The sequence below is a fragment of the Uloborus diversus genome, chromosome 1, assembly GCF_026930045.1.
Source record: "Uloborus diversus isolate 005 chromosome 1, Udiv.v.3.1, whole genome shotgun sequence".
Classification (NCBI taxonomy): domain Eukaryota; kingdom Metazoa; phylum Arthropoda; class Arachnida; order Araneae; family Uloboridae; genus Uloborus; species Uloborus diversus.
The window spans coordinates 196521520-196665698 of record NC_072731.1 but is presented as its reverse complement, the minus strand read 5'-3'; the positions used below and the strand labels follow the sequence as shown (position 1 = coordinate 196665698).

At 31.6% G+C, this 144179-nt stretch overlaps 1 protein-coding gene across 1 annotated transcript; it reads left to right on the top strand.

Moving 5' to 3' along the window:
• Nucleotides 1-25948: 25948 nt before the first annotated feature.
• Nucleotides 25949-119794, top strand: LOC129224145 (nephrin-like). Its single transcript, XM_054858564.1, has 13 exons — nucleotides 25949-26276; nucleotides 50856-50966; nucleotides 83578-83781; nucleotides 95205-95495; nucleotides 102661-102951; nucleotides 106837-107124; nucleotides 111426-111743; nucleotides 112508-112636; nucleotides 115429-115456; nucleotides 115564-115655; nucleotides 116684-116802; nucleotides 117929-118144; nucleotides 119484-119794. Exons 1-13 carry the CDS (start codon nucleotides 25949-25951, stop codon nucleotides 119529-119531), a joined length of 2463 nt encoding a protein of 820 aa, XP_054714539.1. The 3' UTR covers nucleotides 119532-119794.
• Nucleotides 119795-144179: the final 24385 nt, after the last annotated feature.

Below are 144179 nucleotides of genomic sequence, written 5' to 3'. Positions count from 1 at the left end.
AAAGAACGAGGCATTGATGGCTTTAAAAAGAAAACGAAATTTCTTACCTGCTTTTATGTTGTAAATTGTAGCCGTTATTGATTCCATTATAGAAGTTCAAAGATTTTCATTTTTTTTTATTCTTCATTACAGTGTAATAATAATAAAATGCTTTTACATTTGCATAATTAATTTAACTATATAAAAAGTAGTTAAACTAAATCCACTGCTGTACAGTAGCATTAGTGAAAAAAAAATAGCAAAGAATTCAAAACTTAATTTGAGATTGGCGCACGTGTTGGCGAGTGCTAAGAGCGCTAAACAGCCTAATAAGGAATCGACTCGGCCGTTTTCTAGTACGTCATCACTCATTTAAGGTAACCACTGATGAGGCTTTCGTGTAGTTATTGATGATTCAGGGCGAAGCAGGGGCGGACTGGCCAGGTCGGCTAGTCGGGGATCCCCGACTGGGCCAACGGCCAAGTGGGCCACTTTAAGCAATTTTTTATTGAACTTAATGCGATTAACTCGCATTCAACATTTTTTAAAGCGTAATAATAGATTAAAAAAATTTGTTCACTCTATGGGAAAAAAGTGTTTGGAAGCAGGTTAATTTTTCTCCCATCCTTAGCCCCCCCCCCTTCCCCCCACCCAGTGTCCGAAGTAAATAGCCGACGTCCACAGGTGCGAATGCTTTCTTCTCTTTGTCAACTTTCTCTCTAGTTTTTAGAGCTCTGGGGTTCATGGCTCCCACATTGAGGAAACGGAAGGGGGCCAGAGAAATTAGGGTTCGACGTGGCCTGAAAAAGGGCCCGGGACGAAAAAAGAGCTTTCAAAAATCTTACATTAGTACGTCTATTAACAACAATTGACCTGCACCACTAGACCAAACGGTCTCGGCCCTGCTATAAATGTGTGGGCCATGCTTTGGGGTGTTGATACATGAAGAGCGGCATACACAAGGTTAGGGTGGGGGGGGGGGAGAAGGAACATCTGTTGGCCCGGTTCCGAGCCTGAAGGGGGCCCAAGATTTTTTAAATGAGGAGTGAAATATACAGTAGGGACGTAGTGGTAAATAAAATGGAGGGGGGTCGTAAAAATCATTTTTGACGGACCTCAAAAATTTCTGGTAACGCCCCTGGCCTGATATTCACTGATTGCAGCAGATTCAACTAAATGCTGTCAGTTGGCAATCGATTTTATTAGTCTAATGTAATTTATCGCTATACGAGTATTTTCATCTTAGAATCGCATCGGAAAAGCAAGTCTGGACTACGATAAACTGAATCTGAAAGAGGACAAAATTTCAACTTAGAAGGGCGAATTCCTGAATATAGGCGGATTTAGGCCTGAGTTCCAGGGGAAGCAAGGGGGGGGGGGGGGGGGGGGGTAAGATTTTTTTTTTTTTTTTTTTTTTTGAGCAATGTTAGTTGTAATCAGGGCCAGACAGACTTAACGGGGTCCCAGGGTTGCCAACCTTGGAGAAACAATTTGAGGAGCATCTGTGCTGATTTTGAGGAGTAATTTAAAATTTTGTGGAGCAGTTCGGAATTCTGTTTAAAAATCAATAAAATTAACTAAAACCACTTATCTGATTTTTTAAGAGCTTTATTAATTATTTTAAGCACTAGTATGAAAATAATTATTTCTGAATTAATAAAACAGCTTTATACACAATTTCAATCTTTGAATATAAGCATCTTTAATTTCCCATGTTTACATGTTTGTTATGATAAAATAGCAAAATTTAAGCTGTAAAACTTTGGCAGGGAAATGCGGAGCAAAAGAACTTCTTTGCGGAGCCGCGGAGTTTCGCTATTTTTGCGCAGCAACTCCGCAAAATGCGGAGCAGTTGATAACCCTGGGTCCCTATGGTATTTCAGATATGAGGTCCCTTTGTAGTCTTAAAGTCACGATAGTATTAAGTCTACAATTGAGGACTTTGATGCCCAAACTTTTCCTCTTTTAAAAATTCATTTTTGCGTGCGGAGAATTGGTTGTTCCGATTGGTGGAACAACGGGTCACAAATGTAAGATTAGACATCTGCTTTGTAGTAAATAATGCGGGAAATATATTAGCCTTTCGATCGGACACTAATGTTATTTATTAATCTTACCTAAAATGAGTGAATCTGCACTTACCTGGTTCTTGGTTTTTGCATCAAGACCCAAGAAGGAAATTGTGATTTATAGATTTAAAATGTCTGGGACACATTTTGAAAAAAAAATGGTATTAACAATTTAGAGTTTTGAAATTTTTTGCACTGATTCACGATCAGTTTTATTCGCAAAATCATAATATAAATATTTTTAAAAATGTATTTAAATTTAGTTATTGTTTTCTAAAAAAATAGGGTTGCTTTAAATTGCTAAAACTCAAAATATTCTTGGTCATTTTTCAATTTTTTTTTTTTTTTTTTTCAAAAAACTATGCAGAAATATCTAAGTTTTAATTTTTATTCGACGATTTAAAAAATATTAATTCGATAAAAATAGAATATATTTGAGGAAAAATTTCTAAAAATTCAAAGATACTTTTAAAAAAATCATATTTTTTGAAATAATGGTTTTTTTCAAATTCAACGGAAAAAATCAAACAACGTACAAAAATCAAAGTAAACTGTTTGAAAAAGATTTGCTCCAAATTTCATTACTTTAACTTTATCAGATCTTGACTTATAACAGTTTGAATGCGAAAAATCGGGAAAAATTGCATCATGGAGAGAAACGCGTTTGAAGTTTTAAAGTTGAATATAATATTAGTTAAAATAATGCAACAAAAATAATATTTTTCGTTCTAATTAAGATAGAAACAAGATTCCAACGTCCTTTTAAGCAGGAAAAGACGAAGTTTCTTAAATGATAGAAAAAAAAATTGCAAAATTTGACACATTTTGTTTCTCGGACCCCTTTAAAAATTGAAAAATTGCCAGTCTTCGAACCTTAGGCATTCCCTGAAAGTCACTAAAGATAGCTTAGAATTTCACTTGTAGAAATTTTCATGGGTGAGCTTCGTAACCCTTTTATTTGCACTATAACCAAAAATTGATTTCAGTTTTAAAAAAATACCGGGACAGAAATAGTGTTTCCTCCAGACCAAAAAAGGGGCAGTGCGCTTTAAGATAAAAGTTATAAAAGGATAGAGAAGTTTTGTTGAGTAAAAAAGGTGCTTCTTTTACTTTTTGGTATTCTAGGTACATACAAAATTCAAGTGTTTTCAATAGTGATTATTTTTAAAATGTTAAAAAGCTTTTTGATGTTTAGTTTTAAAGGTAATGCAAAAAATATTCAGATATATTCTAATCAGATTCTTGTGGATAAATGATTGAAACGAAAGAATGACGTTTCAAGGACAGAGGTCGAAGGTTAGCTTAAAAGCGAAAGGACACGGTGCACTTCTAAAAAACCTTGGGGGAAACCTTTCCCTCTTCCTTTCAATGTTTCCAAACATATTATAAGATTATATTTTTAAAATTTCAACGTCGGAAGATTTTGAAGGAGAGTCGCCAGATTCCCTATAGTAACGAAATGTAGTTTAAAATTGGGTCAAGTATACTTCAGTTTTTAAATACTTCCAAATGAGATCACTGACCCTCCTATTCTCTCAAACGTGACAAAAGTTTGTTTTGAGTTTTTTAATAGTTCAAACTCTAAACGTTTTGGTAGAGAACTCCCAATGCTGTTCCATTACTTTTACTAAGGGTAGCCTAAAATTGCATTTCTAAAACTTCCCATTTCGGAGAATTTCTGGGAAGAGCCCCCGATATTCTATTGTAAACAAAGATAGACTGTAATGGATTTCAATTTTGAAAAGAAAAAAAAAGGTAAGGAAACAAAATTGTGGGGGAATCCCTTGTTTTCCCTCTCCTTTAACGCTACCGAAAATTGTAATATTGCCTATTTTGACATCAACTTTGAAAATATCGCTTGGAAAAGAACTAGAGCCCCGTGTCCCGATTCTTTTCTTATGCCTATATAGATCAACCAATATCAAAAAATTTCCGGGGGGATTTACGTGGTTCCTCATCTCTTTCCTCTGTGTCCTTCCTATGTTGTCAGTATAGAAGCCTAAAGATGTGCCTTTTCATGCTTATAACCATAAGTATCCTTTCAAGGCACATAAAAAATGTGTCAGTGTTAGCTATATTTTACGTTTCGCAATTTTCTATTTCAGAACTTTAAATCTTGATTTAGGAACTTAAAGAAAAATAGGAACAAGTAGTAGTTTAATGTCTTTGCTCGACTAGTTTACAGAAGTGGGCCAAAATATTCTTTTGCCACCTGGGCCTAAGTCAGCCAGTCCGTTCCTGGGGCGAAGTATTTACCTGGGTTTTATCCGGTTTGTAAGCTAAAGACAACTGTTTTATAGCGATTTTTGTTGCGTTAATTAGATTTAAAAAATTGTAAAGCGCGTAATACGGAATGACAGATAACTGAAAGACGAGTAACCAAAACTCTAGTCTACGTGTGTTTGAAACTTCTGCACTACGAATCAATTAATTAATGATTTTTTCTTACTTCATTTCTTTCCCAGTGGAAGTCCGAGAACGAAGAAAAAATCCGGAAAGAAGACTTATTGCATCTTAAAAATGTCACGAAAAACAAAAAGTCAAAAATAAATAAAATAAGTAAATACATATCCAAAAATTAAAAATTGGAGAGAAGGGTATTGAGATAGGGGAAAATGTCTGTCTGTCTGTTTGCCCCCCGCCCCTAATAACTTTTGAGTGAATAGTCCGATTGGACTTTTTTTTTTTTTTTTTTGCTCGACAGATTTCGGCTAGGACATCTCATACACATATTTCACTTTTTGATTTGAACAATTTTTCGTTAAATTTTGAACTGTTAAAAAAAAACTACGGGGAACCTACGGGGAAATTCAAGGAGAAAAAATCAATCTTGAACTTAGAAGCAAAGTGAACTACTCCAAAAATGGGGAAAAATTTATGTCGGTCTGTCTGTCTGCCCCCCCCCCCTCCTTAATAATTTTTGAGTGAATCGCACGCTTGAATCCGACTTCAACTCCTGTTCTCGAGAACTATTCGGACTCTAATTTGCCGACTTCGACTCTGCATAGCTTTGGCAAAAATTTATATACGGAGGAAAACTGATTCTCTCCGACTCTTGGAACTCGACTCTGACTCCGAGTGTTTGAATTAAAACTTTCGGCTCTCGAACCTGATTCTTTTGTCCCAAAATCAGATTGAATCCGACTCCAACTACGCAGGCATGATTTTTAAGTGAAAAAATTGTTTTTAATATGATTGTTTTTGAAAGTTTTTATTTTCACTCTAAAGTTTTAATTTACAGTGGCTCCCAAAAGTGTTCGTACACTTTGAAATTTTTTAGTAAAACCAAAATAACGCGAAACTGAATTCGAATATGAAGTCCAATATTTTTTCACATCATTCCTATATCATTCTAAATACAACCTATTGGTTTTTTTCAAAATATTGACGCATCTTCTTTTTGAAATGAGTCAGAAAACGAAGATACAGAGAAATAACACGCCACAAAAGTCATCGTACACTCAAATATTTTCGAATAAATTCATGATTAAAATTATCATATGCCGTTTTATTAATATTTTTGCATTGTGTTGATCCTTTTAAGTCATTTGGCTTTAATTTTTTGTTTATTTATTCCTTAATATTGTGCTCATTAGTGTAAAATGGCTGGTATTCGTAAAAAACCGCAAACACCATTCAAAATTTGAATTTTTTTCCCCACAGTAGTGGTAAATTGGTTTGAAATGTCTCTAAATTAGTTAATTTATTTGTTTGTATAGTAAAACAACTAGATAAAATGCTTTAAAGAAAGGAATCGGACCGAAAACAAGGTAAGAAAAGGTCAACCGGCAAAGTTAACAAAACGTGATCGGAGATTTAAAGTTAAAAAAATTGTGAAAAATACACATTTGAGTGCTGTAAACGTTTCTGCAGAGTTAAATGAAACATATTACACTTAATTTTTCACCTAAAATTGTTCGCCAAGTTCTCTGATTAGCTGGATTAAATGGGACCTCTTCCCGCAGAAATTTTCTTGATCGTACGAAAAACAGAAAGCTTACGCTTTTCGTCGCAAAATCAATTATAAATAAGCTAAAAACGTTTTAGAATCACGTCTTACTTACAGATAAAAATTAATTTAACATTTTTGGTTAAATTGTTGTATAACTGTAAGTAGAAGAAAAAATTAGGCACTTAATCTTAAGAACTTATTTGGATCAGTTAATCAGGACGGTGGAGGTGTTCTAGTGTGAGGGTGCATATCAGCATCAGGACTTGGTAGTTTGTTATTTTTTGATGAAATAATGAATCATGCTGTTCCTTTAAATATTTTAAAAACCAATTTTAAACTCTTAGCCAAAAATTTGGTTATTGGAAACAACTTTGTTTTTTATCAAGACAACGATAAGAAGCACACGGTTTTCAACATTTGCATCTAGTGCCACGAAAATTGTCCTAAAGTTTAGAAAATACCCCCTAAATCTCCAGATTTTAACTTAATGTAACGTATTTAGAGATATCTGGAGGCTAGATTACGAAAATAGGGCTTTAAAACGAAAATAGAGCTAGAAACAGTAAGACTCAAAGTGTGGTAGAACACTTACTCAGAAATTACACAAAAAAAAGAAAGAAAAAGAATGAAATCTATTCGCAGACGTTTAAAAGGTGTTATGAATACTGTATGATATTTTACTAATTAATAACTTAATCAAAAGTTAGATTATTCAATAATGTACAGACATTTTATAAAGTGTACGAAGACTTTTGTGAGATAAAATTTCCGGCACTTTTTGATTTTTTATTTTTAAAAAATTAAGTTTCAATATTTTTTAAAAACTTTTCATGTAGTTTTATTAAAAATTGATCATAGATCTTATAATTAAATACCTATTCCGAAATACTAATTCTAACCAATTGATTGGGGCCTATTTCGTTGAAAGTCGTAGGTGTACGAAGACTTTTGGGAGCCACTGTATGTATTCATTTTTGGCGGAGAAATTCGAAGTACTTTACGTGTCTACATAAAGATATGAGCAGACGATTTTTTCTTTTCTTTTTTTTTTCCGACAACGGCAATTATTTCTTTAAATTGACACATTATTATTTTCATTTATTTTTGAAAGAACATTACTGCATTTTCAAAATTATTTTTTGGCAACAGGGGAAAGACATTTTTTTTTCTTTGATGTGATGCATTTATTTTAACGATATTTTAATCTTAATTCTTTTTGAAAGCAGTTTAAGTTTTTCTTTTTTTTTTTTAAGGTAAAAATGTATTAGCTGCTTTATTTAAAAGGTGCGACTACTTCATTGGTTCGTTTATTTAATTGTTACGCATGTAATTCTTTAGATGATCTAGGCTATTAATTTCTAAAAATCAACTTAAAATATTAAAAAATTCCGTTTGAAAAAAATGATTTTAGCTAATTTTGAGAATATTGATCAGATACTAGAAAGTCGACGTTGGTATACGGGAAAGTAAGCTCGTTTAGTTTTAGAGGAAACTTCTTGCTTTTAATATCGATATGCAAAAAAAAGGAGTTTGACGAAGCGTAAGCATCCTTACAGCGTTATATTTTTTTGCGTACCTCTTTAACATTAATATTGACAAAGATTGACTTAATATTGACAAAGCAAAAGTAACTTTAGAGCAACGAGTACAATCTTTCAGACAATGGACAATAACTAAGTCTTAGCGTGTAAAGTAGGACCGTTGAAGCGGTCTGTCTTCTAACGGGGAAGATAAGCGACACCAAACATGACTCCTCCTATTCTCAAAAATCAGAGCTTCGGAAGCCTAGTGACACGTAAAAGTACCAACGAGCGTTAACCCCCTCCTACTTAAGAATCCAGAAATTTCGTTCCCTCCCTTGGCATTAACATATCTTTGCCGTGGCCTAGTGGTGAGTGATAATTTTGAACTAATGCTGAAAATTCAAAATTTATTGATCGCGTCATAAACAGTAATCTAAGTTATTTTGCTTATACGCGTTTAGAAATGTCAACATCTTATTTTTTAAAGACAGTTTGATTGTGAAGAGTGTCCAATGAAAACGAATTCAAACAAAGCTGTTTGATCGTAATGGCGGGAGTAAAAAAACAGAAGGTGTAGACAGCGAAACATTATAGCGTTTTACCCTTCCAACATAAACTATTCGATTTAGCAGGGTATTTGATTAAGCGGAGACTTGTTCGTTATATCATTAAAAGGCTGACACTTGTTTCAAAACTTAATAGAAAATCAGTTGTTATTTAACAGAAATAACTAATGTGGCAATGGCAAAGTGTTTTTAAAATAAGCTAAATGAACATAACATCCTCATATAAATGATAAAGTAACCCGCGTGTTTCAGCAATGAAACTCGGACCACGGCATGATAATTTGATAATATTTTTGGTAATGTTTGACATGCACAGAAAAGCTTTATTGTGACAACGCTGAACTCGATCCGGTGACTTACCAGTTTTACTGGTAAGACTCATGTCAGGAAAACGAAGGAACCAAAACACTTTTCTAATAAACTATAGGGAGCGCTGCAGACACTGTCTAATGGCGGATGAAAAAGGTAAAACAAACAAATGCTGTAACATATAACTTGCTTTGAAGATTAGTGAATGGCAGTAATTTATCATAGTGTTTGTAGAAAAAGCTTTCCTTTCTATTGTTCTGAAATTACATTATACATATAAACTATCTGAAGCCTTTAATTTACCCCAAAGAAAACACGTGGAATGTAATGTTTTACCCCTTTCGGTAGTATTGTAAATTACAGCAAGGTAGCGTATTCGACCTCTGGAGATGCGAATTGACGCTTTTTACTGGAGTTTAGTGTTAATCCACTGGTGTTATAGGGTTAATATTTCCATTATCAAAATATCACCAAACAAGCAATTGCTTCGCTTAAATGTAGAAACAATTTTCACCCGTCATACCATGACGGGCGACTTTCTAGTAACCTAATAAACGACTACATTATTAATATAAATAAAAATTAGAAGAAGCAAATAAATTTCAACTTCAAGTGTAAATCTTTGTTTGAGCACCATTTTTTGCTATATGACATTTTTAAAAAGTTCATAATAGTGAATTGCTTGTTCTACGCTCTCTGTGCGCACATTTAATAAAAGTACAAAATATCTATACATTTAAAAAAACTATGACATTTAAATACTTTTAAATGAGTTTATTGTTACAATAACATTATCATTAGATATGAATTAGGAACAATACTGAAACATAAGCTATCTAACGTAAGCGATGGAAAGGAAATTCGATTCGAAGTCAAATCTCAATTATTATTCAATTTATTTCCCATTTACTTTAGATAATATTTTTTGAAACATAAATGGATGACACGAATTATTTGCTTGTCGTCTATAAAAATGATATTTACCTTCAGAGTTTCAAGCAACGTTACATTAAAGTAATTTAAACGAAAACGAAAAAAAAAAAAAAAAATAAGTTTTTCAATCTTCTAAGAAGCAGATTTTTTTTTTTTTTTTTTGTACTGGAATCATTTTTTCTTGCTGGAATTTTAATAACCTGAAGTGCCAGCTACAGAAAATTTAGTGAAAAAATAATAAAGCTTTAAAGTTGCAAGAAATAAAGATACTTCAACTACATTAATCTCGGATCCTCGGAAGAGCCGGACTGAAATAGTAATGACTCAAAAACATAAAAATAAAAGTACGCTTTCTCTTAATTTTAAAGAAACTGTCACTTGCATTTGCAGCTCCTTATTTAACTAATTTATAGAAAAAATGAGAGAGTTTTTTATATTGCTGACTTTTTCTTGGGCTTTTTGCGCAGTGTTTATGGTAGCATAAAATAAAGCCTTTTAATTTAAATGAAACATGGAGCTCTTTTTAAAAAAATGTTTTACGTGTTTAAGTGTTTTATTAATTCAATTTAGTTTCGCTGAGAAAAGTTTAAATTTTCGTATTAAGTACCATAATTTCCTTTCTATAAAGAGAATTACGCTTTAATAACTTAGAAAGAAACATTAAAATTCCTTTTTTTTTTGTTTCCCAAAAAATACTGAGATAGCTTTGAAAATTAATTAATTTCAGGTACATTCATGATAACGTAATAGTTCATTTGTTTTGCTATATTATGAAATGTGCATAGTAAATGAGTTACTAAAATTTAGCATATACAATCAGTTTTCTAATAAGTTTCTCTCTTTTCATCGGTTAAAACTCGCACTGTTAAATAAATAATTTCCTTTTGAAAAAAAACAAAGACAAGAACAGCTATTTCTATGATGCTCAAAATTATAGTAAAAAAATTGAATTGAAGTTTTTAAAATTGAAGAATAAAAGCAATAAAATTTAAAATCATTAAAAAAAGTATTCCTGTTGATCAATCCATCCAAACATCATCGCCCCTTTATCCTCATATCTTTTGAGTGTTCAGCTCGACTCAAAGAAAACAGCTTTTCCTTGACTTACAGTAACAGAACACCTCGTGTTTTTAGATTATACCAATTTTTCTTTCAAATTTCAACTGTTGAAAAAAAAATCTATTTTACTGTAGATTTTTATGTTATGAAAAACTTTTGCTGAGATCCTGTTTTATATTTTGTTACACATTGAAATACCGTGATTGATTTAAAGTTTTTATTTTTAAAAACACTGACAATCATACAATGTACAGTCTGCAATGCACTTTTTTGCAGTTTTAGAGAATATTTTAATATAAATTACATTGTTGTTAATCCTTTGTACGCTATAAAAGAGAATTTGTTTTGATACTATATGTGTTAATTGCTACACAGTGTTTTAAAGATAATTTACAGCTTAATTTACAAAGAGAGAGAGATAGAGAGAGAGATATGGAAACACAATGGGTATACAAAAAAAGTTAACTCGTTTGGTTTTATATAAATTTCTATAGAGAGGGATACGGAAACACAATGGGCACACAAAAAAGGTAAACTCGTTTGGTTTAATACGAATTTCTATAGGAATCAGATTAGTTAAACCGTTAAAACATTCGCAACTGCTGTACAGGAATGTCACCACATTGCCTAGAGCACATACATGCGGGAGGTTGAATCAATAATTTCATCGATTATTTCGCATTGCGTTATTGCCCAGTTCCAAGAAATGTGACATTTTAAAAGCGTTACTGCTCACTATAACAGTCGTGATATTTATTTTGTGCTCCTTTCATGGTTTATTGTGTACCACTACCGTCGGTTGGATTAGTTTAAACTGAAAATCCTTGTTTTTTTTCCCCGTTCGCATTATTATTTTTTTAAATATAAAATGACGCGATTTTAGGACTGGCCAAAGTTTCAATTTTGACTACTTTAATAATAGGTTTAGAATGAACACCTGAGAAATACATATTTTTGCTAATTACTTGTTTTAAAAAATTAAGCAAATAATAAAGGAATCATCCAGGTTTGCATGAGGTATTCTTCGGGGCGTCTATTGTTCGAAGAAAATAAAACTCTGGAATAACGTTGAAATCTTTTCAAAAGTAAAACAATTTATCTGTGCTATATTAGGTTTATATACTTAACTTATAGATAAAATCATAATTTTACTAAACATTTCTAAACATAATAGTCGCTTCTTTTGCTTCATAGTGCGCAGAGCTTTTTACACAGTAAGATTTCAACTTTTTTCCCGTTGCAACAATACTTCTAGAAAGTTGTGAAATTTTAAGCATAGTTTTTCATCTTTTTAAAGGAACCCGATTTGCAAAAACAAGGTTTTTACAAAAATCCGTAGTTAAGGAATGTTAGTAGGATACTTTTGCTATCGACTAATTCTGCTTTTTTTTTTTTTTGGAAAAAATAAATCACTTGTCAATTTTGAGGAATGTGGAGCAGTTAAATGAAACAAGAAGTGTACAGAATATGTAGAAATCGCAACCAATGTTTTTTAGGGCCCTCATTAATACAGTTGTGTCTTCAATGAAGAAAAGTAAGTTTCTATCGACACATATTAATAAATTCTCCACCAAACACGAAATTTGCGTCCGAATTTCGATTTTTTTTCCTCAAAACTTTGATGGTCATTCTTACTGTCTTTTTGTAAAACTGATGGTCTTCTTGTAAAACTGAGGCACAGAAAGTATGAAAAAATCACCTTTGCTGTCACAGAGTAAGATTTTTTCGTATTTTTGAACCAATCATACAAAATTTGTGATCTTGCTTTTTCACGCTTTGATGTGTTACGATACTTATAACGATTTACAAACAAAATAATATAAACGCAATTAAATTGTTCAAAGTGTAATCAGTTCAATCATATACAGACAATTTTTGATTAAAATTAATAAAAATCAAAATTATTTTGTAAGACCATCTGGTATAAGCCATATTTCTGTTACATAGCTTCATTTTCTTCCAATGAGATGAGTTTATTTGACAATCCGCGAAGATTTTTTCGTTTTTTTTAGTATGTAGGCCAAACAGCATTTTATTTGAAAGATTCAATCCTTGTTAATTAACTAATATCTCTGCGTCTATTCGTTACTTTGTTTTTCGAAAGATTGATTAAAAAAAGTTAAGCTTTAAAATAAGCGAACTTGCAATAAGTTTCTTACATTTTTAGTTCCAGTTTTTTACTGCAGGAAATTGATAATTTCTTAAAAACACAGTAAACAATGTCCACGGATATGTATACTTGCATCAGTTATTTTCATTGTTCATTTGTAACTTATTCAAAAATTATTTTTGTCTTTTGGAATAAATTTTGCAGTAAATCTTTAGAATACGTGATTAATCTGAATAAAGTCATTATTTATCAGTATTACGTTTTGGATATCTGACATTTCAATATCACTTTTCATTATTTATTCTAAAATAAAATTTTGCTCTGCTTTCAAAATGACGTGCTAGATTTTGAACATTAAAAAAATGCTTTGAGATGATTTTCTTTACTTTTTTACTTTAAGAAATTTTTATTAGAGAGCAAAATTTGAAAGCGCGGTGCAATCCAAAACAAAATATATCCTCTGACGCTTTTGAATGAATTTATACAAGCTGTTAATCGATTTGATAATGACAAATGATTCTTATTTGCTTACATTCTTTTTGCTTCCCAATTGCTTATTCTTTATTCGTACAAAATTTTCTCTAAGTCTTAATGTTTATGCTTTTGCATTTTTCTTTTATTCAAAGTTATTATATTTATTTCATCGGAAATTTTACTTTGGATTTAAAGTAATCCCTTATACACAAGATTAAATGAAACGCTGTGTCAAGTTATTTGGATTATGGCATTTGTTATATATTTATTTTTTTTTTACTTTTCCCCCCTCTAAACTGTATATTTGTCCTTTTTTACGCAGGGATTTCAAGAAACTTAAATTTCTTTCAATGATAGGGGAAAAGGTATTATTATTATTTCATTTTACTTTAACGGAAGATTACAACAGGACATTGACGTAAAGTGAAACAAAACAAATATGTTTAGGGGGAATATCAGAAATAAAAATATAGTTCTTTGTTTTTAGATTATTTTTCGTACATTTTTGATCACTTTTCTATATTTGCGATGTATTTAGCAGACAAGCTTCAAAATGTAGAATAAAAATACTGTTTCTTGATTTACTTTTCTTTCAAATTAAAATGTTTTCATTCTTCATACATATTCCATTAGGTAATAATTGTATATTCAACAAGAGGGATATTACTTAATTCTTATTTAAATAACTACTTAAATTAATGCCTAAATGTATAACATATATAGAAACACTTTGTTTTTCATTTTTGTAAACGCAAAAGTTTTAGATAAGTGCAATACAAATTTTTAAAAAGAACAATAACAAAACCGTTAATTTATCTGTTGTTATCGTGAGGTAGGGCAATCATCGTATATTATGTTGCTGTAATATCCAGTTGTGTAGCTTTTTAAGGGTTTTTAACTTCTTTTTCCTAGGAAATTGAAGGAATTGAAAGAATTCTTATTTTAGCACAAGATCAAATACATGACGTCTTAGCGAAACAATCCTGCTGCATCCCTTCCAGTTAAGCAAATGACATCATTTAATCATTCTTCCATCGGTAATCATCTTATCAGAAACAAACTAATGTGTACCAGTAAAAGGATATAAGTAACGTTTTATCGCACAAAATCAGCAGATTACTGCACGTCTACACATGTTTCGTGGTTTCAAGACACCGTTTTTTTCCAATTCAAAATTGTGAGCTTTTGGAAATATTTCTACATGTGTAACATTTGTTGCTCCAGTTTTTTTAATAGTTGATCGCTGCGATGACAATTTACTTTTCCACAATAACAACTTATTGAACCTTTATAAACTTATATTATACGTTGCATGCACCCACCTCTGACAGTTTTGTTCCCCACAATATAAAGTTTTCATTGCCGTTTTTTTTCCGTCAATTATTTTCTGTTCTTATTCTTTACAAATATTGCTCGTGTGGTCACTCTTGTGGCTTGTAATGAAATCTACTTACTTATTTGTCTTTATAATAAGACGGAGTAATTACAATAGTTCTACTTTCAAGAATTTTTCTTTTTTTCTGTTACGCGTTTTATAAAGTTGGACACAGTTGCTGGAAACTCTGTTTCAGAATCGTGGAATGTAAGCAGTAGTAAAAAGCAACTTCAGGTTAGGTCCTAGACATCGTAGGGTGTGGAATAGAAAATGAAGTAGCTGATTCTCAATAACTTGCTACAATGACACTAAGTCTCAAACTATAACCACTCCTTTTGCATGCTTTCTAAGCTAAACGTAGATATTTTTAATGCAACATTTATTTATAGGCCACATAAAACTGAAATCAAAGTACTGTAGCTCATGATTCAACTTGTATTATTGATTATGGACCATTCTTTGCTGATGCTTTCACTGTTTCATATATGATAGTAATTCGACTAATAAAGAAAAGCGTCGTTTCGTATTCGAGAAATTGAATGGTAAATGAAGTCATCCTATTAGGTGCACCGCAACCCATCAGCTCAGTTGTCATGTTTACTCAATAAAAAATAGGATAGTAACCGAACGTCTACAAAAGCTGTGTTGCGGCTTCATAGTCTTGCAGGTTTTCCCATAGGCTATCGCAAAAGCAAGAGTGTTTTTAGACATTATTTATTGCTACTAAAAGTTTAAGTGCTCTCTTTTTAATAAGAAAATTAAATAACTACAACAAAGATCTCCTTAACGAATTTTTTCAGTCAAAAACGCAAACGCTTGTTACATAAAATAAAATAGTGAATTTCGAACATTGACCGGTGTCACTGCATTTATGTTTGCCCCGAGACAAAATGATACATAATATTCAACCATTACTACAAATAAAATACAGTTTAAGAAGATAATTGCGTAAAAGGCTCATGAATACAAGCTTATGAAACTTTTGTGCTTTGTTTATGTGTAAATTCTATGATCTCCACTTTGGTTATGCATAAGAGGTTATGCATACTGATGCATAAGAGGGGAAGAGTGATGAGTACAGTGAGACGCAAAAATTTAATTACCTTTTTTATTTTGAAAAAACGTTGAAATTAATTTCTGTTGAATTCTATAATATTTGTTACTGTAATAGGCATTATAAAAGTTGGGTTAGAAAAATGTACGAATTTGCACAAAAGAAAAACAAAATAAAAACGAGATGCACTTTTATCTCACTGTTTCCCTAGTGAGTAAGAACAGTGAGACACACATTTATCGAGCTCGCGAACATTGAAAGCATCATGATTGATCTGAAAACATATGGATGCTTGTTGCCGTTTGATTTTGCCCTGAGATGCGGGCTTGATCAAGTCACATTTCAAAAGAAAGAAGAAAAAAAAAGTCAGAACTGAGTTTTCTGTTTAGGGGATAAAATAATGAAATAATCGGGCCCCATATGACCCGATGGCCGTAGGATGTCAGACCTAGATAAAAACTCTCTCGATAAAGTACTTCTTAAACAAAGAAAAATATCAAAATCGGTTCATCCGTTAGATATCATTGGTTAAAATAAAATAAAATAAAATACGGGATGCGATGCCAAACACACACACACACACGGCACATTTGTAATCCTTTCCTATTCTCTTTTTTTTTTTTTTTTTTTTTTTTGTCGGGGTTAAAAACAAAGGTTAAATAGACTAAATACGAAGTCGAAATAAATTCGTCGTATAATTTATATAAAATCTTTCAAATACATCTATATTATTTCGATATAATGGCCATGACTTTATTAAACACCCTTGTTGTGTTGGTGTAGGGTTTTCAAACCGATCTCGTAACTATTTTTTTACACAGTTTAGTTGTAATTATATTCCATTCAGCACATAATTTCACCACTTCTTACCACGGTAACAGTAAAACACGAACTCAATGATGTCTCACTGTTCCTGTCTCATTGCTCCCTCATTGCTACATCTGAACTAAGTAAGCGCCATTTTCATTAAAAAAAATAATAACAAAATCATTTTACTGCTGAAATGAACGTCAAATAATAGGCTAATAAAAGACAAATAACACCAGTTTTTAAAGTATATCAAACAAGGCAAGGAACGATTCAAAAGGCAATGCAAAAATTTGACTTTGATATGGGGGTAAATTAAGATGACGAAATTATTTTTCTCACCTCAGATCTGAACGCAACTTTCTTTCTGAAATGATGTTTACAGCATGTGGATTTGACTTTACAAAAGTGTTGCCAGTCTGGAAATAGCTAAACAGAAAATAACCTGCTGCTGTCTCCCCGTCTCACTGTACCCACTCTTCTCCTACTTTCTGCAAACAGTAAAAATAGTAAAGATTTTTTTTTTTTTTTTTTTTTTTTGTATTTTTTCACAACAGAACTTAACATCAAAACAAGTGAATGTACGAAGAAGAAAGCACAAAAGTATAACAGCAAATAAATAAATAAAACAAAAACAACAAAGTGTAAATTCATACTTTTCCGAAGAAAAAAGTAGTTATAGAAACCAGATGGTTTTTCAATGCTTCACTGTCACCAATCCAGTTTTAACCACTCGTCCGGTGTTTTCTATTTATAAAATTCGAGAAGGGGGCGGGGGGTCGTGGCGCAGACTGCACCAATGAAATTATTGGAAAGAATTTTTTTGGTCAGGGATCTCGTTGTTTTGGGACTTTTATGGTATTTGGAGATTTGGAGAGGGGGGGATTAATTGTTCTTGGCGGCGGATAGGATGGGGAGAGGCACCTCCGGCAACACTTTATTAATTGACAGAAATGTGAAAAACTTGTATGAAAATCTCTTTGTAATGTTTCAATTATATTTTGTAGTTAACTACAGCTTTTAAGCAAGTAGAGGACTCTAAAAGCTTTAAAGCTCTATTGAATACACAAAAGACGTTAAAAAACAAACCTTAAAAATCTTTTTCTTCATTTGTTTAGACAAGTTTTTTAAAGTTTTAAAATATAGTGAATTTTTACTCATTTCTATTTTACACCAAACTCTAAAAAGACATTTAATTCTAAAACAAAATTCCCACCGTGCTTAAAATAAAAAGTCCAAAAAAGATGAATTTCGTGAAATAAAGAAAAATTAAAATAATGACTGTTTTTTACATCTTGGTTTTTAATAATAATCATAGAAAAGTTATTGTTTTATTATAGATAAAAGTTTTTCAATTTGTTAAGTGAAAATAAAATTGGAGTCTGGAATAAAACGGAAGTATTGTGTTTATCGAGAACACTTGTTTTAAAAATAATTTTGAAAGATTTTTTCTAGTCAAGGAGTTAAGCTCTTAAAAATTTGCTCTTTGTGATAAAATGGTATCAAAACTAATACCAGTTATATTTCAATCTGTCTATTTTAAAGACACGTATAAAATTTACTTTTCGTGGTACTTTTTACAAATAATGCTTCAATATTATTTGCTTCTTCAGCAGGTAGTTTGATTTAAGTTTTATGTAAAACGTTTTTTCCGCGTTTCATAAAGTTGTAAATGAAACCTCAAGTTATTTCAGCGTGATTCATTTTCCAATAGTTTCATTAAAACGTGGGATTTATATTATGCTTCAAAGTTAAAGATTTGATAGATTATAAAAGAACTACGTATTTTTGATAGAAAATTATGATAATAAAAACTAATAATCCGAATATAATGATTTAAAATATAGTAAATCTAAACTTCTTAAATTTAAGTAGTCAAAACTAATGAAAATAGTAAATTGATTAAAACGATTTTAGTTATACACAATATTACAAAAACTGCAGTCCGCTGCTGAACCCACAGCTTGATGTAAGTATGTGTTCTACAAGATACGCTCTCCACATTGGCTTTTTATTAGCCATTTTGTTTTACTTATTTACTTAATACGTCTTCTCTTGTGATTGTTCTTTTAACGACCACCAAACACGGATGATTTTCAAGGTGCTAAGAGTCTTAAAAATGACAGTTAACTTGTTAACAGGAGTATATATAAGGATTTTCTTGGCTTGATATTTCGTGTTAAATTTAAAATCTCCTCTATAGTGGGGGCAAACCTAACCTGGCTTCTTGAAAACATATTTCTTTTTTAACAGTAAAATACGTAAATGCGAAATATTTTGATTTTTTAATTTAGTTGCTTGTCAATTTCTTTTTGTCAACTTGCTTTTAGCAGACAAGTAAGTTTTCATTTCTTAATTAAAATGCTTTTTTTATTTATACTCTTTTCTAAATTTCATTTCACACATTGTAAATAAATTAACACAAATATTATTGTTATTGTTAACACTTTTTGGAGGGAAATCGTTAATTCCCTCATTGTAATTCCATTATTAAATACGTTATTGTTTGTTTAATGTAAAAATATATATGTAGGTGCTTCTATTTTTTTAATGTAGTATTGCTTTTAGGGTTTTGGTCCTCTTTAAATTATGATAGCTTACGCGCTATTGCTTTAAACTCTTTTACACAATTTTTGTTTGTTGATAATGGAATGAAAAAAATGGTTTTATGCGTTTTGAATGCAATTCACTTGATCTACTCAAAGTACGATACTCCAAGTGTCCTGTTTCACATAACTATTATTGTTATTCAGTTTATGTATGTGTTTTATGTGTTTTATTAGCTAATAGTATATTTTTTGAGGAGACAATTTACTCTGAGACAATAGTTATCTTTTCAGATGTATTTCCGAAACATTTTTTTCATTAAAAAAATATCTAAGTTTTCAGAAAAAATGGGTTCACAAATAAATATTTAACATAATAAAAAATATCAGTACTTTATTAACCTTAAATTATTATTTTAATACTATAGAAGTTTATCTTAAAAATCAGAATTCATTAGAAAAAATGTATTTTTTTATTTACATGAAACATAATTGGCAATTTCTCGTTTGTACAGAACGCGGCAAAAATAAATCTCACAGTTGTCACCAAAGTTTCTTGGTTGCTAACAGTGTGACGTTAGGATAAGGATTGTTGTCGTCTTGAGTAGACCATGATCTACCATTTTAAGTGCTGCCTTTATCATCACATCATCGAACTTGCATTACAGTTTGTACTGCAGCCGCATCACTACAGTACTGGCAAGGGAAGAAGCACTTTCTTCTATCTGACTAATCAGCAGAAACCTTTTTTTTTACCCGGCCATATATAACCAATCTTTATACGTTACCCGGCCAAAAATGGTTTTCCACAGACCCGTAAATAACCCCTTCACAGTCAAGGTGTCACTTTATGATGAGCTATTACTAATTTAGGAGCTAAAAGTCCACACTCTTTTGAATAGGATGACAAAAAAGCAACAGTAATGTTGCAGATGTTGTAGAATTTCTTGCAGCCGAGACTCGGCTAGATTGAAGGGACTCTCTCGCTTTGTAGTTCAAAAACCGTAGCGCAACTGTACACACAAAAAGGGCATCGATGAGCCTCCTAAGACAAATGCGTTCTGAACATCTGATGTCATTCTGAGAAAAAAAATACTTAGACAACACGTTCTCTGAGGACATTCAAATTATTAAGCCTACTAAAGTAATGCATGAAAATAACAGGAGTTAAAAGCTGACATCCGCCAAGAAATTCGAACAACATCACCTAAACTTACTAGGAAGGTAATCTTTTACAATTAAAAACGAACTGATGCAGGTTAAGTTGCATTATTTGTAAGCATTATTGTGCTTACACCTAAAAATAGTTTTTTTTATTAGACTTTTGCTATGCTTTTGATTTTCATATTTGAAATGTGGGAGATATTTCCAGTGTACCTTGTATGAATAGCGCGCAGGTACGAATAACTATTTATGTGTATCAATATACCTCGTTAATAAAGAATAGGTATTTGAAACTGGTCAGTGAGTCTGTAGATTGGTATTAAGGGAATGTTTAAGATGAGTATTTATATGAAAAACTTTATACTCCTGATCATCAATGCCCAAATGGAGTCATAAGCTCCAACTTCAAACTTTGCATCAAAAGTAGAAAAATGAATCATAAAGTAATTTCAAATATAAATGTGTTATAAACACGTAAATAACGGGGTTGGTTGAATGGGAGGGACAGAATGTAACCCTAAATGCAGCCGGGGGCCTCAGTGGCCAAGTGGTCTAAGCGCACAGTTCTAGTGCTCACTTGGTCTAAGCGCACCAGGGCATATTTTAATGGGGTTTTTTTGGGCAATTGCCCACAGAGTCAAATAAAATTGGCCCCACAGTCAAATAAAATTGCCCACCTACATTTTCCTAAATTTTTGTTTGTTGTTGAATTTGGTTGTATTAAAATGAAAATGAATGGTTGTATTATAATGAATGAAATTGAAAAACCTCAGTGACTGTTTGAACTATTTTAAACGTTGAGTCACAGCGTTTATGTTCTTTACACTCTTTTCCTAACGAACAAAACAACCATTTGCAATAATTTCCCAAATTCCAATTTTCACGCCCCAACTCTTTTTTGACGATTATTCAACTAACATCAACTGCACATTTACAATCCCCCACCCCTTCCGAGGAAGTTGGAGTTGCCCACACAGTCAAATTTCCTTAAAATATGCCCTGAAGCGAACTCTTCACACACTTGAGGTGGTGGGTCAAAACCTCCGGATATACTTTCCCTTTTTGTGCTGTAAATTCTTTCATGTGTTGTTTATATGTACTCTGTGATGTGTAGAATAAAAATACAGGATGGTTATAAATTAACGTGAGGTTTTCAGAGCCCTCTAGCGGGTGATGTAATGGACGAAACAATGCCAAATTCCATAGGCATCCACAGTAGACCATGGGATTTCGATCTCTGAAATAAAAAATTAGTACAAAAAATCGCCACCAGGGGACATTTTGGCGTTGAAAAGGTGTATCAGTGTGACTATTGAAGGATTAATTGCTAACTGATAAAATATGCATTAATTTTATTCACAAAATACGATTTTACCAACAAATAAGGTTCAGGATGACCAACATCGAGATGTTCCAGGTACTGCATACAATGCACAATATTTTCCACACTTCTGAAGGGGGGGGGGAGGATTAATTTCGCCTACCTGTAACATTTTTCTAGTTTTGAAAGTTGAGATATCGGAAAAATGTTGCATATACACAACACCGTTACGATATATCCATGGTTAAAAATCACAAGGTGAAAGATTGGGCGACCACGGTCTCCATACCGTAGGAAATGCATGACTAATAAAACTGCTATCAAAGAAACGTTGCCGCCACACACTCAGTACCTAAAGCCCAACATGGGGTGCTGCACCATCTTACATGAATATTCATTCAGAAAGAAATCCTTGTTGCAGCCCCGAAATTTCTTCCTGACGACTTTTGGTAAAAATATTCTGTTGTTGAAAATTAAAATTTCTTGTTGGTTACACTGAACCTCATTTGTAAGCAAGAGTTATTTGTAGCATAACTTTATGTGAGCTTTTAATTGACATTTAATTCTTCAGTATTCGCAAGTAATTCACTTTTGCAGAGTCGAAATTCCCCCTGGTCGTATCTTTTGGTACTATTTTTAATAGTAGAAATCAAAATCCCATGGTCTGCTATGTACACCCATGAAATTTGGCGATGTTTCGTCCAATACTTCGCTTGCTAGAGAACTCTGAACACCTCACGTTATTTTATAACCACCCTGTATATCATGCGTGTAAGTTAGACAAGACACTCAGATTGTAGTCCTCATCAAAAAAAAAAAAAAAAACCTGTGCAATAAGCACCGAAAAGAAAGAAATGCAGCCACTGCCTTGTGGTGAGTTCTGGGCTGTTACGATCCTAAAATAAAATTGCATTTCCGATTCAAAGCTGCATTGGGCTCATTCGTTGCAAAAATATAATAAGTGGGCAATAAAAGAAATATTCCAGGGTGCAAAACAAGTCACTAAAAAGTCATTTTTTTTCCTCAAAATTTTAAGGCTAATGTGCAAATTTAAAACTGTGAAGAATGTAAATAATTTTAAAGAGTGTGGAAAGATTACTTTTAAGTGGCATTTGAATGGTATCAGAGCAAAAGCCTTCAACATCTGTACTTTCATTAAAAAAAAAGTTGAAAAGCGACCATTTTTCCCAATTTTTACAAAACTTCAATCCTTAGTAGAGGTCTTAAGAAATTATTCAAACTTGAAAGTATTTCATTAATGTATTGTTCTAACAAATGCGCAACTTCTGGTGGATAGTCTAAATCAAGATTGCAACTTTCAGTTTTTTTCGGCTCATCCTATTGTTTATACAACGAAATTTATAAACGTGTATTCTATATGAATCAATTGTAAGTATATATTAACAATTGTTCCTTTCCACCTTTACGTCTGATATTTATTAAAGTTGTTTTATTTATCAATTGATAGCAGTCAAAAACAAAGAAATAGAGAGAAAACAAACGTATGTTTACCTTTGTTGTTGAATACACGTGGTTTCCGAATAATATTTCTTAAATAATTTTATATAAATTAGTGTTTGATGAGAGTCTATAACAAGGAAATACATTTAAATTCAGTTTTGAGCCTCTTCTGTGCTTTGATTAAAGCAGCAGAAAACGAGAAAGGTTGTATCCAAGCATTACTGTTGAAGAGTAGAAGTAATTAGTTCTCGAAATTCAACTGGATGTTCTGAGTTGAAAATTCAAGAAAATTGACTAATACTTTAGTCAGTTCTTAACGAGTTCTGTGATTAAAGTTTTCGATTATTCGTTAACAGCGGAACTAAATCTCATTTATGTAACTCACTTACAGTAACACTGTAACACTTGTTACTCTCCTTACAAATCTTTGATAATCTCTAAATTAAAAATTTAAGCCTGCTGCTCAGTCGGTTTTCTTTATTAAGAAAGTTTTTAATTGTTTGAATGTAAGGAAATTTTCCAACAATGTAAATTAAAACCATAAAAAATAAATTAATAAATTAATTAATTAATTAAAAAAAAAAAGAAAGTATTTTCCTACAATATGGAAAACCGGAAATAAGCATATATATATTTTGGTCAAACGTATTTTCACACTTAGAACTTTAAGTAAAATTTATTACCGTGAAAATAAAAAAAAAGCTGCTGAATTTTTAAAAATATTGCTATTGATTACTTCAATTTTCTGAACATTAAAACACAAAATAGTGCACACATTTTTTTTTTCTCTGCATTCATTTATTTCATTCTTAGAGAAAGTTATTTATTTATTTATTTATTTATTTTTTTTTTTTGTAGGGACGCGAAAAAAAAAAAAGGATGTTTATACTTGTACGCTGGTAGCAAAATTTAATTGATCTGAATTTATTCAATGACAAAATTATGTTTATTAAGCGAAGTTTTTTCATTTGTTTGACTGTTAATGCGAAGTTGATTCCGTTGTATGGTTGAGAATATTTTTGCGTATTCCGGTCCCCTGCGATGATGATAATTATTGTATCAACCGGCGAGGATTTGAAAATTTGAAACAAATACCCTTCGACAGTGATTTTATAATGACATAATGCTGTTGCTTAGATCATAATAACAGGCAATTCAAGTTTTATTAAGATAATAATTTTTGCAGCATGTAGTTCTACAACCAGACTAGTCTTTTTTACTATTAACTTTTTATTCAACTCCAACGAAATCAATTACAGGCGTCCATCGTATAACAAGGTACTTCTACAACACGGTTTCGATATTGCACGGTAAAAAATTTGCGATTATTATAACACGGTTTCGATACTACACGGAACGTATTAATCACGTTATACGAGGAACGCCTGTATACTAAAATGAGCAAAGCATATATTAACATTACGAAAGTGTACTTTCTATTATTTCATTAGACAAATTAAATGTAAGTCTATGATTTTCTCATTGCACTGCATTAACATAATTTGTTTTTTTCTGACTGAATAACGAATTCTTTTTTAGCTCTTCCAATGTTCAAAATGCATAAAGCAGCTCTTTTCGAGTTTTTTTCTTTAGTTGACGAATAGTCATAAAAAATAATGGAAGGAAAGGACAAAAGCATTTTTTCTGCTGCATTTAACTTCAATGTCGCTGCAAGAAATTGAAATAAGAGTAGCTCATGTAGCGGAAAGGGGACAAAAAATATTTTTTCAAAAACTTTTTTGGTTCCATTTCTCAGAATTCCGGAACTGGCATTCGCTAGAGACTTTTGTATTCATTATAGTGAAAACCCACAGCATGGAATTCTAATCCACAAAAAAAAAAGAAAGAAATGCATCTGTCATGATCAGAAACCATGAAAGACAAGGTAAATGAGACATTTCATGGAAAAAGGAAGACGAAAAAGATGTTAAAGTAAAATCATACACGTACATTTTTTACAGGAATATTTTTTATTGTAATATTCTATGTAGTGGGAGATCTCTCGTCTGCAAGCTAGATACAACACAGCATTTTTTTTTAAATTAAAAAACACAGAAAACAGTAAAACTTTCAATGTATTCTAAAATTTTGCATTAAATCAAATTATTTGTCTTTTGAAGCACTGTGCAAGAGGTGATAGTAAATTTCGTAGCTTCACGCATTAATAAATTGTTTGTATTTCGTTGTTGATAATATTTATCTGTCTTTATTACAGTTTTTTTTTTTTCAAAAATTCATTTTTAAAAAAATATGCTTCCATTAATATTATTTTTTTCCTACACCCCCACCCCTTTTTTTATTTCAATTAAACGGTTGAAGATTTCACGTTGTTTTTTGGATGTTTTGTTTAAAATATATTTTGCTAATTACGTGTCAACTTAGATATCGTACAAAGATATTGCATGCAGCGATTAAGTGTACAGACGTTGATCATTTTGAAAAAAAAAATCAAATATGATTCATAAACCGCGATACATGGAATAATAACGGAAACGTGTTTTTCATGAAAAATTATTTTTCAAAGACAAAATGCATATGTTACATAAAAGAACAGAAAATCGATGAAAAAACAAATCCACTTAAATGGATTGCTAACAAAACATAATGAAAAAATAGTGCAGTTGTTTAAATAAGTGAATAAAACCAAAAAAAAAGAATAAATAATAAATAAACCAAAATAATAATAATAATAATTATAACAAATAAAGAATCGCTTCACAAAGTGATGAGCTTATTATTATTAAGCGTTTGTAATTTAATATTATTTAATATTCTATGAAATCTGTAGGGAAAAAAAACAAATTTTCTTGTGAAAAATACTGCATCACTATTTTAAAAATATGAACAGTTATTGTGAAATGTCATTCCTCTAAACTCACCTGATAAAGTTTTCGTTAATCACAAAAATGACTCATTGAAACACGCACACAGAAACTAACTGCTTGTGGGTGAACAATCGAATATTTTCTCATTTAAGCGGTGTACTTTAAAACTTTATTCAAAAATTACAAAATTGCTTTCAGATTTTTCAGTTTCATTGATAATTTTTGAAATAATTAGCATTCTTTTCTGAATTTATTTTAATACCTTAAACATCAACGGGCAAGTAGGCAAAAAGGGGACGAAATTCACCAACTAGAAAGCTGTGCTAATACAAAAGTAAATAATTTAAAAATATGACTTTTCATATGCACGGCAAGGAGGTCCCCAGCTGCAAACTAATAAATTTCATCTCTCGTTGCAGCTATGCCGGAGCTTTGGGCCGTCGCTGGCCGGCGGGCCTCCTTGCCGTGCAACCTCTCTGAACCTGAGGATTCAGTTACGCTGATACTATGGTATAAAGGGGAGGCCAAGGCCCCAATATACACACTGGACGCTAGGAAAGGGGCCCTGGAAAAGGCAAGACACTTCCCATCCACAGAGCTTGGGGCAAGAGCGAACTTTGACATGAGCTCAGACCCGCCCACACTTGACCTGAACCCAGTTCATGCAGAAGATGATGGTGTCTATAAATGCCGAACTGAGTTTAAACGCTCGAGAACGCTCACTCAACTCGTTCGACTAAATGTGATAGGTGAGTCTAGAAAAAAAAATTAATGTTATTACTTTTTTCAAATAATAGGTCATTTGAAGTAAGATTTATGATTAAACTCGAAAACTGAAAGTTATTATTTTAATCTAAAAAGTCATCTATTTCTGTTAGAAGCTTTGCGTATCGTTTTTGTTTGCCGTTTTTCGCACCCCATAATGGCCTTTGCATAACACATTTTGTTGAAAAGTTAAAGCATGGTATAATACCCATCTCTCACATTTGGCTCTAACCTGGCGTCAGATGGCGATACAAGAAAAAAATGCCTTTGGTTGGCCAAGCTGGTAGAGTGCCAGAGAGGCAGTATCAAACCGGGCACAAAGGAATGCCATGCTAGTGGTCTGATGCGCCTGTCATTTGGTGTTCGTTTTCAATATTCAAATAACTATAAGATAACTTTTTTTTCCAATGCTAAACTTGATTCACAAGAGTATCTATTTGATTGCCTGTTGTATTGTGCTGAACGTACACAAGATTTTTCAAATATTACTGCTTGATTTTAATTAAAAAAGGAATCTTTACGTATTTCTTGGAAATTTACTTTGCTTTTAACAATGCATATAATTCAGATTTTAAATTCACGTCAGTTGAATGCTTTCAAAAAAATAATATGTAACTTTTAAAATCTACATTGCTTTAGTTCTTTGTACAAAATTGTAGATAATACAGTTAATTTCGGTAGCAAAAGCATTTTAGGCATTTAGGCATTTCTGTGCTTTTGCTTTAAACTATTTTTTTACGACAGTTTATCGAGCGTTATTTGTCGTAAGCATTTGAGCTATTAGTTTATTAATAGATTTTACTTGAGTTTCGCAGTGCAGTTGACAACCTTTCAGAAATTTATTCTGAACGTTTTACGAATTTAGTTCAACTAAATGTGATAGGTTTATTGCTTCATTAAAGATTAATAGTGTAATTTATTCAACAAACAAGTCCACCATTACAGCTTTAGTGATAAAATGATTAATTTTGGTTATTTTGAAGAAAATAAGTATTATGTACTAAACGACTATTTACTCTTTTAGCTTCATAATTATATTACCGTTTAATCTCATTACACTTTGAGAAATATCGTGCTGCAAAGGAAACTGCGCTATTTAGTATTATTTTTTCAATGCATTCACTTCATATTGATAGTTACTTTTTCTTTATGGAAAAAAAAAAGGATTAAATTAGAACTATTAAAGAATGTCTAACATTTTGACAGAATGTATTTCATATAGTTTTTAAATTCAGTTTATTGGTTTCACCTATCATTTATTTTTGAAATTTCAAACATGACTTTGACTCGTTCATTCAAAATAATAATAAATGGCCTTTGTCCATAGAGAGAGAAATACAGTCTCTTTTTTAAATATTAATTGTGATATGAAGCTAGGTAGAGGAGGGTGGGGCAAGATGAGACACTTAACCCAAAAAAAAAAAGAAAAGAAAACAGTTGTGGCGGCAAACGGAACTTATAAACTAATTCGAAAATTATGTCTTTATTATCTCTCACGTATTATAAAAGTATAAAATTCGACTCAATATCCTATTTCCAAAAGAAAATTTAAGACGCAAGTTTTAATTGATTTAGTCGAAATCCCATCTTACCCCACCAGGTGGGGTAAGATGAAATTCAGTGTTTGCATAAGCGAGGCCGTGCGGGAAAGAGAAGGAATAGGAGGAAGTTACTCAAGGTAAGAACCATGGCTGTGTGACGTCACACTAGACATCTAGATGTCCCTCTTTGCTTTGCGTTTGGGGCGTATATAGAACAGCGCTAAATGCTTTAAAACTTGTAAAAAAAAAAAAGATTAGAAGAACTAGATATTATTTTCACAATCTGAACTAAGTTAGATGGAATGCGGCTTTAAACGTTTTAGTTTTGTTTGCTTTATAATTTGGAAAAATAAACACGTAACAGCAGTTTTGGAGGGAAGTAGTAACTAAGCTTGTGCTATAAAGGATGTTGTAAAGGAAATCTCTGTGGTTAAATCATCGATAATGGCAGTTTTTGCTCAGAAAAAAAATCATTTAGTAATCTTGTTTTTATTATATTGGAACAGTTTTCCACATAACCCTGGATGTACTGTTCATGTCCTCCTCGTGGAAGCCACAAGCATCTTACGGGGGGTCAGGCCATGTTTTGAACTCCTATTATGTGTACATACTTGAAAATTTCGTTCCATTTACATTCCTTCACTTAGCAATTCTCTTCTCTATTAATTCTCATACATGTATATCTCTCAGACATTTATTATTTAATAAATTTATTTGTTCATAATTTATTGTTTTTTATAGCATCTCATTATTTGTTCAACATTTTATTTACTACATTTCATCAGAAATATTTTTTATAATTAAATAGAAAATTTTTTATTAGAAAGATTTTTTATTTTTCACTTTGCCCCATAAAAAAAGTGAAAATTTTTCTCTTATTTTTTTAAAGCGCAATTGTATTCCTAGAATAAAAAAAAAATAGTTTTGCAATGCACACAAGTTTTATTTTAAATAAAAATTTCCTTCCTTGTGTGCTACTACTTTATTTAAAAAAAAATCCAATTGGTTCATTTCGAAAAAACTCAGTCATCTTAACTAGTTCACATTGTTACACATTCCCTTACTTTACTTGACAGATATCTGAATTATTAAGGTAAACTTTCAATTTGCAATCTCATTGTATTTCGCATTTTAATCTAGTTCACTTTCCATGCTTTAATTTTCTATCAACCGAACAACCTAAAATCATTTGTTTTGTACGTACAGAGACTTGACAGAAATTATGTGACGAATGACTATATTTGGTTTGGATTTATTGTCTATTAGCTGTAGATAAGAAATATTTAAGTAGATAATAAGTATTTAAGAATCTGTAGCACATTTCTGAAATGATATAAATGAAAAAATAAAATTCAAAAACTGTACTGTTATTTATTTGTTAAACATTAATTTTATGAATGGTTTCAAGTTTTTTAAAAAAAGCCGTGTTGTAATATTATTCTTCTGTTAATTTTACCACTTCATACCTTATGGAATTAGTACTTAAATTTTAATTGCCTTGGTGAATCGAAAACAAAAGCCCGGAATCGGTTGGACGGAATTCATAGGGGGAATTTAACATTAGCTCAATCGCAATCAATAGAAAAGCTCATAGTGAATAACTATTTCTTTGGAATTAATTTTTAAAATAAAATATTTTACATACATCTGTTTATAAATATATCCTTTGGTTTTTTCACCTTTAAGCTTACAACGGTAGCAATATATATAAAATATACACAGGGGGGGAGTGGGCACAGACACGTTCAATGTAGTAACGGGGCGGTAACTTACTGAATACTTCACAGATGGTTCAGGCAAAAAATATCCCCAATTTTGCAATCTACAACGTGGATTCGTGGATAATGCACGAATTATTAATAATTGAGATTATAGATTTAGTACCTGGTCGCAAGCAAGCAATATTTGCTTTTAAAGCAGGTGTTTACATTAAAAGTCGTTTCAATCAGCCTATAACACACTTAGCAAAATGTACCAAAAGTTAGTCACAAAGGAAAGACTGACGAACGAAAACTTCCTATTGAGAAAGATTAAAGGCACGTAAAAAGAGGATATCCAGTGTGACGTCATACACCCCTCAGAACTTCTAGGTTGAGGCCTGTAGTTCATTCTTCCTATTTTTTCTCTTTCCCGCACGGCCTTGGCATAAGTCACTAAGATGATCAGCTTCATCGTCCTCATCCTTCTCTTTTGAACACGAACAATGGGCCCATTTCTTGGATTCGTTGCACCAAATCCATCCTTCTGTCTATTGGGAATATGAATGTCCACAATGAAGGCATTCGAGATAAGGAGGCTCAGAAGACGAAGAATCTGATGGTTTCCCTTTTTTTGGATTTTAATTTTCCAATCTTGATTCTTTTGTTTATATATTTTGACTGGCCGTTTTTCGTTGCTGTACTAGTTGAGGAGGTCAATGAAAACATTTCATCCACACACACACACACAAATTCCGTTTCACGTTTCGTTTCTTTTTCTTTTTTCTCTTCGATCTTCTCTTCCTGCTTGGATTTTTATAGTATATTGTCCTCTCTTTCTCTCTGCTTGGATTTTTCAATTTTTTTCTTCTCTTTTTGCCTAAAGTTTTACATTTTCTTCTGCTCTTTCTGTTTAGATTTTCCCATTTTACTCTCCTCTTTCTGCTAAAATTTTTCCATTTGCTTCTCCTTTTCCGCTTAGATTTTCTGTTTTTTCCTCATCTCTCTCTGGTTAGTTTCAGAAATTTTTAGAAATATTTTTCATTGGGCTCCAAGGTTTTACCAGATCTAAACTTGCGATTTCTTTATTTGAATTTAATTTACCGTAAGAACACCTTCGTCAAATGGCTGTTCTTTAGCTTCCTTCACTTTTCTATGAATTGTAGTCCGTGGTACATTGTAAGTTCAGGATGCTTTCTGAAACCCATTTATCCACTCATTATGGATTCCATGCATGTTACATCGATTCTCGTGACCAACGCTTCCTATTCGTCTTCCTTTGGTAGCTCCTTACCATCTTAAAAAATATGAACAGAATAAAAAACAAATTGCAATACATGTGGGTTTAGATGATATATATATATATATATATATATATATATATATATATATATATATATATATATATATATATATATATATCCCATTATGTCCCTCTTATAATATCTCGTCTTGCCCCACTGACGCCATTTAGCGTTTTCTCTGTCTACTCAAGTTTAGGTTAGAAACCAAAAATGCATTAAATCACTGTAAATTTATCATTTTAAATTGCGATTACGATTATACGGTAGTAACAAAGATAAGTAAAAATGTACTCACCAAACTACACCAAGAAAGATTATCCGACAAAATAAAAGCACGCAAAAACGCATGAAAATTGAAAAACTTTATACGTACAATGCACGTGCAGCGCACAACCTGGTTGAATCGACCAAAGTGGTTTCTCCTACTCCTACCGCAACTACTTCATTACTTTTCCGCTAAATGTTTGCATCTACTTATTTAGGAGTTTCAGTATCTCGTCTTGTCCCGATATCTCATCTTGCCCCACCCTCCCCAACGTTCGTTTAATTCTGGACAAACGCCTTGTTAAGTAGCTAAATAATTAAAATTCGTTAACTCTGCGAAATAATAAGAGTCAATTATGGTCATTATACTACCTATTGAAGCAAATAGTACTTTGAAACAAAAATCAAAGCAAACATATTTTTGATATTTATCTCATACCCTACATATCGCATTGCTATATTCCTTTACCTATTCCAGCAAATTCTTTTAATGCACTGACATTTAAAGATACCTGTGCAGATAATGCCTTCTAAATATACAACATGCATTCGATCATCAATGAAAGACGCTCGAACGTATAGAAAATACAAAATTATTTCCCAAAATTTATTTTGCAGAGTAAATCCAAACCTTATCGCACTATTTCTAGACTGATATGACACTGGTATGAATTATAAACACGTATATTTCAGATACAATCAAGTAAAATTCATTTATATAGCCGGCGTTCCTACACTCTTTGGAGAATATTAAACCTACATCCACAACACTCTAAATGGATCGTAATCTATTCAGCGCCATAAACCTACGAGATAGTGATTCGGATTTATCGCTCTCGTATTAAATTCAGATTTACTCGCATGTTGGGCTCGTGGAATGAATATGAATCGGGGTCCCAATTTGTTGAAGCAAGGGTATAGTGATTGGATGTTCGTCAATAATTCAGGTTTTGAGTGCCGGCGCTGCCTTGCAGCTTGTGCAAAACTTAGTTCCCCGAGCGATGAATAGGTGATGATATCATTAATGGAGGTGAACTTTATTGACTGACAGCGTTTAATTTCGTCTAAGAATGCGAGTTAGTTTGCCTACAATTTGTGATCAAAGCGTATTGACATCTCGTTTCGCACGCTGCGTGCATTCAAATATTTCTTAAATAGGTGTTTTGCAGCAGATTACATACTAGCGAATAGGTTTATTTATGTACTTATAGTTAATACTAATTATATGAAAATGTTTCAATTCCAGGTTATTTCTAAAATGCAACTGTTTTCACCTTTCATTCATTTCAATTGAAATGGCACCACGGAATTCAATCTTAGAGGCCTAGTCTCTGTCCAGAAAGTAAAAATTTAACGCATGCAACGTCCACCCATGACGTCACTTTTATGTACGCAACAAAACCCCGCTAATCTCTGCTTTTTCTTACCGGACGCAAATGGCACCTACCGAAATGCTAACGTACGGTAAATTAACGCCATGATTTTTCTAGATTTAACCTTTTGTACGTACGTAAAAAGTCAAAACAAAGATGGCTGCTGTGCTCTCCGCACATTAAATTTTGTGGAACTTGCTGAACTATTAGAACTCATCGAAGGAAAAGTATTTAAGGATGATCACGAGCGTTGGATATTTTAGATGCAAAGTTTGTCAAACTTTAAAAATAGATCAAAAGTTAAGTGATTAACGCCGCAAAAGTGAAACATATTTTTTCCTCTGTAGAGGATTACCAGCTAATTTGCGAGTACATTCTTCGTCATTCTGCAAACAAAAGTTCATTTTTTACTCTTAGCGTTCATTTATATTTTTTGATAAGAATGAAGTAAAAGATCTTGCACCATGGCCCTACGAAAATTGCTGTTGATTTTGTTCGTACAAAGGAAGTAATAACATAAAATAAACTTTTCAGTCAGAGTTGAAGCAGAGCAATTCGTTTTTTTTTTTTTTTTTGCTTTAGGAAAAAATAATTTTTTAAACGAAAAACAGTTTTTAAACTCCCTTCTAAAATTAAACGACATTTTTGTTGAAATTAAGAGTTTAGAAACGTAAGGAAATGCAGTAAGCTAAACAGTTTTGTCCACACTCTATAATTCCTTTTGAGGAAGGAGGGGAGGGGACAAACGTACCGGCCGTCTGATATGCAAAAGACAAAAATATTTATCTATATCAGTACTCTTCTTTAGAGTGTACTAAATTTAAAATGTTACTTAATTATTCAGTTTAAACTTTTTAATAATACTTTTACAATACTTTTACAAATATTAGTTCCTGCATTTATCTTTTTTTTTCCTATACTAGCAGAAATGAGGCGAAAAAGGTATTCAAAGAGGAAAATTTTTTTATTCAAAATAATTACGTATGAAATGAACATCTTTAAATTTTAAAGAAATGTTTTTTTCTTTAAAAATATCCTAATTTCAAATTGCATAATTAATAGCAGTCATTCTTCCATATTTGAAAGCTCAACAGTAGTGCAGGGTTTAGAGTTGTTAATTATTTTACGGTCATTTTAAGAACACTGTCAGTAAGGAAAATGAAACCAGGAATGTATTTAAAAACTTTTACAAAGCCCTAAGAATTCTTTTACCATATCTTTAAATTATGTACCTGACAGAACTTTTTATGTGTAACGCTACTGACGCTGACCCTCATTTGCTGTAAGGTCTTCACTGATTAGCAAATTAGAAAATAACTTTATTTACGTGCGTAAAAATGAGCAGCGATTCATCGTCATAAAAGCATTGACTCGACTAATCAAAATTTATAAGAAAACGGAAGGCATAAGTCATTAAATCTCATTCAGATTACCCTTACCAGGCAGAGAAGTTTTTATGTGCGTCCAATTAATTCAGCATATCTTGTTTCTAAGAATAAACTTATGCCGTTAACGAAAGTTTTAATAGACCGTCAGAGAAAGATAAAAAACATCTCGTGATGCAGAAAATGCATCAATGAAATATGAAGTAAGTTTAAAATAAATGAGTTCCCTGCACGATATTTAAAACATTACTTTTTTTTTTATTATTAATCATTTTTAGTATTAAAAATGATGTTCACATTGTGACAGCTGGCTTTAATCGGGTAATTTCATTTACAAGTCTCTCCTAATTGCCCTTCTTCTCTTTCTCGATAATATAGCTTTATGATTACCTTTTTTAAGGAAGAACTTTTTTCTTCCAGTTTTAAAAGTTTATTCAAACATTTCTTTTATTTTTTCTTTCGTTAATGAGGTTTACCATTTATCGTTATTTTAATTAGCTCTCGATTTTTAATTGCTCTTTTTGTGGCATTATATCATGCACAAAACTTTAGTTTTGAATTTGTATGCGTTTTATTTTTAGGAGTCACGCTTTTCTCTTATATAAGATAAAACATTAGATTGCGTTGATACTGCAAGTTTGGAAAACTTTAATCAAACTACAGCACGTAATCAGATCTTTTTTAGGTTTAGTTTGCAACATGCATTTTTTTTTTTTTTTTTGCATAATTGAAACATCTAAAAAATCGCCCTTCAAGATATGACGGGTGAAAATTGCTTCTACATTTGAACGAAGCAATTGCCTGTTTTGTGATAGTTTGATTGTTGAATTTTTAACCCTAACTGCAGTAGATAGCGTTCATTTTTGACCACGTTTTTGTTTTTTCATTTTCTTAAAATGACAGTTTTACCAGTAAAAACAGTCAGGTTACCAAATCCAGTTCAGCCCTGTCAAAATAAAGCATTTTCCTGCATGTCAAAAGTTATACAAAAATAATACCAGATTATCATGCTGTAGCGCGAGTTTCATTATTAATGACGTCAGCGTTACTCGATCAGTGAATTTGCTACTATATATATGAGGATAATTGTGTTACACATCAATGCTAAGCATTGGCGTACTGTAATTTGACAGTAACGAAACAAATTCAACAAAGAAAAAAATACAAAAACAAGTTTGAATTTTTATATCTAAAATTATGTTTTTTGCAATTTCAAACTGCGATATGACCGTATTTGCAGGAGTTTTCGTATCTATTATTGGCTTTTAACACAATCGTAATTTTAACTCAATTTAGTCAAAATTCAAATGAATCCTAGGGGCTGGATGCTGAATGTTACATACTAGATATTGTTTTCGCGTAAAAGGATTGTGTAAAGTCAAGAATGTCGCTTATAAATAATTCGATTCTGAGGTCCATGAGCGCCTGCATTGTAAACATAGAATAATAAAATCAAAGGACGGACGTCATTCAACAGTCAAGTAAGAACAATAAAGAACTCGAGGTCGCTTAATAAACAAAATTTTTCATATCTGAAGTTTACAAACTATATTTTCAAACCAAATTTTCACTTAAGCACATCGAGTTTGCACGTAAAATAAGAAATGAAAAAGTGCATGTGTGCTGAAAAACTAGCAGTAAAAAGAACAACGTTATAATTGCAGTAATTTTGTAACATATTACATTCACTTGTTTATTTTTATTTTCCCTCTTTCAATACATAACAGTTAAGAAATAGTAAGTATCATAAACATATGTTGGAAATCGGTCGAAAACATTGTGCAAATACTTTGTATTAAGTTTTTTATTAGGGTCATTTCCTACCTTTATAATGGTTATATTTAAAATATTGTTCAAATTTTGAAGGTGCTGAAAGAAAATAATTATCTCATGTTTTCAGATTTTGTATTGAGCCATTTGAACTTAAAAATAAAGCATAAAGAAATGTAACTTACATTTTCGTTGTTACGAAGTTTCGGGGAATAGTTTTTTTCTTTGGAGATTTTATTTTGTTTTTAAGTATGAGAACAATACAGGGAAATATCTTTACTTTTATCCTGAGCATGATCGGATTTTGTGTCACACTCGAATGTTCTATACACAAAATGAAAGCAAAATTACATGCATTGAATGAAGAAAAAGGCACAAGGCTGTGAAAAATTCGATTTTATCCTTTCTTGTTCCATAGTTATTTTTTGTTCGAGCGTCCTTAAAATTCGATAAATGATCATATCGAAACGCGGCTACATTATAAACATGTTTGCTCGAAAATTCGATATTTACCACGAAATGGGATATTGGACATTGCATTTAATGAATATAAGAAATAAATTGTTTTTGTACCATCCGAAATGTGATTTGAGACTCCTATAGAATATTAAGAATATTGAATAATACTTTGTACGTTTCTTTCCACAGATATGCCTTTTCTTTCAAAAGAAAGGAGAAAAATCACTTGTATAATGATTCTGTTTAAAAAAAAAACGAACAATTTGAACATTTAACTTATAGTATAATCAAATCTGTACAATTTATCCAATTCAGCAGAGAAGCTATTTTCTACATTGTAAGGCACAAAATAAAATCACGGTATGGAAACAATTAAAAAAACGTTAACTGCGGTGTCAAATTACTGAATAATACTTTTTGCAGTAGCATTTTCTTGCAACAGAAAGGAGAATGATCACTTGTATGATGATTCTGATTTAAAAAAAAAAATTAACAATTTAACTAATAATAAAAATTAAGTAGTGTAAATAATTTTAAAGAACTATTGTTAATTCATTTACTATGGAAGATAGTATAGAATGCAGGTTAGAACAACTAACAGATGCGTTTGCTTACCGTTTAACCCAACTTCAAAGAAGTCTAAGGTTTATTTTGAAGAAAAGATTATTTAAGCATAGAGCTAAAAGTCAAGACAATTATAAGCTGGATTTAGATTTAAAATAAAATTCTTTAAAAGCTAATGTCACGTTCTTGTTTCTTCCCGATTAATTGCTTGGATTCGATAGTAGCCTTTTTTTTTCTACACTTTGAATAATTAATTCCTTAGTCACAACCTAAAGTATCTCCCCATATTTGTCTCAATGAACAATAAACTCATATTATATCACTTTTATTAAATTCTAAAATGACATATGATGACTCTGAGATACTATATAATACAGGAAAGTGGGGTCAATTCAATGAATTTCATAGCAAATTTTACTGTTGCATAAATATTAGCAGTAAATTGCGGAAAACAATTCAAAATATATAGTTTAGCGAGATTAAGTGTCATTTTTTAAAGGAACTAAAATGCAATGAAACCTGTTTCTGTGTGGTAGATAGGGACTGCAAAAAAAAATTTCGAATTTAGTAAAATCGTTTGTTTTATGTATCACTTCGTCTGTTTTATAAATAAATTTGTCAATTGAGTCCCAATCTGATTTAAATTTTCGTATACGGCACAAAAAAGTCCGCACGTTGAAAAAAATTGAGTGTAATGAATTTTTAAGCATTGATGACTAACAAATAATAAATGCTGCTATAAGAAGAGTGTTTTGTGCAATGAAACTTATAGATTATACGTTGCATACGCATTGTAGTAGCAGAAGTCTCTCTCCCTCTGTCTCTTTCTCTCTCTCTCTCTCTCTCTCTCTCTCTCTCTATATATATATATATATATATATATATATATATATATATATATATATATATATATATATATATATATATATATATATATATATATATATATATATATATTAGGGTGGTCCTTATTTATACGGGAAAAATATTTTTTCGGAATTCAACAAGTGACGCCCCCTAGTTTTGTGACACGATAATAAAAAGTAACGTGTGCAAAATTTGAACTCGATCGGTCAATAATAACACGTGCCCCTAGGCCGTTGAACTTTAACCCATATTGTACCACATTAAAAAATAATTAATATTTTTCCGAAAAATTGCTATTACAGACTAATAAGAGCTCAAGAAGAAATATAAAATTTTAAAACTTACCAAAACTTTATTAGTTTCAGTTTAACAAGCTGTCCTATATATAGGACGATGGTACAATCCGTTACTGTGTAAAGTTTTCCAGTCAAGCATCCTGGTATGCGTGAAACGGAAGAAAACATTCCATGCAAAGTCCCAAGTTACATTTTTTGCAAATAGTCACGGGTTTTTTTAGTGCAGTTTTTCAGCTGACATCGACGCTGTTTTCCATTCGGGTTTTTAACTAAAATATGATCACTCTTCAACTTCAAAAAAGCTGCGCTTTTTTGCTGAACACCCAGTCGTCTTCCTGCAACATTTCGTAGTACACATAAACCCAGGTAAGCAATAGTGACATTTCTACGAAATTCAAGAAGTTCCAAAGATTGTTCTGTAGAAAAGAGTTTCGATATTTTCCAAGCAGCAACCAGTGCAGTTTCAAAGGCATTTATAACTAAAGGCCAATACCACTTTTTACCTTGTATGGAAGAGTAATATGTTTCCATATGATTGTCGAACAAGTCAACACCATTTTTATACTTGTTATATGAAACAACACAAGATGGGATGTCTACTTTTTGTTTTCCACCCTTCATTCTTCTTTCAACTTTTTTAAAACACCTCGTGTCTTCAAAATTTGTGATGAGTGATACTACTCTATTATCGTTCCATCGAACAGCTGCAATCTCATTATTCACGTCAAATTTCCAGTCGGATGTTCCGCGATCCATATTTCCCAGGATTTTAGAGGACTTTAAAGGACATTTTCCCATTCTGTTTTCCCTTACTGTTCCTGTAGCAAAGAATTGCTTGCTTCTCAAATGAGAAAAAAGATTATAAGATGAAAAAAAATTATCCATATAAATTTTATGCTTTGCTGGAGTTTCAATAATGGATAGCAACTCATCAACAACTGTTTCTGATAACAACTTCTGTCCCTTTTTCATCATTTTAGTTTCGTTACAACTAGTGGAACCATGTTTAGAAATGGGGTTCTCTTTTCGTGCCCCTTGATATGGTATAATATGAAAAGGATAACCATCAAAAGATGAAAGTATCCAGAGCTTGTAACCAAATTTCACAGGTTTCCCTTTCATATACATTTTGCATCCATGTCTTCCAAAATAACGAACCATCCTTTCATCAATACTTAAATGCTCCGAAAATACGCCAAACTGTTGCAAAGCTTCATTCAAAAAATCATAGAGAGGACGAACTTTATAATATCGATATAAATCAATAGTTGCATTGTCGTTGAAATGTAAATATCGCTTGATATCAGAAAAACGCTTTCTTGACATTGCTTGGCTAACCAGAGTTGTTCCTGTATCAGGAGCATTTTCCCAGTACATTTTCTCCCTTGGTAGAATGTGATAACCACTGTAGAAAAGTATGCCTAAAAATTGCTTGAATTCGTCCGTTTTCAAACAAAAATCATGGTTATTTTTTTGTCCAGCATATTTGTTGCTTTCTTCTACTGCTTTCAAAATCATATTTATAGCCAAAACCTCAAAAAGCTCCACAAGTGATTTTTCTGAAATTATGTCCAATATCTTCTGATGATTTTCATTAGAAAACTTTTCAGGATGTGATGAAAACTTTGGTACACGATTAGTCCATTTTGGTTGTGATACATTTATTTCTTCATTGCTATTTATTCCTTTTAAAATTTCAATTGTTCCATCAGTTTCCTCTTGAAGTTTCTCATCAAAAATAGCGTGACCATGTGCAGTAATAGAGGTTTCATCAATTTCTTCATCATCAGTGACTGTGTCTGGATCAGGTGGCACTATTATCATTTCAGGATCACTCTCATCTGCTTCATCATCTAATGACATTAAATACTCCACAGCTTCTTCCGTTGTTAGGAATTTCCTACTTCATCTACTAAAAGTACTCATCTCTACTTGTTTTTGATATCAGCTCTCACACTTCGAACAACAATAACTGAGCGAATATTTTAGCCCAGTGCAGAAGATAGCGTCACCACGTGATAAAATGCTCATGGTAAATTAACCAACAAAAGCATTCCCCCACAACCACCAGAGAAACCAGTTCCTGCTCACTTTGTTACAACAAAACTGGATAGTATTGACTTCTGGGCCCATCTATTCTGTGAGAGTTCAGATCTGTTCATTGGGAGCGCACAGTAGGGGATTTTACTATCGTCCTATTTACAGGACGGCTGAAAACACTTCCATAAAACCTATTTAAATGTATTTTTTTCTCTGCAAATTTTCTTTAGCGTTAACGGATACGACTAAAAGTAATATATTGTGGACAGAATTTTGGCATATTTTTTATAAAATGGATTTGATTAAAAATTAAATTTCGCATAATAAAACAGCAAGAAATCGCTAAATTAAAAAAAAACAAAATAAAATAAAATCCTCAAAGTAGAATTCTCAATTTTTGTACTTAGCACTAATCAAGTGTAACGTTTATAACAGTAACAAACATAAGTTAAAATACATGAAAATACTTATAGTATCGCAAAAAAACTGAGCTGTCCTATATATAGGACGATAGTGAAATATGAGTTCACTTTTGATAATTTTCCCACAAATCTTCCGAGTTTTTACTTCAGACCCAGTACAACGTTTCTCCTAGGTTTGTAAAATATTTTTACAGTGAGGTAGCACTAAAATTAACCTTTTTAATTACTTCATATCATCTAAAGATTTTACGTTGAATAAGAATAAAATAATTCTTTAGAAACTTCCCTTACTCGTACGCTTTTCTCAATGTATCTCTATAGTGTGTATTTTTTTCCGATACTCTTGGACGGTCTGTAAAATAAATTGCTTTGTGACTCATATTTGGTAAATTAGTTGTGAAATTCTTCGATTAATATTGTGCTCCTCTTTCAGTTGTATCATTCACAAATTTTAGTATTTTAACCATGTCTCTTCCATTTAAATAGCTTAAACATTTTGCCGTGAATCAGGATCAAATAGGAAAAAATCTTTTAGTATTTGCAATTTATCAAACAATTTTATTGACTCGTAATTGATTCTATAAAGAGGAAGATCTTTACTAAGAAAGTATTCTAAATCATCTACTGTTATCTGAAATTTGTTAAACAGTCATCAGACACGTCTTCTTATCACAAGCATGTTTTGGACTAGTCTTTTCCTATCTTCAAAGTTAATTCCTTCATCCAATACGGACAAAGCTATTAGTTTATCTCCTAAATACCATAAGTGATTTATGAATTTTCCAATCACTGCTTCTGCTGCATGTTTGTCGTTATTTTGTATGCTGCTAGTTTTTCAGACATATTATATTATTCAAAGGAGCCTCGATTAGGTCACTGCGAAGATTAGGTCACTGCGAAAAACCATATCTTCATACAGCATTTAGTTGTAAAACAGCTTTGTAAAACAGCATTGAAGGGCTTTCTTTTCATGTAAGGTCAATTTAAATTGTTTCCTAAATATAAAAATTTTCTCTGTAATCTTTCTCAATTCCGCCTTTTACGAACAATAATATGCCATCCCTTTTCGTCTTTTGGAATTTAAGTGATATGTGTACTTGATTGAAATGTTATAAGTTCTGAATGATGGAGATCTTTCCACAGAATTTTGAAGCGCTTAAATAATTGAATATCTGATCTAGAATTAAGAAAGGCAAGAACTTCTTTAAGGACACACTCTGCAGTACGATTTCAAGTGCATGATGATGGCAATCCAAATGTAATATATCACCGTTCAGTTTTTGCTCTAAAAAATTGCATGCACAATTTATACGGTTGGTATTACAAGTTGTTGTATCAAGCACTACAGTTAGAACAGTTGGCAATAAAGAGCTATCATCTAAGATATCATATACAACTGAAGAAATATCTAAGGAATGCCGAGTAGCTGTTGAATGTTAGGACCTGAAGCTATCACGGTAATCCTGTCTGCGTTCTTTTTCCAGTTACATCTGGATGTTGCTTTGTATCCCATGAATAACTACAAAAGCTAAATTTAATTTCAAGAAATTTAATTTTACCTCTCGAAGATTTTCTTTTGCTCTCTTAAGGAATGTACGATTGATCACTAGGTCATTTGGATTTAAATTTACTGCATCTACATAGGCTGTAAATAAATAAACATCTTTATCCCTAATATGGCATTTGTCTAACAGTGATGAAAGGCGAGCAGATATCAATAGTTGTCAAATGTTTTGCATTGTGGTAGACCAGCTGTGAAAAACAAAAGTTCAACAGGTTAGGATAGATACCCATTTCGGTTTCTAAATCTTGTGAATCTCAAGAATTTGATGATAATAAAGGACTATGTACTGAAATAGAAGAAAATTAATTTAAAGTATAGATTTCTACATTGTTCCGATCTGGATATTTTTTTAAATTTATATTTTAGCTATGGAAAATAAAGTATATTTTTATGTTAGCAGTAATCGAGGATTTCCGAAATTTATATCTTAAAAATTAAAAATTGCAAATGAATTTAGGTATGTTTATAACTAAAGAACAGCGAATTAAAATATAATTGCAATTACTTATATTTATAGCATTGAAACCTTGCGACTCTATTTGACACACCTATTACATACACAGGGAATTTTGTAAATCAACACCCCCAAAGCGTGGAGGAGGCAATTTATTGTAGGTAAAGATCGTTCATTAATGGCCTAGGCCATTCATTAATGACCTATAGAATTCCTTGTGTTCATCTTGGTGGGAAGACATGTTCCCCTGTCGCTTGGTAGGAACAAGCACAGAAGAGCGGTACGCTTGACCCAAGGCCATTGGTGTACATGTACCCTCTGTAACATGTTAAATTTTACTGAATGAAAGTGAGAGAATGGTCGGTCTGGAAGTAGCAGCACCTATTTAGGTTCAAAATTACTTTAAATATAAAACGTTAGAATATTTTTACATAAAAATGAGAAAATCTGCAATTTTTTTCTTCGAAACTCAAAGAAGGGGGCCCTAGGGGCACGTGTTAATATTTATGGATTGACTTTAAATTTTGCAGGATCATTTATTTGTACAATGGAACAAATTGAGGGGGCGTCGCGTAAAATATTTGCAACTTCAAAAATAAGGACCACCCTATATATATATATATATATATATATATATATATATATATATATATATATATATATTCTAAATTAATAAAGGTTTCGCTTTTATTATCCCTTGCTTTCGGCAAACAATTACTACTTTGATACGTCCACCGCTGAATTATTAAATTTTCCCCCAAGTCTTCAACCAACAAAAGAATGATTCTGAGAAGTTTTTGTTGTTGCTAAAATATTTGTAAGACTTTTCGCTGCGTCGTTCAGAGAGAATAAACTTAGAGAAAAAAAGTATTATACGAGTAAAATAACCGCGGGGCGTATATGAAACCTATTGTAAGTGTGTTTTCTCCTCCACCGTGTTTTAAAGTTTTCATACTTTAACGTGAAATTGATTTTTTTCCTTCTTTATTCATTATCGAGAGTTGATACTCACTGCTTGCGTATCTCTCTCGAAATGGCAAAATATTTGCATTTGCTTGTGATGGAACGAATCGATGGAAGGGAATTTTTAATTTTCCTAATAATAAAACGAAAAATGTTCCCATTTTGTTTCAGGGACAGAAGTTCATAGTCTACGACAAACGTAAATAAAAGCGGTATTTTTCGCAAAAATATAAAAAGTCTTTCCGTCCACGTAAATTACATGGAATTTCATATGTTTTAATAAACAATTAAAATATTGCTGTCACGATAATTCATGAGAGAAAGAACTCCTTCCTGTATGTAATGAATATTACTGTCAAATATTGAAAGTAGCTTTTCCCTTCATAAGTTGGATTGCTTATAATATAATATTAACTCTCCAAGAAAAAAGTTCTAAGACAAATAATTCAGTATTCAGAAGCAAAAAGAAAAACTTTAAGCCTTTTTTTTGATCTTGACTTTTTCTCCAGGAAGATTTCAACTTTAATTTAAAAAAAATCCATGTAATTTGCAAATCTTAATGCTAAAGACCCTTGCAGTGACAGTAAAATAGCGAAAGTAATGGGATGAAAGTAACGTCAGCACTTGAAGTCGAAAATGATGTGCCAAGTTCAATGTTAAGCGTAAGCTCAAAATTGTTGTTTCGCTTTGGACGTTTGGCTTTGGACAAACGATAAATTCAACCGGGTTTGATATAGATCCCAAATCGAAACCTGTTGAAAACATGAGAAGCATGGGATGTTGTAATCAAACGTTGGCAAAACTAGTTTTCTTTACCTAAAGTTTTTTTTTTCTTTTTTTGCTTTAAAAATGATTTTCAATGAAAAACTGGCGTCTAACTCACAGATAAGATTTGCTTACCGTGTTTGCTAACCTCCGTAATTCCTACGATATCGATACTTTCAACCCTTCCACCGAGTGCCAAATATATCGAGGCAAACTTTACATGTAAGCGTGTTTTTCTTTCCTGTTGAGTTTTCCCTGCAAAAAGTACCGTTGTTGACGTAAAAGAGGCTAATCAATTGGTAGTCACAGGTGGTACATTTTCAAATCTACCAATCCAAAAGAGATCTACCAGAAGAGATCTTGAAAAAAAAAAAAAAAAAAAAAAAAAAAAAAAAAAAAAAAACAATACACGTAATAGATATTTCCTATAAAAATACAGGTAGACGAAATAGCTATTTAATTTCCTATCGCGGGTAAGGCCGTGCAGGTGCCGCTACTTTAGTAGTAAAGTGGATACTTTGACCTAGCTTTTAAAAACATTTTAATAAAGGTGAGATAACGGAGTAACAATAAAAATGTAATTCGGAGTATTGCATCGCTCATAATTGTGAAAAATGTTGAAAACTTCTAAGACGAGCAGCAACTTCTAAATCCGTTCCAAAAAAAAGGGGGGGGGGGCATTTTTTTAATTGCAATTTAAGTATTGTATGGCCGTCATAAAGTAATTCACTGTGGGTTTAACTACAGCTCTTTTATTTTCTTTCACCACTTTAAAACAAATCTCAAGGGAAACATAAAAAGAGACAAAATCAAAAACTGAAATTGAGATTCTATTAAAGTAGGAGTGCCAACTTACTTTAAAGTATTATCGAATTCAAGGGAAAAAAATCCTAGAATGTTTTGCTGCACATTTTTATAAAATTTTCTGGAGTATATACAAGTAGTAATATTACAAATTCTTATCTTTTATACTCTCCCGACTCTTTTTTTTCTCCGAAGAGGTAGTATTTTTGAAAGATGTTTTTGAAGAAACGTTCTTTCATTTTTTTTAGATGAGGTTATTTTATTTCGTCCCTCTGCTTTCTTTACATAAAACTCAAAATTTGAAGATTATTCCTATTCCAAATATTATATTTTTATACAGTCCTGTACTCCCTTTTTTGCTGAAAATAGTGCAAAACTTAATTCATTAAATTTTCAACAGCAGATTTATGATTCAGCAAAATTCTTTTTTTTTTTAATTTTGTTCCTTCGTTAAACATTTTTGAAAAGTATTCAACATTATAGTAACAAAAGATGTTTTCTTATAAGTTTCTATAGATCTATGACTTGAAAAAATTGACCTTTTATTTTGTTCTTAAGTAAAATATTTTTCTAATCTACTCAACATTGAAGTAGCAAAAGTTGTTTTGTAAAACTTTTGAATTCTAAAACAATTAATAAAATTGGTTGCTCTCTTCTTAACAATTTCATATTTTTTTCTTTTAATTACGCACTTTTTCGATAGTTAAAAAGATATTATTATTTTTATCTACTCGATAGGGTGCTTCAAAAAGTTTTTTTTTTTTTTTTTAATTTCTTTGGTTTGCAGTTTTGTTACACATATATAATATTTAGACGTGGATTAACACGTTTGAAATCTGTTAAAAATCAGAAATTTGAACAAATGGAGATTATCGTATAATCCTATTAGTCGAAATAACATTTCATTTAAAAAGGAATTATTCCAAAGGTTTATTTTTTAATTCTATACTGTAAACAATCTTTGATCAGTCAATGAAATAAATCACAGTGGGGTTATTTCCCCACACTTATTAATTATTTCCGCACCATTTTCTCACCCCACCGAGTAGTTGCATCTTCCCTTGAGATAACTTTTGCATAGAAAAGGCTGCTGCAAGCTCATGTTGTGTGTTGTTTTCTATTCGAGTGTTTGTGGTGTATGAACCTATTCGGCTATCGTTTTCATTAAATGGGGTGACATTCATTTCATTGTCTTGAGACTGTCTTTAAAGATGTCATCTCCCTCAGCTACCTCCTGTGTAGAGAGATGAAACAAAACGTTCACTTTACCTGCAGGAAACATAACCAAAAAGTAAAATAAAAGAAAGTAAGCTCCAATCAAATCGACATGTTTTAAGTACGTTTTTCCACCATCATGAAACACTAAAAAAGACTATTCGCGAGAGTTCACGATATTTAATAAGGGAAGTTGAATTATTTTGTTCAAAGGCTCGAATTCCTATTCGTGAGGAACAAATGAGAATTGCCAAGGTGGAAAAACTTTTCGATAGGTATAAAAGACTAATGAAAAGTAACAAACAAAAGAGTGAAGCGCAGATTTGTAATGAAAAGGCATTTGTTGATACATAGAACGATCTGTTTAACATTGCACATGTTGATGCTATAAGCATGATTACATAGTCTGAGGACAAATAATTTATTCTTAGACAACGAAAAAAAGGTCTTCAGGGCTGCTTAACGGAAATTGATGCAACTCTTGCTAAAAAAAGAACACAGATCCGAAAAAAGGAAGATGGCAGAGACTTTTAGAATGGGACGAGAAAAGTACCGAGCGCCCACATTCACTAGTGTTAATGAGAGTAGTAGTACGTGGGACATCTTGGAAACTGATCCCGAAGACTATGTAACTACAATCATTGACATAACTAAAAAAAAGTGCTCATAGTGAAGATTATGATTATTATCCAGGTCCTTCTCAAATTGAGAAGGCGCAAAAGATAGCAAAAAGAACACCAGTACAAGTGTGCCGGCAGTTATAAAATACAAAATAGAATTCACTCTATACAGGGTTAATGAAAAGTGGCAAAAAAGCCATTTTGATAATAGTCACTGGTTCATCGAGTTCGTCAAATTAAGACAATACAACTGTTCCCTCAATTTAATATTTCACGGTAATACAAATTTTTAGGTTCTTTTGTGTAATTTTATTGAAACAATGCATTCTTTTATAACTTGTATGGAATCAGTTACAATAGCAGATAATTCCTAGCGCGCACCAGAGACTCATTGATGGCACATGGATGCTCTATTAAGTACAAAAACGTGTTGTTCAGAACATGAAAAATCGTATTTTATAGTAGTACGACGCGACAGAGAACACAGTTCCAGTTGTTTCATTGACATGTGGTATGTCTCCTTCTCATTCACTGATAGAGCATACCTAGAATAACATTGGACGTTATTTGTCTGTTTTCCCCCATCCTCTGTCAGAGGTTGAATTACGAACAAGAGCTCAGAGAATATTTACTTGTGTCCCGCAAGACACCATTTGCATGTTAATTGAGTTGGCATACTTATTGCTAATCATTCTATTAATTTTTTATTCATGTATGTTTTTTGCTGAAAACACACACATACACACACATACCTACGTATATATATATATATATATATATATATATATATATATATATATATATATATATATATATATATATATATATATATATATATATATATATATATATATATATATATATATATATATATATATATATATATATAAAACATCATCCCCTATTTACAAATGTATTGTCTCTCTGTATCATATTCACTTTAACACTTTAAGGGGGTGTGACTTCCATGTGAGGAATAGTGTCTATCATAGCTTTGCATCTGCGCAAGCGTTTCTAATACACTATAACATATGTTATCTAGATAAACTTACTATTATTTGAAAAAAAAAGATAAAAAATAAGTTGATGAAAGAAAATTCACTTTGGGACAGTCTCATTTAAAGTAACTATATTCTTCAGTTGAGATGCAATAAATGTGTAAATTATAAACACAGAATGTACAACAAGTAGAGCAAAAAAAAATTATTTAGTATTCGTCCAAGTATCAAAACAATGTGTGAGATCACAATATTCATGTTACAACATTTAATCATAAAGTTTCAAGAATCATTCAATCTAAGTTCATTTAAAGCAACACGTTGATGTGTGTTTCTATATTACCCGAAAAGAAATGTAGAAATGTGTGTAGGTTCTTTTGGAATGAAAGGTTTCTCCTTTTCCTTTCCTTCTGCAGCCATTGCATAAAAAAAAAAAAATACCCCGCCTTCTACTGTATTCTTACAGTAGAGGTCATTTATTACGGTCAGCGGGGATAAAAAGCTGGATCCTAATCCTTTTCCGGACATCAAATGGATAAGCAGCCGGACTTGTTTATTAGAAAAGTATTGCTTTTAAGATATTGCGCGGATATTCTTTTTTTCTTCGCACTTGTTTCTCTTTATTTAGTTCTTTTGCGGAGAAAAGAAAGATCTTGAGAGCTGGGAATTGAAAAGTGAAAAACAGCTAGTAAAAATGAAAGTGAACAACTTGTTTCTTAAAATGTCCAAGTTTAGCAAAAGCGCCTTTTATTTTTATTTTTTATTCATTTAGTTTTTTAGTGTATGTGAAACTTGTTTATCTTCTTTTACTCACTTTTCCTTGGGAACGTTTCTTTTTCTTCGAGATTTTAAGTGAAAAAGTAACAAAATATGAAATTATGTTGAGTCAGGATCAATCACAAAAATTTTAAAGTACATGGTACATTTTATTATTTTTTTTTTTGAAAAAGAAATACACATGCATATCCGATAACTAAAACAAATCTAAAAAACCTTTTGTGTTACAAACTTATATTAGAACTGAAATGCAGGTTAAAATTATTTCTTTATCTTTGTATTTTTCCATAGGTTTGATGAATATCATGAATTACTGTTTAACATATAAAAAATATATTAACGTTTAATATTTTTGTCCATATCAACGCAATCCGCCAATCAACGATTAAAAAAAATTGCTTCAACATTTTAAAACTCATTTCAGATCGTATTCACTTCTTAAAGTTGTCTTAACTTTAATTTTTATTATGAACGATCACATTTTGGCTCATATAATTATAATTTGCATCTCTGTCTATTTAAAATAAAGGTGATAAAAGAAGTGCAAAAGTCAACAAAAATATTATCATATAGGGTGAATCAGACTTATTTGACCCGCCAAATTATGCACCCTACAACGTTTTTTTTTTTTCAGAATTCCATTTATACACCTTTTAAAATTACAGTTTCGTAAAACTTAAGTTGATTCGTACAGTTGTATACAAATTATTTAAGATATATGCATATAAATACTGATTATTGCTTTAAAAAATGCTTAAGTTAAAATAACTAAAAATGTATGCATATGTTATTGGTATCAAACTGGGATTAAATCAACCTTATCCGAGGCACAAAAACATCAGAAGTGCCTCGGTTACCTCCCCCCCCCCCAAAATGGTATCTTGTGATGTAGCATTTGATAAGGATGGAATGTTTTCACTCTCTTATTTCCCTATTTCTTGCAAAATAGCTTCTTTCATATGGTTCATAAAATTCCTAATTAGTTTATCAGGTATAATTTTTGCAAGAAATGATGAAATTTCGCAGTGGAGATAAATATTAATACATTTAACATTTTACATACTGCAAAGAAACATTAAAAATGCATTAAAAGCAATGCATATGAAACAGAAATAAAAAAGTGTTTGGAAGTAATAGAAGTTAAATTAATACGAGTAGTTAAATATTATAAAGTTATAACATCCATAGTTCCATTCCAACATCAATATTGTGTTGGTTCGGGATTTTTAAAATTCCCTTGTTATTATTTGCATAAACAGGCCAGTTGTAATTTAATTTTATTTAATGTATAATTTTTCCACTTTTAATATAAATGTACCATGGATGCAGTGGGTGACGAATTAATGATGTCTCACTGTTCTCTCATTGCAAAACATGAACTCAATAGCTGTCATTCTCAGACAAATATAATTAACATCATTCTTCTGAAAAAATGAACGTTAGATAATTAGTTAATCTAGGTGTCTTAGTTGTGACAGTCTGTAAAGTTTATCTCAAAAATTTTAAAACGAATGCAATAATTAACGAGGGTAGTTTCGTTTAATGGGGACAAATTATGAGAATGTAATTATTTTTCTCTCATCACATTTGAGATCAACTTTATTTCCATAAAATTCTTTACTATATGTCAACTTGACTTTCAAAAAGGTTTTCCGGGCTGGGGATATCCAAATAGAGAATGCAATGCTGTCACCTCACTGCTCTCCCCGCCACACTGTATCTATGCTCCTCCTATTATCTTTCATTTTTCATTTACATAACATTTGTTTTACAAAACGTTTCTGTAAAGTAGATTTCTCAATCCAAAAATGCATTCCCACAAAATTTAGCCATGTGAGAAAGAAATGATAGATTTGAAATTATAGCAGATCTTCGTTTAAAAGTAGTGTTTACTTGAAATTAATTTCAACTTTAAATCCACACTCACTATTCAAACTGAACTACATAGTTTATTTTAATTAAAATTTAATGCATGAACCAGCAAATACATGTCAATTACATTAAATTTGTTGCAAACCTTTTTTTCATCCAGCTCATTAGGAAAATATTCACAGTGTTACTTCATATTTGTTTGATCTTTTTTTTTTTGAAATATTTGTTTATGAGGTGGTCTAGGGTCTAGACTCTGTAAAACTTATCATTTAATTCAATGAGACGTAGACAAGTATCACTATACAATACTTTCTACTCACTCCCTTTTGAAAAAAAAATCAACTTTTTGGTGTACCAGGAATCACTAAACTCACTGTCATTTAGCAGGGTTTTCAGGATAAGCACGGATTACAACACTGAGTATCCGGATTTCTTCTTAGGGTTATTTTTGTATATTGTAGGAAAGTTTATTTTTCTACTTCGATTGTTAAGGCAAGTAATAACACGTTTCCTTAAATTACGTTTAACAATATTTGATTTTTCTTTCAGTTCCTGTCCGTGAAGTCATCATTATGGATGAACATGGGCAACGTTTAAGAGATATTGTTGGTCCTTATGACGAAGGATCCCATGTATCATTAATTTGCGAAGCTGAAGGTGGTAAGACCTATTTTTCTCTTAAATTTAAATACTATTTGTACTTTTTTACCTATAAATAAAAAAATGCAAACATTAACCAACTAGCTTTATATGACAGCCGAAGCAAATACCAATCGCAACGCGTCCACCTGTTGACATTCAGCAGACCATACGTTAAACGAACGTAAAATCCTTTGCAATCTTATTAACGAAAAAATAGTAAGGAGCAAAGCTCTAATTAAAAATTTGAAGGAACGTAATATAGTTTTCAGAAATACGTTATAAACGTAAAACTTCAGGAAAATCGGTAAATTAAGAAACTTTGAGAAAGCAATTTTGATCTATACAGCGCCAAACTATTTAAGGTTTGAGGACAAAAGTTATGTAAAACATATGAAAAATATATTTAAAAATATCTTAGTATGACAGGCATAAAAATGAAACGATTAATCAGCTTATATAACACAAATTGTCAAGTAAATACCCTTTTTAAGGATCTTTCATTGATGTACGTTGCTTTCATCTGTGAGAATGGGCAAAAGGGTACTAAACATAAGAGAAGAAATTTCTGAGGGAGCAAATAACTCTAGGAAACTATTTTAAGTTAAAAGTATTTTTAATAAAAATACTTTACATAAAAATATAATTACGTATATATGCTTTTTGGGGCGAAAACTGCAACTAGGTATCTACAAATCTAGTGCTCCCATTTCAATTAAACTAATTTTTAAACTTGGAACTTATTTTGGTGACTGAATACTTTATTAAACATTATTTTACTGCTATTTTTTTAACTGTTCGATAAGAAATATTTATATCTTGTCTCGAACGGAATGTTTGAACAAAACTGAAAAAAAGTCTATGAGATCTAGTTTTACTTGAAAAACACCAATTATCAAGTTCTTGTGAAATTAATACTTTTGATATTTATTTAGATACTAAATGTTCAAGTATGATATTTTTGTTTTATATTCAAATTTCAGGGTCAGGAATGTAAATAAGGTCAGCATGCGATATTAAGTGAAAGTTGATATATTGTTGCTAAACTTTTGCAGACGTAATGTGTTAAACAAATAGATTTATCAATTTTTCCACTTAGGAAAGAGATTTTTATCTACTTTTCAAATTTTTCAGCAGCACTTTTGAAATTTCTTTTACAGTTTCATAGTTGTAACTTGTTGAGCAACTATTCATTGCAAGTTTACTCTGCGGTTGTAGTATTCTCCTGACAATGTGTAATTGGTACATATAAGGCAGTGAGAAGCAAAAGGATGTAAGTGGAAAAATTAAAAAAATTTGGAGGTAAACAGTACGCATGGTAGGTGAACCTCTCCTCTGTCTTGGGGCAAGAGATGGTACTAGTAGCCCTGGTAGGTGCTGCTATAGAGCATGATTTAGAAAAAAATCATTGAAAACCTACCTACGATGTTATCTTTAAACGCGTTTTACTTTAAACGTGAAAATGTCCACTTACTTCCCTTTGCTTCTCACTTACTCACATGAGTGTGTGATGAGAAAATTGTGTAATGATACCAAACAGTGGACGCATAACCGCATAACTATACCATATAAACAGGAAAAGTATGAATTTACAAATAGTTAAATCAATAACCATTTTTAATATTAAGGAAATTAAAATATTCGTCAGAATAGCTTTCGCCAACCACACAAAAAACAAATAGTAACTTTTTTTTTTTAATTTTAATCGCAGTTTTAATAGCAGTAATAAAAGCTTCCACATGAAATACTTTTCTGTATCTTCAAATTTTGAAGTCAATACTATTTCCTTTTTCGTTCATTTAATGAGATCTAATTTTTCTAGAAACTGCACTTTGTTTTTTTTTTAAACCTGTTCACTTATTGCTTTAAAAAGGTCTCCGACTACGCGCACATTAAGTCAACGACTTCTTTTTTCACCATCCTGGAGCGTGGAAAGTGCCTATTCTTTTTTGACGTTAAACCAGTATTCATTTCTTTTTCGCGCCAATATGAGCTAAAATAATTAGTAGCCCGCATGTGAGCGGAAAGAAAGTCAATGAGCCGCTGCTGATGTTTGCTTAAGCTAATTGCCAATTATTTCGTTTTAACGAGTTTCGTCATCCGACGAGACACTCGGCTTTAAGCTTCTTTCGAAAACGGGAAACTCTTGCGATTTAATTTGTGTCATTTGCCTAAGTGACACAAATTATTTTCGGCGATTTTCCTCAACACTTAAATTAAAATATTCTGGATATTTTATCGTTTATTTGAAGTATTAAATGCTATGATTGAAAAACTCTGCTTTTAATATAATAAATATTTTATCGCTCTTCGATTCGTTTTAAAAATTATTTGGGACGGGCAACTAGCTTAAAAGTAATGTAAGTGGGCGTAGTAAGCGCAAACTGACGGCTTGATGTGACAGAGTGTGTACTCTTAAGACTGCGGCAGAGGTTTGAAAGAGCACGACATGATATTTAACAACCAGTACAAGATTGGTCGAAAATAAAAAGTTCTGAAGACCTACATTTGGCAGTAACTGCCCGTCATTAAAGGCACAGTTGTGTCAGAGTACTGGTTTCAGCGCTAACGACGGCTAAAGGAGTACAAGTTTTGAGACAAACTGTGTACTGACGACTCAATATTGTTGGCATGTATGCCAGATGACCATTACCTGGAACTCATTCCCCTGACGCCTGTGTTTAAACGCATACGTTAGAACTGGAGTTCGGAACACTATCAATGGAGAATGGCACAGTGGGGGCAATACAATGTATAGTAAAGACTCCCAACACGGGTCCTTGTCAGATAACGATATAAAGGGCACTGGCAAAACTTAATGACCCCACATACGAGTACTTCCACATCTATGAGCGGGACTGTGTTGTGTTAGTGGTACAAGGTACAGAGGCAAAGTACTAGATTCTCATGTTCGCATTTTTCAGGATGAAGTAGGTTCATGATTAAAATTCGTAAATTATAATGCGTCTTGTCACCATGTGGTATAATTTTATACTGGTAGCTAAAAATGTTTTTCATCGCAGTATTAAATTCATGGAAATAATTTTAATTCAGGAAATAATTTAATTTATAGCTTAATTTAAAAATTTTAAATATTTTTTCGCTAAAAAACTTGTTTTCCACAAGAAATGTTGTCTTTTGAAATCTCAAAATGTTACTCAAAAGTAACCAGGACTTTCGGATGACTTTCGCAATTTTTTTAAAGTGGATATAGTATCTTGTCTCTAATTTATGACAGAACTTCGATTTCATTTTGACTGTGAAATATTCAAGTTTTACTTATTTACTTAAAACAAAATTTAATATAAATTTTTAAACACAATAAATTGACTAAATACATACATATGGTATGTGTATGAATATTATTCCATGATTGTGTGAGTGTGTATGCGCATGAATGTTTGAAAATATTCATAAACACACATACTTACAACGAATCCTGTTTCTGAAACCTAGAAAATTATTTCGCATTTAACATAATGGGCTTAAAACATCTCGTCTCGAAAATCACGAGCACATATTCTAAAACATCAATTCCCTCACCAGGCATATGCGATGTTTATCAAATTCCTTAATGATAGAGTTGTGTCGACCATCATAACTCACCAGGGAGTGAAGATGTCAAGATGAAGTGCAAATTCTCATCATTTCGCTATTGCTTACTTATTTAAACGAAATGGTCGGGAAGGTAGAGAAAATTGTATGGAGGTGCTTCGTTGATGGACAAGCAACATTATAAATTTGACATTTGACGATTAGATGCGAGAGTAAAAGTTTGTGATACACAAAATAAGTAGTAGTTCCTTGGGAAATTGAGTCCATATTTGATTTTCAATGATGTTTTCTTTTTTTTTTTCAAATGTTGTTATAAAATTTTTTTTATGCTATTTATGTAAAAACACATTTATTAGCACACTAAATGTAGATGCAAATGTCCAAACATTACCTAATTTGTTCTAAAAGTATTTTTATTAAATAAAAACATGTTAAATATTTCAAAAACCTTCACTAGATTTTAATGATTATGTATGATTTATATAGGATGCTGTTTTAAAAAACGTGCATGAAGGACTTGCTTTTGGGTTTTATATTATTATTTTTTTTAAATGTTCTAAATAGGCTGATGTACAATAAATTAATCAAAATTAATTTTTTTGCTAGATGATTAAAAAAAAAAATTCAATTTACATACTAGAAACAGACTGGTGAACTTGGCTCAGTCAAGAGGAGGGGGGGGGTATAGGTAGGTCATAATCCGCCCTTGATGCAATAAAATTATATCCATGCACACATGTGCTTATGTATAAAGTGGTCGCTAAAATCCGTATCTAGTCCAATAATTTATGAACTATGAAAACTGTAGTCATAAACGTGGAGTCAAGGTTTAATAAAAGTGCCATTCGCTTCACAATTCAGTTGCTTACAACGTCATCTGGCGGCCAAATTTGTAGTCAGCCTTCTTATCTCAGAAACGCTACAATACACGGGAAAATTACAAAGTTGTTCAGAGTCAACAAATTAAAACAGAAAGGACTCTCTTCACGCAGTAATGTTAAGAATAGTATGATTAAGAGGAACCTCTGATTGCGTTGATGAAACTGCACTTGTTAGAAATGAGACTCATTTGTCTGCAACGTTCAAAATTTTGTATTTCAGCAGAAATACACATCTGGGAAAGGGGTTACACTCCACTCTACACATTGAACAGCGTGGCCGTTGATACGTAAGCATAAGCATACATATTACGGTTTGCATGCCGTCCCTGCAACGTAGATGCAGACGCTGGATATTCTTGCTTTGTGATGTATTCCTATCAAAAGAAGATAAAGTGTTCAAGTCAAATGCGTGTGGAGGCCATTCTTTGCAACGACTTAAAGTGAGAATGCATTTTACATTTACTACTTTTAACATTACTGTGTGCAAGATTTCTTTTCGGGATTAGTTTGGTTATTTTAAACAACTTTGTAATTGACTTATTTCCCGTGTCTCGTACTGTTTCTGAGATAAGAACATTAACTCTGAATTTTGTCACAACATGGCATTTTATGTGGCTATGAATATTGCTCTTGCTGTTCAAAAAATATTGGTGTGGCAATAAACTGTAGCGCGCACCGCTGCTTAAAGTTGATTCCATTCCAATTCCTTCTTGGCTTGGTTTGCCTTAAATTTCATCTACACGCCTATAACTTCCTATGAGAAATCCCTTATTTACAGCCATTCCCTAATGTCAGCAAAGGGTTACGATCGGCAGTAAATATTTGCGAATGGTTGCCATTAAGACAGCCCCAATTTCTAGGACTTCAATTTAAAAAATTTTCTTTGAATGAGAGTCAGTTACCCCTGTTCTCTATTAACTGTCCTCTATTTCAGGACTTTCATTTCGAACAGTTATCGGCAAGGACTCTCCCTTCTTGACCTTTCTTTCTCTTTAACCGCCGAGAATACTTTTCAAACCTTCTTCTCATGCGCCATTAATTGACTCAGTCAGCCTAAGTCCACATTACGAAATTAGACTAAGTAGGCAATTATTAAATACTAGAAAGTCACTCGTCAAGGTATGTGACGGGTGAAAATTGCTTCTACTCTTCTGCATTTGAACGAAGCCATTGCTTGTTTGGTGATATTTTGATAGTTGAAATTGTAACCCTAACTCCAGTGGATTAACCCTAAACTCCAGTAGATAGCGTTCATAGTTGAAAGCTTTTCCATTTCTTCGTTCCACTGAAAAGACACAGTCTTAACAGTAAAACAGTTAAGTTACCGGATCGAGTTCAGCCTTGTCACAATAAAGCCTTTCATTTTCATTGTTGAAACACGCGGGTTACTCGATCATCGATCATATTTATATGAGGATGTTCTCTTATTTTTTATATGAAGATGAGGATTTCTGGAGGGGGGGAGAGGCTCAAATCTGCAACCATTTTCATAATGCTTTCACAGCTTGAAATTAAGGCATTTACGCTGGTGAAACTCTGAACCATTATTTCCCTGACATAGCTTACAGTCGTCTTAATTTAAGAAAAAAATTGAAATCAGTTGGTAACCTCGATCCTCTCTTTCACATTTATTTGCAAACAGAGCCTAAAGTTGCGATTATAAGACTTCGTTGTCTTAAAATTTTTGAAGGGACTCCACCAGAAAAGGTGTTTGAAAACTACTTCTTACAGACTTGAATTCTGAAAAAAAAAAAAAAATCCGAAGAACATTTCCATATCTTATCCTTCCTGTGAGGTCACAAAATATTAGCCAGCAATTCAATTTTACGCTTTTAAATTTTCAACTTAGGAATACCAGTTTGCGAAACCCTCAGTGCTTAAACATTAACAAAGATAACCCAAAATTAACTTTAATTTTTTGGAGGTAACCCCAATCTCTCCCATTCTTTAATTTTACTAAAAACAGCGATTTTTGACGCCAATTACAACCAAGTTTTCTGAGGAATTAAAGAAAAAAGGTCTGATATCGACTCACTTCCCCAAAAGATAAACTAAAAGTGCATCTTAATACTCTCATTTTGAATCTATCTTTCCTTCACAGGAATAAGATGCTCAAAATTGACTCTATCAGTATTCAATTTATATATGTGACTTAATATTTTTTATCTCTTTTTTTAATTTAATTTGGTTGAAAAGCTTGTAAGAGCATTAATTTCAAGACTGTGTCGCCTCCAGAAAGTCGAAGATCTGGCACTGTATATGTATTTGCAGGTATATGACTAAAAGCGTTACCCTCCTCTGAAAAATTCCTCGCTACGCAGCTGCGTATTGCCATGATAATCCACAAGATGGCACAATTCTATTGCCTAATAAATTATTATTAGAAAATACCACTGACGTGTATGTAAAACGATATGCATTAGACTGATCTACAATCTTTAGACCAATCATCCAATTGTTATTTAAAAGTTCCCTTTTCTTGACATTGATTAATTTTTACTGTACAATTTCACGTAGCATTCTTGCATGCATACTTTATATTAGAGTGCAGTAGTGTACATTACTACCTATTTTTTATATCATCTTCATGAGGATAGATTTTAATTTGTTTAAGTTCGGTTTTACGAAGGCATTTAACTCATTGTTTATACAATACAATATTTTGTAACTCTTTTCCCCCTCCTACCACCAAAGTAAACCATAGTCAAGTCTCAATAACTCGAAGTCCCGAAGGATCGGAAAAAGCGTTTGAGTTATTTGTAGTTCGAATTATGGGAAGATTCCAAAAGTCTCAAGAGTTTGGGACCAGATAAAAACTTTGAGATAAAAGAATATTTGAGTTATAAGCTTCGAGTCTTACAGATTCGACTGTACGTCAAAATACTTTGTTTCATGTATTTAAGGTTTAGGTAATCAGTATAATTTTATTATAAACAGTTTATTTCATTTTAGATGCTTTTAGATATACATGTAGATACAGAGAAAGATAAATGTACAAATAATTTATGCATACATAGCTAAAAAATTGATCAATATGAAAGTTAGATCAATTAATAGAGACAAATATACATAAATTGGTACTTAATGTAGAGATAGATATCTAAGGAGATAAAATAGAATAGATTGATAGACATATGCACTGATATGTTTACACTGAAGGTACAAAAAAAGCCGTTTTTTTTTTTTTTTTTTAATAGTTAAAATAATTGTACGAGCTAAAAAAAAAGTACAAAAAAGAAAAAGCTGACGCTCGCGAAAGTTATTCACGTTGATGAATAAAATTTAATGAATAAATAGAATGAAATTAAACTATGGTAAATATGAACGAGCATAATAAATATTGCAGTGTGTTGTTGTGTATTTGAGTAATAGGACCACGTGAGAAATTCTAGTATCCTAACAACAAATTCCAAACATTAAAAGTTTAAAATTAGTTTCCCATAAAGAAAACTTCACAAGCATTCAAGTGTTAAAAGTTTAATTTGACTTTATTATCATTTTAGCGATCATTTAAATTTTTCCCAATTTTCTGTAATCAAACACAAATTACACTTTATTTGTTGGAGTATCCAACCGTGAACTAATCGCGTGTGCCAAAAGTTCCTCATCTTTCAAAATCGATTTTCATCACCCCCTTCCTCCCCGTCAGAACATTTCCTACCTCCCAACGCTCCTTCTAATTAAGAATCAATCATCTCCAAGCGAGGAAAATTTAATTTCGAAACTAAGATGTCTCTCGAAGCAGAAACTTGCGCGGGGACATAATTCAGGGGTCATCTAAGTAAAAGTATGGCCTCAAAATTAATCCAAGTGTGGAGGATTGTGGACAGCTATGATGATGACTCGATGTTTCTCGTTCGTAAAGCCCCAAGTGGAAGCAAAGTAGAAAGAATGGAACTTTGAACTTCCAATACGTGTTTTCATCAGCTGTTTGAAAGAGGCTGTTAATTTTAGACGCTGCTTAAGTCACGCAATAGTTCTTTTCGATAAAGTCTGGTCCAATATGTCCCCTCCGGTAGCAAGTTTAGGACACTAAAATTGATCTGTTTTCACCTTCATTCTATTTTAGCCCATATTATGAGAGTCGGTGCTTTGTATACGCGTATTATTAAGTTGCTAAATTGTATATACCTTTTTCTGAGAGAAACTTACAGCATTCTCAGTGAAATATCTAGAAGTCTACTAGAGTGAAATTTAAAGGCAGTTCTGTTTACTTCATAATTTATTAAATTTTTACCAATAGTCACTTTTGGAATGAATAAAAGGATCGTTTTTCTCCATGTAAACATCTTTTTAGGAAAATGTGTGAGACTGGAAGCAGCTCTATCATTTCTCTTAGAGAGTTATTGAAAAGGGGATAGGTTATTGGTGCTCAGTTGCACTGGGATTATTATTGTAGTAATGCTGCTATGGTGTTCCAATTCTTGAGAGTAGACTCGAAACTGGTTTTGTGCGGTGAATAGATATCGAAAAAAAAAATCGGAAAAAATTGGTTCGAAACTTCACGAGTAACTATATTCTTTTTCGCAATACAGTTATTTTTTTATTCGGTGAATTATGCTGTGAGACAGCATTAAAATCGTCTCAAGTAGAAAATAACCCAAAAGCTAATGAAAGAACTAGAAATTGTTTCTTTAAACGAAATAAAAATAAACCAAGTGATGATAATTTTGCCGAACATTCAGACAAAATTTCCCGAATGAAGACATTTTCGGGAGGTCACAGCGACCTCCTATCAAGGTCACTTGAAGGTAGTACATCACCCTCGTGTTATAAATGATTTTGTCAATTGAGTCATTATCTTAATGAAATTTTCATGCACCGTAAAAAAAAAAGTCAAGACAGAAACAGGTTTCAATATACAGTTAAATTTTTAAGTGACCATTCCAAAATAATGTAAAAACCTACCAAGGCCAGGTTTCATTTTATCTGAACCTTTCAGCAGTCGGCTTAAAGACAACTCTAAGTAAACGCCATTATACAAGGCGCATCATTATTTTTTTAGATTTAATTGATCTCGCTTGCGCTTGTTATTAAATCCCGAAGTGTTAATAGGTGATTTCAATCACCCAATATCCCCCTACGATCAGGACATCTTAAGGTTGTTTTCAAAGAACCCTCTGTATTGAGTTTAATAACATTGGGTAAATAATTTTACAAAAAGAAGAAGAAAAAATATTTGTGACGCTTGTTTGGAGTTTTGAAAATCAATCTTAAATTTACAAAATAAGTATTTTGTTATAAAATGCATAAGCTGTGATATACTCTTTTAATACAATTTACCTATCCGTATTTCTTATTACAGATTTTAAACTAATTATTGGTGAATTCCAAGGAAAAAGGGGACAAGATACTTGAATTTTAAAAATTAATATTCTGTCACTTTCCATATACCATTCTCTTCAGAATAGAATGAATTTCTTGAATCTTAACCTGTTTTTTCCCAATAGTTTAACGACTTTCAGAAAATCAAGTACAACTTCAAGTTTTCATAGAGCAAAATATCTCTTTTTCGTTACGTACTGTAATTTCAATATACTTGTTATCAGCACATAATATTTAGATTAACTTTTATCTTTTGAATGTCTAGTTAAACTTTTCGGTAAGTAGGAGGGGTGATGGAAAAAAGACAGCCATTTTTAATTCTGGTAAAAGTTTATTTTTTAAAATTTTTTTAAACGAAAAGAAATAGTGGGTTATGCAGTTAAGATTAAATACCATGTGCAGGCTTAGTTGGTGGTGTTATGCGATTTTTCTTTTTGATTAATTGATCTTACTATATGCTAATGCGTGTCCAAAAAGCTTATAGGGGACGGTATGTGGCAATTTCATCCTACATTTTAACTCAGCTAACTATACTTGAAAATGGAGAAAACTGCTTAAAATGCAAAACATTAGATATATTTATGAAACAATATGTTTAAAACCAAAAAAGGTGAACAGGCGAAAAACGACGCATCTATTAGTTTGCTGGGATGACAGTTTACAGTTACAGATGACAGCTTGCCTCTAAGAGTCACATAGAAATAAACGAAACAAGCGCTTCAAATGTCATCCCCCTACCCCCATTCCAACACATTATTCTTACCTGATCGCTTACCAGTTCCATGGAGAACGTGAAAAGAATGTATCTGAGACTGCGAGAACAAAGTAGGAGAATGCATGGCAGAGTGAAACAGCGGGGCAAAGTGAAATAGTCAAACTATTACTCTACTTTTTGCGCCACCTATCTGGTAATATTTTAACTATGTAATAACACATGTTGTCTATTCCAATCAATAAAATAACTCTACTTTTTGTGCTACCTGTCTAGTAATATTTTAACTATGTAATAACACATGTTATCTATTCCAATCAGTAAAAAACATCGCCGAAGATTAAAGCATTTGATAATACATACAATTAAAAAAAATAATAATTCTCATAATTGTAACATTTTTTTGTAAGTCAAAAATTATTTTAGTTTCTATAAAATGATAAAGTTATTGTTATTAACATTTGTATAATACTTGACGCCTCCTAATATTCGGTGCAGTATCAATTTAGCTAATATCTAGCATATTAGCATTTAAGATAATTTTAACAACTATAGTTAATTACATGTGGAGCAAAGTGGATGGAACAAAATGAAATGGTTTATTTTGTTTGCTTTTTCATTTACTAAATCACTGAAGTTTTCATTTATTATTCAATTAATTTACATTCATTCATTTAGTAAGTCACTTATTTATTCATTCAATCACTTATTTCCTTATTCATTCATTCTTTTACTTGCTCATTTATTCTACTTCCGATACTAATTAATTATTATTTTAACTATTCATTTATTGTTGTAGTATCTTTTCATTTATTCATTCAACCTTTTATTTACTGATTGTTTTGATCAAAAATATTGTTTATAAATGAATAATTGATAAAAATATTTCACGAAATATTCCACGAGAAAGATATTTTATTTTTCACTTTCTCCCATGAAAAAAAAAGAGAAAAAAAATATAACATTTTTCCACATTTTATTGAAGGCACAAGTTTACAGCCAAAAAAAAAAAAACTGTTTTGCTGCCACTTTTATTATAAAATAAAATGTTTAATCTTTATGTACTGTAATTTTCAAAACATGTTTCCAATTTCTTCATTTTGTAAAAGCGCAGTCATCTATCTATTTCAGTTAGCCCCACACTTACCATTTGGCGTTGTTTTGTTGTATTGTTAATCAATTATCACGTGAACGAAATTAATAACTTTCTTTTTTTTTTTTTTTTTTTTGCAACGTAACATTGGGTTATTGGTGCGTAAAGGTCAATACACACGAAAAAAAGTGAACCAGAATAACATGTTTTAATCGGCCTCATTTCTCGAATGCCATGTTCACATTTTTAGCGTCAAAAATTTCATATCATACGAATTGTGAAATGTGTTTTAAACCCATTCACGTAGAAAGGGCGCAAAAGAATTCTTCTCAAATTCGCTGTCGTATGCTCTAGCCCAGAAATAGATTGATCTCGTTTCTTGTGTTTCTTCTATTCTCGTCCGTGATCCATTAGGGGGATATCTCGGGCACGAAATAGGGTAGCGGAGTTCGAAATAATGCGCATTATATATCTAGAAACTCTATCTACTCTCTCTATCGTCTTTTAGGCATACTGATTTTGTACTTAAAGAGTAATTGAAAAGGGTTTGTCATACTATATGTATATTGATCTGGTGTCCAAAAGTTAAGCATAATTGTTATTTTTGTAATTAAAGAATGAAATATGCATCGGAATAGGGGGAAACAGAATATGCGAGTGCAACACGAAAACAAAACAAGGGAACTACCGAAAAAAACGGTAATATTTACTTTTATTATCCAAAAAATAGTTTGAAAGAAAATTAGGCATATAAAAAGTTTACTTTTTACAGAAAAACATAGAAAAAAAAAAGATGAAAAAAGATGCTGAAGTTTAATAATGTGTATGACTACCTCTGACAGCCAGGCACGCTGCACAGCGATTACTTATTATACTTTCTATGAGATGGCGGATGAGTGGGGGGTTGAAACAGTCCCAAGCATGCTTAACAGATCTTTTTAGCTCCAGAACGGTAGTTGGTGGGGGCGAACGGGCTGCAAGTTGTCTCCCGAGCATATCCCGGACATGCTCGATAGGGTTCAAATCTGGGGAGTTCTCTGGCCACGTCATTTGCTGGATATTTCCTGATTCAAGGAAGTCATCGACCACAGCTGTACGGTGACATGGCACATTATTATCCGTGAATATGAAGTCAGGAACGACAGCACCTCGAAACATGCGAACATAAGGCTTAAGAACTGCGCCTCTGTATCTTTGACCGGTGACTCTCAAAAATAGAAAGTCGTTGCGGTAGTCCAATATAATGCCCGCCCACACCATTACTCCCGCGGACACAAAATGATGTCTTCCTTTTATGTTTCGCGTTGGAAACGAGTTCCCTTTTCTCTCCATATTGTTACCTGATGAGAATCACTCTGTAGAGTAAATCGGGACTAATCACTGAACATCACATTGGCCCACTGACCAACACTCCAATGCCGATGTAGCAAGCTCCAATTTGAACGAGCGCGTTTAGATGCTGACGTGAGAGGAATGCAAACTGCTGGTCTTCACGCATACAGACCAACATGATTGACTCTCCTATTTGCCTCGAAATTGTTAATCCTGTGGTGGCAATGACCACCCAATTCCCTGTCACAGCTATCCCTATGACGTGGCGTAGAAGTTGCCCGAAATCGATCTTGGCTAGCGATTGTGACTCTTGGTCGACTTGGTACTGACCGTCGACTGTCATCTCCCGTATTTTGAAGCCTCTGCCACAGTCTCGAGATTAAACACTGAGACCCATAAAAAATACGATACATTTCGGTTTGTGATCTTTCAGATTCTAGCATTTCATTGATTCTTCCAATGTACAGCAACTGCATTGAACGCGTCTGATCTCCCTAAAGTGTATGAGCCGTTTTATCCACATTCCGACATGTGCAACTGCTTCGTGCATGACGCCATTGACTATAAAATTTTGCATAAACATAATGTTTCTTTTTTAACCAATGAATCTCCATAAATAACTTTATATAATTCTGCTTAACTTTTGGACACCAGTCTATATAAATAAATAATTGGTTCGCAGAAAAGTTGAAATTCTGGTCGCCAGTAAAGTAATAATTTATAGTCTCAAACGGTTCACTATAATTTTACACCAACATGTCGAAAAGGGGGCACGTAATCTATGAAAAACTATACCAATTATCTAGATGTTTCTCCCATATTTAAAAAATCATTGTTAACAGTGTGATTCGAAAAAACGGCTATTTTTGCCATTTAGAAGCAATAGTTTTGGCAATGATAACTAATGAGAGAAAACTCGTTAGAAATTCAAGTCAGCGTGATTGGAATTATTTAGTTCGATCTCCAGGCGACTTCCGAAGACCACATTTGATAATAAAACTATTGTTGAGTGGTTGGGTGTGAAAATAATTCCTTGCCACAGTGAAGAAACTTAAAAGTACGAATAAATTGTCGTCATTTGAAAAAAAAAAATCTGATTTGAATGTCAAAGTTGACGAGTAAAAATAATATAAAAGACTTGGAATGGCCTGGTAAAATGGGAATTCCAATTTTTAAAGGACTCTACTTCAGTAAACACATACAGTTTTATTCCCTACATTTGAATATTAACTAGAGAAATGGCATTTGAAACAATATATTAAAATACAATATGGGATCCTAAATCCGGACTGCACGGGACCGCGACATTTCTGGATTTTGGATCTTAACTCAGAAAAAGTGAAAACTCCCCTGTCGTGCGGTATTCTTTATTTTTTTCTTGGTTTTGCTAATATTCACGCTAAATTTATTAATTTTTTAAAATATCTGAACGAAAGTATACTTCAATATGCTAAAACAAAAGTTTGAGATAATTTACAGCAGCGTAGTCTGGGATGTTGCTTTTTATTATAATGCTATGCACCGATCGATACAGTAAATATATCATATTTTTACTAAACATAATTTTGTTCTTTTGTTATATAATAATTACTTCTTATCACCGTTTATGTCAGTATTTTATTTGATGCTGTTCTTATATTAATCAATGACTATTTTACTTGAGAGAAAAATTCAAATATTTTTTTCCATTGATATTTTCATCAGAAACATATTAGTTTAAATAATTATTAATTGCATACCTTAGTACTAACATTATTTACGAAGTAAACAAAGAACCTCAAAATACCTTGAGTTACTAAAGAAAAAATACTTTCAAAGGAAAAAAACAGCTTTTATGAAACGTTTCCTCATCTAATTCACTTTTCAAAATACCCAAACTGAAAAGTTTTATTTTGAAATAAATTATACTCGTTTCGTAAATCGGCTTTTTATTTCATCTCTTTTGATGAATTATGAATTATGCAAATTTTCAGTTAACGGAGATTTAGATACGAAACATTTTTCACCTTTGTTTGTTCTGGTAATATATTCACTTTGAGTTCCTTCGTAAATTTCAAATAAGTTATTCACTCTATTCTTTTAAAAACTGCATTCAAATTTAAATTTATAAAGAAAAATGCTGAAACTGGTTTGTTTACACCACCAAATAGTTTATATATATTTACCCAGCAGCGTAGTTTATATTTTAAAGAAGAAATAACGAAATCTTCATGCACGCTTAATTTAAGTTTTGAAGTTAATTTCAGTTGCGCGAAAAATACTTATTTAAAGCATACGTTTAATTTATTAATAGATAAACCTCATAAATAATAAAAATATGAACAATTTGTAACGTTATATGTTTTGAAACTGCTTTGGTCATGATCAGTAACTTATGTGAGGAATGTCACAGCACATAGAAAACACCATGCCCCAAAAAGAAAATACTGCATGAAACTACGACTACTATTCGGCGGATTTATTGTTATTTTTGAAACATTCAATACTTAAGTTCTTTGCTAGCCTTTGTTTAAAATGCTGGGGAAAATGCTAAACCTTTCAATCTAAAAAGCAACATATCATAGATAATGCTGGGTGCAATTGTTTTTAAATTACTCCGAATAGTTATTTTCGGTTTTGCTTTGTAAGCATGTAACATTGTACGAAATTGATAAATACCTTTGTGTAAAAAAGTAACAACAACGTAAAAAAAGCACAAATAAGATAATTGTTGTCACCCACGTTAGGAGGGTTTCAAACAACTTCTTTTTTAATGTGCAGAAGTGTGAGTTTAGTATGTAATATAATATCCTAATGTTAACTTCAAGAACACCCTGTAAAAAAGGAGATCCTTGAAAACACTTGTCTGCTATAATTTTGCTTATTTGTGCTTTATATACGTTGCTTACTATGGTTATAATGTGTCATTTTGTTTACAATCAGGCATAAATGTGATTTTAACTGCCATTACGACATGAAATTATGTTTGTGGATTTTTGACGAAACCCAAGTAAGTGTAAATCAGAGTTGTGGAGTCGAAGGGTCGAAGTCGGACTAATTTTGGGGTAAAGAAGTCGGAGTCAGGAGTCAAAGGTTTAAAGTTTCAAGAGTTGAAGTTGGGGACCACCATTTACCCTTAAAGACCGACTTTTCCAGGGCTCGCGGAGTCGGAGTGACAGTCAGAGTTGGACTGGCTTTGAGGTAAAGAAGTTGGAGGTGGAGAAGAAGGTATTAAAGTTTCCAAATTCGGAGTCTGAGCCGGAATCGGTCATTTTCCCTCCAAATTTGATGCCGTGGTATAAATCTTAAGTTCATATTATTTATGTATATTATAAAGGTAATAATGCCGTTTCAAAGGATTTAGATAGTTTATGCAATTCCTACATGCAGGTATCCACTTACACATATATAGCTAGTTACAACTAGCTAGTACAATTTAAACTAGTTAACTTGTAAGTAAGATCAAATTAATGATTACTTACGATTTTTGGAAAATGAAGATTTGCGTAGTTGTTGCTTTAATAATTTAATCCCAATATTTTAAATAACTAGATTATTGGGAAGTTCGAGTTTTTTTACATGATACAGAACCAAAATGAATCTATTGATGTAAAAATTTGACTTCAAAAGCGAGAATCAATAGAATATCGCTAAACAAATAGTAGATTAAAGATTGCAAAATGGTATTTTTATTACTAGATGGTGAGATGAATCGCATTTTTGTGCATTTTTGTGTACCATGTTTTTTTTTTTAATTTTTTTCTACTTCCCTGATCACTCACTTTCTCTTTTGTGAAAGTTAATTTTGAGTGTAATTTCGAATTCCATGAATAATTTATGCCACTCATCCATTTCAGTAATACTTTATTATATTTTCTTTAAACATTTGTTTGTTTCAACTGTACTGAATTTTAGCAAAAACCTTTATCTTGTTTTTAAAACAAATGGTAATTTGTTGTCACCGGTATTGGTTTGTTGTCATGTTTTACTTGACAAAATAATATTTAGAAATTATATAGTGCCTTGAAAATTTGCATAGACATGAAGCGTAACCACTTGAACATGTTTTACGATATTTACATAATTATAATTGTGAAGAATTTTGAAAAGAACGCAAAAACGAGTAAGAGAAACTAACAAGATCAAATTTAGACAAGTTTGTCGTAAATTTCAAACCAAAGGACTAATATTAAAAATCAAACATAAACCTATCCTGCTCAAGAGAAAATGTTGGTATTGGAAAAGTATCGTCTCTTGGAAAGATATTACAGCTAGCTATACATCTAAAAAAATCATACACACAATTCAAAAGTACGCACAAAAGTATTTTTTTCAAAGCAACACGCAAGAGACAGAATTTCTTCAAGATGAGGGACTTCTATTCAATTAGAGAAGATGCCATCGCGCATTGTTAACTGTACCACCGACCTCATGAATTCAAAAAGAATATTTTCAACTGTAGGAAAGTTGAGCACAAAATGAGTTCCAGGCTTAGAGAAAATTCAATAGATGCCTTATGTTTTTTTATTATTATTGAATTTTTATTATGACATTTATTTCTTCATTTTATATTTGTTTTCAATACATTTTCATATGTATAATACAATTTTTGTACAAAATTTTGAAATGTGGCTACGAAACAATATGTTTTCAAGCATTTTTTGAGACATTTCAAATACCAGTATTAATACCAGTATTCCGGGATCACGTTTTAAAAATCCCGAATACCAGTATTGAATTTTTGGTCCGGTAATGCAATCCCCGGTCGAAATTATACATATTAACTCAAAGATCCAATAAGTACGGCAAAATTGTAAGTGATTAAAAGCCTCTTTCGTTAAACAAAATACACTAGCAAAAAAGCAAAATCGCCTTATCTGAAATAGATATAAATGTGTGGATTCCTGAGAACTTATGGATCCATTTCGTGGATCTGCGGAGACACATATCTCGCCTAAATGGGGCGTATAGTGAAACAATCCCATTTCGAGGAGGTGTAAGTTTCACTGCAATTTATTGATCCGTTTTTCTCTGTAGCTTTCAGTACGTGACTCACTCTGTCGGTGGGACACTGGAATATCAAATGCTTCTCAAAGGCGCTGCTCCACAAAGGATCCAACCCCAATAGCAACGCAAGAAATGCATTTGTCACATTTTATGGTTTAAAGTTTGACATTTGCTTGACAAATGGTTTAAAACTAGTTGTATCTACTTTGTAAAAATGCAATGCTTTAAACTTGTGAATGAATTGTTATTTTTGAGCGATTACTTGAATAGGAATATTTCTGAAAGTTCAGTATCTTTAAATGTAAAAAGAAATGCAGCATACAAATGAAATACGCTTTATTTCTGACATATTGGCTTCATGTATAGTTATAGAGAAAAGTGTTATTTTATGGCTCATCTTAAGACTGGCTACGTGAATGTGCTAAGTTTTTTAAGTGGTTCAAAAGAGAGAAGAACTTACAAAAGTTGCTTCCATTAAAAACCTCCAGATTATAATAATGTTTTCAAATTTGTGCGTTTTAAAGCGTTACAGAATTGAACCAGGTATCTCGTAGATGAAAGAAGTCTTCTCCACCAAAAAATAAAAAAAATAAAAAAAAAACCCACAGACATGACAAAAAACAACACGATAGTAAAATTCAATACCTTAAAAAATAAATAAATGAAACAAAATGTATATAACTTTAAATGCTGTCGAATCCCGCCAAGAAACATTTTCACGAAAATCTCATTTTTCGTTGCAAATGCAGATAAAACAAGGAATAAAATAATTCGTCATCATGTAGTGTGCCCCTCAATGCCCTTAAGTAATGATTACGTGTTTTTATCTTGTTCGTTTATACCTGCTGCCAAAATAGTATTTTGCTGAATGCAATGAGTTAATTTATTCCACACCGTGTTTCAGTTGCATCAAGTCGCCAATTAAAGGTTTTGACGTAATTTTGGTTCTTGACGAAGAGTGAACTTTATCTGTGACTCCAAGACAAAATCTCCACCTTTAATCATTCATCGAATGGCCACTACAAAATAGTCCACTGGGCTACTAATAAAAATAGCTCCGTGAAAAGATTTTATTCATGATTAAATAATTAGTTTTAATTATAACTGAATATACACTGAAAAAAACAATGTCATTCACTTCCCCGTCGCATTTTTCTTCATTTTGTGTTACACTTTATGTAAAAATATACATCTGTATTTTTTTGATCACTAAGCTTCCTAATAAAAATAATATACACTTTTACAAACCTATGAATAGAAATAAGTTACTAAAATACAGAATGAAAATTTCAATGAAATGCCACCATTATGACACATGGCATCGAAGAAAAATGGAAACATAAACTAAATAAATTACAAAATATTTAACACGCAAATGTGAATGATTTTTATCATTAAAACTGAAAAGGAATGCCTTCATTATTGAAAATAAAAGAAGTACACCAAGGCTTTTTCGATATTTATTAGTTTTTATTGGCTCCGTTTATTGCCATCCCCCAATTACGCTAGTGGTTATTATGGATAGAGTAATTCTTAATTTGATATTTATGTTTTAAAGAGTAGTATATGAATGAATTAGTTTTAATTACAAAAACGTTTGAATAATGTTTTTATTTTACAGTGAATTTATCTATAATTACTTGTATGAATGCGTCATTATTTACAATTTTGAATCAAATTACTTAGCAACTCAGTGCTGAAAACTAAAATCTTCTTTTTATAAAAAACGAATATTTTAAGGCATCGTTAAATTTCAAGCATTAAAAAGCAATAACGATGCGTCTAATTGATGTTCTTGAAAATCAATGTTTTGATTAACTTATACTTTGAAAAATAAAATGTTTATTTTATAAGCCGCAGATGTGAGCAATATGCAGTTCAAAAACTACAACATTTTCAGCACATAGAATTATTAACTTAAGATTAAGATACTTTAAAAAATTAAATAGTAGCAGTTTCTAAGAAATGATGTGCAACATAAATGTCATTTAACTAGTTTTGACAACGTGACCTTGCCTTGTCAGCGTTTTTAAGTAGATATGCGACGTGTGGTCAATTTTAAAGAGTAAGATATTTATCTAATTTTCAATATTACTAATATTAACGAAAGTTGGTCATAAAATCATAGTGTTACAGGATGAAAAATTTAGTAAAAGAAATGGTTACGCTTTTTCCTTTTCTTTTTTTCCGTTTCAGTATAATGATTGGTTCTTTTTATGCTCAAGTTACTGAAACTTCTTGTAAAACGTGTTCGGAACTTATACTTAATTACGAAATATTGTGCCATTCAGAAAATTAGTACCCTGCAAAAAATAGATGGTATATATTTTCTGGTAGATATGTTCTCAGTAGCATATTTGACTTATTTTCGAAGAATAAAAAATAATTAATTCTTCGTGCTATTTGTCGGATCAGCAATTGGTTTTATCGTACTCGTGATTAATGACAATGAGTTTGTTTTCGATTGCATGCTTAGATTCTCATGAGTTTTCAATTGAATTTGAAATGTTTTAAACTTTAATTTTGTGGATATAATGAAAAGCTTTTCAAACACATATTATGCCCCCCGGAAGACATTCGAAAAATGCAACATCGTGGAAAGGTCATGCAATTTCTACCTGAAATTACACACACGCAATTCTATTAACTATTCCATCCATTAGTTTACCGTTCGGAACACATTGCGATTGTCGAATATCTTACTATGCCTCTTACACCCTCAATTCCGCGCTCGCAGAGCAGAGCAATCGTTTTCGCTAGCTTGCGAAGGAAGATATCTCAACTAAATGGGGCGTGTAGAAAAGCTATTCCATTACCAAAGCCAGAAGATTCGCTCTCGCTCGTCTGCCTCCTTCCTCTGGAAATTTATTGATCCAAAATTCCCTCAGTGTCTGCAGACACGTGATCCGGGATGCTGATGGGGAGCCAAGCCTCGTAAAGTCCTCTACTGGATCGCTGATCCTTTGTGACCTACACGTGCGTCGTTTTCATCACTGCTGCTCGGGCTTCGTTCCCCTGGAATCGTGAGGTCTCCAGAGATGTCCTGGGAAAAACTTGGAAAAAAGTGTGATAAATCAAAGGGAAAAAAATATATACATGAAGGACAAAGTTAAAAAGCCCCAAAAAGCAAATTCATTCGGGAAGTTTTTGTAAAAAAAAAAAAAAAAAAAAAACATTTTTCCCACTCATCCCTCCAACTTCATATTTTATTTCGCTCATATGTCTTTACATTATTTGGTTACTGTATTTTTAACACTAGAACTAAGAAAGGTGTCATCTCGATCCCAAGAAAACCTTTTTCCGCAAACTGCTGCTCCTAATTTTAGAACACTTCTAAACACACATTTCTGAAAAATGTCAAAACAGTTCGGAAAAACAGTTTTCAAAACAATTCTAAGAAACACTTTTCGAAACGTTATTCAGCTCAGCACAAGTATTTTACTCTTTTGACAACGAATTTGAGAACATTTTCTGAATACAGATACTTGTCCCTTCCTTTTGAATACTCTGTAGCACAATTTTGGGACGTTGTTTGCAGCAACTACAACAGAACACTCTTTTGACTATATCAGTAGTGGGGAACAAAGTCTCGTCAAGTCCTCTACAGGATCGCTGATCCTTCGTGACCTACATGCGCGTCGTTTTCATCACTACTACACGGGTCTCGTTCGCCTGGAATCGTGATGTCTCCAGAGATGTTCCGGGAAAAACTTGGGATAAAGTGTGATAAATCAAGGGGGGGGGGGAATTATATACAGGAAAGATGCGATTAAAAAGCCAGAAAAACAAATACATTCGGGAAGTTTTTGTAGAAAAAACTTTTTTTCCTCATTCATCCATATTCGTATTTTATTTCGTTCATATGTCCTTACATTATTTAGTTTCTGTAATTTTAACACTAGAACTAAGGAAGGTATCATTTTGATCCCAAGCGAATTCTTGTTCCTAACTGCTGTTTTAAATTTTCATAAAAAACTAATGTTAAATCCTTCCTTGACTTTTCCTTCATCATGCTGATGCGTTAAATTATGCAGTTTTTAAGGAAATACAGTTTTCTTTTCTTTTTTTTTTAATCGAAACTATTGGGTTTTACCTAGAAGTCTTGGTCAGTGTCATTTTGAGACATTTGAGAAAAAAAATGCATTTACATTTAGTAACGCTGAAACAGAACAGAAACTCAAAAATGCCTGTTGTAACTATCATTGCAAGGACTTTAAACATTCATAATGTTTTTTTTTTTTACATAGAAAGGAACGTTAGCCACTAGTTTTTGAAATGCAACTGAAAAAGCGCTGGTGATTCTAAGGTCATTTTAAACTTTTTTTAATCGCTTCATTCTAAACCTTAAAATCTCTTAATAAACTGCTATTATTATAAAAAAAGTTTATTTTTAATTAATTTTTATAAATATATAATATGATGTAGAAAATATGCATATTTCTTTTCCGATGGTCAAAATTACCCCCGCCGTATTTCTAGATGTACAAAGACTGCCGTAATTATAGTGTTAATATCCAGAAATGAATTTGGATTTCATTGATTTTTGCTTTAGAAATTATTAGATTAATAAACCACACTCATTCTCAAGTTTTTCATTTTGCTGACGTTCATTTCAGAAATTAAATTCAAAAATTGGAAGTATATCGAATACCAACCATTTCCATTGCCTCCAAATATTCTTTTACATCTTTAACAAAAGAAATATGTAGACAAATTTTCTTACCATGATAAACATTGCCGTCCTATTTAAAGTCCATCTTATTGTTATCCAAAACATAAGAAGTTGTGCTATAAAAAAGCTTAGTTGGAAAGTGAAATACAATTGATATAGTTGAACAAATAATGAACTTTGACACTTACTGACACGTCTAACGATTAAGTAGTTACATTAAGAACACCCAGATCCTTACAACATTACGATTTTGATTGAAATTTCCATATTCCGGGGGGAAATGATGAGTTTTTAAGAGAACCGAAAATTTTAATGTTGTTATTTAAGTAAATTTTCAAACTCTTGTAAATTGTATCCATGAAAGCGCCCGTCAATTTAAATACGTTATTTTCCTAGAAAACTTAAATTGGCAATTTAAAAAAAAAGGAAAAGCAAGTGAGCTAGAAACATAATTTTGAGTACTTAACATTCCAATGTTAAATCTTACTAACCCTATTCTGTATAGCTTGAGTAATCAAGAACACATTGATTTGTTCAAGTGCAGAGCATTTAGCTTAAAAGGTATCATAACTGAAAAAAATTCAAAATATTTTGTCAACCCAAAAAGTTTTTTTTTTTTTTTTTTTTTTTTTTTTTAAGAAACCGTTTGACTGCTTGAAAAAAAAGAAACATTTTCAAATGGCAAAAATTACATTTGAAAGGCTTTCTTTTTACTTGACAAACCTAAAAACTGTGTTATGAAGAAATTTAAAAGTATTAGTAAAAGTAAATGCTTTGGCAAGAAATAAATACTTTATTCTCGAATATCAACTTTGGACACCGCTCATGGCGGCTAAAGTGAAATTCGGAAGGCTTTTTTTTTTCCTTACAAACCCGTTAACGCCGCCGACCAAGTGTCATACAAACACGAACCCGTTTTAAAAAACCACAGTTTGAAAAAAAAAGTGAAAGGATTTAAGTCCTCACAACAAGATATCACAGCAATTTTGTTGACTGGTGCTGCAATCGCATACATGTCTTTAGACATTTTTAACACGTTTTAAACTTTTTAAACAAGTGCACTTGTAACCTTTTTAGAACACTTCAAAACACATTTTTTGAAAAAACATCGGAGAAACAGTTTGCAGAACAATTCCAAGAAACTCTTCAAAACATTTATTTGGTTAATCACACTTATTTTACACCACTGAGAATGTATTTGGAAACCTTTTTTTTTTTTAACTATTGGCACGTGTCTCTTCCTCTGAAACACTTTGCAGTACAATTTGTGAGACACTTTTTGCAGCACTTACAGAACTTTTTAAAATTATACTATTAATTTTAATTTTATCAATATTTTGCGGAACAGCCTCTGAGCCATCGATGATCTTTGATCAGGGAACACTATCCTATTTGATGGTATTTATGACACCAACCGACAGAATTCTTTGCAACAAAATTTCCAGTAGTATCATATTGAGATATTCCATTTACTGGTAGTTAAAGAAAGCTGCTGAAATCATATTTGTACAAAATAAATAATTTTTAAAAATAACAAAAGAAAATATAACAAAATAAAACGAATATTTGATAATTGATCGTAAAAGCATTCCAAATCTCTTTTAAAATGCAGTCTCAAGTTAAAACTTAGTAAATATTCTGGACCGGATATATTTGGAGCACATTTTACAAAACGTTTCTTTTAACGAAGCACATTTAAGTACACATTCAGGCAACTAGAACATTTTTTCACAATTAGCGTATTCCAAACGTGTTCCCACTATGTAAGTGGAATTCGCTGCGCAAAACAAGAGCAAACTAGTCAATAACTATATGCTCTTGGCTAAAAAAAACATGAGACAGCAATTAAAAATATTAAACATAGCAAATAAAAAAAAATCTGACTCTCAATAGAGTTTTGTATTTTTTGGAAACTCTTTTACTAACACTTTGGACAAAACACATTACTGTATACTGAAATATGGCATTTTTTTTCTTCACAAATTTAGCTATTTTGTAATAAAGTATTTATTTTTCACGTAAATCTTTCATAAGTGTATGGATTTTTTTATTACAAATTTAAAATTCCCCAATCTAGTTAAGATACTGAGGAAATATAACGATACGTTTTGGCTCCAAAATAATTTCCAGAGGGACTTCTTTAACATAAATATTCTTCAAAGAATATGGTGATTTTATACATGAACAGCTTTTTACTATTTCTTCGTTCTATACATAGGGTAGCGCTTTAATCAACACAAGCTCGAAATTTGTGAAAATAATGATCAACTGAACGTTACTTTAAAAATAAATTTTCTTCAGGCTACCATTTTAACTTGCGTCCATACATTGTAAGACTTATCTGTAATTGCACTTTGAAGAAAACAATATCGTTAGGCTTCCTGATGTTTAAACATCGGCACAGCATTTAACAATTCTACTTTATAAAACGAAGCTTATCTAGCTTCCATTTTGTTGAAGGATTAGCAAAACGGCTCTCAATTGTATCATCAGAAGAAAACGCAGCCCATGAAGATCCAACGCAACGTCTCATTGTGTGTTTACAAAGAGATGGCAAATAGTTAAAAGTCGGAATTGTTTGAACAACTAAGTGCTAGCATTTTTACATTAACGCATCCATATTTATCTTGATACAGAACTATACTTTTTAGCACCCGAACCGAGTAAACATAGTTTATGAGTATTTCCCTTCTCTTGGAAATTCGTTTCGATGAATGAAAAGGTTTCTAGTAATATAAAAATAAATTTTGTTTCTGTAAATGAATTGCTTGAGTTATTTTAGCTAAAGATCGTTTAAAAGGGATGTGTTCCGAGGAAAATAATTTAAAGCGAGAAAACACAAATGGGGAGTTTAAATATTTCCATATTTAAAAAATAATTATTTGTTGTTAAATCAATGCTAAAGCATATATTCAAAATTTTATTTCATTTAACACGATGAGTAATGCAAAACGAAAAAAAAAAAATAGTTTGAATTTTGACATCTTGAATTCAAATTATGTTTTTCGCAATCACGAATGTGTGTGTGTGTGTATGTGTGTGTGTGTAGGAGTGTTTATGTCTGTGTGCAGGCATGAGTGTGTGGGTATGCGTGTGTGTGTGTAGGATATGGACGCAATATCGAGACGGTGCTGGGGGGAAAATAAAATCAAAAGACCTCAAAATCGTCAAGTGAGAACAATAAGCAATTCGTGATTGCTCGAAAAAAAAAAACTTTCAAAATTTATTTAGGTGTTCAAGCTATGCAATTCCCCTAAAACACATTATTATGTTGATTTTGAATAGGTGAAAACATTGTGTATTAATAAAATTTTTGTTTGAACTGAAAATTAGATCTTGTACAGTTAGTACATTCAAAGAGCAGCCTTTATATTTTTAATGTGTGCGAACACGCTACACAAATTCCTGTGAAAAATATGAACAAATAAACCTCACGTTTTTGTCATACTTTTATGACATACTCACAGTAAAGTATTTAACTTTAAGATAAAATCATAAAATACATTCAGAAAAATAGTCATATTAAAAATTAAAACGAATAAATTTAAGAATAGGGATGACGATGAAAGTATATGCCAGGCAAACGGAAATGAATATAAGATAATTAATTTTCTTACGTGGTAAATAGAAGATTAGATTTTTTCTTACGTGGGATTTCGTCCACGCGACTGGTCGAAAAGGACAGGCAGAAAATTTGACTAGCACGACCCATGCATTCGTGCATTGGTTGTACCAGTCGGCATAGATCGTGCATCTCATTACTTCATTTCATATGTATTTAAAAACGGTTGTTACCTTAACCATTTTAAAACGTTTGAACATGACATGTACTTCTTAATTACAATCTCCTAGAATTTCTCGATTGAACGCACAATTGAAATAACATACCGGTCTAATCAATCTTTTCGTAATACATGAACGTGTTGATAAAATAATGAACGTTCACACGATCATGTAATGAGTTACTCAGCCTATTTTTAGACAGAATACATATTTTTTGAGAAAGTACTTTGACGTCAAAATGATTGATAAAATCGTGATAAACTGACTTCTTTAAGATTTTAGTATGAAACAAAAGAACACCGCCGCTGATCATTCAAAACGGCTTGTAAAACCTGTCAAGAGGAAATCTGTATATTAGAACAAATTTGGATGTGCTTGTTTTTATTCAGCTTGTCCCCCTTAAGTCTGTAAATCCTTAATTTTCGCAACTGCGTATCTTAGGTGCACACTTAAAACCACAATAATGGCCAACATAAGAAACAGAGTAAAGGTATGAGAAGTTTAAAGCGAAAAAATAAATACAAATTACGAAATCTTACTTTTTATGATCTCCAAGACCCTTTCATTGTATTTAAGGAAATTACAAGCATGGAACACAATTTGAACACAAAGAATTTAGAACATTTGCGACCGAAATTCATGGAGATGTTCGCGTTCAAATTAATTAGAAATTGAGCAGAAAACGAGTATGGAAAATATTTTTCTTTAAGAAGAATGGCATTTTTTCGAAGTAGAAAAAAAATTCTAACATTTATAACGCTAAGTGAAAAATTAATACATATGTTGTGCTTCAATAGGTAAAATCATACTTTGAAATCTAGTACGATTTGAAAGATCAATCTATGCTCACATAAAATTTAAAATCTGTGTTTACAGCTGTATTTCCCCCCAAATGTGTAATTGATTGCGATTGTTAAATAGTCAAAACGTTGTGTTTCATATCTCCATGAATATTGGTCTCACTAATAACAAATTTTCTATGTTCGAATTGATGTTTTATGCTTGTGGTTTCCCAGTATCGCACATGCATGCAATATTCCAAAATAAATTATGTAAATATAATACAACAGACAAAAAATCAAACTTTATAAAAGTAATAAATATATTAAAGTTCTGCAGTAAAGTTTAATTTATCTTGCATCTTATCCTTGCTTGGTTAATATTAGACTTAGCAAAGAATGGGGGCTCAGACACATTATTTTGTATCGCAATTTAACGTTTGGAAAGAACCATTTTTCATATTTTAAATACTCACTCATTTATCAAACTAGTGTTTTGGGAGAATGCTTTGTTGTAAGCTGTATTACAAAATAAAGCGATGTTAAATACAACGTGTACCATTAATATCTTTTCAAAAGTTTAAGCGATAGGAAAAAAGTATTTCTGAGACAGAGAAAAGCCTTTTGTTTAATAATTAATTCAAAAGAAAATTTGCTTCCATTTGAGATGCCTTTTCTGACACTTGAAATCGTTTAAAATTTGTGTTTATTCCATGACTCTCTTTGTGGATTGTTTCACTAATTTTTAGATGCATATTTTATGTAGTATTGATAGTATGTATGCTAGTTTCAAATGGTTATGAAACACCTAATTAGCAAGAGTGCAATCTAGGGTTTTTCTAATATATCATTAATACATTAATATTTCGTAAACAAAAATTTGCACATTTTAAATTAACATAAGGAGATTACTTCCTTTAAACTTTTTTTTTGTTTACAATATGATTTGTCTCAAATTTATGTTTATAACGTGGACGCACATGTGGTACATCGTATGCAATCTTGAAAAGGAAAAAAAGAAAGAAATTATTTGTTATCTCATACCTTTTTATTTTTTATTTTGTTTTGTTTATGATTTTTTTTTTCTTTTATTAATGAATGTAGCTACTTATTTTTCCCTAAAGATATGTATGTTATTTCGAGTTTTATTTAGCATTTTACGCTTTTAATACATGTTTCATTTTTGTTTGTAAACTAAAAAAATAAAGAATTTCAATTCCTAAGTATAAGAATAATATTATTTACAAATACAATGACAATGCTAATTTTTTCACTTGCAAAAACAAATCTAATTGCAGCAAAAGTTTATACCAATGCTCGCGACCTTAAAACCTTTAAGAAACAATATTTAAATACATTGCACAGTCTGCCTACTTTTTGCATTAAAATACATGTGATACATTTTTATTTTTATACAGGCATACAAAAAGGAGCTTTCAACGTATTTTATCCCAAATGATAAGTTAAATATGCATTTTATAAAAGCATACGCTTTAAAAGCACAATATGTATGCCCAGCATTCACGGTTGTAGATATAAAATATTGAAAACATTTCTCCTTTGCAATCTCGGAAAATCCAACCGTAAGCAGAGACATTCCAATATGCGAGAAAATATCTATTTTGAAAATGTAATATTTCCATTTCCTTGTGCTTCTGTAAGTGATGGATTCTAGACAGGTGTCAGGTATTTTTAAAGTGCATTGTTTTCAAAATATACCTCCCAGAGAAGTGAGCTTTATAGAAAAATATCTAAGTAAGTGCCACAAAGAAGGAATTCATTTTGAAATCTTGACAACCACAGAACATTTCTGTAAACAATTTTGAAAAAAGTACTGCTTGTCTTATCGTTTCGTTTTGTTTCGTTGCTGTTAAAAAAGGAAATCTTAAGAATATTTATGGATATTCTGGTATCATCTTTCATACGTACTTGAATATTGTTGCATAGCTTGCAAAGTTACTTATACAATCGCTATTTTTCTATCAATTTAAAAATCTTTAGTCATTTTAGTAAAAGTCTTTACAACTTACCAGGAGAGAACAAGTTTTATTAGCTCAACTTCGCATTAATCATACAAGGTTCACTCATAAATACCTGTTATGTCGCGAACCTGCTTCAACGTGCATTACATGTAATGCGAATCAGACAGTGTTACATATTTTAAGTAACTGCCCAAATTTTAATCAAATACGTTTTGAATATTTTAATAATGTTAACCCCTTTTTGAAGGAGTTGCTTGGGGACCCACCCCATTGCAATTTATACTCCTTCCTCCAGGAGATTGGATTCTCCTTTTTCATTTAGTGTTTGTGTCGTTAAAATGTGATTTTGTCCTTTTCTTGTTATTCAAGGTGTTTTGTCAACATATTGTTTCATACGTTATTTAAATGTTTTTAATGTCTACATGTTTTGTATTACTTATTTTAAACTATCCATGTTTATACCTTTCTCCTGAAAACACTTTTACTTTTATCATATCCTGACTTTACATTTATCTATATAATTTTTTCTGAAAAATCGTTTGGCGCAGTATAGCCCTCAAGAGCTCTTACGCCATAAAAAATAAATAAACCAATCAACCAATCAAATCTAGATTCCATGTATTGAAACTAAAGGGGTAAATGTATGAGAAAATAACTAAATACTGGTTCAATTCTGCTGCACAATACTTAATTAAAAACACTCAATTCAGCAAAAATCTTGATCTTATACTATTATAATAAGTCATAAGAAGTTTCATTCGCCGGCTGGTGGCGTGATGGTTAGCGCTGGCTTTCTACGCCTGTTGACCCAGGTTATGACGGGTGGCCAGTCGGTGGATTTTCGAGATGCAGAAAATCTTCAACGCCCATGTCGTATGATTATGCGGCATGTAAAAGATCCCTTGGGTATTCGTTTGGTTTAGAAAATCCCTCGGCTAAATTAAGTTCCTAGTGCAATTTTGCATCAAATGAGAGCCTAAGTGCCTCCATCTGGTGGAAATTGGGCGTCAAAAAACACTACTGTCTCATGCATCAGCGCCTTAATGGTGACACACGAAAGACTGATGCATTTGTTGCGAAGCACACTAGGTCTGGTTATGGCCCAGACGCCTCTTGAGGTGAGTCTCTTATACAGTCCCGTTGGCAATAAACATTTGTTGTTATAAAACCCTTTTATTAAACTACACCTGAGTATGTTTCAATAGTTATTAAAGATAAATAATACGAATAATGATGTATACAATGCTGGCCAAATTATTAGACGAAGACTGTTTTAAAAGCAAATTCTTTATTGAATACATAACTATAGACACATTAACGAATAGTGAAATAATTATCTGATATTTTGTATGCATTCCCTTGTTCTTGACGAGCATTTTAAGTCTTTTTGGCATACTTTTCACAAGATTTACACCATTTCTTAACTTTTTAAAAAATGAGGTTAAAGATTGTTTATACTCACCATTATATATACTCACATATACATACTCACTAATTACCTAAAACTAACTTTAAATATACAAAACACACTAATAAAAAGAACTAGTGAACTGTTTAAGCTGATTAAGGTTATGTTCCTGGTAGGTAGATAAACAAAGAACCTAAACAAAGCAGACAGTGCTGCCATCTGCAAACATTAAATTATGCTAAAATAACGTAATGATCAGTGTACAGTATGTACTGTACTTTAACAGTAAAATATAAAGCATTTTATTACAAATAGTGTACAAAAAACAAAAAAAAACTCTTTAGTCTAATAATTCGGCCAGCACTAAATATGTAAAATATAAATAAAAGAAACGAAGCTCTTTTACTGGGATATAGATTTGTCTTATAATTAGAAACACAATTCCTCTGACGCTTTTGGGATCAAAGATGAATAAAGTTTTTGCTCTATATTTCTCTTCGTAACTATTAGTATAAATAATATTCCGTAGGCGGTTTTTATTAGTTATATGGTCTAGGTTTTGGTGATGACTCTGCAGTCTTTATGCATTCGTTGCTTCGAGCAAAGATATGGACCCCGCTGTGCAGCCGCGAATCTTCTTTTCCCTCCAATTCACGTTATTAAGACCACCGCAAGACAAATTATTCCGGAAATTGGTGTCACAAATATGATATTAACCTTATTTCCCTACAGAGCTCGCAGCCAAAGAAACGAAAAGAAGTGATTCTTAACGACAAAGAAAGTATCTGAAAGCAGGGAAAAAAACTTTTTTTTTTGAGAGAGAGAGATAGAAAGTTTCTTATAGGCTTCCATTCTGAGAAGAAAGGCATGATCGAGAATTCTGAAGGGAAACTACCGAGGAGGGAAGACTCAGAATTTAATTTAGCGATCGGTTCATAACTTACATTGGAAATAAAGACATTTTTTGACGAAAACTTGAACGAAAATTGATTGTATGAAAAACTCTTCTTTATTCAGTTTTCTTTCAAAGCTCATTTGAAAAATGTAAAGTCTATTTCAAACTTTTTATTTCCTCAACTATTTTTTGAAATATCTTTATCGATTTTCCAATGCTGTAGATGAATTTTTTGCTGGTTGGTGGCGATTTTTTCTACATTTTGTGCCACTGTATTGCTTGATAGATCAGGAAATTTCTTTCTTAAAATCGATTTTAGATTTTATACATATGTTACAGTGAAAGATCGAAATTGGACAATGCCGACATTCACTGCTGATTCATCGGAAATATTTCGTATTTCGATATATTCTATGTATACGTATGAAGACATCCACACACTCACACACACACACGCATATATATATATATATATATATATATATATATATATATATATATATATATATATATATATATATATATATATAATTAACCATAGAAAGGTTGACTAATAAAAATAATGAAAACTTGAAAAATAATCTCAAACACCCTGGGGCCTCATCAGGGGGACTCCCCTAGGACAAGGAGAACAATGAAATATTTCATGAGTGCTGTTACCCCGAAATCTTACGAAACAAACAAAAAGGATTCTTGTCATGTTTAATTTCTTTATTAATTTTTCCAATTAAAAAAATTATGCTTCTATTAATGGTTCTTTGTATATAAGGGTTCTTTGCTTCTTCGTCAGTTGGACAGAGAGTAGTGAAAGCCTAAGAAGATAAGCCTTCCTAGTTCAAGAAAATGTCACATGTCTTTAATTAAAAATACTCAAAAAATAAAAACAACAAGCGTTAGTAGTATAAAACATTTTAATTTAAAACCAAAGTCTGTGGACCTCAATTTAAAACATAAAAAAGATAGATTTCAACCACTAAACTTACCTATTTCAACTACCATTTATTAAAGAAAGGCAAAATGCTTCATTTATCAGATGTTCTACAAATATAGACGCCATAACTTTTGAGCAACATAAAAGTGTATTGATCAAAGCTAAATTTTAGTTTCTTTAAAAAACATTTAAAATTAAATCATCAATTTTCATACTATGTATTTTTTAAAGACTGATACATGTTTATGTACTATTTGTTACTTGTATGAAATTTTATTTGAATTGATTTCTATTTTAGGAATTCCTTCCCCAATGGTCACATGGTGGCGAGATTCTGTCCTAGTAGATGAGACTTTTTCTCCAACTAGTCAAGGATATGTAAGAAATGAGCTAGTGCTATCTAAATTACACCGTAGTGACCTGCTAATGACTTACACCTGTCAGGCTATTAACACAAACCTTACGGTTCCTGTTTCGGCATCGGTAACCATTGACATAAATTGTAAGTATATATGTTTAAGTGAAACAAATCATATCAATAATAAGTTATCTGTCAATGCCAATAAGAATATGTTTTGCTTTTAAATATGTTGAAAGTTGATATAGACAACAGGAGTATATTGAAGGAGTAATTTAAGAACAACGTCAAAATCTATTCTATCCGAAATTTAAAATTATAGTGATATGTTGACCGTCACTTGTAATCTGATTCACTGTCATTCACATCCTCACGACAGAGAAACCGTAGATCCTTAAACAACTAATGAGAAGGCTTCACTCCGCGGTTGAGGTATATGATCGAGAGTCAATAATTAAACGAATCAGGCTGTTAGACATGTTTCACTAGTCTCTTAAAATGAAGTGGATTGAAAACTCACCCAAAACTGAGAAATATTACTAGAATCTAAGACTTAAGTTAGTACATTTTATGAGCAGCAATATAAAATTTAGTTCTCTGTTCTGATTAAAAACAGATTGAATTTATTTCGTCCAGATTGTTAAAGACGTTACTATCATGATTTAAGAAAGGAATGAAGTACCTGAAGCTTTGGTGGTGGATGCTTTATGATGATCTGGACTGCCTTTTAACAAGACAGTACAAAAGAACTAGCATTTATAAATAGAAAAAACAGAAAACTGTGATTGTTTGCCCTACACACTTCTTCCACCCTACAATGCACTCAGCAAAAACTGCGTGACAATCATTTTAGGGCAGCAAGCACAACATAGCTATGAAATGACTAATAATAATCGTAAGAACATTGATTTTTTCTTTGGAGGGGGGGGGGGCAATAGTTCTCACATTTTATGTAGACAAGAAGCAGTACCAAAAAATAAATGAATGAAATAGGGTAGAACTATCAGTATAGAACTAAGTGCTACTGTAGCAGGTGGAAAAGTAAGTGAAATATATTGTATAATACATTAAATCTCCCTACGTTACCCTAACGTTTACCTTTATGTTACACTCTGCCTGGAGAATATAAGCAATGTCAATCGACGCATTTTCAACCCTCAGGCGTGAACAAAGGAGGATAACATTAGGATGACATTTCCCTTCACAATAATGTTCAGTTCCTAAAAAAGTCCACTTCAGAAAGGGTATTAGTTCATAAAAATTGGCATTTGAATAGGGACTTAAGTCCCTTAAAATGAGGATAAAAGTTCTAAAATAAAGTCATCGCTTCCTTTGCAAATCTCAATCCCTATCAAAATGTAATCCGCACTGCATGGGTTACCTCTGTTGTTACACCGTTCCATGTCAGAGAATGGAACTGAGGTCGCGTGACACATGCCTATTATATTTGACTGAATTGATAAGGAAATATATAGCCAAAATTCGGAAATTAAAATGAAAACATCTATCTAGAAATATTGTCAACACAACTTATGAATCTTCATTGGAACGAAAGACAGCAGTTACCAAGAAGGGGACCTCACAAAAAAAAAATCGTTACTGCACTGACATTAATCTGAACAAAAACCTCATATTAGCTTTAGAACAGCAACCCCTAAAAATCACAGTTAACTTGAGGACAAATGAATCAAAAATAAATCAACGGATTAGTTTAAAACTTTCTTTAGAAAAAAAAAAGACTTCTTCACAAATCCAGTTAAAATGGGGACAGTAGTGTCCAAAACTCTCCATTAGAAAAAAAAAATTTAACTTTCTTAAAATTCCTGCTTTAAATAGGGAAATCGGTTCCGGGTTTCACTCGTCTTACGGGTGACACTAAAAATATGTTTCTAAGTTTATGCAAAATAAAAACTTGAATTCTGAAAAAATGATCCAACATGGGTTTCGGAGTTACTGCATAACATAAATAGGGCATTATTTTCCCATATTTCATGTTATTTTTAAGCCGTGATTCGCAGTAGAATTCTGCGCCAAATGACATCCTTCTGGTAAAGAGCGGGGGGCGAGTTATCACATAAACCGATTTCAGAAATAAAGAAACATATAGTTAAAAAAATACCTGGTGGTTTCTTCACTAGTTTTAATCAAAACCAATCAATCAAACGCAGAAGCATAACTATGAATGGCGTATCACCGGAAGACACCCTTGCGAAGGGTGAGACAAAAATACGTTAAAGAGTTATAGTAAATGAAAAGTACAATATAAATAGTTTAATTCAAAGTTTATTCCCCAAAATGTTAAATTCTTTTTTGAAAAGCTAAACAATTATGCAAAAAAAAAAAAAAAAAAAAAAACGTAAAATAACGTAACACGCGTAAAATAAAATTACAAAAAAATGAAAATTACTTGCATATACGAATGAATTCTTTAAATGGAAAACCTATTTTTAGCAGAAATGGAACACATATGCGCTTTGCCAAGTTTTACATAAAATGCAAACAGAATTTAAGATTTTCTTCCGTATATCAGCAAACTTAAAATTTCAAAAACCCACATGAATAAAAACAAAGTTTTTTTCTGAAAATTGTATGACTTTCCTTATTTGCTTTCGGTTGATGGTGGGGGGGGGGGGGGGGGAGTGACCCGGGGCAAACTATTACTCCGAAAACTACCCGTGCTAGGTACCGAAATGAATAATATATATATATATATATATATATATATATATATATATATATATATATATATATATATATATATATATATAAAGAGAGAGAGAGATACAGCGTGTTCCGTTTTAACCTGAAAGACCTTTATTTTCGCAACCGTTAGTCCTATATGTATACTTCCAATTCCAAAAATGTCAAAATCAGATGCAGAGATAAGAAATTGAAAGTTTGAAGTTAAAAAAAAAAGTCAAAAAATACCAAATTTAACTTTTTACACGGGCCCCATGTCCCCTAACTTATGTTTATGGAAATAATCTCCATTGAAAAACAATTCTAACGCAAAAAGTTTGGAATTAGTACGACCAATATTCACCGAGATGTGAAAAGCAGCGTTTTGTGACTTGCGCCACTTTTCACTCGCCGTCAATAACGCCTTTTGGGGGAAAATATAGCAGTTAACATGTGTTTAAAATCATACATGTGCATAGAGTGTGGTTTTTCAAATTGTTCGGGGTTTAGTCGTGTGCTTTTGCGTATCACGGCATAACATTTGCATAGCAATGAAAAATATAAATACCTTGTTTTCTTACTTTGGCGACCTGTCGTTGTTCTGAAAGGGCGGTAAGTTCCAATCTCATCTTTTGTATGATTCCTCAAAACTATAAACTGGAATATCTCCCTGAGTTTTGGTCGGACAAATGTCAAATTTTTAGGGTTAGTAATATCTCTATAGAGATTATTTCCCTAAATATAAGTTTGGGGACCTGTGGCCCGTATAAAAAGTTATTATTTTTATTTTTTGACTCTTTTTTATTTTTGCTTCAAACTTTCAATATAATTCTCTGCATCTGATTTTGAACATTTTTGTAATTGGAAGTATATACCTAGGACTAACGGTCGCGAAAATAAATTGTCTTGAATGTTAAAACGGAACACCCTGTATTGTTGTTGTGGAGCTTATGTATATATGTAGTTATAAATAAATAAATAAATAAATAAATAAATAAATAAATATAAATATATATATATATATATATATATATATATATATATATAATTGTCAATACGTGAAATAAAAGTATTACATTTAAACAGCGCAAAATTGCAGCTAAAGTAGTTCAATGTATGTTGTTAAATGTAATGTCACACCCGCAGGTAGCACAAAAGTGTATGTAACAACAAGAAAATTCAACAACGTTAAATGGAAAGAACCATTGTTCTGTTCAACCACGGATTGCATGGAATTTTCAAACGTCCAGATAAGGCGAATCTATGTGAATAAGGGGGAAAAGTAAAAATTTGATGCGCGTATTCCGCTCATTTTATGAGACTCTGCTTCTGCAAAAGCTGACATCGGTAAAAAATAATAGATTCGTCCGTTTCTGGCTGTAAAACGGATGTTTGTCTTTCCCTACAATTCGTAGTCTGACAGTAAATAGAAAAACCTTTGAACATGAAATAGGAATATCATGGGCAGTAACTGCTACGTTTTCAAAGAGCTGGAGCAGTTGGAATATTAATTAATTTACAGGTTTCTATAGAGATCTCTATAGAAACCTGCAGCAGTTACTGCCCATGATATTACTCTTTCATGTTCCATGGTTTTTCGATTTACGATGGTTCTTTCTATTTATATTGCGGAATTTTCTTGTTGTTACACACACTTACTTTTGTGCTACCTGCGGGTGTGACATTACATTTAACAACAAATATATATATATATATATATATATATATATATATATATATATATATATATATATATATATATATATATAGAGAGAGAGAGAGAGAGAGAGAGAGGGGGGGGGGGGTAGTTTAAATGAATTTTTGGTTTGTAAGAATTTCTTTATTTTTTCGTCTATGCCTTTTCTTCAACTAAGAAAGCTTTACTTTCTCACTATATGTTTATTAGGACGTCTTAAAATTTCCCTTTTATCTAGGAACATTCTGTGCGCTGCTTAGTATTCCCATACCGATTCTTTGAAAGAGAAAGGAAAAAAAGAGCATTTGTGAAAGAGCGGTTAAATTCAAATCAAACGCTTTCAAAATCAAATAAAAACACTTCCTACTTGTCTTTGGCACTTTTTTGTTTCCCAGAGAGAATTCTAATGAGATTAAAATGGCTTTAACTTTACGACTTTAAGCCTTTTCTTCTCTTGGATTGAAAACCAGGTTTTGCGTGCCTTCTGCTCTGAATGAAAAAACGAAACGTATTATGTTTCCTACGTTTCGCAGAGTGAGCTTAGCTCGACCTTATTTCAGTACTTTTTGCTTTAGTTGGCAGATAAACGCAATATTTGTTTCGAAGGATGGATCTTTTTTCGTATATTGATTTTTGAAGTGAAAAGTGAAAAGTGCCCCGATATCTCGATACACGAGGCATCCCTCTCGACGAAATGCAATTACCACGAAACCGTAGAATCCCAGCTTCCCCACCAGATGGAGATACCTGTGCTCTTTTGATACGAAACCGTACTAGGGACTTCATTTTTCCGAGAGGGTCATTCCATAGTGACTAACGTAACATTCGCAGCTGATTTTCAAACTCTTTTTACTTATACCGGGAGTAGAAATAAATGTGTTTTGGTTTAATATGCAGATCTAAAATTTACAAGGTGACTATTTTTTTTTTCTACCAAGAATTTGAAGCAAAATAAATGCTAGCAGGTGTTTTTTCACCAAAAAAGGCATCGTGACTAACGTAACATTTTTTCAACCCTGAGAAACAATGATTATGTTACGAGCTAATTTTTTCTGAAACTTACGCAGGCGTTTAAAGTTGACCGATATATTTGTAAGAGGTAAACAATATATTTTTATAATTGTACTACAGATTTGTTACAGACGAATCTTTTTTGGCCCTAACTGGTACTTTTCCGAAAAACTGCGTGTGACTAACGTAACGTGACTAACGTAACCATCGAATAACAAGCAATTAATGCATATAAAAAACTTTTTATAATTAATTTATTGCTCTTATATTACTTTTACACTTTTCAGGAACCTTCTTTGTGTTGTATTATGGTTTTTTCTTTACTTTTTTTCTATATTAGTGTAAGAAATTGAATGGTAGGATTCAGTTTAATTAACTCAATTTGAATGTGCGAAAAAGAAACAAATAAAAAAACTGCTTTTACAAACTGAATAACATCATTCTTGGTCTAATTAAATCCTAAATATCTCGCTTTTAAAAAATTATCTTTTTGCAAGGTCGTAGTTTCACTGAATTCTAGTGTTCTGCTGATATACTAGTTATCGTTATAAGAAACTCCGTAGTACTTTTCAATGGCATATTATTTTTTAAGGTTTACTTATTCATCGAACGAATAGTGTAGTACATCCCTTTGAATTAAAATGTAATATTGAAAAAAAATATTTGAACGTTTCATCAGAATGCATTTTAATTCCAGATATCACCGCAGATGTTTGAATTTCTAAATGATCATTCTTGCATTTTCTGAAATATATGACAGCAGCGCTTATTGTCACTGTATCATGTAACATCTTCAAATGTTTTCCAACGAGCAGCCGTTACTTCATTTTAATAATAGGTGGAGATGTATTTTCTAAAAAATAGAGACGTTCTTCTTTGTTAAGACTGTATTTCTATTATATTAATTCTTAAGCTTGGATTCTTGTCTTGAATGCACATTCAGCAGAGTACTCGTTTTGCTTCACTCACTTTTTTTCTTTTTTAATATTTCTTTAAATTGGAAATATCTTCATAAAGACCTTTAAAAAAGTATTTTTCTAAGTAAACAGAAGGTCTACAATGTAATATTACTGGTATTTTTTACCCTTTATTTTTTTAATCAATATAGAATGCCTAAATATTCAAAATTGTTCATGAAAATTTACATTAAATTAAGTAAATTTTAAATATTAGCAGTCATTTTTAAAATGTTACGTTAGTCACATGCAAACCGTTACGTTAGTCACAGCTCAAATGTTACGTTAGTCACACTAATTATTTTACATCTACTGATACTAAAATGTATATTTTGCACTTTTTAAGTAGATATGACACAGATGTAAGAAAATAAAAAGTGCTGTTTGGTTCAATCATCTGGTTTAGTTTTTAAGCAGAAAATAGTACATTTTCGTGCCTAACATAACGTAAATATTTTCAGTGAAATAACCAAACTAATTAAAAGACTTATCTTATAATGCATGCAAAAAGAACAGTCAATTTTATTGGGCCAACATCTATTCATTTAGAATAAACATAGTTCTTTTAAAAATTTGCAAAATTTTTTTACATTACACAAGAAAACGTAGACGCATGTTTTTTGCACATCCTAAGCCTTTTCTTAAACCTCGCACGTTTTGAGTCAGAAGAAAAACACCGAATGAAATTTTTGCAAACTGTTATTGGATTTATATACTAGAAAGTATGCTGAATGAAATGATAGGTCACAATTAAGGCTTTGTGGAAAAAAAAATTCTGAGGTTGAGGTTGACATTTCTATGGAATGACCCGAGATCATTCCAAAGGCAAACAAAATACCCAAGGTATATTTTGCATGTCACATAACCATGCGACATGGTACTGACATTTTTTTTCATCCTTACCACCAATTCACCCAACCGACTTAAAATGTAGTGCCATTTGTGAAAAAAAATAATATATTATTCCTTTGCACAGAAGGGGCTACTTTTTAGAAAAACAACGAGTTATTCCTTTATTTTACCTCTTACACAGAAGGCGCTACTTTTTAGAAAGCTGATTACATTAAATTTTGTTTCCAGAAAAAAGAAAAGATTAAAATTTTCTATTTCAAAATAGCAACATATTCTTTTATCCACTAGACCCATTAATTACATTTACTTTCCGGTCCGTTTTGAAATTCCATTGACTATTTAGAAACTTCCTACAAATCTTCAACCTTATCTCATTCCCTTCAAGTGTTTCTGCTTAATACTTACTCTTATTACAAATTAAAGGACACCTCAATCCATTAAGGGCTTTTCCTTAATACGTTCATGCCTCCAAGTACTTTAAATCTAGCAGAAAGCTCTGATATTCCTGCACCGGGGCTTCTTGGGGATCATGTCCGAGCAATTATTTTGAGAAATCCTCAAGGAATGAGCCGCATCTTATCACATTTCTCGTTTCGTGACACTGCTCAAGCTATCTGCAGGAAATTCGTCAAATGGAATTACTTAAGAACGATAGCAGTAAATAAATTGCGTAGCTAAGCAGTGTAAATCTGCCGTAAAATGTTGGTTAACCACACATCAGGTATAAAAGTTGCTCTGCTACTGAGTGTTGTTTTGTTAAGATTAGTGTATCGATTAAAATACAGAACATCTTTAATTGAGATTGCATTTATTTTCTTGAAACAAGTTGTTCTCTTTTACCTAATACAAGTAAAGTAAGCAAAGATAATTTTTCGCAGTGCATTTGAAGAAGTTCTTCAAGTGTATGGAATGTCCGAGTTAAAAACATATTCCAAGAAAAAAAAAATGCGGAGCGCATAAAATAAGACGTTAAAACCTTTTAAATTATTCGAGGTTATACTATTAATTTCTGTTTAAAACATTTTTATATTTTATGCGCAGTTACAATTATTAATTTATATGATGAATCACACAATTAAAATAAGTATTACTTTTTATGCCATACAACATCCGCGATACGGAAAAAAAATGTTTTTCTTCTAATTTCTGTGTGATTTTTTTTTCTGTCGAAATTTCTCATTTCTTCTTGATTTTCTGTTTTTTTTTTAAATAAAACAGTACAAAATAATTTAGATAAACCAATATTATAAACGAAAGAGCAAGAGCATAGACTTTTTGAATGCGGAAACGTGTGTCGATTTTATTTGCTTTCTGAATAACATAGTCCAATTCGACCGAGTATTTTTTAGCGTGAAAGATCTTGGGCGGAGAAAACTAACTCCTATATTAAATTTCTTGAATTTGAATTATTTTTCGTTCAATGTTGAAAATCTCAGAAAAGAAAGAAAAACCAACTTACATTACGCTGACCTGTTCATTTTGGAGTACATGCATGTATTTGTTAAGTATTTAGTTGGTGTGTTGAGGGAAAATTCGAACGCAGTTGAAATTTCTTCAGAATGTTTTTCTTGAAAAATGCCCAGTTTCGCTTAAAGTAATTCTTATTCAACTCTTTGTGCAAAAATATTCATTTTGGAGTTTATGTCTAGGACAATTTGTGCCTTGATGCCTTATCATTTTCACTGATTTTAGTGTCAAACATTCACCTTGATCCATACATGTAAATGTTGTATTCAGAAAGTTCACCGGATAATCCTTTCATATTTTTTATTTTCATTTGTGTTTAAAAATTATTGGTATTATTGGTATCGTCCCTTCTGTTTTTACCTTCATCGGACACTACACAACACATTGATTTGCAAAACATTTTGATGACGTTTATTGATTCTCCTCGTTACAGGTAAAAGTTAATTTTGCTTGATGGCTTGTTTAAAATGTATGACCTGGTGTAGTCACTCTTCTTGGTTTTGCCTTATCAACAAGAATTAACATATCTACATTTTTTACAAATTTACTTATTTAATGTTTATGTATTCTTTCCTCTTTTTAGCACAAATGTACTCGTTTAATCATTACTCAATTTTATGATAATAAGTTTAAAATTTAAACGGTTAGATTTTCTTTCTCTTTCTCAAAATTCCCCTTGAAGCCAAATTGTTTACCTAAGTGCCTTCGTGTAAAATTTAGTAAAGATCTCGAAAACAGTAAATTTGCATAAAAACCAAAGATGTAATCAACCACGCGCTTATTTATATGGATTATTTCGCATTATTGTTACGTAAGTTATTTATAGATATCGAGATTAATATGCTCCCAATGTGTTATATAAAGTAAGGAAAAATAAAAAAAAAAAGAGTTAAACCTATTGTTTACAGTATTTCAACTATTTTATAAGGATCGATTGTTTACAATTTTAAGAATCTGTAGAATTTAAAGTATAACAATTTAACCTTAGTTCTTCTAATTCGCAACTCCAGAGCTTGAATACGCTACCTTGCTATGATTAACAATATTACAGAAAAAAGTAAAACATTCCATTCCACGTGTTTTCTTTGGGGTAAATTACAGGCTTCAGACAGTTTGTGGTGTAATGTAATTTCAGAAGAATAGAAAAGAAAGCTTTCCACAAACATGATGAAAAATTACCGTCATTCACTAAGCGTCAACGCAAGTTATAAGTTACGGCATTTGTTTGTTTAACCTTGGGGGCTGCAGCTCTCCCTATAGTTTATTGGAGTTGCGAAATTTTTTATGATAGTTAATAACTATCATAATTGTGATAGTTAATAACTATCACAACTGATCACTTTATAGCTTTACAACTTTCCACTTTCACTGCGAGGTAATAGTTATTTTAGACAAACACATTTTAACCTTTATATTCACCGAAACAAAATTCTAAAAGGGTATCAATTTATAGCTTCTAAGCAATGCTTTAGGCCAGTTACTTAATTACAATGAGTGATGTGTTAATTTTGTGCAGCAGACAGGTCTTTCTTGGGGAGCAAAACGAGCTTAATCACGACACTTAAATAAGCAGATACTGATGGCTGCCTTAATGAGCAGAGAGCTCACATTGTTCACATTCTTCTGCAAACAAAGGCTTCAGGAATATGGCTTAGTAAACAATTGACCGTATCTCCGGTACTTCGTCTAGTTACGGTGGCGCAATCTGGAGTAATCAAACTTGCATTAACAAGAAGGTTCGGGTACAAGTTGAGAAACGTCGTAATAAGGTGATGTGAATTAACATTGATACTCGATTCTATTATTCTGTGTATTCGCAAAACGGATTTTCAAATTAGAGTAAAGTGTGTAAATGAATACTTCTGTGTATATAGTAGTAATGTATAGTAAGGAATGACTAGTTTAATTTGTATTACAGCTACAGAGGTGTCATTGAATATTTTATATGTTAAGAGTAATTGCTATTTTTTGTTTCTTAATATGTATTAGAGAAAGTTAAAACTAAGCAAACCTTGAGAACTGAATGTTTAAATTAAAGAAGCTGAGAACTGAAAACTCAAAAATAAGTTTAAATTGTTTATAAATATGCATCAAAAACAAAAATGCTAAAAAACAGTTTAAAAATATGAAATAAAAATTAGGAAAGTAAAATTGAAAAAAACGAATTTTAAAAATTATTTGTAAATCTCTTCAAAAATAATGATTTGCTTTTAGATATCAATAGTATATGCACTTATAAAACATATCGTCAACACCTTGCTAAACTAAAAAAAAAATAAAAAATTCCGAATCGTGTTTATAAATTCGATGGATTGTTGTAGCACTCAAAAAGGGCAACCTACTAGTTATAACTATTTCAAAAAAAAAAAAAAAAAAAAGTTACACTTAAAGTTATCCATAAAAATTAAAACATTTAAAACAAGTAAACTCGTCAGGTGGGAAACAAATATTGTTTTGGCTCTCCTGAAAAGTGTCAGTTTTCACATTCGTTAGTTTGACATGGTGCCGACAACATGTAACAACCTCAATCTTAACACTTTGAAATCTGAATAACTTACTGTGATTACTTACTGAGTATACATGTTTTTAATTCTTAACCAAAACAGTAGGTATTAGAGTGTGGAGTTACTTGAATTTACGTGGGTTCAGCTAGTAATTATTATTATATGGCGAGACATCAGAATTACATTAGAATAGACGTATGTCTCATGATGACATTCTTCCTTGTATCATTTTATGACTGACCCCTATCTAAAATGATTAATAACTGCACTTACATTTTTTTTAACCCATACAACGTCAATTTTTTGCTGTGACTTTGTTTCATGTACATATATCTTTCAACATCATAAAATTACATCAATTAGTGCACTTTATGATTAATATGCACTTTTCTTCCCTTCCAGTAAAACCTTTAGATGTCAGAATCACAAGTATCCAACGTCCTTTCTCTGCTGGCCGGAAGATACAGCTGTCCTGTGAAAGTTCAGGTGCCCGACCACGAGCTCAATTGACGTGGTGGATAGACAACAAGCGAATTCAATCCGGAAAGGAAACTTTCTCTGATAACTTGACGTCCAGTTCTTTGTCTTTCCTGCCAAAAGCGGAAGATAACGGGAAGATATTGTCATGCAGAGCACAAAATCCGTCAATATCAACCAGTGCAATAGAGGACGGCTGGACACTGACTGTTTACTGTAAGTATCAACAATCAATTAACAGCTCTTGCATCAATTGAAAATGCACCAAAAGTTATAATGAAAGTTTACATTCAAAATTATAGGATTAAAAACTATTTTTGATTCGTCAATTTAAGTTTTCGGTTCTTGTAGATAATTTCCAGTGTTACGAGTTTACTAAAAGAAAATTAAACATCTTTACTAATAATAAAGCTGAAAATATCTCTTTCTGGATGTCCGGAGGATGTCTGGCTGTCTGTAGGATGTCTGGATCTCTGTGACGCGAATAGCACCTAAACCGTTCGGCCAATTTTCATGAAATTTGGCACACATTTAGTTTGTAGCATGGGAGTGTGCACCTTGAAGCGATTTTTTGAAAATTCGATGTGGTTCTTTTTCTATTCCAATTTTAAGAACAAAATCATCAAAAGATGGACGAGTAAATTACGAAATTATCATAACGTGGAACCGTAACATGGGCACAAGCCAATTGGCGAGATACAAAATTATCGTGACGTGGAACTGTAACATGGGTACAAGCCAATTGGCTAGATAATTCACCATACATTATTTGTAAATGTACAGGCGAACCAAAAGATCTTTTGATTTTTCTATTACGGGCAAAGCCGTGAAGGTACCACTGGTACCCATCGAGACTCCCCGCCCTGCTCCACCCGAAGGCTTTTCAGGGAACTAGCGAAAGCTAGGGAGTCTGGTATGAAATAAATTAATCGTGCAACTTACCGACCGCCCGGTTATCCTGTCCTGAGATTGCAGCTTTGTCCTTCACCAGTCGGAAATACCGAGCTGGAGGCATGCTTTGAAATAGTTAAAAATCATCAATTTGTTTAGTTAATGAAATGTATCTAATGAGCTGGATTTTATTTTATACACAACGACTATAGTATAGCCATAGCAAGATGACTTATCTCCCGAAGTTGGTACAATCACACCCAGTTCATTTCAGAACGATAGTGCAGCTATTCAATCACCTGCTGGATTATGTAAACTAGTCACCAAACACTTAGTACCTTATACCTACCCTATCGAATATATAAAAAAGCTGCACCATGTGTGTTTAAACTAGTTTTTGAACAAAAAATTGGTACCTACGGCTGAGCATTATGTCCATTCAAAAGATAAGTACAGCTAGGAAATTAAAAAAATAATGATCATGGCGTAAGTAAAGCTGTAGTAATTGCCTACTTCACCTGAGTATAAGAAGGAAATAAGTAGTGCTTCTCAACATATAAGAAGTAGCAACCAATTATCAACCAATGATGATGACACTGTCTCTAGGCTATAATCATCCAATTTCGGTAAGTATTGCTTATAAAAAGATGCAGGAAAAACAGTAATTGCAGAAAAAATGTAACTGCTAAAGCAATTAGTATAAGTATCAAGAATTTACATGAATATATGAAAATTATGGAGAGTATGATTTCTGCACCCCAAAGTCAGGCTATGTGCGGCAAGAAGTTCCTCCAGAAATAAACGAACCTACTTTAAGGTAAACCAGCATAGTATTTTTAGAATCAGATCAATATTATCTCAATTATCTAAGGTTGCAACTTATGTCAAGCATACATTTTCAGTTTTAAAAACTTATTACAAGAAACAAAATATGGCTATTTCATAAAGAGATGAATTAGAATTTTCATCGAATATAGTTTAAGAAAAAAATATATGTATATTTTTTTTCTTTGAGTAAATTTCAAACGTCCATTAATTTCGATTTATCCGATATACCTCTGATTCCGTCAGTGTTAATTCTACTAGAATTATCGTTCAGATTTTTATTATTAATTATTTTCCTGTTTCTTGAAAACTATTAGTACCGACTAACCTAAAAAGGCCAGTCGGTGGTATTTCTAGATGCAAAAAATCGTCAGCGCTCATGCCGCATGATTATGCGACATGTAAACGATCCCTTGGGTATTCATTTAGCTCTGAATTCCCTCGGCAAAATTAAATCCCTAGTGCAGATTCGCATTGAATAGAGCCCAAGTTCCTCCATCTGGTGGAAACTGGGCTTAAAAGTAATCCGTGCATTGACATCCACGCCTTAACGGTGGCACATGAAAGACCGCATGCTGTGTTGCAGGATACTACGTCTGCTAAAAGCTAAATAGCCTAAAGCAGCCCCATTAGAAAAAAAAATCTTGAAAACAAAAAGTATGAATGTATTCATAATCTGCACAATAATCTCAATTTTTTATTACTGTTTCTTTTTATTTTTTAGTATATCTGAATTTTTAGATAAAAGGGTGTGAAATTCCATTGAGACGACGATGTTTATTGTTTTTAGTTGTTCAAAATTAAATAGAAAATTGCTCAAAATAAAAATGCAATACGGGAATGAGAACCGACGTACAGACGGACCACACATTTTGCTCATCTAAAAACCTTACTTCACAGTTTTTAATTTTCTTTAAATCTTTTTTTTTATTCTATTTAATTTTATTATTATTATTTTTTTTGTTTCCGATTTTTTAACAATGCACTACGCGTTCTTTCATGATTTTTTCACTTCTTTTATTTTTGCAGGAAAGAAGGCTAAAAGTAGCAAATTCGAAGTTATTGTATATTTTACGTAGAGTTGTATTCTACATTGAACTATAACAATGTTATTTGGCAAAAAAAAAAAAAAAAGAAAGAAAGAAGAAAAAAACTTTATAATTATACTTCTAAGTGTTACGGGAACGCTAGTCTTATGTTTTATAACACCAGATAACTGTTTTAGCTTTTTTAAAGAAAGAATACAATATACATGAACGACATTAATCACCACAAAAATGACAATAAAAGTCTTACGCTCTAGTCTTTCTTTGAGATACAGATGTATGTCACAGCTCCTACAGTTTCTCATATAATGCATTTCCTGCATAATGTTATTCATCTCGCTCATATATTAAAATTAAACACCAACATTCTTATAAGAAAATAATAAATATAGTTATTGGTGTTTTAAATAATAACTGCTCAATAAATAACTTTTATAAAAGCTATTAAACTTTATTAAGAAACTTTTTTTTTTTCAAATAATGCGTCTAAACTCAATTAATTATATTTTTAGATATCTTTAAAACTACATTTAGAAATGTTTTTTCTGAAATGTTACTTATAAATTAGATTAGTTTATTTATTTATTTATTTGTTTATTTTTTGAAATAACAACAAACACTTTAGAACTACATTTAGAAAAAGTTTTGACTTAAATGTCTCTTCTAAATTACATTAATTTTTACAAATTTTAGAACTACATTTATAAAAAGATTTAATTTAAATTTTTCTTCCGAATTTTATTTTAATTAAACTATTCAAATTCAATATATGTTTGATGATAACTCGTTTTAATTTAATTGCAAAATAAGTTGTAATTATATTATGTACCACAACTTTATTTTCTAAACCCATAGCTGAACTTCATGAAATAGCCAATTTTGTTCATATACCTGAGAGAGATAATAAGATTTCTTCGACTCGAAGCACAGTGGGATTTATTTTATGATAAAACTCGGTCTGGCGCTAATGCAATGATGGATTGTACGCCGAGAAATGCATGATGGAACAGGAGGTGAATTATGATAAATGATGAAAGAGCTTTTATAATGAAGAGAGTTTCATGTATTGATTTTACATCGATCTGTTTAAGAAAGATGTATTTATACTATTTTAGAGTTATTATCGACTCAAAAATCATTTGGAAGTTCAAAGAATTTTGAGAAAGTGAATTCGTAATAAGTGCTTAAATGTATGATTAATGAAAAGTCATTATTTATTGGTAAAAATAAATGAATGTATTATTGATTTGATGAAAATTTAGACTTTTGATGAAAAGTTAGAAAATGTGTTGCATGAAATATCGCTTTAAATATAATCTATCTTTAATTAACAAAACTTAATTTATGCACGTCGCTTAAGTTTAAAATTAGAATCGGAAGTAAACTGTTTAAATTAGCTCAGAGTTAAAAGCATTTAACAAGAATTTTATTTCAATTACTATATACAAATAATTAAACTCTTCTTTTCTTTTAAATTATGTAGAAAACATTGATTGCGTATTCATACTTGTTATATTTTTTAATTTAGCTTATTTAGTAGTTTTTGTTTTTTTAAATCATTCTTGAAAAAAAAATCATTTGTGTTTTTTTCCCCCACAAAATAACTGCTTTGTAAATTGTTTACACTGGTAATAATAACCGTAAATAAATGCATATTAGTAAATTTAGACTTTTTTATTTTGCATAAAAAGCAATACTGGAATAAGTTACTTGAAAAACAGTCATTTTTTCCCCTATGTTAATTGTTTTGTTTTTCATTTTTACAGTAAAGCAGCGTAAGCAAGTTCAAAATTTGTCTTTTCCCGTAACCTAATTTTATTTCCGTCTCATTAAATTAAAAGACGCATCTTTATTTTTTTTTCAAACCAATGTAGTACACAAATTAACGTCGTCATCATCATATTCTACAGCAACTGGACTAGAACCCTGTTCTTGCTTCTAAGTCCAACCCCCGTTCTCGTTTGGTTTTTGGCTTGTAGTAGAAGCCAACGTTCTATACAGTGGTGGTCAAAATTATAAGGACCAAAGAAATATCCCAGATCTTGGCTGCATTTGGTCGGGAAGTTAAGCAAATTTTATGACTAGAAATTAATGGTAAAAGACACTATTTTTAGTTCTTTTATTGGAAATGCATAGAAATTTCGTATTCATAGAATGAAGTTTGAGTTTATACATCCTTGTTACTTAGACAAACTTATAAGGTCAATTAAATTTGGGTGTTCTAAAAAGCAAAATTTGCTTGTTTTTTGTTCTTCACACTGCGCAACATAACAATATAAATGCTCAGTAAACGATGGTAGACGTCACATTCTATTTTTACAGTCATGCTGTTTGGTACTAAACTTAAAGAATTTGAGAAAATGAAAGTGGTTACTTGAAAAACTTCACGACTAGCTGTAAGTCAAATAGCAACAAATCTGAATAGATAGAGATCGGCCATTTAGAGTTTTCTCAAAAATCCCGGCAAATAAGGACCACAAAGACGAACAGGTAGGAAATCTTCTGTTTCTGTACGTGTGAAACACATGATAATGAGACGAGCTTGTTCCAAAAAACAAACATCAAGACATATTAAATGGCAATTCAAGTTACAAAGCAGTTCTCGAGCTGTTCAACATGTTTTACAAAAAAAAAAAAAAAAGAAAAAGAAAAGAAAAGAAAAGAAAAAAAAAGAAAAATTTTAATGATGTGAAACCAATGTCACGACCGACTCATAGAAGATCAAGAGTTGAGCGTTGATAAAAATGCGTTGTTTTGGGTAAAAAGTGAGGCAATTTTATCATTTCTGATGCGAAAAAGTTTAATTAGGATAGACTAGATGGTTTTTTTCTACTTCTGGCACGATCTCTGTGAATTAAAAAAAAACTCAACACGTACATTTGGAGGCGGCTCATTAATAGTCTGAAAGTTTCGCTATGGACGGAAACAATACCAATGTTTCTTGTGCATAGCAGAATTAATTTTGAGAGTGATGTTGACGTACTGAGCAGTATTTTTTTTTTAACCAAAAGCACTGTTAATCATTATTTTTAACAATTGTTCCAGTAGGATAATGCCTAATTGCATGTTTTTAGCCTACTTTCCCAGTAAAAGTCAGAGAAAGACGAAAAAAGCATGAAAGAAGGCTTAATGCATCTTGAAAATATTACAAAAAACAAAAAAAAAGTCAAAAAAAAAAAATAAAAATATAAAAAAAATAAATAAAGAAATAAATATCGAAAAATTAAAATTTGGAAAGTAGGGTATTGAGATGGGGAAAAATGACTGTCGGTCTGTCTGTCGATCTGTCGGTCTGTCTGTCTGTCAATTTGAAACAATTTGCGATTTTAGCTGTTTTTGAGAATATTGATCAAGTACTAGAAAGTAGTATGGGTATACGGAAAAAGTAGGTTCGTTTAGTTCTAGACGGAACTTCTTGTTTAAACCTCAAAATCATTATTTAATGCTTATTTCGTGAAATTTCTGTACTGGCTCGACAAAAGGCTCGATCTTAGTTTAATGGCAACTTTGTAAGGCATTCTGGTACCCGAAGTATGAAAAAAACGGCATTCAGTATCGAAACAAGAAAAAACTTATTTTCACCTTCGAAAAAGCCAGGATAAAATTTTTCATGAATGTTCTTCAACTTCCATGACAACAAAACTGATAAAATTGATTGAAAAGAAGAGGGAAATTATTGGTTACTTTGTTTTTTCAGAGCAAAATAATCGTTGTCCTTATAATTTTGTCCAGTTTTAACAGTGAAATTTTTTTATTAATCCCGGCAAAATATTTACAATTTATATTTTCAAATATTCTACTTTCTGCAACGATTTCTAGCATAAAAAGGTACTTTGTGTATAAATTTCATTGAATTATTTCAGAAATATTTTTTTTCTGTGCAATTTTATGCTGTGTTTATAATTCTGACTACCCCTGTATTAGTTGCGTTATTTATCACTGTAAACGTTAACGTCAGTTCAAAATCTTTAGCTATAACATAGTGTGCTAAAGTTTTAGATTTTAGTTTAACTGATCAGTTTTGTTTTGCGTAATATAGAAACATTCACTTTAATTAAAATAAGCCGAAACACCAGTTTCGCTCAAATGTGCTTTTCGGTCGAGACTATGGATGATTGTTAAACACTCCGGTAGTCATTGAAACGAAGTTTTGAAATTTAACATTATTTATAGTTTATATTAAAATATTGTTTGGGTCATGATTTTAAGCTACATATAAATCTTTAAATTCAATATATAAACATTCAAAAAATACTGTTTTATCAGATAAATAAAATAAATTAATAAAATAAATGATCTCAAAATTCAATAAAAATAACTACTACATCAACAAAAATAAATAACCAAATGAATTAAAAAGTTGATAAATTAATAAAAATTAAAAACATATAAAAATATAAAGATAAATAAATTAGCTTAAAAAACTTAATGTGTGATATTTTGATACGTTACATTTTTTAATAATTGTTAGTCAGAAAAATCTCCGTCTTGGCAGAAATGCAGTAAAATCTAATGATAATGATAAATAACAATTTTAATGAATCAAGATTTGCACTTCTAAGATAATTTATTGTGACTTTTTTCTGTTGGCAATTCGAAGTTTTATTTCTGCTTTTTAGTTGTCCCAGAGTTAAAGCTATCTCTTGGAGCCAATATACAACCTGACGCTATCAAAGAAGGGACTGACGTGTTTTTCGAATGCAACGTTCGAGCAAATCCATGGGTCAACGAAGTGAAGTGGAGATTCGAAGGCGCCCCTCTTCACGGAAATACTTCAGCTGGTGTTATCATCTCCAACTACTCTTTAGTATTACAGAAGGTTCGGAAAGAGCATAGAGGGTGTTATCAATGCATTGCTCACAACCCTGAAGGAGAAGGACGAAGTGAAGAAGTCATGCTAAAAGTAAAATGTAAGTAATTGGCATAAATTAATCAGCTCAATTTGAAAAAAAAATCATTGAAGAGGAAAAAAATACACCACAATCAACAATTAATTTAGAAATTAAATTGCTTGCAGTACCTAATTTTGGGTAAAAAATGAAGCATCTCATCTTTATTTTGTTGACAAATATGAAAAAAATACGTCAAAAGAAAGAATAGTATTGAGAAATATTAAAGAATAAAAATTAAAAGTGTTCATCTCATTAAAGGGCATTTCCATTTTTTTTTTTTTTTGGTTCGGGGAAAAATAAGTCTAATAACATAATTAAAACATCTGCAATTTCCTCGATTTTTCTGCGTCAAAAAATAGTTTTAGTTTAATTAGCTGGTCACTTTTCATTCTTTGTTTTTTGGATAACAAGGTTTGATCAAAAATATTTATGAAATAACGAAATCATCACAACTTTTTAAAATGTGTTCTGCATCAAAGGTTTTCTTAAAAACACTTGGCATGGAATTAAATCGCCTTTAAATGTTCAAAATAAAGCAAAAGAAATGTCAATAGTGAAATATGGGAATGAGATTTATATCTTTCTCAAAGCTAGCAAAAGGGTGAGGCTTAGCAAACACGAGAGAGGAAATTATTCTTTTGGTTTTGTAAATCACAAAGAAAGATTTTGATGTGAAAAGCTAAATAAGGATTTAAAATGTCTTTCTCAATGTTAGTTATTTCCTCAAAATATGTCAATGAACAGAATTATAAATTGAAGAGAAAACCAAATCAAACTACTTTTGTTTTCACATCAGATATTAAAAAATCATAAAAGTGAAAATTCAGTCAAAACCAGTAAAATAAAATAAAATAAAGTAATAAATAAAAGAAATATGCGATGTAACCAAATTATTTTTCCTCCTTTTTAATTTCAGTTCATGTGGGTTTTCATGCCTGTGCAGTTCCGAATGTAAACACAGTTTGGAAAATAAAAATTTGATAAAAAAATTTTTTTTTGGAAAGATTTTACAACTTCAAAGCTCGGAAAATATTTTTGATAACAAATTCGTATAAAGTAAAAAACTGCAGTAATATGATTTAATGCGAAAAGAAATCGTAAAAAACTCATAAACTTGTTTTGATAATTGCAATTTTGTACAGTTGTTTATCATACAAATTTTTGAGTTTAGATTTCACCTAAAAAATTGTTTTTCAACAGCGAAACTATTTTCAGAATTTAATTATCAGGAGGGAACTTTGCTGAGTAAACATTGCGATTAATCTTCTACTTTAAAAATAGAATGGCACAGTTCAGAAAAAAAATAGAGAACGCTGTTTTGTGCAATCTGTTTTCTGAAGGACCTATTTAATCGAAAATATCTCATTCTTTAGTGTAGGTTTATTCTTATTGCGGTGGAAGTCAACTCACATATAAAAAAATAAAATCACGCAATATGATGGTAGCTTCCAATATGGAGTACTGGCGTATTTGTATCTACGTGAATCATTCGACATCTACGGAGAATGTCCGAAATAGTTTCTCATAAGTTAAATGCTCTTTTTTTTATTATTTGGGATCAGAAACATGGGTTGAGATGCAGTTTGGGTTGCTATAGGTAGTAGCTTGTTTTACATGTCCAACATTTTTTTTACAGTACTGCAGTAATCAGTTTACATCGCGCTTATGCAACGAAATTTGTAACTTTAAAAGTTAATTTCATTTGAGTAAAGGATAACACGTCTTTTTTTTTTCAGTATTTCTTTGAATCTAAGTAAAATTAATGCATGTGGTTAAAAATGAAGAACATGTAGTATAAGCGCGTACTACGGGGTCGAGCACAATACCAAAATGAGGCAAGCAAGTTTATTTTTCTTCAGAAAAGAAATTCTTGCCTTAAATATACTTATATAGACTTCCTGGTAATCGAATAAAATAGTATTATTTGAATTAAGTGTATACAGTTGACTTATGAAATGCATCTTGCTAATGCCATTATATTCTTCTCCCTATTAGGAGACATACCACCAAATCAAATATTTTCCAGATTTTTTTAAAATCCAAAATTTATAGCTAAAAGTTTTGCTTTAAGCTATAAATAAAACTGGCATGATACTAATGCCAGAATCATGAATTTTATTATTAGCTTAACTTTATTTTGTTTTCTTAATCATGGCCATTGTAGGTGACAACTCAAAGGCACCCTATTTTCGGCGTTTTTACCCCATAACATCTTTAAACACATTACACATTTGAATGCAAAAGATTCAAAAGCACATAAAACCTTCGGCTTAAAGAAAAAAGAAAAAAAAAGAAACTAACATAAAAAAAGTAAAAGAACATTTTATAAAAGACACAAATTAGTTTGAACATTTCTTTTGCGACCTTCAAAAAAGCTCAAATATCCAACCCGTATTCAAGATTCTTCATAGTAAACAATGCGATAGCAAACTGTATTATTATCCAATAAAGAAAGAAGGTCTTCGCTTGGAAGAAATATGAAAGATATTTTTGAAAGAGAAGGCTTACTCTCCCCACAGCTAATGTCACGATTACATTTGACAACCCCTTTGGGTCGATCGTCTGCGGCCATAACGGGCAGCGTGGAATAGATGGCGCCACTCAATGTTGGCGCCTATATGAAATTCAAATCGTTGTGTGTTGGTGACTTTGCCATGATGGACAGTCCAAAAGATTCTTGTGATGGCGAAATGTTTTCTGACAATTGTAGCTAATAAATAACTGAATTCTTTGTAGAATGTTTTTCTTCTCTAGATTTTTGTGCTTCTTTTTGCGTGTTATGTTATTTATTAGGTTTTTCCTTCTTTTAACTTTCAAGTTGTTTATGTGATACAAGAATGTTTTTAGTTTTATGAAAGAGTGCCGTTTTGTTCATTCAATTTATTCTGTGTTTATTGACTTCTGGTTTTTCCACATTTCTCTGCTTTACGTTTTTCGCCATTATTAATAAATGTAAGTTGGCCAAATACGAGCAAAAAAGAACGAAAATTGCAATCAGTGAAAGAGTAGTTTTCAACCGACTGTGAAATAAAAGGGAAACATAAAAAATTCTGAAATGTAGATTTGATAAAGAATTTTAAAATTCTGTAATGAGGTTTCAAGCCTTATGGTAACTTACATTTTCCAAGAGTATATTTAACAATGAGATTAATGTTTAATAGTTGAACTCTACAGTTAAGTTTTAAAACCATTATATATTAACATTCGTGTTTAAATTGAGAATAATATGATTTTTTAAATACTTTTAATTCAGTAGCATTACATAATTTCGAAAAAGGTTTTATCTTTCGATAGCGTTATTTCCTAACGGTAAAGGATTTTTATTTTATTTAAATGACGAATCAAGACAAAATGTGGAATAGTAATATAGCATATGTACGTTACCACAATTACGTTAATACACACCTACGCACACGCACACACACACGTGTGTGTGTAGTAACGCAGCGTAATACGCGCATTTAAAAAGGCAGCATACATGTACCTCCTTCCAATTATTACATAATGATTATTTGAACTTAAGATTTAAAGCGTGCTGACATACCTTTGTGTAGGAAATCTATACCTACAAAGAGCGTTATTGAAGCACAGAAATGGCAAATTATTATATACTTATATTTCAAGGGAAGAAGAAACTTTCTTTCGTGCAAAAGACGTGAGCTCTTAAATGAAATTGAATCCGACAAAATGCATCATTTATCTTTGAATAGATATTTATTCTCATTTAATTGCAACTTTGATAAAAACTAATTTATTGCAACGACATTTAAATAAGGTAAATGTACAATGGTTATATCGATAGTGCTTATACCTAAATTCGGAGCATTAAGTATTGAAATCGTATTAAGTATTTTTCACTCATATGTTCATGGAATTTTTTTTGTCATCTATCTGTTTTCGCAGATGCTCCAGTATGTCGTCATTCGTCTGTCGTAGTGCACGGTGTTGCCAGATACGAACCAGTTAATGTGAGCTGCGAAGTCGAGGCTGACCCACCTTTAGTAAATTTTCGCTGGGCCTTGAACAATACGGTCGAGAACATTGATATACCTACACAGACGAACGAGGGTACTTTCAGCTCTGTTATGTACACTCCGAGAACTATGCTGGGCTACGGAGCATTGTTGTGTTGGGCCCACAATGCTATAGGACATCAGAAAGATCCTTGCGTTGTACGAATTATACCAGCAGGTGAGTGTTGATGTAAATATTTATTTCCGCAAATTTTCCTTTTCTTGTAGTGTTCAATTTATTTGCACAAATAATACATTTTTACCCCGACATTTGTACTTTAGCCCACAAATTCTTAAACTTTGGCGTAGGGCTGGACGGGATATCCGGACTAACTGAGACCAAGGCAATACGGATAAAGAAAAATCTGGATAATCTGGAAAATAGGAAAAAAACATTTATTATCTTTTATCTTTGCAAAAAACAACACTTGAAAATGAAACTAGATAGTGCCATTTCTCGAAAATACTTTATCATTTATGGTTTAGCAGCAGTGGTATTGGACTGAGGTTCCAATTATTATTTATAATTATTATTTAATATTATTATTAAAATAAATTATTATTTAAAATTATTATTAAAATAAATATATATCTTCATAATATAATTCTACAAATTTATTTCCAGTTAACCAGCAATCCGAATAAAAGAGGCTCTACTGTACTACGATGCATAATGGTGGTTTATACTGTAACTAGTGGTACCCGCACGGCTTTGCCCGTAGTTGAAAAATTAAAAGGTCATTTTGTTCGCCTGTATACTTACAAAAGATGGATGAAGAATTTCTTGCCAATTTGCTATGTTCATTTGCTCGACAATGTTACAGTTCCTCGTTATAATTTTTTTGTAATTTAACTCTTCCATGTTGTGATAATTTCCTCGGTAAAGTTTTCTTAAAATTGGAATTGAAAAATAACAAAATCGAATTTTCGAAAAATCGCTTCGAGGTGTACACCCCCATGCTACAAACTAACTTTGTGCCGAATTTCATGCAAATCGACAGAACGGTCTAGGCGCTATGCGCATCACAGTGATCCAGACATCCAGACAGACTTTCAGCTTTATTATTAGTAAAACATGTAAAATTTAAAATGAATTTTGTAGTAATTCCGCAAAAAAATATAATCAATAAAAAGTAATGTTTATGTAACAAAAGGTGACATGCGTTACATTCCCTTAGTTAAGTAAAACGATATGACGTGATATAACGTTTATATGCTCAAATAAAGTGTTGCGAGCATTTTTTAAAAAAATATAATGCATTTTTCTGCACAAAATTCCTATGTCAGTTCAAATGTAACACTCGTATGTCTAATATAAAAATTATCTTTTATCCTTTTTTCTATGTTAACATTTAAAGTTATTTGTTTATTATTTTTGAAATGAAAATATTGCTCATTTTTCATTATTCTTAACTACACATACTTTGAGCGTAATCTTATTACGTCCTTCAAACTAACGGAAGCGTAAATCTACACTCCTTAAACAGTCGGCAAAAGTATACAACGCTTCATGCTTCTCAAAATATAGAAATTTCTGGATTATACTGGTTTCGCTTACTCATCACAACATTAGTTGTAATTATTCCTAACAATATTTTTCGAAAAATTATTTGGTGATTTTAAAAGTTTTTGTTACTATCATAAGTTTACGAAAATTAAATAACAAGCAAAGCATTGAGTTCAATACTTTATACCCTGCAAGATTTAATATTTCAAAATTATTAAGTTGCACAAAGTTTAAAAATGTTTGCACAATGTATGTATAATTAAAACATTATTAACAGACATTTAATTTTTAACAAAATCGAAATTCATTTCTAGGCAGCAATTAGGAAAATAAAAAGAAACAACTTCATACATGTTTTTTGCTGTTTGATTAAAAATGGATTAGACATTTAAAAAAAACTGCAAAAAGTGCAAAATAGGAAAAAATAAATAAATAAAAAATAAAATAAAATTAAATTAAAAATAAATAAATAAAAATAAATAAATAAATAAAAATTAAAATAAAAAATGCATAACCTGTCTTGATGTTACAGAGATTACTCTTTGCATGCATATGTTAGCTCATGGATGATAAAAACTCTAATGCTTTTCTCTATTATTTTTTTCAAACTATATCATTTAAAAATTCAGTTTAAAGAAAAAATATTTCTTACTTTAAAAGAATATTGAATTAAACAATACATTTACTGTTTTTATATATTTGACTAAAATAAAAGAAATTTCTTGGTATGACATGAAAATAATTAACATGCTACTTAGTTCCTTAGTAAAAATAACAAAAACAAATGAAATAATGAAATAACGACCTTAATTTAACAATTTCACTGAAACACCAGTAAAACATTACACAATGCTTCAAAATAAAGATTTTACAAATAGTTGTTTCTTTTCTTCCCAGATTCTTTTTTCTTGTTCCAATCTTTAATTAATTCAAGATAGGAAGCCCATTATACTCGAAAACTCAAGCACAAATATATCTAAATGCTGTTGTGGCTGGTTGTTAAGATAGAATTGTTTAAAATTTAATTAGAAAATCTTGATTTTAGTCTAGCAGCTGTAAAGTGAAGTGGATTAGTTTTAAACTCTATTAGCAGCTGCTTCAGACTTAGTTTTCTTCCTTTCTCCTATAGGTTTAAGAAAAAAATTAAATAGTTTGGGGACATTTTTATTTTATAAGGTTTGTTCCATTTTTTATTTCAGATTTAGTTTTTTTTTTTTTTTAAACACATCACATATAATTTAAGTCTTAGATGTAATTTATTTTAAGTGTTACAAAATGCAGTTTTTATACAAATAGTTGCTGCTCTTAAATGGTTTTACTCTGTACGTGTATTTTAGATACTTCAACAAAATTTGCATCAAAATAAAAATTTCAAATTGCGATTTTAAAGATTCAGTTACATATCCCTTACATAAAAACAAAACTGAAAAAAAAAATCAGTTCATTTTCCTGTACTTTAAAATTAATGGATAAAAAGAGCAAAGACAGCAAAACAACAAAACAGTTTTTAAGTTGTACATGGTATTTAAAAAGAAAACACTATTTTTTTTATTTATTGCAGCTGATTGTGTACATAATTCACTAATCTGAAGTTAATTGTCTATTCCTTGTAGTTAGATTAAATGCTCATTAAAAGCATAATACTCATTAATATTCAATAGCTATAGCATTAAAAACCTTTTAAAGTTAGCGCTGTTTTATCGGATTATTTATTTGAAATTAGTTTTAGGATATAAACATTTTGTGAATAACTCTTACTACTTAAACAATGACATAAGCAGTAGAAACTAGATTTTCCAGCGCTCAGAACTAAATTTGTCTTACACACTCCTGAATCAGTGTTGACTGTGCTTTTAATTTATCCCTAAATTTAAAAAAGGCGACAACATTAAAAGAAAAGCTCAAATGATTTGCGAACCGGCTGGCGAATCACAAATTTCGAAAGTGGCGAGGAAAATATTTTTAACAAAGTCCAAATTTAGAATAACTCTAATTGCAGAAGCTTTGCTATTTTCGTTTGCTTAGTTACATAGTGCAAAACCCATTTGTCTTTGGACTATGAATTAATTTATCACTTTCAAAATTGAACTAACATCAATAAGAGCTATAGAATAAAGTGCAAACATTTTCCGAAATTTCTTCAGTAATACAATCGTAAACTACTGTCTGTTATTAATGATTCTTATTCTAATTACACTGTAAAAACGATTTAGAAACGTTACTGGAAAATAATGGGCAGCTGATGTGCCCAATTTCTTCCAGTAACATATCTTACAAAAGTCAGGAACGTTTTCCGCCAAAATTCAGTAACCTTCCTGAAAGTATTCTGGAAACCTCCTGAAATATTCAGAAATCTTCCTATTTAAAGCCAGTCGTGTCTGTGGAACTTTGGAGTCAAGTTAGGGTGGTATAATATAACAACTTGGCACTTTCCTGCGAAATTCAGAAAATCTCCAAAAGCAGTATCGTAAGCATGGACAAAGACAGAATTGCAAGCACGTGACAATAATTTCACTCGCCTAGCAATTCTTGCAAAGAAATGTAGTCCATAGCCTGATTTGCGCCCTTTGGACGTTTTATCAGTCTGGACCGGCCGCAAACAAACGGAAGCCGATACACTTTATAAATACGCTTAGTTAATCTTTAAACTGGGAGCTAAAAATAGTTTTTACCGCAGTGAGAAGTGTGAATGCGTGCGACTATTAGCAATTCGGGAAACTTTTTGACATTGATACTTGATTTTTCCAGGAAGTAGATAAAAATCACTGAAATCCCGGAATATTACACGAAATTATTCAGTAACGTTTCGGAATTTTTTTACAGTGTAGGGAGATAAAAGTCGTAAGACAATTTTTTTTAAATATCTTCATGAGATTAAAAGATGCCTTTTATTGATAACACATCATAAATTGCAAACTATATGCAGATACTATTATTTTACAAGTCATGACGATGTGTTTACCTTTCAATAGGACCTCCGGAATCGGTCAAAAGCTGCACAGTTTCAAACCAGTCAGTATCGCTTCTCGTTGTTGAATGTGAGCCAGGATATGATGGCGGCATGCGGCAAGTGTTTCACCTGGAAGTTTACAACTCTGCAATAGATCATCTCCAAGCAAATGTTTCTTCCATGGAGCATCCTGTGTTCCAAGTCGGTGGTCTCCCACCAGCAACATCTTTTATCCTAGTTTTGTATGCTTCGAATTCCAAAGGAAGAAGTAACTCAGTTGCTCTTATGGCCAATACACTTATGCCAGCAGAAAGACGAACGGATAAGGAAACTTCCAACAGTAAGATATTTTCTTTTTCTCTAAAGAACCATCCCAAGAAATATTCATCATTGTGGAAAACTATTTTTTTTTTCAAGTTTAAAAGTTATTCTTATAAAAATCGCTTTTCGAAGAATAATAACTCATTGGGATACACACATTCATGAAATATATTATCGTAAAAATTATCCGTTATGTGATAAAACGACTCACCAGAAATCATTTTATTTTATGCCTTAATCACCATGAATAAGCAGTGAAGTTCTCTTAACTATGACTTCAGAAAAGTAATTACAAATAATAAAAACAATCATTATTCAAATTTTAACCATTAGAGGTCGCCATATAATAAGACGTGTAAAAATTGAACAATTGTGTTTGTTGTAGATTCTGCATATAGGTAGTAAAAAGTTAATTTCTAAACTTTATGAATTCCAATACTATGTATGGCAACGCTATTTTAGAATTCACAAAGATGTGAATACATCTGCAGTATTTTTAGATATAAATGTATTGTTAGTTAAAGATTAAAAACACAATCTCTTTACCATTCATCAAGTTCTATTAATTAGCTTTTAAACCTAGCTAAATAATTGACTATTTGTACAAATGCATTTTTTCGAGGTTCTTACTGTGTAAATATTGCCTTTTAGATTCACACTGTAGTAATTAGTTCCAAAAACCGGTAATCAAGTGTTTTATTGATTGCAATGTTTTTGCATTGTACTAAAACTTGACGATAGACACATTTTCTTCAAAAAATGCATTTTTTCTCTTTGTTTCAGTTCCAAGAGAAGAACCAGCAAACATCAGTCCTATCTTAGCAATCTTGATCGGTGTAGTAGCTGTACTAGTGATTGTCGCAATCGCAATTATAATTGTTATGAAAAAGCAAGGTCGAGATCCAGAAAAAGGTTTGTAAATCCTTAATAACCACATTATAATTGATTTCAATACTAACTTAGTCGAATTTACATATCACAAAAAAAAGTGGGAAATAAACTTATTTATTGACTGACGCGATTAATCCCTACTACGCTATGTTATTGACAATCGACGAAAAATATCCAACATATTTTAAGATTCTTCTTATCATGTTATGTTATCATATAAAATTATGATAGTTTAAAAAAAATCATAATTGAGAAATCAACAATTCTACTGCACAGTTAAACGCTGTTTGTCTTGAAAATCAGCTTATTTAACTTAGTTACTTGATCCGCGCTTGTAATCATGAAACTATTAGATAGTAATTGCAGTTGTGTTTTATAATTTCGTTCTGCGTACGCATGGCATGTTTAAAACTGCAACAGGGAGCAAAGGGGGGGGGGGGAGGATTTAAGTGCAAATAAACTCTCAAGTTTTCTTCTCCTTTTTGGAGAGATGCATTCATTACATTTCTCAAAAAGATCATTTTTGTTTCGAAAATATTATTGAAGTTGAACTTTATATATTTCGTCAGTTTAAATTGTTCAATAAGAAAATTTTCCATAAATGTATAACTGCTCACTGACAAATTTTAAAGTCCCGTAGCCAGTTCTGATCACTGTATGGGAACAAAAATGTATAAAACTACATAGTGAAAAGATATTTTCATTATCTCAAGATTATTCCAAACATGTATCACTTTTATGCGTAATACAGAGTTTGCTAACGCATTTAAAAAGATTTGAAACTTAAGTTTTTAACTAAATGTGATTTTTTGTGCCTTTTTATTTGTTGTAAGTATTAAATAACACGAAATTGCAGAAAAACTAATTTAGTAACATAAGAATGTAAAAAGTAATAAATTATAATAACAAAAAGTAAAAAAAAAATATTGAAAATTAACAATAAGTAACAATGAATTTACAATCCTTTGATCAAATAATAATTATAAATATTTAAACACTTTTTTAACACTTATAATATGCAACATTAATGTAAATATTGCGGAATGGATATGGGAACTGTTCACATGTGCTCAAGATGTTATGTTCACAAACGTCCAACTGTCCATCTGTCGGTCTTGGAACAAAGTAGGAAAAGAGAGAAAGAGAGAGAATTTTTAATTCAATAAAAAAATGCATAAATTATTTAAAAAAAATAGTAAGTATCATACACTCAGGAACATTGAAAATAGCGTCCCAAGAAAGAAGAAAGGTACAATTGCGAAATTTTGCATATAAGATGAGTGACATCTAATATGCAAATGATCCAAGTTTGGTGTCAATGCGCATGACCGTTTACCCTATAGGACCAGTGAAATCGGAAAAAAAGATGCTAGATAAACCAGTGCATAATATAAGATTTATAAACGTTAAGATTACATCCGGATAGTCGAAGAACCTTAATGAGTGAAGGATGCCAGGTAGACGAGTTAGAAAGCGTTTCTCACAGTAAAGCGAGCTTAAGAGCGGTTCCACAATCGGCCAGAAAATTGCAGGCTGGTCGACAAACCTTGTTGCTGCCCAGGTGAATCGTACGGAGTGTTCCGTTAGAAACTGTTGGAGGAAGTGGACACGAGATGGTACCCACGTGCAAAAAAAGGGTCTGGAGTGACCAGGAAGACCACGAGGAAAAATAATGGAAGGATCGTGCGGCAAGCGTTTGTGGATCCCACATTGACTCGTTTTACCATATACAAGCAGATGCAGGGGTAGTAGTTTTTCCCCGAACCATTTCTAAACGTCTTGCGGAAATAAATCAGCAGTCCAAGCGCATTTTTAATGTACTCCCTTTAACACCAAAACATGGCAACTCTGTCTGCAATGGTGCGAAGCCAGAGCGTTGGTCAAAGGGTATCCACGCACGGATGAGGAGGCGCCCTGAAGAAAGGTACCACACCACCCATTCTCTCGTACGACACACTGGCCGCACAGCGGGCATAGTGGTCTGGGAGGCTATTGCCTATGATAGCTGGCCCACTCTAGTTGTGGTACGTGGAACCTTAATGGGTCAGCGTTATGTTAATGACATTCTGCAACCACATCTTGGACCGTTTCTAAATGCCCTCCCAGGAGTAATTTTCCAGCCAGATAATGATCGCCCGCATACAGCTAGATTTGCTCAAGACTTCTTACGTCCGTTTGAAATTCTTCCATGCCCATCCCGCTTTCCAGACTTGTGCCTTATAGAGCATTTATGGGATCAGCTGAATTGCCAATGTCGCCGTGATACACTGTGCAAGATTTAGAAGTGGCTGTTAAAAATTTGGGAAAACATCGGTCTCAGAACAACATCAGACGTTTAATTGGCTCAATGTCGGACCGTATTGCGGCATGTATTGCAGCAAAAGGGGGTCCAACGCGCTATTGATGTAGCACTGTATTTATCTCATTTCTTAGCTTGTAGTTGTTTAATTGTCTAGATTTTGGGATCTCATCTGTATTATTCTGTACATTAAATTTCCCTTCAATCCAATGCTTTTTTCTTGGGGCGCTATTTTCAATCTTTCTGAGTGTATATACACATAGTGTTAATTATAGTAAGTCATGTGAGAGAGTTTTTGATAGTTTTGTTTAGAAAATAGTGAATACTTATGCTAAAAAAAAAAAAAAAAATCACACATTTTCATTTTGCTTTCATGAAAATAGAAATTAAAAAATAATAATAAATTCGTAACTTTTATGATGTTTTAAATAACGTTATGTGTGGCTCTATAACTTTTCATTACAAATGACAACTTAGTTCATATTGAAATTCAAATTACTATTTTTTTTTTCAGGTCCACCTCTGCAAGATCATGTGATTAAGTAAGCATATTATTTTTTTCTCATATTAAGCTGAAATTAAAATTATATATAGAACAAATTTCGAAACTTTCAAAAATATTCTCGTTATTTTGAAATATTTTTTCTAGGTGTGAAATTCCATTGAAAAAAGATACGGATGACATTCCTGACTCAACAGTCGAAAGCCCTGACGTAATTCCGAATACAAATGACTCTCAAGGTGAATTATTTTACTTATGTTAATCATACAGTAGTTTTGAACACTGTCTCAAATAGTTTATCTACATGCATCTACTTATTAACATTTGTATTGCAAAATATTGCATTAAAAATACCGAATTTATATTAAATGTTGTGGATTTTCAGTCATCTCTAACAAACATTCAAAAAAAGAAAGGAAGAAAAAAAAAGTTTATATTAAGAAATTCGAGACTAAAATCCTAGTAGTGGTTGCGTGCCTAAGATAATATAGCTCCGTGGTATTTCTTGATTCATTTATAATGAGAGATACGTATGAACTAACTCCTCAACATTCCCCATCACGATTACTTTACCTCATATTTTAAAGGATTTATCATTTGTGGAGTAGCAAAACAATAATAAATATATTAGTGCAAATACAAATTCCACTAATAAATAATATCTGAAAAGAAAAGCAAATTTTTTGTTGATATAAACAGTTAAAATGCATTGTGATAAAAAAAGTGAAGGAAAAAAATGCTAATACGTCCAAGTTTGTAAATATGACAAAATGTCAGGTGTCAGAACAGAAAAAAACGGCTACTATAAATACAATCAAATGCATTATCCATCACAGGAGAATCAGTAAAACTAATCAGAAAATGTAATGAAAAAAATAGAGTCTGCCCTAATTCTTTGAATTCTTAATGCCCTAATTATTGCCCTAATTCTTGGACGCTTGATTGATACTTAATTATATTGTTCAGTTATTGGCAGATACATTTTTTGTGTGAGAATGCTACGATATGCATAATAAACATTTTAGAAAAACGGGTATGGTTTTTAACAATTTTAAAATTTTAATGTATTTTAACATATTTTAAAATTTATCAACAGCCCCGAAACCTTTTTAGGAGGTAGTAATAGACATTTTGTTAAATAAAATTAAACTATAAAAAACCGATGCACACATTTAATTTAGGTATATTCCTGCATGAAAAACATTGCACAAAATTCTGATCAATATTTCTTTACCTAATGTATAACACTTGATTTTGTTTTTCTCAGTTTACATTGCAGACACAGGAGAAATTTCCAGTAAAGACGAAACGACTTATGAGTTTTTCAAGACAAAAGATTATCCGTATGATTATATAACTGCAGTAAGATCACAGAAAGCAGCATCGGTAAGTACAACTAAATATCCGCTGTCTACATTACTTTAAATGATCTTAAAGTAGAGAATTTAACTGATTATTCGTGAATGGTACATATACAACTGATTTATAGAAAGTAGAAATACTATAAATTGATTGTAGAATTTAAACAAAACGAATAACTGAAGAATATTCTTGCTGCATAAAAATATCGTTAAAGAAAACCATTTTGAATAATATTAGCATTAAACGAACGATGTGCATTTGAGTAATCGTTCAGAGATGGATACTTTATGCATAATCACTGTTGTAACAAACAATGTAAGTTTCATTCAACTGGAATATTTCAAACTTATTTTAAAGTGCATGATTTTTTTTTTTACTGAATAGAAACGGTAAACACTTGGTTGTTTTTAAGATTTTTTTGGATTTTTATGGTGAAAAGATTAGTAATTATGCAGTAAGTTTGCATGATTTAAAGTTAAGTTAACTTTAGAGTAATGCACGGTTAATCCGATCTTGAAATAATGACTAAATGATTTTTTCCTCACAAAACTTAGATAGTTTTTTTGTGTGTTTTTAAGTGTTTTAGGATAAATATTAGCGGCAGTTTTAGATTATAACAATCAATGAAAATTATGAAATTCGGCCTAATACTTTTGTGCATCGTTTGGTAGCGTAACCTAAATAGTCTTCTCAAATTGCCTAGCCTATAAACAGATTTTTTACCCATTTGACTTACAGGTATTAGTTATTAGCAATTCAGAAATTAACCGCATCTTTTGTAAATACTTTGGTTTCGTTTAGAAGATTAATTAACTGCTGGCCTTAGAAAAGCACTTTAAAGAACTGTTTTCAGAGTAATAAAATCAATTTTCACAAACTATTTTCTTGGAATTGTTGTCACAATGGTGCAATTTTTTTTAAAAACAACGTGATAAGGAGTATCACGGGAAGAATAAAAAGAATACTGATCATCAAATAAGCATTTTAACAAGGAAAGCTTAGCTGGATTTAAAAACTATACTCCTGGTCGTTTCATCAAACAAATATTTTTGTATATTCCTTATCTCTTTAGCTAATTAAGGACATGATTTTATATATGATTATTGGTAGCAATATTCAGGCTTTTTAACAATTTATATTATTTTCTTAGAGACAAGAAGAAATTACGTATGCTGAACTGGCGCATAAAGAAGCCAGTTGTCCTGTTGTGAATCGTCTTCAGCCTGCGACAGAGTATGCCGAGCTTGACTTTCAGAGGAGGCTTGGTCCATCCTATCCATGGCCACCACCTAGAGACGAAGCCATGAGGGCTTCTTTAGAGGCTGGAGAGTTTCCCCTAATTGGAGCTACTTCGCATAAGAGCAAGGTAACTTCAAGTTTTGTTTTACGAACTTACCACATTATTTTTAATTTCGCCTCAAAAATCTTTTACGTACCAGTAAAATATTTGAAAAGTAACCGTAGCTAGTCTTAGAATGATGCTTTTGCAATGAAATGCGTAGGGATTGTTTAGTGGCCGTGGCAAACTCTGTTAACTAACGCTGACGATTGTTAAAGGAATCTTTCCTTTCAATAACAAATGGAAAATTCATGATCTGAGGAAATATCCATCAGATTTGAATTTTTTACACAAAATTAATGTCTTTATTCATTGTAAATATATATCGCACTATCGAGATTTTTTTTTTTTAAATTAAAGATGCTTTTTGCGAACATGGTATGCTAGTATAGTTTTACAGAAGTAATATTGTAGACATATTTATAAAATTACAAATTACAGGCACCATAGCCAGTGCTAAGGCAAAATTACAAGCGCACATAATTCATTTATAGCATCAGGGACTGCAGTTTCATCCCTTGATTTGAGCATCTGTAAAACTTAGGATGCTGTAACTGAGCTGTTTAGAAACTGTTCCCTTCTTACTTAATGATTACAGTTATATCAAGTCAAAAATTAGTGACATATTTTAATTGAAACTAATGAAATCAAAATATAACACATTGGAAAATATGGGACAGGATCGATTTACTGTTAAAAAAGTCACAGAAAACTAAATATGAAATAAACTTTGCTGAAAAAAAAACACATTTAAAGCTTGTAAAACAAGTAGTAATGTTCAGCCGTGAATAATGAAAGATAAAACGAATTAAGAGAGTATGGAAAAAACAAAATACTCATTTCTGCCCAAAGGCCGAAGCAGAAAGGGCTATTCTGCGCGAAAAACTAGTCCACCTCAAGATTCGTCCTCAAAAAGAAAAAAAAATATTTTGGAAATGCTGATAAAGATATGCAATTGTAAATAGACTTGAATATAAAAATAATAAATATTTCTAAAGTGTATTAAAAATGCAGGAAATAAAATACTATAACTTACTTTAGATGCTGAAATATAAATTAAATTCCAAGATGATAAAGGTATACAATAAATCAACTAAGGGGCGCTCTAGAGTTGTCAATATCGGTCATTTCAGCAGTTCCTTTGTGGTCATTTATTCGTCACAAAGTGCCTCACCAGTTGGCTCAATCCAACAGCAGAAATGAAGGGATGTTTCGTACCTTCCGCTGTTCTATTCCACCCCGTCTTCCCCTACATTCCACAAATAACTTTCTTCACTTAAAATGTAGTACAAATATAGAAAAATCAAGAACATTATTATTTGAGTATTCTTTATTTATTGCTAAATGTATTTTATTTTTTTTCAAGGAAAGTTTGCACATTCCCGAAACTACAACGGAAACGACGCCTTTGTGAGAAACTTCACAGCTTTTATACGAAGTAATCCAGACTGAAATACCACTGTCACGTGATTACGGTGTTGAACACTTGTTTGTGGCCGATTCCTGTTGAAAGACTACATTTTTATTGACGAAATCAGAACGAAATGCTCACCTGACTTTTCGAAACTCCCCGTCCCATGCAGCAAGACGTGTGATTTCAGCAGATGCTGTTTTCTTGAAAAGCACAAATTATGCTACAAAATACAAGTGCAAATTTGCATTTGACAAAACGCCAAACATTTCGACGATTTGATTCAGAACAAGCCGTCTTTGAAACATTGCCAAAATAAAGAGTATTTTGTAAAGAGCTTTTATTGTAAACGGAACCGGTGAAGAAATAATCAATGTTGTAATGCTAAGATAAGAAATATGACTGTTAAATTTGAAGAGAGAAAGAAATATAATATTTATGTTTCTCTATTACGTTGGTTTTATAGATTTTCTACAGTTTTATAATGAAACATGAAAAAAATTGTCTCATTAAGAAAAAAATTGGAAGATTATAAAAATCAAATTAATAATTTATTGGTGATTTCGAAAAAATATATGATAAAACTTTAAGCATCAATACACTACGAATTTATGAGTTTGTTCAATCATTTATGTGAAAACTTTCACAAACAGCTACAGCTAAAACAATACTACCTTATTAAATATTAAATGCCACTATCTTTTTGGAAGCCATCTTGATAAATTAAAGTAAGTAATGATTATGAAACAAGAAATATATTATCTTGGATTTAAGTTGACGTATGTGCTGTGTTTTCAACTTAATGCCAAACATACAGCCCTATTTCAGGGAATAAATTTACAGAAAAATTCATATCAGAATGCATTAATAAAGCTTTTAACCCTAATTAACTTCCTTAATTATTCATTACGTGGTCTTATTTTGGTTTGTGAATAAAGTACAGAGTTAGAAATGTCAAAGGTAAAAATACATGAAATAGGAGCTCAAGGTTGTGATTTTCTTTGCTGCAAAGTGGGTCTTTTTTCTAACAAACAAAATACAAGATTTTTGTCTTCAGGAAAATATGAATAGAACAGGAATTCAGTTCCTCTCGTCATGGAAGAAGAATGTAGAAAGTATTCCTGTGTGTGTGTAATATCGATGTGAGGATTTCCATGGCTAAGAAATAAACTTATTTTTCTTCCACGGAAGAAAATTCTTTAGCTCTAATTGTACATCTCAAGATGGAATAGGACAGGAACAAAAGACTTGATTTTTAATAAAAGGTGAGTTTGGAGTAAAATATCTCTCTTTCCTTTATTTAATGCTTGCTTCTGTTTCAGATTAAAATCAAATAATGCACATGCTATAAAAACATACATTTCATTAACTTATAAGACACATATATTGCAAAATTGAACTTTAAACAGTAAAACGCATTGGAAATGCGCAGAGTGCTTCACGTATTTGGTAAAGTGATAATTTTCAACTTTTACTTGAAGGCTCAAATTTGCTATCAGAAATAAAAATAGTTATTTCAAATCAAGTTATATTATAAAAGACATTATTTTTTCTTTATGTATTCCTTTTCTGTTTTTCAAAATAAAATTCCCATTAGTTCATTTCAAAAAACGCTAATGACTTTGACAATTTCCTTTTGAATTACATTTCCATGCTGTTTTCAGGTACTCTTTATTATTTAAATGTAAATTTCCACCTAAAATACACTAAGAGTCTTGTTTTCAATCATATTTATAATTTAAAGAAAGTAACTGCATTATTTTGTTCAATGTTCTGTAGGCAACGTCATTAAAATAAAAAAAAGGTTTAAATGTTTTTATTTGTTTTGAAACATGTTTTTATATATTTCGTCTATACTTTATGCTTTTCTACCACTTTAGGCTGTAATGCGTCAACAAATTCAGAGCATTATGTTTAAACCACGTAAGTCATTAAAAAAAAAAGCGTTGGACTTCGGTTAGTGTAACTTAATCAGTATTAATTTACTGGATAGACCTAATGCTAAACCGTCTACATTACATTCTCGTCCAAAATACTAATTGGCAAAATGCAAACATTTTTACAAGGAAAAAAAAACAATGTTAAAGTAAATACATACAGTAAAATTTTTGTAATTAGGACGTGTTGTAGGTAAAATTTAACAGATGGTTCCAACAAAGAAAATTTCTTTACATTTTACTCATTACAGTTGAGCCCGCTTATTGTAATATCGGTTAAAAGAATATCCCGCTTAATGTAGTAAACTTTCAAAGCACCAAACCGTTGCTGCTTGTCATTTTTGTACCGGATAATGTAATATCCCGCTTATTAGAATATTTTTTGTGAAAAATTGGTTATTCCATTAAGCGGGCTCGACTGTACTTATTTTTGTCCTTTGTATTTTTTTATATTTAGTATTTGCCATTAAAAAATGATATTTTTTGAAGCGATATTTCGGAAGATTATGTGATCTGAGATCTTTAACATTAAGTCCATATAGCAGAAAAAGACCAAGGATCATCCTTAAAGGAAGTTGACGCATTGAGTACTCAAACTGTCTTTCTATTCATATACGATACACAACTTATTTGCTGAAGTATATCGTTATTTTGAAGGCCACAAATTTTATCTCAACTCTATGAAGGTTTTCAGCCTTTAACATTCATTGAATAATTTCTATAACGGCTTTAACATGAAAAGATAATAACACGAGATCATATTATTACAAGCTTATTTTCGAACGTTTCTGACACAATTGTACTTAAATACAAAAGAACGTAGAAGTACTCACTTTTAAATACTTCCTTTTTAGCAGTGTGTAAAACAGTCTTTTCTTGATTTCTTTTTTCTTACAATGGAGAAACTTTCCAAGCTTTTTCTCAAACTGGCCTTTTAGTAAAAAAGAAATAACAGCGTTAATTTGCACAAATTGCAGCACATGTTGTGCATATTATGCAGTAAACTGCAATTTGTTCAATTTAACGTTGTAATTTCGTTTTCCACTTCTCAAGCACAACGGTATCAATTAAACTTCATTGGCTGCAATTATGTTTTGAAAATATTTAAAATAAGTATGAAATTAGATTTAATTATGTTTCCTAAAAAATAGAGTTTAATTTCTGAATAATGTTTGTTTTTCAAATTTCAGCTGAACAGATTGTGAAGAAGTCGGAAAAAAATCATCTTCACTATTATTGTCAACACTAATGTGAAGATACATCGACTAAACCTGAAACACTATCACATGCATGGAACCCTCATCTCATTGATAAAAAAAAATTTTAATTAATCGACTTAACAAACGTCAGATGTTTTATTTCTTAATCACGTTTTTCATATTTTCGTCGTTATTACTGTCCCAATATTTAATTTGTAAAATTAAAAACTGCTTTCTAGGAAAAAAATATCTTTGTAATTTCTTTGCATTTTGGATGATAATTTCCTGAACAAAAAATTCTAATCAAATTGGAAAATTTTAACTTAAAATATGTGTTATAGTCAGATAAATTTACTGTTTGCGATGATCAAATATTTAAAATTATGAATATTTTGTTAAGGTGATTACAACCATTTGAGTCTTTTGATATTATGAATTAGTAGCTGCTAACTAAGAGGCAAAGAATAAAAAGGAAAATGGATGAAAACACACAAGCGCGCATCATGTTATAGTTACATATTAATTATACTGCTTCTTCACTACATTAAGTAAATTCAAAGTTCTTTCAGAAATAAACAATCCTACGTCCTTGTATGCCAACATCGGGTTCAAGTCCAATGTCTTTTTTTTCTCTCTCTCTCTCTCAATAGGCAACTAATTATAAGCATACTTTATAAGGATTACTTTAAATAGCAGTTTTTTTCCTCGTTTTCATAAGAGCATGAACTGAAAACTAAGTAAATTGTAGAACTAAACTAAAAAGAAAATATACTACTACTGACTTTCAACACATTATCCTAACACGTACAGTTTTATTTAAACACGTAAAGCAAATAAATATTTATAAATTAGCAAAAAAAATGAATAAATAAATAAATAATTTTTCTGCAATACTCCTGAACGGCTTTTCTGTGTTCTTTTTTTCACTTCTATTAGTAGTTTCCAATAAGAAAATACAAAAGATCAAACAAATAATATTAATAAGTATACTTAAATATTTATATTTATAATAAAATCAATAAAAATAATTATGATAGATAATAAAAATAATAATAAACAAATACTACTACTACTATTAGTACTACTAGTATAAATAATAATATATTAAGGATTAAAATGAAATACATCAAAATAAATCGAAGGAAGCTTTTTTAAATATTTCTGTTAGAAAATAAAGCGCCCCTTCTTACTGATTCATTAAAACTTTACCGTGTTTAATGTTAACCTTACCATTGTTAAAAAATTATGTTTAAAAGGAGGGTTTATGTGTACTGAAACAATATTAAATACATTCATTTAATAACTAACTACCGATGTACATTTTAACATTTTAAATGTAATCAGGAAGCCGCGTAATACAGTAGAACCTCAGAATACCACAGAGATTGGGAGACAGATTTTGTTCCCGCTTTATTAACTAGCAGCAGTATATTGAAACTTAACCTTTATCATGTTTAAATTATCTGCAATAATATAACACAGTTTAGCATTAAAAGACTTTCAATTAAATATGCAGTGAAAAGTTACAGAAACATGCATTATTGGAAGAGGAATATTTTGATAAATTACTTTTAAAAAATGTACGGACACTAACTCATAATAATTATGGCCTAAATATTCTAAAAATTCATACTTATGTGGCAGATAGTATATTTTTTTAGGGTAAAAATATCTTTAAAATAATCTGAGACGTTATAGCAACCGTGTAAAAACAATTCAACGTTACAGCGAGGTTATGACGTGATTTTACTGTGTATCTTTTGTTCAATTGTTAGTGAATTTATGAAATTAATAATAAATGTTGATATTTATACATAAATCTACTAACTTATTTTCCTTTGTATTCTGAGAATGTAACGGTATCCTTCAAAATTACGAATAACGTATGGTTCTGAAAATATTAAATTCCCTTAAATATTCATAGTCAAATCTGCCCCACTCAGCAATCCTTTTTGGAAATATTGGGATACTAACTATAAAATATTTCTGAATGTGTATAATTGTTATGTGTGCTATAGTTGTTATTTCTGTGATAATAATTGATTTATTTGTTTGCTATGTCATGTAAAACAATCGTTTTGTCAGTTTAACGCAACTAGATGGGTTTCTTCTTCACTATGTGTGGTGAAAGTATCACCTTTCTTTTGCGGTGTGAATTTACCGAGTGCCTTCATCAAGTTTTACGCAAAGAGGACATTAAAATCACTGATGTAAATTACGGACAATAATGGAATTATAATACGTCCATATGATAATGAATGACTGGTGTATAAACTGTAGAGACATTTTTCATCTGTACGGTTTTGTATATACATATATAAAATTTTAAATATTGAATTGTGTGGTGTCTTCTTTCTCACTTTTACTTAAATCAAGAAATTCGAACAAGTGGCAATAAATTCTTATGATATTCGTATCTAAATCACACTAAGTAAGTCGTAAATCATTATTAATATAAACATACAATATTCTCTTTTTTTCTTTTGGAACTTTTCTTTCTGTACTAAAAAATTGAGCTGCATGGATTGACAATTCGATGAACGTTTTCCACTTTTTTTGGTTTATATATGTTAAAGTTTTTTGAATTATGAAATATGCCCATTGAAATGAACGTTAAAACCACTTGCAGTTTACTGCATTAAGTTATCATTTTTATTCCATTTTTTTTTAAATCTAAAAGTGTTTTATCAATAGATTTCAAAGTTTTCGAGTTTTGAGAGAAAAAATGTTTTTTGAAGTAAAAGCTTATTAAATAAAATAGATGTTTCGTTATTTATGTTCAGTTCTGAAAAAAACACATGCAATCACACGTACATTTCTTAATAAACAATCATCCTGCTCATTCAGAAAAATGTCAATCTGCAAAGATAAAACACTACGTTTGCGTAATTAGAATAACATTTTCATAGAAGCCATTTTCACATAAACAATATTCTAAATACGAAACTGGAATGGCCTACTTTAGCAACAAAAAGGAATTTAGTGCTCAAATTAGCCAGTAACACATTATGCCAACATATTCTGGTCCCACAAACAGGGTATAGTCACAAAACAATTACCATGTCTTACAGTCCATATTACATGTAGAAGTTAGAACTACTGACAATAAATATTCACGTTCGTATTCATCTGAACATGGGTGTCCAAAAACGGCCAACGTGTCATTAGCTGCATGGGAAGCTAATTCAAGTGATTCGTTGTTCTGTTCAACGTCAAAAATAGAAAAATATGCTACTGTCCAACCACGGATTGCATGGAATTTTCAAACATCCAGGTGAGACGAATCTATGTGAATAAGGGGGAAAAGTAAAAATTTAATGCGCGTATTCCGCTCATTTGAACGAGACTCTGCTTCTGCAAAAGCTGACATTGGTAAAAAATAATACATTTGTCCATTTCCGGCTGTAAAACGTATGTTTGTCTTTCCATACAATCCGTGGTCAGACAGTAAAGTAGCTACAATTTGTCCTGAAAAGAACTGACTGTTTTGAAAATTGTACTTAAAAAAAACGGTTAATGTTAAAAATATAATTCTCGCAGAAAATTCATGTGGTGGGCGGTTATTTTTTTCCTCTTAAGTAAAAAATTTTAGTTCAAGAATTTTAAGATAGATGGCGGTGCAGATAGTAAACCCGTGAACCAAAGAAAGATTTAATATAACATCATAATTTTTCGAAAATAGTTTTTAATAAACAAAATTACATAACATTTTTTTTCAAAATGTCGACCATCGGCTACAAACAAAAAAAAAAAGTTAGTCACCACTGCACCAGACGATTCGAGCATCTGCTCGGTAGCCAAACCGCAATCCAAAGACTTCTGTATCAATAAGAAAACGTCAATAGACGGTTTGATTGCTTGATGGTAGTTTGAAACGGTTGTTGAATTTGACAATAAGGTGCTTTAAGGGAAAATATTGTATACTATCGATTACAATCAACGTTCTAAGAAACCCCATTAGAAATGCTCTCGTATTTTTATGATTTCTTACAAGGTTCTGCAATAAACGCGAGCGTCCAAAATGTTAGATAAATTATTTTAAAAAATCTATCAAACACCTATATAAAAATTTACATATTTGTTTTCAAATATCCTCTTCATATGTCATCTGCATCACAAACGCATTATGTAAACAAGTTCTTACGGAAGAACTACATATTATAGCTTAACAGTTTCACGCCGATCCTAATATATAATCATTGGAAAATTTCAAAATTTAAGCATTTAAAAATTAAAAAAATAATTATTTTTAGCCGAACAACTAAGAGAAAAACTATTTAAAAGTAATATTATATGCTAAAATAAATCATTTCTTACAAAAAATCTTCAAAAGAAGAAAATAAAATAACCGTTACTCGATAAAATAATTATTTCCTTGCCTCGAGCTATATGTCGTGAAGATTATTTATTTTTTTATTATTTTTATTTCTAAATTTTACGAGTGATGCAAAAATTTGAAAATTTAAAATGCTTTCACTAAATCATGAGAACACTTCAAATTTTGCAAGAAAAGAAATAAGAATAAAATGAAATGTTTTTACTTGTTTATTTTTCGCTTTTTTTAAAAAATCAAATTACGATTTTGAAGTCATACTTAGCAATCGTGTAGGGAGAAAACAATTATTTAGCTTACAAATGTGCAGCCATTGACTCATTGCTCTTAGCAAGATTCTTTTTTTTCTATTGTAATTTTTAATGTATGTACTCAAATAGTTTAATTTTGGCTTTTTACATTAGAACACTAATATTCGTTTACCTGAAAGTTAATTAGCATAAAAAAATACTAACAAGCAAAGAATTAGGTCGATATTCGACCTTTTCTTGCCTCTTTGCTTTTCAATCCTACTGGTTTTATATTTCCAACAAAATATTTCAGCTGTTAGGAAATCGAAATCGCATGGAGAAAACCGTCGAAAAATTGCTTAACATTGATATATTCGTAAAACAAATTATTTCTGCTATAGCGGATTCTGCTAAGCTAGCTCTTCAAAACAAAAAATTCAGCATTTTATTGACAATAAATAAATAAATAAAATGAAACATTAATAAATCAAAATTAAAATAAAATAATATAAATAAGAAAATTTAGGAAATAAATTAAAAAAAAAAAGACGTATTTTCTATCGTTTCTTAATTTAAAGCGTGTGAACCTTTTTTCTACTTAATTGGGAAGTAAAATTGAAAATTCCTCTTAAGAATGAAATTTGATAACACAAAACGAAAAAAAAAAAGTCAATGGTCGGTGCACACTACTGCGCATCCCCATAGTCCGAGCATTTTGGACCATGTTTTATGACTAATGATGAAAAAAGAAATGTGAACCAAAATGGCCAGAAGTAAAAACGTTTAATATAATCTGAATCTGTAACCGAAATTGTATCAAAAAAGATTAGTAGGAAAAGGTAGACGAAAACCCTAAACATATTTGTCCTTTAATATTCATTCCACCTTCTTAAAACTTAACATTTTCATTCGACTATCATATAAGAGTAAAAACTCTTTTACTATTGTTATTTTCGTTCAAAAAAAAAAAAAAAAAAATCTGAAAAGGAAAAAAAATAACACATTTTTTCATATTTCCAGCGTCAATTTTTTTTTTTCCGATTTTCAAGATTTTTATGTCTGACTCTTTGTTACATATCAGAAAATACGACTGTAACTATAAGTATCTAAAAACAAAATTCAGATCATTTAACACTTGGAACACCTGATTTAAAGAAAATCAAGAATAAAGAAATTACCATTAGTTGAAAATAGTATAACCGTCGCTGAATTTATGCTAGATTTCATAATAATTTATTCAATGACATTTTCACACAACAATGTTGCACTCTGATATTATTTTAATCACTATTATATTTTCAGTGAAAAAATCTATATTATTTCACTTGAAATTGAGCAGATGCGAATAACTTGTCTGTTAGAATTTTTTGCAACGCAGGTTTTTTTTTTCTAAATATTTATGTATTTATATTTTAATAAATAACTGAAAATATGCTTTAAAACTATGTGTGTGAACGATGAAACGTTTACTAACAGAACGAACATTAATTACAACCGAAATCAGCCAAAAGTTACGCTTTATAATTGGGATATAAAAGCCCCAAAGGCGCTTTGTAGCAGTAATTTAGGCCTAAGGTACTACGGTATAGCATACAATACTGTTGTTTTTGTTGTTTGCCAGTTAGGATGCCAATTTTGGGGTGCGCTTCTTCACTTTTCCAACTGTGCCGTAATTTAGTGCGAAGTCCGACTTCTACAGTACACGCATGCCATGAGACACCCGTTTATAGACTAGGCAAACATTACGGCATAACAACACATTCACACAAAGAAAGGACAAGGACAGGACAGAGAAAGTATGTCCATGCCCGAGCCAAGATTCAAACCCGGACCTTCCGGTTGCAGTGAGACTCTCTGACCACTAGACAAGGCAGGTGGCATAATATGCAATGATATATGCAATAGAAATCTTATGTCACCATTCGCACAGTATTGGATATTTATCGCTAGTTTCCATAGCGGAATTACATGATGCGGCATAGATATATATTAAAAAGATTGCTACTATGTAAGGAAAGAAGATTTAAATATTATAAAATACAGTCGACTATTGTATCATATTGAGCAGTGACAATGGTTATGAAATTGTAGATTTTAAGCATTGTTTTACAACATCCAATCGGAGGAAAGGCTTACCTAAAGGCACAGTTTGAAAACTCTTTAACGAGCTGAAAACGCTGCTATCTAAAATGCTTTTGTAATATTTTATAGCTTAATTCTGTTTTTAACAAACAAAATTCCGAACACGAACAATGTAGCAAAAAATACATTTAAAACGCGTCTTAAATGCCCCTTTTTCTTTAAAATTATGCTCTTACAAAAAAAAAAAAAAAAACATGACAATGCGTTTCGTTCTGATCAAGCGAAATAAATAAAATCAGGTCGTTTCTACATGGGCACGGCACAAACAGAATGCATATTCACTGTTTTGGGACATTGTTTGGAATAAAAATGAAAATGCTTAGTATTCAGAACTTCAACTTCTTCCCGTGTTATACAGACTGAAAATTCAGCTAAGGGAGCAAGAAAAGAACCATTTTCGAATCAAGTATTTCTTTCTGAAACCAAAATCTATTCTAATGGCTCCTTTCGAAGAATAGAAAATTTAATATTAAGAAAAAACAACGTTGTTTTTGTTTGCATCCACATTTAAATTTCCCTGAAAGCATTTCCATGAGCAATGCTTTTTCTACATGCTTATATACTTTGGGAAATGAAATGAATCGATTTTTTTTACTCTGCTTTCGAAGAGTTTTTCTTCCTTGGAACGTGACTTTCAAGTTTGTCTTTTTCCTTTTTCGACCATAGTGAAATTTATATACTTTACAAATGAAGCGACGAAGTCAAGAATTCAATGTGATTTGTTAGATTTTTTAAAACAATATTTTTTTTTTAATACAAAACCATGCTGACACTGTATTTGACTCTTTTCTTATATGTCCTTTTTCATGCCGAATTCATATAAATGAAATTTTTTTTTAAATTATTCATTCCTTAATTTATCAAAAACTATTCTGTCGTGCTAAGCACAAAAGTCTTATCTGCAGCATAGTTCAAAATGAGAAATTTCCTTTAAAGTTTTGCGCCTCCATGTATTTGATTCAGATGTATTTTTTTCAGATTTTTTAAAAAATATTTCCCATTGGCAAATGACCATAAAACATTGTATTTAGGTGAAACATGTGACAAAGAACTACCTGGTGACCGTAATTTAATTTCGGTAAATAGTGTAGATACAACTTTTGTGCTTAGCACGGCAGTATTTTCAATTTCTCAGAGCAAAAGTGTACCCATGAATAAATATTCTTTTCTTTGCGCTCCGAAATTTTTCAGAGTTTTTTTTTTTTTTTTAAATAGTTCTTTGCTTCATTTAATCTTTAAAAAATGCCTTCTACTTTTTACATGTGCCCCTTTAGAGAGGCGCATGTGAACAAGCCTGAGTCACATATGAACACGACTGAAAAATACAGGAGAAACATCATATATTAACGAAAAATTCTTTAATGTGGAACACATGCGTACGTATCTTTTCAATGTATCCCATGAAAATAGTAATTTAAAAAACTCCCCTGACACATTATATTGAAGGGTTTGTAACCCAGTGTCAGTTGTTTATGTCGGTTTAAATTATATAGTAACTCTCAATAATAAAAAAAAATCCTGACTTATATAACTTTCTTCACCGTCAAATTTTAAAGTTTCGTCGTATGTTCTAATCACAGAATCATCAAGAAAAAAATTTATAAGACCAAACAATAAAAATGATATTCTATTATTTTAAGTAGTATTACATTATTTTAAGTAGTGCGTTTAAGCTTCTTACATAATATGATGATGAATTATAAAACTAGTTAAAACTACATGTGACAAACAACTCATTGCTGAGTCTAAACTGGATAATTCTACAGGAAAAGAACAAACACAAGCTGTTTGAAAGGCAGTTTTAGATTGGAATCTCGAAGACAAAGTTCAAAACTCTTTGTTGTGATACTACGACTTCCAAAACAGGTCCTTTAAGTGGTTCTTCCGCATTGCGCTATTCTTGAGCAAATATTTGATAGAGAACTGCTTTCTTTTGCTTGCCGCCATCATATATATGAACTGATCTATCCCACTAAAATACAGTGCTATGGAGGAGCTGTGGAGTTGTTCCTAACCTCCGGAGTTGTACCCTAACTTGGAAAATTTACTTGACTTTTACCGTGCTGAACTCACTAATATTGCGGTCAGGGATGACTATCAAAAGTTGATAGAACGGTCTATCATATTTTTAGGTGGAGATACAGGAAATGAATTTAAAATAAGACCACCGGGAGCCATGCACCAAGCTCGATGGATGGCTCGAGCGATTTACTCCCTAAAACTATTACTATTTAGTTCACAACAAAAATTAGATACGAAGGAAAATGAAACATTGTTTGATGTCTGCTTGTTTGTAGAAACAATATAAGTGAAACCATGGCTTCAATGCATTTTGGCAGTCAAAGCACCCAACAAAGATTCGTGCTTTTTGAAAAAATGTACGAAAATGTGGACCGAATTATTTCAAAAGCTGTTCTACTAAAATTCGTCCAGCTTTTATGGTATGGTCAATAGCATTTCATTCTTTGATGTGAGAAAGACTGTCTCAATGTTTACAGCAGTAAACGATGCAGCTGAAAAAGCGGTAAAAATGATGCAGAACTTTCATGGTTTGCTTACAGCTGATGAGGAACAAAAACAATTTATGTTACGTTGCATTCAAGAGCACCAGAAGCTCTATCCTGACTGCAAAAAGCAAACATTGAAATAAAAATATGTACAGCAATGTTTCTTGCAGTCATGTAAATATCTGCTTTAAATAAATTTATGTCACGTGTAGTAAGGAATTATACAGTTAGCAATCTTTCCACTGTAGTCGCCGTACAGGATTTCATGTCCGAATTTGACCTCAAGTCGGCCCGGGTTCCCATTATTTTATTGCAATAAAACTTTTTTCTTATGTTTCTGAGGTGAAAAGGAAAAATATTTGGAGGGTATGCGTATTCGATTTAAGAAATTTTTTCCCCATTATATATATATATATATGGCTGACTTAGGCCCAGTCGGCAAAAGAGTATTTTGGCCCACCTCTGTAAATTAAAAAAAAACAATTAACCAAAACCGGATCTCGATTCTTCCGAGCCAAGCAAAGACATTAAACTACCGCTATAGTTCCTATTTCCCTTTAAATTTCTAAATCAAGTTTTAAAATTTAGAAAAAAGAAAATTGTGAAACGTAAAATAAAGCTAACTCTGACACAATTTTTATGTGCCTTCAAAGGATACTAATGGTATAAGTCTGAAAAGGCACATCTTTAGGCTTCTATACTGACAACATAGGAAGGGCACGATGAAAGGGAGGAATCAGGCAAATTCCCCCGGAAATTTTTCGAAATTGGTTGATCTGTATAGGCATAAGGAGAAAAGAAATTTTCAAAGTTGATGTCAAAAAGCGTAATTTTACAGTTTTCGGTAACGTTGAAAACAGGAAAAAGAGGGGGGGGGGGCGATTTTGTTTTCTTAACTTTTTTTTTTTCAAAATTGAAGTCTATTTTTGGCTATCTTTGTTTACAACAGAATGTCGAGGGATCTTCCCAAAAATTCTCCAAAATGGGAAGTTTTAGAAATACAATTTTAGGTTATCCTTGGTAAAATTAATGGAACAGCGAAGCACCAGGAGCTCTCTACAAAACCGTTTCGAATTTGAACTATTAAAAAACGAAACACTATCATTGGTCACGCTTGAGAGAGGAGGAGGCTCAGTGATCTCATTTAGAAGCATTTAAAAACTGAAGTATACTCTACCCAATTTTAAACTGCATTTAGTTACTACAGGGAATTCGGCGACTCTCCTTCTTAATTTTTCGACATTGAAATTTTAAAAACACAATCTTATAGCATGTATGAAAACATTAAAAGGAAAGGAGACAGGTTTCTCGAGTGTTTCCCCCCAGATTTTTCAGACGGACGCTGTGCCCTTCCGCTTTTAAGCTAACCTTTGACCCTAAACTTAATCAACCCTCCTTGCCCCTTTAAAGTTGAAACGAAACTTCACAAAAGCGATTTTTTTCCAAAAGGTAAAGATTCACACAAACCTGTCCTTGAAACGTCACTCTCTCGCATCAATAACTTATCCACAAGAATCTGATTAAAATATGTATCTGAATGTTTTTGCGTTACCTTTAGAACTAAACATCAAAAAGCTTTTCAATATTTTAAAAATGATTACTATGAAAATACATTGTATGTACCTAGAAAACCAAAAAGTAAAAGAATCACCTTTTGTGTTTTACAAAACTTCTCTAAACAGTACTCTTTTATCTGAAAGCGCACTGCCCTTTTTTTGGTCTGGGGGAAATACTGTTTCCCTCAGGGCATTTTTTCTGAAACTGAAATCAATTTTTGGCTATAGTGCTTATAAAAGGGTTACAGAACTCTCCCACAAAAATTTCAAAGTGTGAAATTTTAGGCTATTTTTAGTGACTTTGAGGGAACGGCGAAGGTTCAAAGACTTTGTTTGGAAATTTTTCGATATTTAAATCTGAAAAACACAATTGAGGGCCTTGATTCAAGAACCAAGAACTAAGTAAGTCCACACTTACTCATTTTTGGTAAGACCAACAAATAACATCAGTGTCCGCTAAAAAGGCTAATATCTTTCCCACATTATTTACTAGAAAGCAGAGGTCTGATCTTACTTTTGGTTCCCGTTGTAGCACCAATCGAAACTTCTATACTATCGGCCACACGCAAAAATGAATTTAAAAAAAAAGTTTGGACTGAACTGGTTCTTGCATCAAAATCCTCAATTGTAGACTTAAGGCTAGTATCGTCGGTAACTCTTAGACTACAGAGGAACCTCATATCTGCAATACCTTAGGTAACCCGTTAAGCATAAATCTGGCCCTCATTACAACCGAGGACTAATTTATCAAAATTGAATATATCCAAAATTTGAGGATTTTGGACATGTGTTCCTTTCGATCTAAAAGTTTTCGTACTACAGATTCTTTCAGAATATGCCCCCTTTTGTTCAAAATAAAACGTGCAGAGGACGGACTTGTTACCTTTTCATTAAAAAGCCACACTTTACCCTTAAATAAAATAGGATTTTCCACTTTCGGACTTCTTGAGAGTAACTGATTTGATAAAGGTCGTCTGAAAGATTTAGAAAATATTACAAAATAAATTTTTCAAAAAAATTGACATGTTCCCTTTTGATAAATTACTCCTCAACTAATGTAGCTCAAAAAAAAAAAAAAAAAGAAAGAAAGAAAGAAAGGAAAAGAAAAGAAACCTTGCCCTCCCCAGCACCCCGGAACTCAGTCCTAAATCCGCCTGTGTTTAGGAACTCTCTCGAAGTCGAAATTTTGTTCTGTTTCAGATTCAGTTTATCGTAATCCAGACTTGCTTTAGCTTTCCCGTATGCGATTCGGAGATGAAAATATTCGTATAGCGATAATTTACAATAGAGCAATGAAATACATTGCCAACTCATAGCATTTAGTTGAATCTGTCACAACCAGTGAATACCAGGGGCGTGCACAGAAATTTTGGGGCATGTCACAAATGACTTTTACTGGCCCCTCTCTATTTTGTTTACCCCCTACGTCCCTACATATAGTTCACCCCTCATTTAAAAAATCTCGGGCCTTCTTCAGGATCAGAACCGGGCCAATAGCTGTCCCTTCTCTCCCCCGCGCCCCCTGTGTATGCCCCTGCTCGTGCTCATGTATCAATACCCCAAAGCATGATCCACACATTTATAGCAGTGCCTGGGCCGCTTTGTCTAATGGTGCAAATCCCTTCCATTTTTGTTAAACGAAGTACAAATACGAGTTTTTAGCCCGCTTTTTTCGCCCCGGGCGCTTTTCCAGACCGCGTCGGACCATAATTTTTCTTACCCCCTACCGTTTCCACAATGTGGGAGCCATGGCCCCCAGAGCTCTAAAAACTAGAAGAAAGTTGATAAAAGAGAGGAAAGCGTTCGTACGTGGTGAACTTCGGCTACTGACTTTGGTCTCTGCTTAGGGTTGAAAAAAATTAAACCTGTTTCCAAAAGTTTCTTTTTTTACATAGATTAAACGAATTACATGTTTTTATTTTATTTTATTTAATGACACTCTAAAAAATGTTAGGTGTGAATTTAAATTAATTAAGTTCATTAAAAAAAGCTTGAAGTGGCCCACCGGGCGGTTGGCCTAGTCGGGGATCCACGACTAGCCGACCTGGCCAGTCCGCCCCTGTATATATATATATATATATATATATATATATATATCTTATACATATAAAATCTGAGTATCTATCTATCTATCTATCTATGTCCAAGCTTCTTCTCCCGAACGACAGTGAACTGACCATCGAACCAGGTATCGATGGATTCGTAATCCTCCCGTCTTCATGTTTAGCTATTTAACATAATCCTCCGATAATAATTAGCGGAGATATCAATTAAAAACTATTAATTATGACTCTTAGATTTCAAAATCAAATCCATATTTTTCGAAGGCTTTCCTCCATTCAAATTATTATTCAGTGCTTCATCTCAACTTTCGGCAACAACGCTTTTATTAAAATGTATAGCGTGAAGAAAATCATTAAGATAAAAGATCTGTTGCCATTTTTTTTCTCGAATATGAACAGGTAAAATTATTAACGTTGATGAGGTATATTCAGTTATATCGTTCAATCTTTGAGTTGAACCGAACCATTGCTTCGGTCACTCGTCTGGTGTGCTAATTCTATATTGCTACCTGTTTGTTATGCACTCTTGGCTTCCTTAAGAGGTTTTCCATCTCCAGCTCAGTCGCTTTCCTATGCCGGGCTGATGAGTGCTAATAAGCACGAAACTGCAGTCCTCGGCTGGAAATGACTGAGCTGGCGGTGTATTTCACGTGTTGATGAGGTGTTTTGGCAAAAATATGTTTTACTGGTGTTTTGCAAACCTTGCTTTACGCGCATTTATTTATTCCTTAACGCGTTAGAAACTAGTGTCAGTGTACTACAAAAGCATCAACTGGACTGCTCTTACATTTTTTAGGTAGCCCGTGCAACGCCGGGCACGCAGCTAGTATATATATAAATTTTGAAATTTTGATTTTTTTTATGGAATGAATTTTTAATCAAACTATATCACACTTTACAGTTTATGAAAACTACGATAATGCAACTTCACAGAAAAATTTAAAACAAGATGGATGTGTGTGTTTGGGGAGAGCGGGCGGCATTATAAATCTTTGCTCCACCTCGGGAAATTCCTAGATCCGGCACTGGATCATATAATGTTTTGCAATAACTAAGTTTAGTTTATAAGTTCGTTTAAAATATGTTTTCACATTGCAGAAACAGAAAAAAAATTACATATAACACCAGCTTAAACGAAGAAGTTGTCACGACAGAAACATAAACTGGCTCATTGTTGTAAAAATTAGGCCAAGGACTAGGGCTGGTACTGCCATTACTTGAGAATTTTTAAAGATTTTTTCATCTATGTTATCATAGAAAAACATGCCTGGTTCACATTTGCCCCGTAATCAAATGTGTATCCCCTTTGCCCTTATATTTTTCAATACGAATGAAAATAAAGATTTTGTATCTCATTATTCATTTTTTATACTAAAAACATCATGTGACCCTCTTCCTTTTGTAGAAAAAAAATACTTTGATTCCATCGACCAATCTCTTTAACCAGTGTTGAATCCTTAAAGAGATTAATTTCAGTTTTTACGAAAAACCGAACGTTATTTTCTTTAAACTAACAAACAAAACTTAATTCTATAACTGCAATTTTTGCTGTTTCATTTTTTAAATATAATTTTTAGAGATATTGAGGTACATATGGTTATATTGCTCTGTCTTTAAATTTCTCCTACATCCGCTACTGCTAAAATTTCATTAATTTTCCAAGAATGACCTTTAGTGTAACTAAATAAGAAATTTTTTTCTTAGACGTATTTTACATCAAACTTACTTTCTGGTGACCTTTTTAAAAAAGAAATCCAACCACCTAATTGTTCTTGATTACTACATGCTTCAGTTTTCTGCGTGGATGGAAATAATAAAATTTTTTCCTCCATCTTTATAAAAATTATATTTGTTACAGACAAACCTGTTTTCCAAAATATTTGGGAAGGTGGGAACAAACAAACAGCGTGACAAATAAACTCACATTTACAAATATCATAACCATACTTTAAATGTTTTTAATTTCGCTACATTTGATTTGTTACTGAACTAATTATTTTTTTTATTATTTTCCCTTAAAAACATTTTAGCGACGCAATTTCAGTAATGCAAGCTTTTAAAGGTTTTTTTCTCTTATTTTTCTGCTTCTAATTATTGCTTGCTGTATTTAAGAGAAAGTAGTATCAAAAGAAGAGCGCTAGTCTCTTGAAAGAATATTTTGTACCAAGCAAAAAATATGTTTTTGATCATAGGTACGATATTTTTTTAGACCTAGATTTTATCAGACTTTGAAGTTAGAGCACATAAAATGAGCTTTATTTCATAGCTCTGCTATCACTGTATTTTTAAAATCAAAACGTGTTTTTTTTTCTTTGTTGTGTTACCTTTGTTTGCATTCGTTTTTCTCTGTTTAGCAATGTATCCCCAATCTATCTTTAAAGTGGAACTGCAGTAGTCCTTGCGTAAAAAAGTAAGAGTTAAAAAAAATATATAATAAACAAATATTGCATTCATCGACGAGGCATTTAAAATTGGTTACGAATTCTTGCTTACTTTTACGTATACTATGTGATTATAAAATAAGTATGCATTTGAAAAATAGTACGCGGAGTAATGTTTGTAGGTAGTTCAAAATGAACAAACATGCTTAAATTACATGGGGTTTTATTGCAACTACGAAAAAAGAAAATATGATGAGAAATTAGCTTTGGATGTTATGTTTTAGCAACTCTATTGATATCGGTCGATCGTGATAGACTTGTCTTCAGGTATCCCACGAGCCAATAACTACACGGAGGATATCTGGGGATCAGGTAGGTCAATGCGTTCTTTTTTAAACTACGCACGCAAGAGATCTGTCACATGTCTAACAGTATGTGGTAGAGCACCATTCTGCATTTATTTTTCATGGATACAATAAAAGTTGTCAATTCAATCTACGAACATTATTCTATACAATAAATTTATCAATAAATGTTATTTTGTGCGTAATTATTTTTTAAAATATATACTCCTTTTCTGATCACCTAGTGCATATGCAAGCATCAGGTGCCCATTATGATTGGAAGAACTCTATGCTGCTATATTTCTATTTTCAATGGCAATAGGTAAGCCAAATGTTGCCTAGTACTCCCAAGGAAAATCATCCTCACAAAGCTGAATTAATTTCATTTTTATCACAAAATGGCAATACTGTTTATCACAGATGTATCTGCAGTGAAATGACCGAATTTGAAGAGATTACCATGATCGATCGCTATTGTATGTAGGGACTTGATTTTTGAGGATGAGTAGCTCTAATTGCAGGTAATATTTCAACTTAAAAATGTTTAAATTATTAGAATTTTGATTTAAGATACGTTTTTGAAAAGATCACATCTTTCTCTTTAACAACGTTAATTTTAATTCCCTACGAGTTTCACGCCGTGCAAATAAGCGCCATATGCACGTTCCTAACATGGCCACCTTAAGGAAAAAGAACAACTAAACTAATGTAGTATGACAACGTAGGCTCGAAAGATTTCTTATTGTAAATTTTTTTTCTCTTAATTTTCATGTATTTAATTTTTTTCTTTTATTTCAACGTAGTGCTATTTTTCTAAAAGTATCTTGTCGATATGTATTTATTTTTACTTTTATTTTTATTTTTGTTTTATTTTATTTTATTTTAGTTTTAGCATTTTAGAGTGATCACAGCACATGCACCATCTTTGGCATAATATGCACTTAAGGTGGCTCACAAGTTACAATTTTAAAAGTGTATGTTTAAAAAAACAATTTTATCTTTTGCGAAACACTGCATGTAATATGTGTTACAGATAAATTTAAAATTGATCTATAAATTAATTCAGCTAAATACACCTAACAGGAAAATTATGAAATATCATCGCGCATACGACCGACTGAATCTTTACGACCGAGCTGAATCTTTACGATTACATAGACTGGACCGTTTTTGAAACAATGCTAGAACAAAATTACGACGTGATTGTCCGGTTGCCTTTAAAAAACCTTTATTAGAAACAATGAACACTGGTGCTTGTAAAATTCTAAATAAAATGAAGTTCGAAATATTTTCACATGAAAGCATGTATTCAAGCGTCATGAATTAGTTGTTTGTGCATTTTTAACCATCGTTATGTCTGCAAAAGCACATGCGCCATGTCAAAGACAAAAAAAAAAAAAATCGATTTTTTCTAAAGCATGAGTCTCGATTAGCAAGTTTTTTTCGGATCGTAGCATTGGTAAAAACCAAAAGTTGAGCTGCTTCAAAAAAAAAAAAAAAGCACGCACTGGATATGACAGCATACGTTTTATCTAGCATTTTTCTTGAAACTGTTGTATTAGTCGGAAATGTACATTTCTCAAAGCATTTTTTATGTATTCGAAACAACAGTGGTTATGCAGCTAATACAGTCTTTATGGACATCTGTAAAAAAAGTGTGTGTGGGTATTTTTAATTTAGCAAGCAGGTAAGGATTATTTACTAAAAAAAACTGAAGGATTTATTTGTCTTTAAGTACATAAATAGAAAAAAAAACACAAAAGGTTTGCATTAATATTTATTCTTCAGAAGCTTTTGCAAACGTTTTTACTTTTTTGCTTCTTGTACGATTTTATTTTATCGGATTACTTACTGTAACGCAACTGAATTGAGAAATAGGCTGAAACAAAATTCAGCAGCTTTTACGTAAGCTTTAATGTCATGAAATATTAGTAGAGTTTTTTTAGGGGTTGGGGGAATGGAAAAGATTCTGGCTAGAAAAACACTTGACGGTGTTTTAAAACTGAACTTTTTCATTATTTTCAGTAAAATATAAACAAATATATGGATAATTGTCCATAGTTTTATGGGTACAAGATCAAACAGTACTCCACAAGCAATATTTGGCAAAATTATTATTATTAGTTATTTTTCACTCGTTTTAACCCCCTAATGTATTGCACATCGTGTTTTTGACGAGATTATTAGATACTCAGCGGCATCTTCTTCTAATTCCTCTGTAAAAAAATCTGTCGTCATTCGTCATCGGTGTAAGCTGCGTATAGTTGCCGTCGGAGGTATGATCATTTTTCTATTTTTAACCTCAACACTGCGTTATTTCTTTAGCCACAGATGCTGATGCATGAGTTGTGAAGGAACGGTTCTTAAAGCATTTTTATGCACTCGAAACATAAATTCTGGTTCTGCAGTTTGTCCAGTTCTACACCTGTCGCAACCAGCCACTGTCTCCCCTCCCTGTTACATCATTTAGTGCCTTCGTCCCAACTATTGTTCTACTACTTTCCAAACTGCTGATGATACCCACAGAAATATTCAATCCCAGTAGTTCCTTCGGCTTTGAATTGAAAATTTCTTCTTGTGTTAAATAGTCCATTTATTGAGGAAGGCTATAGGCTGAGATTAGCACATTCAAACAAACAAACAAACAAACTTTTCAGCTTTACATTATTTGTACATAACATCATTTCTTAATTACTTTGATAAGTGGAATCCTTTTGAATGAACAATTTTTTTGGAGGAACCCTTGCTTTTTCATAAGTCAAATAGTTTGAATGGACATGCTTGAAATGCATGCAATGTATCAGACAGCCCGGTTATCACATCCAGAGACTGCAGTACCGTTCTGGTTAGAACTTTTCAGTCTGGAATAGTGAATAACCAAGCCGGAGGCAGTTGTCATATAATTGAATGTGGGAGCCCAAACAAACTGGCAGATAAAATAGATTCAACTCACGAGCGGGTGTCTGTAGCACGAAGCGGTTCCACGAGTCGGGAGCGAAATAAGAATAGAGAAGTGAAATGGAGAATGAAAAAAGTCTAATAACACTGAAACTGCAGTTTCTGATAACCAGGCTGTCTGTTATACTGCATATGGTACTTGCTTAGCCATGGCTTAGAGGCGATAACTTACTGTAAATTCTTTAAATGGTTTACTTGCAGCAAAAGTAAAAACTATTTTATTGTACTATCATTTTTTTAACTCCTGAGAAGTCGCGTTTCCTTTTGTTACGCTAGTGCTCGCGCTTCGGTCTTTTCCCCGCCGTAGCGATCCGTTAGATGAAAGCAGAAAAAGGAAGTGCCGGGAAGAAATTGACACCTGACTAGGATGTTGCGCTATTGGTCTAAATGGCCAACATAAATTTCAAAAAGCTATGCAACCTTGAAATATCGAAGAAAATTTTCAGAAATAAGTGTGTGGGCTGGGGAGAGTCTGACCTTCAGCTACACAGATGGGCCCCATTATTAGAATAAGGGGAGGTGGGATAGAGCGAAATATCTAACAACGGGCTGGGAATCGATTGAAGCGCGACTTCTCTAGGGTTAATTTCAAAATGTAAAATTAAAAATTAATCAAAAAAAAACCCTCAAAACAGTTTTGAAAACATTATTTTGTATTAACACAACTTTTTTAAATTAAAAATTTAAGTTTAAGTTTTGTAAAATCATTATTTCAATAGATTTTTAAGTGTTTAAAAATAACGTAAGGTATGAAAAGAACGAGAATTTCGTGGAACCCTTGTTTGATCGCCATGTAACCCTTGGTTTCCGCGGAACACAATTTAAGAAACGCTGGTATAGATGATGTGTTTGTAGTACCACATAGCATAAAGCATCTCGAGTAGACAAACTTTTTCCCGATCGTTTTCAAAATTTAAATTTGTTACAATAAAATTTGATTAAGCTTTTGAATTGAAAAGATCCTAATCACAGAGCTCTTAATTTTATTTATTTATTTTTTTCTTGTGTGTTTTTTTTTTTTTTTTTTTTTTTGATCGTGTCAGTTGTCGAAAAAAAAAACAGAAGCTACTCCATATTCGTTTCTTTTACACAACATTACTTTAATTTTTCAACTGAAAAAAAACTGTTTTTGCCATATAGGAATAAAGTAACGTTGGAATTCCAGTCAATAGAAATCTTAGATACAAGATTAATTTTTGATGTGTTTGTTCTAAAACATTTTGCTTGCATATTAGTTTCATGAAATATATTTCATTGAATAATTTTCAAAAGATATTGAATAATTTCTTGGGAACCATGTATCTTTATTTAAATTGCATTTGAAGTGTGAAAAAAGGTTTAAAAAAAGTTAGAAAAGTAACAAGCTTTCGTCAAAAATTTTGCGCAAGTTGTCCACATAACGTATTTTGTATTCATGCACGAAAACTAAGTATTTCTAGTGCAATCTGATGTTCCAATTCATCATGTAACTTCCGAACAAACTGCAAACGATCCATCATCATTATGAATAAAGCTGAGACCGAAACGGAATCCACTTCAAATCGGTGTCACGGAAATTTAAAAGCTAATTGCAGTTAAAACTGTGATGTCAACTCAACCATGAAATATTTTCTGATATTTAGGATTTAAAACGTCTCCCTCTTTAGTTTAGAAAGTTAAACATTTGTTTTAACCATAGATTGGTAAGAAAACTTTCTGGGTGACATAAACGGAGAAAGGATATTAATGTCTTTCAAGAGCGCTATGATAAGATGCACATGTTATAAATTACATTCACTTATATAGTAATGCGTATTTGAACAATTATTATTATGTTCATTTTCAGTTAACTAATTTTACTATTTTATTTTTATGTAGAATATTTTTTTAAAGCCAAGGCAATTTTAAAAAGATAAAGAAGAAAATGCATTTCTCACTGAATTTGATCTATTTATACTCTTTTGCTCGATTGCAATGCATTACAATATGAATCAAATTTATAAAACGAAATTTAATGTGAGTGTTACAGCCAATAGTAATGAAGAGTACTCTGAAACAAAAGGATTTTTTTTAAAGTATTCATTTGTTAAATATATATTGTTTTGAAAAACAACCATATCCCCTTAAAAATACGCGCAATTACAACATTTGCTTCACCGGTCCTCCCACTGTTTAAGCAATTTTTTAACTCATCTAAAAAGGTGGCTGGACAGATCCTCTCTCTCTTTATTTTTTCAAATTTATTTTTGAGAAACGTTTTGTATGCTTATTCTTTTGTGGGAAGGCAAAGCGCAGTATCCGCAGAAATGAAGTTTAGAGATAAATTAAGAAGCTTGATTTGGATTCTGTACTAACAATTAAAAAATGCTTAAATATGACCCCCCCCCCCCCTTTTTTTAGCGGCAAATGACGGAATGGCAATAAAAAAAATGAAAAAGAAAGCTGTTACTCGCTTTTCTCATATATGCAGTTACTGCTCTTCACCTGTATATTTGTTATATAAACATGATAAAAGGCAGATATAATTTAAGGAGGTCCAGGACACAAAAATCGTCAAATTTAGCTTTTTTAAATCATTTAAAAATAAATCCGTATTTTTCTTCTTAAAAGGACGTTTGATTCTTGTTTCTCTCTTAATTAGAAGGAAAGCATTAGCATCAGTATGAGCATCTACTTTCTAAAAATGAAAGAGGGGTATCACACCATCAAATTATTTACGAACCCATGACGAATTTTCAACTGACGAACGCTTAGCGATTGAAATCGTAATATCCAATGCAAATTATACCGTCAAAAACAAATCAGTTGATAAATATACGATTCCTTGATGGTTACAGCACCGAGTTGGAAATAAGTAAGCCAAGTATAAACACAATTTGTTTTGAATTTGCAAGTGTTTGTAAAGACAAATTTTTTTTCTCTAATTGGACTTTTTCTCTAACAGAGGCACTTTTTTTGCAGACCTAGTTACGATCCCCAGTATAACCTCCATTCGTACATGTAACACCGCTATCGATCGATG

Coding starts and splice junctions, on each gene's coding strand:
- LOC129224145 (XM_054858564.1), top strand. CDS start 25,949: ATGCCGGAGCTTTGGGCCGTCGCTGGCCGGCGGGCCTCCTTGCCGTGC. Junction 50,967..83,577: donor AATTTGCGAAGCTGAAGGTG/GTAAGACCTATT, acceptor TTTCTATTTTAG/GAATTCCTTCCCCAATGGTC. Junction 95,496..102,660: donor CTGGACACTGACTGTTTACT/GTAAGTATCAAC, acceptor TCTGCTTTTTAG/TTGTCCCAGAGTTAAAGCTA.